This window comes from Nilaparvata lugens, chromosome 1 (assembly GCF_014356525.2).
Source record: "Nilaparvata lugens isolate BPH chromosome 1, ASM1435652v1, whole genome shotgun sequence".
In the NCBI taxonomy this organism is placed as follows: Eukaryota; Metazoa; Arthropoda; class Insecta; order Hemiptera; family Delphacidae; genus Nilaparvata; species Nilaparvata lugens.
Window position 1 is genome coordinate 55,554,186 of NC_052504.1, and position 144,179 is coordinate 55,698,364.

Here is a 144,179-nt window from a genome sequence, read left to right on the forward strand (position 1 = left end):
TTCATTTGCCTTTGCTTTAATCTGTTCATATTATTGTTATATTTAAACTATTGGTTAACTTGGCCTGACTACCTCGATTTTTATCAGTACTTTTGTTCTTTGAATTATATTCAGGATAGATTATTTTTTGTATTTTTTAGTTCTTATTATTTTTTATTGTATTTATTTTCTCAACTTTAATATATTTTATCTATTGTCATTATTATTTATTAAGTTAAGTTTTGCTTGTTTTGAACTGTCCTTTAGTTCTGTTCTGTGATGCTCCTGCAATGCGAACGTGACCTTGTCAGCAAGGTCTTTGCATGCAGTATTTTATTTCGTGCATTAATTATGGTGTATTTTTGTGAAACAGAGTAGCTGTGCTAGATTACATTTCATCATCCTATAATGAGAATTAATACAATTAGTATTATCAGCAAATTTCATATTTATTCGGTTAAAAAGTTGTCTTAAGTATTGTTTTATTATTCTTATTTGCTATCTTTTTTTAGTTTTGTGCGCTGTTCTGTTGTTGTAAATTGGATGCGAATTAAAGAATCTTATCTTATCTTATCTTCTCAAAACTTACGTAATTAATTTCAAAACTATTCATATTTAATCTAATGCAAGTGAAGAATTTCGTTCCACAATTCGAGACCACATTCAATTCTCTATCATCAAGGGCTTTTTATAAGTTTTCCCGATAACACCAATTGGTGGTAGAATTACTTAAATGGGACTCTAACGCTTAAAACTACGCATTGTGCAGATTAACTTCAAGATTAAGTTAAAGTACATCAAACAAGTATGAGTTATGATACATCATTTTTAAGATCATAAAACGAGCTAACTTTTATACGTAACATTTTTTTTAATGGAATCGTAAACTTTTATCAGATAAAATATATATAAAATCATTAGGCGAAAATTTCCAAATTTTTTAGCTTTGTATGGGAATAACTTCCTCAAGATTAGATTTACGATGAAATGCTATTTATCATTATTTGTAGATCCATTCTTCCGTGAAAGGGTAGAATGAAAGTCAGCTCGATATCTTGATTTGTAGCCGAGATATACGTGTTTTACGAAACCATTGCAGTTTGGATCTTTGGAGGGGTGTATTGAGGATGAGGGGGGGAAGCAAGTGGTGGAAAGATGGGGACTCTGCGGATGCAGGCTATGTACTATGTATACGAACACCCTCCGAAAATTCAGTTTTCCCTAATTTGTAGCAAAAACCCCTGTTTTTTGTCTTCATTGACTGAGCCATATAGTAAATAAATGTTTTATTAAGACAGAGATATCGTAGACAAGCCAAAATTGGTGATATAGTCCGTGAAAGTCCTAGCGGAACAAAACCTAGTTATGCTAGTTAAGCTGTGACATCCTAAAAAAATGGCTGCTGTGACTCAGCTCATAGAACACCAACTATATCCCACTCTGCGACTTGTTCCCAGTCTGTTTACTCAATTTTAAAATTCAATAGAACTTGCAGCGTACTTGTAAATATAAGATGAGAAGTTCATATATCTAAATTATCTATCTGTTGTAGCATTGGAAGTGGTGTTGGGTGCATCATCTATTTCTTGCAATCCTCGAAGCAATCGGGGTGTAAAGGCTTGATAAAACTACTAAATCATAGTTTCTCTTGAAACTTTCCTGAGACATCCATTTGAACCAGATAGTAGTTAATATGTTCGATGGTTATTGAGTTAAAATGTTCAAGATTGTTCAACCCAGCATCCGTACCTCGGTACCAAGCATTTCTGGACACATGTATTGATGTAAATAGGAACTTCTATCACTATTTTGTTGTAAGGCTTGACAAATTCGACAGTCTCCTATGAAACTCTGATGATCTCCATAACTACTGTAGTAATAGATAATTTTAAAACCTGCATGAATTAGTATTTCATGTTTCATCATTTTGGGTAAGTTAACATATTGTTTTTGATCGATAATTTCGATTTTTCCAGTTGGAGAACTATCAAACGCGCTAACAAATGTGAGCAACGAGGATTTCAAGGCGAAATACGGGTTAGATAAGCCAGACGTGAATGATGAGCTGATATTCTCTTGTCGGTCAGGCAAACGCAGTTTGATGGCGTATAGTGCTGCACAGAAGGCTGGATACAACAAGTTAGTATCTTTTCCCATTTTTGTATTCAAAGCAACATACTGTAAAAATCCTACATTTCTCATATTTGAATTCTTTATATGTGATAAATTGCAATTTAAAGTACGTTTGTAATGGTGAAGATGATTTTGATTTAGTTATTTGTGTAACTAGTACGCAAAGTGACACTTTGCTGCACCGAAAGAAACGTTTACGCACGAGCCATAGAGTGTGGAATGGTTTCTTGAGTGCAGCCAAGGAACTTAGCGCACGTATTACACATTGAATTTTCCCTACGGTTACCATTCAATGTGAAAAGTGAGTAATTGGGTGGAGAAAATTGTTGGGTGTCCTATTATTCAACCAAATGTTTGTCATAATAACAAATTTAATGTGATTTTAAAATGAAACTCAAATTAATATTTCCAATCACAATCAGTCCAGTAGGTGGTTCAGACTTTATGATGCGTCAAACATAATTTTCCTATTCCGTACTAATAAAGGCCAGTTCTTTCCTTTATTATAGTTTATTATTATTATTAGCGTTTGGCTTTCAATGGAGGGGAGACCCAAGGGTATTATAGTATAGATAATAGATAAATTTATGATTTATCAGTATCTTTGAATGAGAATAACTTTTGAATGGTTTGAGATATGGTTGTGGGGTTTTCACAATTGATTTTCTCTTGAAATTCTGTATCGAAATCATGTATCACCTTCCAATTTAAAAAATGAAGTTGGATTCAAAATTGCAATTCCAAGAAGGTGGACCAAAATTTTGATGCGACAGAAAATCAGTTATTTTTATTCGAATAGGATCCCCAATCATACCTATCTTCTAATTTCCCTTTAAAAGAAATGTTCAGCTGTGAACAGAATTGGAAATAGGCCTATAACCATCCTCGAATAATTAAGAATCTATATACAACATTTCAAGTTAATCATTCCAGTAGTTCAGACGTGATGATGCGCCAAACATAATTTTCCTATCCCTTACGTGTTTAAGCCAGTTCTTTCCTTTATTATAGTATAGATTATTAAAAACAATATGAAAACATGGAGTAGCCTTTTATTTAAAACATTTCAAGCTCTATTTATGATGGAATTGAATTAAAATACATTTTTTCAACCAAAAAAATAATGAATAAAAAAAAATCATATGAACATAATTATCTAATATCAACTTGTTTATTCTTGCATTTACACTTGAAAATGGCAAAGGGCCGAAACTATTTGTTTAAAATGTTTTTAATAAAAGGGTACTTGTTTTAATATTGTTTTTAATAATCTTTAATAAAATATACAGAGTGTCCCACCAAGGTTAAAAAAGCCGTTAACCATAGATTCTACTCGACATTAATTATAGTGGTTTCAATATTTCAAGAACTCCTCCATTTCATAAGCTTTCGAATGAGTATAACTTCGAAAAAGTAAGTTTGATGATAAAGTGTTCAAAACTGCTATATCTGGAATGAACACCTTAAAAATGAGAAAATTCACAAACAGCATGCATCAAGTGGTGATCCTAAGGGTGAAATCACCTGATTTCTCTCTGACAATATTCACAAGTTTGAATCAACATTTTAAAATTCTACAATGAGATGACTTTTTCAATAACTTGAATTATTTCCTGTACCATAAATCCTGAATAAAGTAACAAGAAGAGTGTATGTTTCAGCCTATTTTCAATTTAGTTTGCAGTGTGCTTTCCAGTTAATTGGCATAATTGATATGTATCAACCTTGGCTAGTAAAGAAGTGTTCGCGTTCGTTATCATGAAATTTACCTTGATTGAGTACTTGAACATGTTATTGGTGTATGGAGAATGTGAATGCAATTAAAAGAGGCAGAGAGTAGGCCTATACCGGAGACGTTTTCCTGACCGAAAACACCCATCTCATAACACATTTTTAAGATTGACAGATGTCAATATGGTGAGGGTCTAGGATCAGTTTCAAGGTAGGTTACTTAATTTCTGAAGCTTTTGAGAATCTTATTCCAAAGTATTTCGAGCAGAATCCTTGAATCAGCATCCGGCGGGCAGCTGGGATGTTGAATGTTTCAAGAATGATAGTTCAAAAAATATTGAAGAAGAATAACTTTCGACCATTCCATGATACCCCAGTACAAGAGTTGAATGAACCTGATACTGTTTCTTGGATGCATTTTGCCACATCTTAGCACAAGATTGAGTTTCAAACATTTTATCGACAGATCACAGATAAAAGTACGTTCACATGAACTTATGTAAATTTTCACAATACACATAAATGGACCTTTTATTTTACCTGCAAGAATAAATGCTAAAGTTTTTATGGACTTTCTGGTCAATGAGCTCACGAATTGATGGAAGACGTGCCTCTCAATTTGAGGCAGAATATGTGGTTCCAGTTGGATTTGGATGTCTGCCTCCCTCATTATGCTAGAAACGTCCGTGGGTGACTTGATAACAATTATGCTTGGCGGTGGATTGGCCGAGGTGGACCCGTAAGTTGTTGGCCACCACGCTCGCCTGATCTTACTCCAATAGACTACTTTTGGGGGTTGTGAAATGTAAAGTTTACAGAGAACCTGTAGAGACCTGGAAGGAACTGATTCTCAGAATTCGATTGACGTTTAAAGTAATGAAGACATTGCCCAACGAAGTGAGACTGGCAACTCGAAGCTTCATGGACGGTAGCAGAAGTTGCATAAACATAAATATGGAGGCTATTTTGAATTCCTGTAAGCAGTGAGCATGATATGTAACTTGATTACCATCTGAATGATTCCATTCTGTTTATTTAATTCTGTCATTCAACTACTTTGAATTATTATTCTATGAATACATTTTGTTGGATCTTGTAAAAGTTTATGAATTATATTTTATATAGGATTTAGGCTATATGCTATGGAAAATCATGCAATAACCAGGTGATTTCACCTGATTATTGCATTATCTGTTGTAGCATATAGCCTAAATCCTATAAAAAGTATTAATCATACACTTTTACAAGATCCAACAAAATGTATTCATAGAATAATAATTCAAAGTAGATGAATGACAGAATTAAAAAACTGATGGCTATCATTCAGATGGTGATCAAGTTACATATCATGCTTACAGGAATTCAAAATAGCCTCTATTTCTGTTGCAACTACTGCTGCCGTTCATCAAGCTTCGAGTTGCCCGTCTCACTATGTTGGGCCGTGTCTTCATTACTTTAAACGTCAATTGAATTCTGAGAATCAGTTCCTCCCTGGTCTCTACAGGTTCTCTGTAAACTTTACATTTCACAACCCCCAAAAGTAGTCTATTGGAGTAAGATCAGGCGAGCCTGGTGGCCAACAACTTACGGGTCCACCTCGGCCAATCCACCGCCCAGCATAATTGTTAACAAGCCACCCACGGACGTTTCTAGCATAATGAGGGAGGCAGCCATCCAACTGGAGCCACATATTCTGCCTCAAATTGAGAGGCACGTCTTCCATCAATCCGTGAAGATCATTGACCAGAAAGTCCATAAAAATTTCACCATTTATTCTTACAGGTAAAATGAAAGGTCATGTATTTTGTGTATTGTGGATATTCACAGCACTAGTTCTTGTGAACGTACTTTTATCTGTGATCTGTCCATAAAATGTTTGAAACACAATCTTGTGCTAAAATCCAATGGCAAGACTGCATCCTTGAAACAGTATCAGGCTCATTCAACTCTTGAATGAAATGAAACTCCTGAATATCATGAAATGGTCGAAAGTTATTTTTCTTCAATATTCTTTGAACTATCATTTTTGAAACATCCCAGCTGACCGCCGGATGCTGGATCAAGGATTCTGCTCGAAATACTTTAGAATAAGATTCTCTAAAGCTTCAGAAATTAAGAAGGGACTCTCGTTCCTTGAAACTTATCCTAGGATTTTGACATCTGTCAATCTTAAAAACGTATTATGAGATGGGTATTTTCGGTCAGGAAAACGTCTCCTGTATACTCTCTCTGCCTCTCTTGAACTGCATCCACACTCTCCATAGCATGTTCAAGTACTCAATCAAGGTAAATTTCATGATCTTTACTAGCCAAAGTTGATACATATCATGCCAATGAAAAACACACTGAAAACTATACTGAAAATAGGCTGAAACATACACTTTGTTATTTTATTCAGGATTTATGATACAGAAAATAATGCAAGTTATTGAAAAAGTCATATCGTTGTAGAATGTTAAAATGTTTATTAAAACATGTGAATATTGTCACAGAGAAATCAGGTGATTTCACCCTTAGGATCACCACTTGATGCATGCTGTTTGTGAATTTCCTCATTTTTAAGGTGTTCATTCCAGATATTAGCAGTGGTTATGAACACTTTATCATGGAACTTACCTTTTTCTTTTTCCAACAATACCCTTAGAATTGAAATTTGACCAGTAGTTTTCGAGTTATTGAGTATTTAATGACTGGAAGTAGGCATATTCTGAAAATATCGAAAAATCGATATATCTCGAAAACTAAGGTCGATAGGAGAAAAGTTTACTGAACATTTTGTGTCAGAAATGTTGTGTAGAATCTATGGTTAACGGCTGTTATAACCTTGGTGGGACACTCTGTATATACAAACATGAATTGCTCCTTTAATAGTATAGGATATGTCTGTATTGTCACCGGATCTCGATAACGGCTCTAACGATTCTCACGAAATTTGAAACATTGTTTATAATATATAAAAATTCCATTGCACTGGGTCTCATCCCTGGGAAAACTCGCAGGTACTTAGTGTCGGTTGCACAAAAGCTGGTTAAATTTTAATACAGGAAAACCAATTAGAGAAGCCGTCTTTTTAAAATGGTCTTCTCTGATTTGTTTCACGTGAAATTAATCAGGATTAAAATTTAACCTGCTTTTGTGCAACCGGGTCTTTGTGAGTGAGATTTTTGCATTCCACTGGCAATTAATCTCAATTCACTGTGTTCAGATAGAACCTTTCTGTATAAACTATAAATGTATTACAATCTCTTCTTTCGTAATAATTTTCTATGCTTTTGTACTCCAGAGCGAAGCTCGGTCCCCCGATATATATTATTATGCAGCCGTACATTAGCCACCACAACTGTAGCAGATATGTTTTTCAAAATATTGTTATTGAATATTAATTCGGAATTCTATTTTTGTTTCAGTATTTACAACTATTCTGGCGGTTGGTTAGATTGGGCAAACAATTCTGCTTCTTGAAGGTTTGTTTGGCATCTTTTGTTGAATTACTTCAAAGCTTCAAATTTTAGTTCAATAAAGTACAGGGTTGGGCAGTTACACATTCACTTTTAAACGAAACTCAAAATTTATTTTTTAGTGTGTACCTTGGATGTTGTCATTATAAAAATTAAAGACGAAAAAATAAAAACAATGATTATTTATGTACGAAAAAGAACATCTGTTAAATGCTACCCAACCCTGTACAATAAAGTTTTATTAATTTTCTGTTGCATTCGTGCATGCTGAAAGCTCTTCTCTATCTGGAAGTGTGAGATGTTTCCTTTGCAAAATCGTGACAAGGGATGAAGAGAAATGCCGTTTTTCTTCAATTGTTCTAAACTTCCAACTGGATGCATTTGATTTCTCATTGAATATTACTTCGATTTTCATACACAAATCTAAAGATAGCTAACTGCTAAAAAATAGAGCGGCGAAGGTTGCTGAGAGGTTTCTAAATAATGCATCTAGATTGAAGCTCTGATATATTTTAAGATCGTATATTTCTCCCGGATTTCTCTGGGTAAAAACATAGTGGAGCAGCCAAGATAGAGTGAAGCGGGGATTGAAGCTGGAGTTTCAATCTACCCTCGCCACCTCACTATGTTTTCACATTAACAAAGAAGACGCTATTGTTGGCTGCCCTGTCGGTTAGTACAAAACAGACTAAGATTTTATTTAGAACATATTCTTATGGTTAAACGTCTGTTTCCTAAATTCTGTCCTAATTGTAATTTTGAATTTTATTGGATTTTTCGTACCTTCTATAATTTTTTGACTAGTCTCCTTTTTTAGTAAAAAATATATTTTTCAGGTTTGGCTGATTGCTTAGAACCATGTAAACGAGATAACTTCGATGGAATGATGTAGACTTGAAGAATATCACACAGCGGGACGAGCATTGACAACACATTCAGTTTGGAGGCACCCAGCAGTTTTTGATTATGGTTGTATTTGTAAGCAAAAATAATATATTATAGTAATTCTAATAAAACGACCTATTTCAAAATTTGTATCGCAGGAACCTATCCATCTATATTTATCCTCTTCATAATAAGTGACCAATAATGATAAAATACAATTCATAACTGTAATTCATAATTACAGTCATTTTGGACTGTCGAATAAATTTGAACCGTTTTAAGGCTTAAGCCTGTGGTAATTTTCTGAAAGTTGTGTTAATGTTAAATGATCGAATAAAAAAATAATCTTAGTGATATCACGGCTGATATCATTAACGCACGAGATGGCCCATGGTTTTCATTTTTCAAATGGTAGCCAATGCCATATCGGCGTGCGATGAAATGAGTGAATCATGTTACATGATCGGCCGCAGATTTGAGGAGATTGTTCAGGATGAGGTTTGCTTTGTGGGAGGCAGAATCAAAAACAGCTTCAAATGGTGTGACCAAGAGGAACACATTCAGAGGAAGCTCTCAAGTGTACAAGCTCTCATTAAACATACTGAGGATTATGGAAGCAAGGTCTATAGAAACAGTTTGTACATACCTTGGTGGTTGGTATAAAACACTGTTGAGAGGTTTCCATAGTTATGGGATTCCAATAATTGAATACAGTGTATAATGTTTGGGAGTGGAATAATGCACCTAAATTCAGTTTTTTTTTTAAACAAAAGAAAGCCCTCAGAAATAATGACAATTTGAAGCGATGGGAATCTTGCAAAAGTTCTTTCAAGAAATATGGAGTACACACCGGCGTTGTTTTTGTAGAAATTTTCACAATGATGTTTCACGATAGACGCAACCCAAGGTTCAAGCACATGGTAGTGAAACATAGGTAAATTTTAGGTCTTCAAACTTCTATGTTGGTAGAAGTGTAACGGAAAAAATAATAAAGTGCAGGTTAAAGAGAGCTAGTCATTCATTGGTGCTGTTTTTGCTGCCTCAGTATTTGTAGAAATTTCCAAAATGATGAAAAATAAGCAAGTTGACCTGCATTCTGTTTTTCGGAGATTCATTGTATTGAAGGATGTTTCACGATGGACGCTACCCAAAGTTCAAGCACATGGCAGTAATACAAGGTAAAATGTTAGGTCCAAAAGACGAAATATTTGGGGTTCTTAGAGGTGAAGTTGCCCTCTGGCGTGTCAGCGAATTTCAGATTCGAATTCACCTCCCCAAACTACATATTAAACCGAAAAGAAAAATTTCGGATCTGTTTCCTGAAAAATGACCATTTGACTGGATAAGTACCAAGTACCCATTTGAAGTTTGAACCCCCAAGTATAAGTTTAAGTGGCAAGTGCACATTTAGACAGGGAATGTAAGCGGCACGTTGAGGAGGCATGTGTGTGCCGCTTGTAACATGCCAGATGTCTATTTTCCCTGCATTCCCTTTTTAAAAGCCCCTTTATTCGAAAATAGCTCTCATGGGTTGAACCATTTTATGCACTAATAAAATGATATAAAAGGTTACTGTACTGGATGAATACTCGTTTTATTTTCTGCTTCAATTGAAACTAGACAAAACACTGCTGTCTCAATCACTGTTACCTCCACTTCTTATTGAGCTCAGTGTGTACGTGCCCCAAGCATCGTGCCAGCTCTACATTCTCTGCCAATTTCTTTTCCGAATATTGCATTGTTTGCTCTATCCAATAAATAAATAAGCCTCTTTTCACAAGCATAAATAATTTTTACTCTATCGAGTTTACATACATAAATGTAATTGAAAAGTGTTCCATGGTTTTAAATTATAATGAATATTGTTTGTAATTATTATGTGTATTGAAATTTGTATGACTATTGACAATGTTATTTGTTAAAGCATATGACATGTATAAATATATAGATAAATAAAAAAGCACGAAATAGAGCCGGGTGAATAAAAACTAGTAGAGTATGTTATTACATATGTAAATTTTCGATTACTAAGATATTGCAAGTCTCTGGGGCGCTCTAAGTGTCTGCAAAATAAGGTGAATATAAAATAAGATCAAAACGCTTCCGACATGAATTTCTTTTATAATTTCAAAAACTCAAAATAATTGTAGACATTACAGCTAAACAAGGGAACAAAATAGTTAACGTTATTACTTCACATAATTATATTTACAGAATAGTCTCACTTTTCACCATCGCCAGCATCTAGAGCAGCTTTCTTCAGATTTTTCTCGAACACTTTTTGCGCGTTACAGAAGCCCTGCTTGGTCTTGCCGAATGAATTTGGGCCTGCCGACGTAGGCGTTTCCCTGACAAAAAAAACATACAAATAACATAATTAGACAAATGTACAAGATTTGATTGATACATCAAGTTTGAATTTGGATCTTCTCAGTTTCACTTCAAGAAACCTTCCAGCGTAAACCAACGTCGATTCCCTAACTAAAGTACTTGTTGCATCTCCTCTACTATAGTGAGGTCCACGTTATAATAGCAGTGAAGAAAGATGGTAGAACAGGGTTGCAGATTCTCAGACTGTACTAAAAAAATCATGATATTAGAATTGATTAATAGAAATGAAGGGTTATGGAAAGGAGATGGGGTCGTGCTACCTGTTCACTGGGTATTGTACAATAAAGGCTCAAAGAAGTTCATCCTCCAGCTCTCGACTACCATACCCTATTGTCCTCTGATTCCGCTTGATTGCCCTTACTAGTGACCCTTTCTCGTTTCTAGAAGGCACTTACAGCTGGTAGCGAGCACCAACTTATCAATTACTCTACACCTTAAATCTGTTACTTGTATTTTCTAGAATTATTGATTCTAAATCAATGATTAAGTACTTGTAATTGTATATTATTCCCAATGGTTCATTTGATGAAACTCAACTTGCTCACAAGCTGTATACAGACCAGAGAGGAGTTACAGACTAAGTTGAGTTACATACAATTCAATAATTATTGAACGTACTATTTTTTGGCGTCCTTTTTGTCAAAACCCATGATTATCTATGTAATGTGTTTAGTCTCATCATGTACACTAAATATATGCTCTAGGTTTTACTAAATTTGTACTTATTCAATCACTGTAGGCTACCGCTGGTTTACAGCTAAAAGTGCATTTAACGAGCACCTCAATAGTTAATGATTCGGCTATTTTGACTCAGTGTGACCTGACTCAGAAAAATGTATGACATGAGTCCACTTTGTGAGGCATCCTGTAGAGTTCTCTAGTGTAATATTTGCAAAACTACAGCCATCCGTAATGTTTACCATGTTGCCAAACCGTTCCTCTTTTTGCTCACCCTTCGGATGGAAAGGCATTGTTAGAATTCTACTGAAGAAACACTCTAGACTTGAAGAAACACTTTTTTTCCGGTCTTATAACTATGAAGGAAGACGGTTTTCTCAAGACGTTTTTATCAACTAACTTTCGTTCTTGTCTGTCTGGCTCTCTGTCTGTAACATACAACTTTTTTAACACAATTTTTGACCACTTTCCGACTACCTAGAGACTTGAAATTTTCAGAATAGGTTAGAACTTGATGACAATTAATCCTCCCAATAGTTTTGTAAACTGACTAACTTTTTTGTCCTTTTGGACAAGAAAAAATTTTTTCTCAGGAATTCATCATTCCATTTTGATAATTTGTTACCATACAAATGAAAAAAAATCAGAAGTGCCACCAGTAAAATGTTCCCAAAACGGCTTTGCACAGCCAAGTAACCAGACTGGTCCACCTATATATTCCTGGGAGTAAGAAATTTGTGATTCCTTAGCAATAGGCCACGAAAATGTCGAAATTTGATAACGATGGGCGACCGCTGAAGGATCACTAGAACTCCAACCTGGCCATCCATTGTTTTCGGCGGTCACATCTCGTTTCCAAAACCCGAAATGAAAATAAACCCATATACATCCTTGGTAAATTGAGAATCTTTATGTAAAATTGCAAATCATTCAGTTCATTTAGATCATAAGTGATGATGCGTCAATCGTGCTTTTCCTATCCCGTATAAATTAATTCCTCTCTTTATTAATAAGATTAATAAAGAAATATAAATATATTTGTTGTTGATATAACGTTTATAAACATATAAGGAACCTATATAATAACATACACACTTATTTCCAACATTTTAGACGTATGTTCATAGTGGAGCCTGTTTTTTTCATTAATACTCGCACAATTTTGTTTTAGCATGTCTGTTGACACTTTATGGAGTACGCCTACGCTAATATTTATTTATTTATTTATTCCTTGAAAAAGCATTACAATAATTCACAATTTAGAAATATAACAACAAAATGAATCAATAGGAAATACAAATAAACATAAGGAACTACTTCCCCAAAAGAGCAAGCTCGAGCTTGGGGAAGGAGCAGCCGTACTTTGACTACTTACTTATTATTAATTAACATTACAGTATATACATTAACAACTAAAATCAAATCCTTTCAATAAACAAGATAAATCAGTGATGCTATAATAGATCAATATATTTACATACAATATGTGTTAGATGCAACAAAATTTGTAAATTATAATAATTATAATAATGACCTGATATTGCCTAGCCTAGTGTATAACATGATATAAGATGTGGTACAAAATGAAATCTATTCAATTGGAATAATTACTATACTAATCTAATCCAGAAATTCTCGGCACTATCCCAGCCATGAGAGCTAACCAGATACTTTTTCAAATGTAGTCCAAAGTTTTTTTGGGCGAGTAAACCTCTCAAATTACTTGGAAGAATATTAAAAAATAATGGAGATAAATATATGAAGCTACGCTGACCAGCAGTAGTCAATAATCTAGGAACAGTAACCAGACCTGACTCCTCCCGTCTTGTAATAGCACAATCCGTTCTATTAATGAAATGAAAAAGTGATAGCTTCTTATAATATAATATGATGTGTTTCAGGTATATCCGTCTAATCGGTAGAACTGAAAATTCCAAAAAAGCCAATCTTGTTGAATACATTCTATTCTTTTTCAGAATAATTTTTAATATTAAATTTTGTATTTTTACTGGTTTTAGAACATTTGTATATGCACCACCCCAACCCACAATACCATATTGGAGCAATGACTGTGCCAGTGCATAATACACCATCTTCATGACTTTCATAGGCAAAACAGAACGTAATTTCACAAATAAATAAATAAGTTTTCTAGATCGTGTAGTAAGCTGCGACAAATGTACATCCCACTTTAAATGCTGATCAACCATTACTCCAAGATATCTGATACTGCTAACCTTCTCTATTTTATTACAATTAACTGAACACCCTAAATCTACATGACTAAGACAATTTGGAGAATGCAAAACAAGTGACATATTAACTGGCTGATTCTGTATATTCAAGGAAAAAGAGATGTATTTTGTTTTGGACAAATTCAGAGTCAGTTTTCTTCTATCAAGCCATTTTTTTACTTCTCCCAGTCCCCTAGCAGCTGAGTCATATGTGCTAGCCCAGTTTTCTTCATGAAAAATTAAAACTGCATCGTCTGCAAATGACAATATTTTCCCATTGATTAAATTAAGGTTACAAAAGTCATTAATATAGATCAGGAAGAGGCAAGGTCCAATCACTGTTCCCTGCGGGATTCCCATTTTAACAGATTTATATTCACTAACAGTGTTATTGACTCTAACACATTGTTGCCTATTCTTTAAATAACTGCAAAACCATCCAAGTGCCACATCCTCAAGACCAAGGCTACGGAGACAATCAAGTAGACGATCATGGCAAACTGTATCAAAGGCTTTTGCAAGATCAAGAAAAATAGCTATTTGTCTCCTACCTACATCCAAGTTTAAGATTGTTTCTTGAACAAAAGCAGCAATTGCTTCCTGTGTTCCCATCCCCTCTCTAAAACCAAATTGATTTTTTGACAGAATATTATTCACTTCCAAAAATTTATGTAGCTGTCTCTTTACACATTTTTCAATTATTTTAGCCAAATTCGAAAGTAAACTTATAGGTCTATAGTTGGTAATTTTCCTTTTGTCTTGTGATTTGAATATTGGTTTTACTACAGTTGTTTTAAAAGAATCTGGAAAAATACCTTGTTCAAAACTTACATTAATAATGTGTTTGAGTGGAGAGGCAACAATACTTTTAACAGATTTTAAAACAGATACAGTAATGCCATCATGACCAGGCCCAGATGCACCTCTAAGACTCTCGATCGCCTCCACAACCTCAGTCTCTGATACATATTGAAAAGTAAAATAATCTTGCGGATTGTGGGGATTGTCTGGTTGCAAATCATCACCAGGCTCACTAGGAATATTTTGTACCATTTTCTCTCCTATAGAGATGAAAAAATCGTTAAAAGCATTAGCACATATATTGGGATTATCCCTAGCACTATAGACATTACCATCAATTTCAATTTCTTCCAAACACTCCTTCCTTATTTTACAACCAGCTACCTCCCTAACTACATTCCAAGTCCGTTTTACATCATTTCCAGCCTCCTCAATATGGTTAATCTTCGTTGTAATATTCACTTACAACAATTCAGTGTATGAGGCCACTTTTTTACTTTTCTAGATTTCCCCATAGGAGAAGAAAATCTGTAGGCGTTAAATCGGGAGACCTTGAGGATCATAGAGATTATACACTTGTTGTTCTTGGGAAAACTACATTTTTTCGTTATCGTAATATCTGAACAATACTACAGACCTGTTGTAAACTGTACGCACAATGAATGACTTTACATTTATGTTGTATTATTAATTTATTGTAAGTGGTGCTATCTTGCGGTAGCCACTAGAACAAATATGAACACCCACTATTTTTACAGACTCGTTTATAGGAATGTGCGCAACTTGATGAATGCACTGTATAAGTCAATAATATGATAAAGATAACTTGATGAAAATAGAAGTTTACAGACTTCATATTATTGTGGGGGATGAAATTATTTATTTGAATCAAACAAAAAATAAATGATAGAATTTGAAGTTGAAGAATATTTAATGATATAATTCTGAATAACATTATTGTGATTTAATAAAATGAGCCATCTCAAGCGAATAGTCAACAAATGGATACTTAGTGTGAATAGTGAGGAAATGGAGAATTATATTATAGTATCAATTTATTCTGATTGATAGTGGTCGAGTGGTGTGATAAGATCGCAAGTATACAATAATATTAAAAATTAATATAGAATATGAATAAAAATGGAAATAAAACATAAATAGGGAAGTTCAAATGAATTTATAAGAAATTTAATGTGTACGGTGTGTTGACGGATTTCGAGTGTATTTGGGATATATCTCTTCTAGGTTTAATTTATTGTAGTATCCTAATACCATTGATTATCATCTTACGTCTGTAAGTAATATATCTTGTAATTAATAATTATTATTGCTCAGTTTCATTTGTTTTGGTAATATATTATGATTTAGTGATTATTATTGGTTGAAATTGTTTTGTTTTTCAATTGTATTGTATCATTATCATATCTATCATTGCATATTTAAGTATATGAAATTGTGTTCCTCGCACACAGGCTTTGCCCATGTGAGGAACCTTCTCAAAGTTTTGTATATGTATATTGTATATTGTTTGTACTTTCTAAGAAGAAGAATGAAGATAATTTCAATTTCAATAATGTCATTTGAAATCAATAGCCAAGTGGGAAGTGCTAGAAAGAGAAGAATATAGTGATGTAGGACGTAGAAGGAGAAACAGTAAAAGAAGCCTTGAAGAAGGATAGAATGACTTATTTGATGAAGTAGCGAAGTTTGGGCAATAATATTGATTTAAAAAAAAGAGTAGAAATTTAAGGACATAAATACACGAAGCGTTTTTCCAGATGAGTCGACACGGCAAGACAGGACAGAAAGCTTCCGATTGACTGATTGGGTTAGCGTATGAGCGAGAATGAGCCAATCGCAGAGCTTCCTGTCCTGACGTGCCATGCTGATTAGTCTGAAAACCCCCTCATGTGTCTCTGCCCTAATTCAATTTAATCTAAAGAAGACTGTGGCTAACATTCATTCTGAATGGGAAGAATGATTCAAGTTCACGCAGGAAACAATGGGTCATATGAATAAAGTTGAGCATTTGCTTATACTTCTAAAATATGGAGCATTTGCTTCATTTTCTATGAATAAACGTGAGCTAAACCTTTTGCTCATGCTCATCAAAAAAATAGTTTGAGTATTTGCTCAAAAGTAAAAGCTTATACTAAAAATTGTATGAATAAACTAGAGCATTTGCTCAACTTTTGAAGCAAATGCTTCAAAAAAGGTGAGTATAGTCTAGAGCAGCTTATCACCTTTTGCTCATAGTAAAATGGCTCAACTAATTCGTATGAGGAAGAGGAAACTATACCAGATACGATCACAACCAATAAATGAGAACTATAAAACTCTTTTTGGATTCAACCATGATATAATATCACCATTATTCCTACAAAAGAATAAATACAAAAGATAGCTATGTGATATAAAGATAGCCATTACAAAATAGAAAATAGGCATTTAAGAAGATGAGAGTGTAGAAGATAAGAAGGCTATTGATATTATAAGATTATGCTGAATATTATTATAGAGATGACATTTTTAAACGCTATTATTTCAAAATTCTAAACTCAACTAACTAACCTAAAACTCAATTCATAAATAGAAAACAGAGCAAACGACGCAAAAACAAGCGGTGTCTCCTACTAGCATATTTAGCGCTTAAATGAGCTATAAAAACAAAGTAAGGCCACAAAGGCGAACCAGATGATGAAAAATCTTTAAAATACGTGAGCATTTGCTCCAGAGTACAGGAGCATAAGGTAAAGCTTATTCATATAAAAATGAGCAAATGCTTATGCTTCTACGTAATGCTCATGAGCAAAACCTTATGCTCATGCTCATGAGCATATGCTTTAGTTTTATTCATGTGGCCCATTATGAGTGATGATTTTGTGCGTCAACATAAACAAGAAGAATCATGAGTGTAAGTAACTCTCTCTTCTTTATCTAACCCAATGTACCGTTATCACAGCGTTGGGTGGTCTGCCTTGTGCCCTGGCCTCCATGTATTGGCGAGGCTTTCTGTTTTCATCCATTCTCAGGAGATGTCCATACCAGGAGAGTATCCGTTCATCGAGTGTTGTTTTCTTCTTTTATGCGGTCATTTCTCACTCTGTCTCTTTTTGTTTTTTCAACTATTCTTCGAAAACATTTCATTAACAACGCATTTATTTGGCTTTTCTCTTTTTTATTGACTGTCCAACTTTCACTTCCATACAATAGGATGAGCTCAATGATTGAAACATAAACTTTTGATTTTACTCTCCTACTCACCTCAGCCTTTTCAAAAATGCTTCTACTGAGTGAAAAGTTTGCCTGTAGTGATGTGGATCGGGAATATTCCCAGTGGGAAGGAACTTATGATTTGGCAATATTTCCGAGGTAAAGAAATTTTGGGAATTTATGGGAACTTGAGGGAATTTATAAAATTGTTCTAAAAATAATTAAAATTGATCAATCCCACTCATATTTTACATCAATATAATCAATAAATCATCATTCTATTCGATATTGATCAATCTCAGCCACATTCTACATTGATATAATCAATAAATCATCAATCTTTGAGCCTGTTTTTGCTCACTCACTCACTGTCTTTTTACTCGTATAGTCCAGTCAATGTAAGATTATAGAGGGGAAATTTTGGAACACAATTTTTGACCCCGTAGCTCTTTCAAGGGTAGTAAGAGGGTAAACATATCAAAAGTCCTCACTCCTACCCCCTGTGCTAAGGTGGTGGGGGTGGTTTGAAAGTGCCATATTATGTGTTTTGCATATATCTCGAACAATATGCGCATTTAGGAAATTTTTGTTGAACACAATCATAATATTAAAGCTCAAAAGTTATCCTACAAGTTTCATTTCTAATAGGGATGGGTATCGATACATCGATGTTTAAAAACATCGATGTTTAAACATCAAACATCGATGTTTACTGTTCGATGTTTTTCACTTATCGATGGTTTTACCTAGACATCGGTCATCCGATGTTTTTCCCAACTAAAAAGTAAAAACAATTCTAATTTTTTAATTTGATACAAGTTTTTTTTTATTTTTTTGTTTGAAGAGGATTATCTTGAGAGCAATAAGCAATAGTAAAAGAATTACAATAATTATCTCTATCATATTTAGTGTAGTATTCTGTTTAGTGTTTTTTGTGAATATAGATCACACTTGTGAAAGATCTCGCATAAGTTTTGATTTCCTGCAGATTGCTATTTTTATTTTTCAATCAGGCTCTCTGTATTTTTATGTGAGACTGTTGGATACTCTTAAAGATTTACATTACTTCTGTGGCCCGTGTCAAGGTTAGATAGTTAGTTATTTAGAATTGAATAAGAGGTCAGATTCTTCGTTTCTTAGGAAGAAAGAGTTTTTTCTTACTAAAATTATTTCCTCAACATGTGTTTAACACTAATTAATCTAGCTCTGGAAAAGAGGTCCTCGTATTATAAGGAGTGCAGATATCCATATAAAAAACTTAATCCATTTTCATTCCCTAAATAATCTATCAGGTATTGAATGAATACGATATGAGTATCAATGATTGCTAAAATTAGCTTAGGGTGAAATTTCAAGACCGAACCCTCAAGGATATCTCGAGAGGTTTCAGACTAAACCATGAAGATGACAAATCTTGTGAACTAGAGTTGATGTATCTTTCTAGTCACAACCTGACTTCAATTATTCGAAAGACTGTTACTTGAATACCACATGTCCAAAATTGCTGTGATTCCAGTTAGTAACTGTTGAAATATTGGAACAATAGCTCCAGATAAAACTGTAGTCACTTTAGAAGAAGCTCTTTTTGTGCTCTACAATCTGAGATCAGGTATAGCGATCTATCTCATATTCCAGGTACACCTGACAACAATGCTCCTTGTATTGTGAAAAACACCTAATTTTCAGCTTCAAGCATCATCACCAACTACATTGTCCTTACATTGATATTTCGCACAACGACATAAGTTCTTGAGATTATGTTCTATGAGAATCACCCGTAATAATCACCCACTTCATTTCAGTATTTCCTAGTGAGAGGCGCGCTTAAGGACACCTCAAGGATCAAAATTTCAAACACATAACTTTTGACACAATGCTCAGATTTCATCGTACTACACTTCATCCTTCTCGGTTCGTCAAAGCGGGACAAAATCATGCATAATAAGTCAAATTCGGTCGAAAATGGAAAATTTATTGTTGAGTGTACTTAAGCCCATATTCCAATACACAGAAAATTTCTATATTCAAAGTTGCATGTCTTGTGAAATACTTCTGATAAAATTTCCAAATCTAGTGAGAATATGAAAATTGTCCGTTAATATGAGAAAAATATCTACAATTTCCGGATTTTTTTCAACAATCAAATCTCACTTTACGAACATATTTTTTCATGAATTGTTCACAGCAGATGAAATAGAAAATTCTATTGTACATTTCAAGATCATGTAATAATTTTTATAATAAGAGGTTACCAAGATACATAGCTTTGAATATAGAAATTGGTCATTTCTTATGTATTGAATATGAATAAGTACCTACACTCAATAATAAATTTTCTATTTTTTGACCGAATTTGACTGTTGATGCATGATTTTGAACCGCCTTGGCGAGCCGAGAAGAATGAAGTGTAGTACGATGAAATCTGAGCATTGTGTCAAAAGTAAATTATAAGTGTTTGAAATTTTGGTCCTTAAGCGTGCCTCTACTAGGAAATACTGAAATTAAGTGCATCTAACGGGTGATTCTTACCCATGAACTTATGTCATTGTGCGAAATATCAATGTGAGGACAAAGTAGATGGTGATGATGGTTGAAGCTGAAAATGAGGTGTTTTCCACAATACAAGGAGCATTGTTGTCAGGTGTACCTGGAAATCTATATGACATAGAGCGCTCTATCTGATCTCAGATTGTATAGCACAAAAATACGCCTAGAGGGATTTTGAAATATACATCTAAATTGTAACAATCGGAAGATATTGTTGATTAAAAACTAAAATTCATCAAAATTGATTTTCTCTTCAAATTTTACTCATTTTTGAAAAATTATAACAAAGTACTCATTGGAGATAGAGAGTTCCGAGTGATCTCATTTTTTTCAGAATTATATAATCTGGGAGAGATTTGGCAGAAATAGCTGAAAACTGGAAAATGAGCCGAAAATACGAGGTTTTTGGGCTATCTTGTATCTAGCACAAGGAAATCCTGCATGAATTAGTTGGTTCTGGACTTCTCTTATGTACCCAAATAATATATTAAAAAATCAGAACTACAATATAAATTGCAAGCACACCCCCTTTTTTATGTCTATATTGACTGGACTAATAGTATCATCCATAAAAACGTAGGACGATAAACGATGTTTAAAAGCATCGATGTTCAAAAACATCGTATCTGTTCGATACGGAGTGATCCGTGGTCTAGTGAATAGAGTGCTTGCGTAGCAGCATAGAGATCCCGGGTTCAAACCCTCTCATTACCAAAAGTTTTTTAACCAGATCACTCCCGTGTTATCGGATGGGCACGTTAAACTGTCGGTCCCGGCTGAAGTATAACAGTCGTAAGGCCCATTGACGGCTTAAATTATATATTCCGGCGGTGGGACCTTCCCGCAAGGGACTCCCCACCAACAAAAGCCATACGAATTTACTTTTTTACTGTTCGATATTTTTCACTTATCGATGTTAGGATGAAAAAAACATCGATGTTCAAAACATCGATGTTTTGTCTTTCGATACCCATCCCTAATTTCTAACATTTTTCCATATCTCTCATAGTTTTCTATTTATGAGCTCTCTAATCTATCGCATTTTGAAGAAAACCCCTTCCGGCTCCGATTTTTTCATCTTTTTGGCCTTATAACTTTTTAACGATTCATTGAAGAAATCCATGCTAATCATGAGCTCATAGAGCATTATATTCTCTTCAAATGCATCTATGGTCTCATTATTTTACGCATCTCCCAACGATTGTTGCAGCCGTTATAGTGTTGAGTGTGAAATCTTCAGTTTAACAACAATAGATCAATTGTCAGGTCAGGAAAATTGGGAGGGAATGTTTGGAACACAATATTCAACTTCGCAGCCTTGTTTGAACTAGTTAGAAGGTGAACATATTAGAAGTCCTCATCCCTACTCCTTGAGGGATGAGGTTAGTTTAAAAGTTGCATTTTTTCAATTCTGGCTGACACGCATGTAACTGGGAAACAATGCATTTCAGCGACATGGCTAACTGAGTAAAAATGAAGATAGATAAATTTCCTACAAGTTTTGTATAGTAGAGTTTTTTGATATCTTCTTCAGTTTTTGAGATATTCACTTTTAAAAGTGTAAAATCTTTGAAAAGACAGTTATTCTTCCAATTTTTGCACTTTCAGGGCTCATTACTCAACAAGAATGCATCGAAAAAATGTAATTTTTTACACAGGGGGTAGGAGTGAGGACTTTTAATATCATTAATCCCTTACAATCCTTAAAAGAAGAGCTACGGGGTCAAAAATTGTGTTCCAAAATTTTCCCTCTATAATCTTTCATTGACTGGACTATAAGAGTATTTAAAAGACAGTGAATTGTAGAGCATTCAATTCTCTTCAATTTAATGTAATATTTCGTCATTTTATGCTTTCCATCAATTTTTATAGCAGTTTCAGGCTTGAGTGTGGTAAGAGTGAGGACTTTTTATATGCTTACCCCTTCACTATCCTTAAAAGGACTGCGAGGTCAAAAATTGGGTTCCAAACTTTTCCCTCTATAATATTTTTGAGCATTCGTTGCCTGGACTAGTATCTCATTACAAGTTAAGTGAGCCTCAATGACTCTTGAAAGGTTGTGAGCTGTGGAATTATTTTCTTTTTAATATTGAATTAAACTGGAGTATGCTCCTTGTTTTAGTTAAACCTATTTTGCTGTATTTTATAATTTCTAATTTTTGGATTGATATTCTACTCTAATCTTCATTTAGGGGGTCAATTATTTTTGTGCGGAGAAATTGAATAGAATAATGCAATGAAAGTTGAATTACACTCAATACTTTGTTGACTTTGTTTACCTGATTTACAGGCATTTATTAGTCCGTAAGTGAAAAAATCTTATTCAACTTGTAAGACATGAAAGTAGCATAATAATAGTGGTGCAATTGAATGATTTATTGAGTGTTCATTTTCCTTTCAGTCTATGAGCTTCAAATTACTGTTTTCTTTGAACTTACTACCATTTATAAGTTATTCATCCTTATATTTCTTAAATAAATCTGTTGTATAACAGGTTATTGAGACCATGTGTAACAAAAAACATCTTTTACGGTCATTTTTTTATGAAAGAAATCATAAATTTCCTTAAGTTCCCGGGAATTTATGATTTTTGGGAATATTCCCCTTAAATTCCCTGGGAATATTTCCTCGATCTTAAATTCCCGGGAATTTTACATCACTATATGCCTGCCTAGCTTTTTGAGTCCTTTGTCTAACTACTTCTTGCAGCTTGGCAGTGCAGTTTATGTTTGTGCCCGAGTACTGGTAGTTGTCAGTCTGCTTTAATGGTTGGCCATCGCACTCAATTTCAATTTCATCCACCTGTTGTTCTGTTCTCCTTACTATCATGACCTGCCTCTTCAATTTATTAACATGCATGCCACTCTCCTTAAGTGTTTCATTCCATTCTGTAAGCGCCGTTTGTATCTTTTCAGCCGAGTCTGTTATGAGGACTATGTCATCTGCGTATGTCAGAGCCTGACACTGAATTTGTTTGAGGTTTCTCATGCCTACGGTTGACCTCCCTTTTTTTATTCTGCATGTTTTTATCACTTCATCCATGAATATTATAAACAGGAGTGGAGATAAACTCTCCTTTCCTCAAACCCTTTTCCATGAGGAATGGAGCCGTTGTTTTACCATTGATTCTCACAACTCCATGTACTTCTTCGAACAAGGATTAAATGGCCTAGTAAGTAAGTTTCTGGGGCGTTCCTTTACACTCAAAAGCCCTCCATATTTGTACTCTTTCATCGAAAGCTGCCTGTAAATCAAGATATGTCAGGTATGCTGTCTTGCCTCTACTCATCCACTTCTCCAATATTGTCCTCAGTGAGATAATCAGATCTTGTTTGCCTGTCTGGTCGGAAACCGGCTTCATTCTAATTCATTCTCAACATGAGTTCTTGTCTACTTTCCAGGACAGATGAATATAGCTTGGTAATCACATTAATCAAACAAATAGCTCTGTAATTCTCACATTGTGAAGAATCTCCTTTTTTGTAAGTTGGGTTCAAGATATTTCTTTTCCAATCTGATGGAATCCTCCCTAGCTGCCACACAACTTGAAAGAGCTTGGTTATTTCACATATTAGTGTTCGTCCTCCTGCTTTCACCATTTCGGGTACTTTAGTGTCCTCTCCTGCAGCCTTTCTATTTAACATCTTTCTGACTTCCATCTCTATTCATTAATAGCTTGCTCTACATAAATGTTGAATAACAATGGTGACAAACTACAGCCCTGTCACACTCCTCTCCTTATAGCAGCCTCTCTCTGCTGCTCACCTATCCTTAATAATGCTGTTTGATCCTTGTACAACTCTCGAATGATCCTTCTATCTCTATAATCTATTTTTATGTCCTTTAATACTTTCATCAGTACATTCCAATTCACCCTATCGAATGCCTTAAGCAGGTCTTCAAAAGCAATGTAAACCTGCTTGTTCACCTGAAAGCTTTTCTCCACAATATTTCTGATACAAAATATTGCTTCTCTTGTGCCCTTGTTCTTTCTGAAGCCGAATTGATCATCCGCGAGATTTGCATCAATTTTCCCCTCAATTCTCCTCAATATAATATTTGTAAGTAACTTGTGCATGTGCTAGGATACTTAATGTTCTATATTCTTCGCATCTTATTGCCTTGTTCTTCTTTGGTAACAGCACCATCAGACTCTCTTTAAAATCATCTGGGATTCATCCAGTGGTATAGATTGAATTTATGAGGACAAATAACAAGTACTTAATATCTTCATCCAGTGCTTGTAATAGTTCTGCCGGTATATTATCTGAGCCATATGCTTTCCTTGATTTCAGCTCATGTAAGGCTTTCTCAATTTCTGGATAAGTGATTGGTGGTCCCAGCTCATCATGAGGTACATTTACTTCTTCCTCTAGTTCTTCCAAGGCATTTGAATTACTGTAAAGATTTTCTACATATTGCTTCCATCTATCTGCAAACTCATTATTTTCATATCTCTTGACTTGATAATGTTACTTTTCACAGAGTGCTTACCAAACATCTTTCTAATTAGGCTATACGATTTTTCTACATTTCCTGTAACAAACTGATTCTCAATTTCATCACATCGTTTCCCTAACCATACCTGTTTATCATTTCAGGCACTTCTGTTCACAAGATTTCGCAATTTATTATACTCACTTCTATTTTTGTGTTCCCTTCTCTTTTCAATTAGCACTATGGTTCCATCACTTATCCAAGGCTTAAGTGGCTGCTCCTTCTGCTTGCCTACTATTTCTCCTGCAGAGGTCAGAACAGCATTTTTTAAATTTCCCCAGAGATGCTGTGTACCCAGTCCTGGATTCTCTATATCATTCCTTAAGACCTGTTTGATTCTGAAATTGTATTCATTAACATTTTCCTCTATTTTCAGCTTCCCAATATCCCATTTGCTGTTGGTTGGTTTCCTTCTGAATGAATTTCTTCTACCTTGCAAATTGTAATCCAATATAACTATGTTGTGATCACTACAGATATCTGCACCAGGATACGTCTTACATTGCTGGATGTACCATTTATGCTTTTTTCTCAAAATTATATAGTCTATTTGATATCGTGCTATGTCTCCTGGCTGGGTCCATGTGTACCGGCATCTAAGGGGCTGTTTGAAGATTGTGTTAGCGATTACAAAGTTCTTCTCCACACAGAAATCTACAAGCCTCTGGCCGTTCATTTCTATTGCCCAATCCATACTCACCGATCACTTCACCATCTCTTCCCTCTCCAACCACAGCATTCCAATCACCAAGTCTCATTATCTTTCACATAGTTTAGTACCTCTTCAATCTGTTCATATACCTCCTCTAAGTCCTCATCACTATATCCAGATGTTGGCATATATAGTTGCATGATAGCTATATGTTCCCCTGCACTCTCCAACTTGATCAAAACGCCCTATACCATGGGATATCTATTTATGCTATAGTTTCTCTATGCTTATACTTTGCTGTATTTGCTTCCTATTTGCATGGAGAATTATTGAAATTAGGAAGCTTAATGAAAGCATAATTGAAATGTATTCATTAAAATAAAAAGTTAAATTGGGAAGTCCAGTCTTTTAGATCAATAAACTGTTAAAAACACCAATAAAATACTTCTGTTATAATGAGATGCAATTTATAAGGTCAGCATTGAATGGTGAGCATTTATTTATTCAGCCTGATAAGTTTTAAGGAGATCTCACTATAGTAAGGTTCGTCATTGCCAAGGCATTCAGACTAATAATTAATATCATTTCAGAGAAATACATTTGGGTTATTCAATTAAAATAATGGAATATTAACTAATTGAAAGTACACTTTTATCCATTTAAATCAATTAGTTCACCTAATAAATTGATAAATAGTCTAATTCTTTTCAGCAATATTTTTCATTGTCACCTCACAATTAAGGATAATGCAAACGGGAATACAGCTAACTAAAAAATTAGTCCAATAAGCATCTATTAACTTAATTAAACTGGAGAACCATCACTGCGTAATCTCTTAAAAATGTAAATGCAAAATTTTAATTGAAATTGGATAAACAAATCGAAAAATTCCATCATGAACTTCATCAGTGATGAAGGATTACTGCTTGCCTTATCACACATATCTATTTATAAAGATAACAGTAAAATTTATAGCAATGAGTATTTAGTGGGATTAATTTCTACATAGGCTGCCAGTGAACAATTTCTATCCATTCCTCAAAAGTTCTGAGAAGGACAGGTTCATCTCATAGTCATGTTTCTAGCAGATCATAATCCAATCCAAAAGTTCTTATATTTGTAACAGTTCTTATAGTTGTATCAGTTCCTACAGTTGTAACAGTTCTTACAGTTGTAACAGTTCTTACAGAAGTGACAGTTCTTACAGAAGAAACAGTTCTTACAGAAGTAACAGTTCTACCATTTGTAACAGTTCTACCATTTGTAACAGCTCTAATAATTCCAACAGTCATGGATGTGGTGATTAAAAACGAAACTCAACGAAGAAAACAGAGAAGGAAGAGGATCAACCCTCATTTGAAAACGTTGTTCAAAAATACATCAATACATGGACTCAAATACATTGGCGATCCTACCAGGCATTGGATTGAACGTTTATTTTGGAGTATAGTTCTAATAATTTTCATCATCTCGTTGTACAGGATCTACCAAATGAAAATGTCTCAATGGCAAGAAAATCCATTCACAATAGAAGTCGCACCTACTCCCCAACACATAACTACACTGCCAATCCCTGCTTTGACAATTTGTAATTTATTTTGGAGTATTCCAAGTGGTAGATTGGAATCTCTAATGAATAATTCTGAAACTCTTGACTTAATGTATAAAATAGGTGATATTTTAGGCATGACTGGAGAGTCCTTTGATAAGGCATACAACGTTAATGCGACTGGTAATGATAGAAAACATAGGAAGAGATTCACCATATCCAACTCACATCTTGAAGACGTTTTCCTTGATGTCTTTTCAGGAATGAGATTCCTGGTAGATGGTCTTGATAGGAAAATACCTTGTTACCCAACTTTCACCTTCAAAGGTTTATGTTTTTCTTGCAACATGCTTCCTCCTAGTACAATTTATAGAAACAATTCTGTGCAACATTTTTTTGAACTGAGAAAAACTGAATATGATATTGAAACATTTGGAGAAATGCTATTTATTGGGGCTCACTCATCATGGTTTCCTTACTATGATCCAACACACGGTTTTCCCAGATTTCGTGAGATCAAAACATCAGTTACAGATGAATATTTGGTTTTGGAGTATCCCTACTTGGTATTAAATGAATTAACAGAGTTGTATACATTGGGAAGCTTTCGTGATTCAATAAAGAACAGGAACAGTAAGCCCATGTTCACCTTACACAGTCCTTGGGATGTTCCAAGTCCTTTAATGCGATGGCATCATTTAAAGGAAAATCATAGTTTTCAAATGAACATCCATCCCGAACAGATTATACTTAATGATACAAATCATAGGAATTTGATATACAATGTACCATTCCCCAACCAGTGTTACAATTCAAGAAGGAAAACGTTGGATTACTTCCGCTATTACACAAAACAAAATTGTTTGATTGAGTGCTCCACAAAAATGGCTTTGGAAAAGTGTGGCTGTGTTCTGTTTTTTTTGCCACATAATGAAACAACCTACATATGTCCATCAGAGAACTCAACTTGTGCGTTGAATGTTACAATCAGCAATCATTATAGCTCTGTGGAATCCTGCAACTGTCCCCCATCTTGTACCTTCACTGAATACAAGTTGCTATCAATTGAATCATTCAGTAGTGAAGAATATTATCTTTCCATGAATAAAGGTCGGAAAAATGAATCATTTGATCACTTTGTTAGTATTGTGTTCAGTAATGAATTTTTCTACCCAAAAATTCGAACCTACACGTACAACAATTACGTAATGCTTGATTCCACCATTTTCTACTTGGACATATTCTTAGGTGTGAGCTTGTTCACTGTATTCGAAATGTTCCACTTTATTCTGTTACATTCATCTACGTCAACAGGACCACGTTTCATTAATGTTACTATTATTGCTCTTCTTATATCATTTCTCATGTTCGGTTTTATATATATTGTGAAATTCCAATCATTATTCATTTATTGGTATTTTTCTACTATCGCTATTGTCTTATTTTTAATAGAATTTCCTTATCATTAATTGTCTTCTCTAATCAATATTATAGGTCACTATTATGTTATGTTGTCCAGCTCGTGGTTATACACCATGTCCCACAAAGCATTTTAGCTTGTATGGAGTTGGTTTTCACTAAACCTTTCTCTGTTAAATCCTGCTCCAGAGAGGAGTGAATGTTTGAGGAAGGGCCCTATTCCAAAAGAGGCAGCCTTGTCTGGTACACAGACGGTTCTCTCATTGAAGGGAAATCTGGCTACGGGGTGTACAGTGATTCACCTAGAACACAAGTCTGGGACAACACTGTAACATCTTTCTGGACTTATTCTTAGGTGTAAGCTTGTTCACTTCATTTGAAATGTTCTACTGTTTCCAGTTATATATCTATACAACGACAAAACACTGACCTTTTTTATCATTTGTATTATTTTTGCACTTCTGGTATACTCAATTCAGTATATTATTTTCGTTATTTTAAAATTCTATTTTTCATTCAATTATCATTTTCTTCCAAAGAGAGAGCACGTCTAATCAATATTTTAGGCCACTATTATGTTATGTTCCGCTGAAACGTTTTTATTTTTGTTTTATTCAATCCTTCCACTGTATGCTAACGAAACTGGATTCAAACCGACAGATTTAGGAATCAATTCCATCAACACAAAGTAAGAAAGACCGGAATAATTCAATTAACGTATACTTAATTAATTTGACAGCAGTCTACAGACCTTAAACATTGCAAATGGGTAGTATTGTAATAAAAACGATATATTCGGTAGTAAGCATGTGTGTTAAATTTAATTTTGAAGATAAACAGAATTGGACAAATTTAAATATCGAATCAAATCAATTGTACAGTTATCGATAGCTGAAAGAAGCATCTAATTAAATATTGAAAACAGATTAAACGGTGCAACAAATTATGAATATAAAATAAACAGATTACATTTTGATCTCAATACAGAGTGATTCAGATAAATACCTTATATGTTGAGGAGGGGCGCCCCAAAACCCTTTTAATCGATGAACACTTTTGCAATATTTTACTTTTCGCGAGCACTGTTTACACTTTATCCATATGGGCGATGTTACGAAGTTTGGCTGATATCCTTATACGTCGATATTATTTGAAGACGGCGAATCTTGTGGTGTGGCGGATTTGTACAATTACGAACTCCGGTGGAATCTTCCCAGATTCATCTGGACCAGTCCTCGTACCAGAATAATTAGACTGGACGTCCTGGATTCGTAATCATCGGTCTGGTTCACCGAATGTAGACTTGCCGCCTCACCATGGAACGTGGAATATGGGACCTGGCTTCAATCATGGACTTCGGGCATGGACATTCAGCATTGACATCGAACATAGACGTCGAGCGTAGACAGTCTTAAAAAAGTATACTTCCCATTTCCTCATCCTGTTCCATCTATGAGAACTCTCTCTGTGTCTGTCTGTCTTCCTCTTCCTTGAATTGTTTCTCATAGAATTCTCTCCACACCTCTAAAACTTCATCTAGGTTCACAAACTCAGTGAGTAAGTAACTAAGTAAGTAACTTTAAGTGAGAAAATTATTCTTTTATATACATTCGTCTTTTATTTATAGCCAATCAGAGGTTGAAAAAAATGTCCCTCATAATTATTATGTGACGCGGGTGTGCCAGCAAAAATGTTAGCTAAGTGCAATTACTCCATTTTAAGAAATGAAGGATAATATGTATTTCTCAGTGACAAGCACAGCACATTATGAAATGTGATGAAGGCGGCACTCACCTGCCAATATTTCTCATCCGCATTTTAGCTTCCGGTGGCATCTCCTCCTCCTCTTCACTGTCAGAATTGAACACACTTTGTAGTGTAGACTTCACTCTCACCACTTGACTTCTCTGAAAATAATTTCAAATTAGCTTTATATTAAAAATCATCTAATTCTCGTTACTAAAAACAATAAGTACTTTACAAATGTTCATCATAATTATCTTAACAGGAACACACTACATAGTGAGATCTGAATTCCCCTACTTGCAAACACAATCCAACTAGTGAACTGGCTCACTGGCTGTACCGTAATACCCCAACATAGTCGTGAAAGTGAGGGATGTAGCGTTTACATCTATAAGCGAAGAGTGAGCAGGTGGCTCTTCTGTATAGGCCCAAAAGCTACAGGGGCTCTGCTTCCGTCATCTCATAAATAAAAATATTTCCTCAACCTTCCGGTAGTCGCGCCCTACTCAATCACACGAGCAGTCGCGTGTTGTACTTTGTACAACATCCAGTTTTCCAAGTGTTATGTAGTCTACGGTCAAAACATATTAATTAATTGTATAATTACTTTTTCCATCTTCTTGGATTATTTTACGTCTATGAACATTTGGATGATTACCATTTCATAGCCCAATAAGGTACATCAAGCAAAGCCATCAATTCTGTGTTATTGGTTCGTTTACAGTCCCCGTATACAGTCTATATCTTATGCACAGTGCGACTGATGCACTGTCGCGACTAAATATGGCACCTAAAGAATGAGAGATTGCTTGGTCGATACTGCAACTCAGTGGAGTGATGGGGGGAAAGTTTTGGAATGCATAGATGACTCATTCACAGACACCACCCCATTCAATAGTTTTGTGCAGCAAAAAACTGACACTGTTTTACTTTTTACAACAGCGCGACTGCCGGAAGGTTAACTAATGAGTGAACTTCTAAACCCATTTTTTCATCTATTTTGTCTGATTTCTGAAAATATTTTTCCTTTGATGTTTCATGTTCTTTCTTATTTGAATGAGCTCATGAACACCGACGAACAAGATTAATATGTTGGTTAATATTATTTAGTTTTTCTTTCAGAAAAACTCTCAATATTGGAGAATTGTATTTGTTTCTGTCATACTTGAAAAATTCATTTTTATTCCATTTTGTGCTATAGACCTACCGACTCCTCCCTTTTATACGAATTAATTTCCCAAGCAGGAAGTATTAATCATTCAAAATTCTTAGTTTTAGTTGTTTTTGATTGAAAAAGAACTAAAAAGCGGAATCATAACCTCATTTCGGACTTTTAAAATGTTATCTAAATTTGTGAGAGAAATAGAACAAGGAGTATCCTTAGTTTTTCTCTCCCATTCAGTGCTTCTTGTAAAAATTAGAATAATAAAATAAAATAAATAAATAAAATTTACTTTTATTATGTTAATACTTACCATTATATAATCAATATATACTTAACCATTTATAATCAATTTATATTTTCATGATGTAATTTGAATGAAGGTGAATAAAATTGAATTGAAAAATGAAATTTTAAGCAAGCATTCAAGTAATTTTCATTGATACTCAATTTAATGATTGGATATGAATATTAATCTACTGTGATCAATACACTTGATCTACTGATTCCATACTGCTACATAATTGGAATTGGTGGCGTCCCAATCGACCGAATCCCATTCGACAGAAAGTGATAGGATTTCCATCTAGCCGAAAAATTTATTTTCCCATTTAGTCGAATGCTTTCGACCATTTGCGACAAACTAGAGAAATTTTCGGTCGTTGGGATCACTTTCTGTCAAATGGGAAACCTATCACTTTCGGCCAAATGGAACTCTCAACACTTTCGGCTCAATGCGACAAACAACGTTTTCGGTCGATTGGAAATATTCTTAAAAGTTTTCGATCATTTGGGATTCGGTTGAATAGGAAAGTTCCAGTTTCAATATTTCATTAATTCGATCGAATGGGGAAAAAAGGTTGGGCTGTATGGGAAAATATAGCTTTTCGGCCGAATGGGATTCGGTCGATTGGCATGCCATCAATTGGAATGACTATTGCTGCTTCGTGTCTGTGCGCTCAGTAGAGCTGGTGCTGGTGCTGATGAGATTCACTTCTAGACTAACTATCAGTATTGGTTGAATGGGAAGCAATAATGTTATTTATAAGAAACTATGAATGACCTTTCAAAGTGTAAACCTCTTTAGATTGTAAAGATTTGCTCATTCCAATTACATTGAAGTATACTTTTCTGTCTCAAATGCCCATCAGATCAATCAGGGGTCAAATTCATGTACTATAAGGCACGCATTACTTTAAGACAACAAGTGACTGAGCGGGTCGCGTGGTTTAGCATCTATTGCATTGAGCACTCTCATGACACAGTGAATAGAGAGAGATATCTCCTCATAACATAGGAAAGAATATTATAAAAGAAGTACTGAATGGATAAACATGGCTTCAGGATTGAGTGGGATATTGTGGTATATCTCCACATTGAATATAAAGACTGATAGTTTTTTCCTTTTCAACTTTTGGCCATTAATCGAATCCTGTGAGGATTTCAACTTTAATAACTTGTAAGATCTCAACCATGAACAATGTGCACCGAAGATTGAGTATCAATGTTCAATTGCTTATCAAGTGCCTTGATAAGCGCCAAAAACATATAAAAACTGTAGTGACATTAAAAATTGATACTACAATATAGCCGCCTATTTTTTTATTAATTTTTAATAACCTTTTATCAATTTTTTGGAAGTGTACCTACTAATTTAGAATAAACTTCCCTCACGAGGAAAACTTTTTTATTTTGTATCAATTTAATTAAAAATGCAAATCTAGTCTTACCTGTGGCTCCAATTTGATATTGATCGCCTTCACAGTTGGTTTACTGGTGATTGCCATTCCGGCACCCAATGGCTTTCGCATTGCTCCAATCGAGAATTTCATCTTTTGCTTTTTAGTTTCACCATCGCTGTCATCATCCTTGTTTTTGTACTCCTTTCTATCCTTCTCTTCTCTGTCGTGACGCCTTGACTCTGACCCTGGTCAACGTGAAACACTGGCACAAGTGAGACAATGTACGATTAGGCGTAGAACAGTTTTGGGTTAGACAACTCTATAGTTGAGTTAAATCAACTTCTGAATGCAACTAGAGGGGCGAACTAACGTTGGAGTGAGAAGAACTAGTTAAGCCAATTAGAACGTGAATAGATGGACGCCGTTGCCATAGCAACAGGAGCAGTTGCCAAGATGCATCACACAGCATTTAGTGCTTTCAGATGGAAAACTACATATGCATATCATTTCTACGTCCCTTATAATATAGACTACAAAACGCTGTCAGCTTTAGTAATGGGGGGACATCCCCATCCTTGAGAAATGGGCTTTGTAACCTCCTTCTCTTGCATGAGGTAGGTAGATAGAGCAGTTCATAAAAAGAACACATAAATATTACGGAGCTCCTGCAATTTTCCCAGAAATGAGACTCATGTCAGTTGATAGGGCTTATAAATGAGTTGATAGGGCTTATATCCATGGTATAAATTTGAAGAAAATCGTTAGAGCCGTTTTCGAGAAAACTGTGAAAAACATGGTTTTTTAGTGATTATCCGCCATTTTTTCCGCCATCTTGAATTGAATTTTATTGAATTTCTTATTATTGGATCCTCATGGTATAAGGACCTTAAGTTTAAAATTCAATCGATTAATTAGGAATGGAGTTATCGTCTTCACACACATACACACACACACAGACCAACACCCAAAAATAATGTTTTTGTTCTCAGAGGACCTTGAAACGTATAGAAAACTTGAAATTAGGGTACCTCAACATTTTTTGGAAAGCAATACTTTCATTACTGGTAATAGGGCAAGGAAAGTAATAGGTTAACGTTTAATTTTAAACCTCGTTTGATGTGGAATAAGAATAAAAACCCTTAATTATAGCCGTGACGATCGTTTCGACCTATAGTGTGGTCCACGTTATAATGGCACTAGATAAAGATAGAAGAATAGCGATGCCAATTCTCTGCATTAATTAATTATATTTCTACACTGTCAAAAACATTATTGTCATCGTTGTGGACCTCGAAAAGGATAGTACCACCGGCTATGTCGGTTGATAGACAAGGATAGCAATATCAAAGTTGATCGAATACTGTCATTATAAAGTGGAGCTCACTATAGTGTGGACTATCATCAGACCTAGTGTGAACACAGTCTGATGATAGGCACACTAGGTCTGATGGTAGCCCATACTAGGTCTAAACAATCGGCACGGCTATAACAAGGTGTAGGCCTAATTGCTGTCATGCTTATACCATATCAAGAGTTTTTACTTTCCTTGCCCTATTACCATACGTAAGGAAAGTATTGGTTTCCAAAAAAAATTAAGGTACCCTTATTTCAAGTATTCTATACGTTTCATGGTCCTCTGAGACCAAAAACATGATTTTTGGGTGTTGGTCTGTGTGTGTGTATGTGTGTGAACACGATAACTCAATTCCTAATTAACCGATTGACTTGAAATTTTAAACTTACTGTCCTTATACCTTGAGGATCCTACAATAAGAAATTCAATAAAATTCAATTCAAGATGGCGGATAATTACTAAAAAACCATGTTTTTCACGGTTTTCTCGAAAACGGCTCTAACGATTTTCTTCAAATTTATACCATGGATAGCTAGGTATTCATAAGCCCTATCGACTGACATGAGTCTCATTTCTGGGAAAATTGCAGGAGCTCCATAATATTCTTGAGCAAAATGGCGGATAATTACTAAAAAACCATGTTTTTCACAAAAATGACTTGACCGATTTTTTTTTCAAATTTATACCCTGTATAGTTATCTATCAGCTCTATTAACTCGCATGAGTCTCCTTTCTGGGAAACTAATGGGTGGACCTCCCCATCCTTGAGAAATGGGCTTTGTAACCTCCTTCTCTTGCATGAGGTAGGTAGATAGAGCAGTTCATAAAAAGAACACATAGTCGAGATATTTCATCTGTAGAACAGCTGTTTTGATGACTTTTAAAAAATATCATCGAATTTCAAAATTTACACAAAGAAAAAAGTACTCTGAAAACAATAATTATATATAGGCTGCACACTAGCCGTCAGGCTCGCTTCGCTCGCCATATCCGTTTAGCTAGGGGGCTCCGCCCCCTGGACCCCCGACTGGATCGTCCAAGAATGAGATCAGCAGGCTCGCTTCGCTCACCTGCATTTTTCATTTGTAGGACGATCATATGTTAGGACAAACCAGTCGGGGGTCCAGACTAAACGTCTGGCTAAACGGATATGGCGAGCGAAGCGAGCCTGACGGCTAGTAATATAATATTCCCAGGAATAGCTCTGATTGAAGTAGCAGTGCCCAATCAATTTTTCCGCGATGAATGCTTTTCAATCTTCAACTTGGTGCCAACCTAACAAAGTCAACTCAACTTAATGCCAACCTGACAGAATTATTAATTTAGTTACCAGTTAACAACTGTTTCGAAGAGGTACTCTCTCTAGATTATAGTTCTATATTAACATAATATGGTATTGACATTTTTCAATTATAATTAAGAGAATAAGAAGAATATACATGCTAAAAGACGAACTTTAAACCCTTAAAAACCACCCTTAGAGTTAAAATATTGCCAAAAGATTTCTTAGTGCGCCTCTAAAGGGCCAAATGAACCTACCAAATTTGAACGTTTTTGGTCCGGTAGATTTTTAGTTCTGCGAGTGAGTGAGTGAGTCAGTCAGTCAGTGAGTGAGTGCCATTTCGCTTTTATATATATAGAAGAAGATAATACAGTAGTCTGATCGTAGTGTCAAATATGTTGCTGCCAATCGTCATTATGTTATTCCCCTAAATTATTCTCCTTTAAGAATGGGGCTTACAGTTCAATGAGCAAGGAAAGTTGTGTGAGTGCGCCACACCAGATTTTTTTTAATTTAACGTTAATATTTAATGATATAGGCTATTAACAAATAACTAGCTTGCTTGTCAGTAATGAATAGGCTAATGTTTTTGAAATCAAACTTTAAATGGGCAAAATGAAGCATAAAACTAATCTTCAAATGTAGTACTAAAACAATTTTTGCAAAGGAAAAACCGGACCCCTTATTCTAGAGGGTTATCTATTATACCCACTGTTCCTTGATGACTGATGCTATCCAACAAAACTTAATAAGTCTGCAACAGTTATTGAAGTTTTTCGGTTTATCTTTTGATAGTTTGACACCTTGTGAGACCGTTATGTCGCATGCAGTCAGAGGCGAGGCGTCTGGTCATCTTTGGATTCGCCGATGACTGGACAGAAGTTGATGTAATGTGCATATTAAATAATTGAATTGGAATATTTAGAAAAAAATACAAAAATAGGTGAAGAAACCAGAAGCTAATAGTTTTTTAGCGAGCGCGCCAAGTTTGAATAGTAGACTATACATCATCAGTTCCATCCGTTCAGTGTGATTCTCATAAATATGCGATTCCAGTAATGCTATTTAGCATTGGTTACCACCACTCTTCTGCATCTTCGCTCTCCCACTCTCCCTCTCACGATGGTGTAGTAAACGGTCGAAGACATCGCTATTTTCTGCGATTCCACTCTTCCGCGCTAGTGTTGCAAACCGTACGATGATGGAATATAATTATTTTGTTTGCAATTTGTTAATGAATTAATAATTATTATGATTTAATTTCAATTCTCCAAATTTATTTTTATAATTAAGAGCAGTATCCGAGCTTAATATTCAGCTAAATCTAGACTTTTCAACTCACAAGTCAGAAATTTGGGTTAAAATGGGGCGTAGACGCAGCGCTTGGAACAGCCAAATTTCTGAGTCTATTGAAAGTAACAGCTAAATCCCGAGCTCGGAAACCGGTCCTTTTGATTATTGATATTTTGATAATTATTTAGTTTGATAATAGGGTGTTAGTTTGCAAAACTGTATCTAAACTAGACTCGATAGATAAAAGCAATAAATAAGTGTGAATAGTGTGTGTGTGTCGCGGTTAGTGTCGGTTAATGGTTAGTGTCGCGGCGTGGACTCCAATTATTTGGATTTCAATCAGCCTACTGAGTACTGAGTAAGCCGCGTTTACACCCGAGTTGGCAACCAATGATTGCCGACATTTATCGGCAATTTTGAGTTGCACGCATTAAAACAACTGCAACTCGCATTGCCGATTTTGCGAGTAGGCAACCGAAATTTGGTTTTCCGACCGGAGTCGGTAAAGATCAAAGGCGGTTGCCAACCCCGGTCGGCAATGCAAGTTGCAGCGCTAACTTGAGCTGCAACTTGAGTCTGCAACTACCCCGCTACCCCTCCCGCCTGTTGGCTCCACGTGGTCGCGCTGCGTCAGTTCCTCAGTTCAAGCAGGCTAGTCGTCGTGAGTTGTTGTGTTTTGTGTATGGTTGTTGTTTGTGCTAGTGTAATGGAAAATCTTTCAAGTGAAGTGGAGTGGAGTGATCAGGTCATTACTTTGATAGAGTTGTTTAGAGAGAAGGTTGTCTTGTGGAACCACACCCTTTCGGATTTTAAAAACAAAAATTTAAAAAATTATGCTTGGAATGAAATTTCCCAGGAAATAAAAGTAAACAAACTTGAAGTCCAGTCTAAAATGAGGAATTTGATTACAACATTCCAACGAATTAATAAGAAGGGAAAAAGTGGTTCTGGAGCCTGAGGGTGATGAAGATGCCAATACATTAACTAAGCTATAATGTAAGCTAAGCTATACATTACTCAAGCTAAGCTATACATTACTTAAGCTATAGAGTTTCTTTGTTTGATTTGGAGTTTTTCTGTTGTATACATTTATTTCTAATTTTATGAATTGTGTTACTTTGAAACATTAACTTAACTTTATGTTCATATTTTATTTACAAGTCACTACCAGGTTTTTTTTTGTCTAGATTTATTAACTCAGTGCACAACGTAAACAAATAAAAGGTATCTAAAAATAACAATATTTAGTAATGTTCTTTATTTGCCCACCTGTATGTTATCCTTCAGGAAACCTATAACAGCCTCACAAACCTCTGGCACTAAAATAGATATCGCACTTTTGGAAACTTTAAACAAATAACTGAGACTAGTATACTCGCCAAAAAGCGCAATGTAATAGCCAATCTTTCTCGCACTGGAATTTCTTTCCTGTAGTTAGTATCCTGTTTACTAATTATGTGTCCAATACCAACAATTAAACTTTCAAAATCGTCACTTGACATTCTTAAAAAGTTTTTTACACTGCCATCGCATCTCAATTCTCCCGTCAAAGGATCTGTATCATCTCGATTCAAATCATTTAAAAGATCGCTGCCGCTATACTTTGCTCTTGCCTGCAATGAAGGTCGAACCCAGTATCTTCTCGGTTTTTTACATTTTGATAAAATAACACACGCTGCCGCAGCAAGAACAACCTCTTCAGCACTCGACATTCTACACACTGTCTGATTTTCTACATACTGTAAAGTTTAGTTGCAAGTTGCAGGTTGCAGACCTAAAAACAAACTATGTGCCCAGGTTGCAAGTACATGTTGCAGACTTCCATCGACAACTAGCGTCTGTAATCGAAGTTGGCAATTTTTTGTTGCCAACTCCGGTGTAAACGCGGCTTAATGGAACTTATTTATTACTATTAGATTGAAAAACACCGTTTTTTCTGTATTCAATTATTGAATTATTGTTTCTATTAGTTTCTAGAGTTCTTAAGCTTAAGACTGTAGCCTATCTATCATTAATTAGTAGTTCAATTCAACTAGCTTAATAGAGTCATTGATAATACGGGCTCACGTTTATTCTTAGAATCTTTATTTTCTAAAGATGATTTGCAGTGTTGTGTAATTCTTCTTTTAATCTAAAATGGCAGCAGCGGCCAGTGATATTATTGTTCAACTGAAAAACAAACCTTCTAGTTCATTGACTTTTGAACAAAAAATATTACTAATTTTTTGAAAATAGGCACCCCCTTGTCCTGTTTTAAAAAATTTATCCAATGAAGTTACCGACAACAAGAGAAAATACACCAGACATTTCACACCCTCGAACTATGACAATTACAAATGGCTCTGTGGAAGTGAAAGTTTAAATAGACTATTTTGCTGGCCATGTTCCCTGTTTTCTCGTGATAAGAATGTTTGGGTTTTGAAAGGATTCAATAATCTAGGTGGTTTAACCAAATCAGCCAAAGCCCATAAAAAATCCGAGAGTCATCTTCAGAATGTCATGGATTTATACAATTTCGGGAGACAGAGAGTAGATGAAGGAATTGATAAAACTTTGAAAGTAAACGATTCGCTTCATAATCAAAGAGTGAATAAGAATCGAGAGGTTTTAAAACGATTGATTGATGTTACATGTTTCCTTGCCAAGCAGGAGCTACTATTCCGTGGACATGAGAGTGAAACATCTTTGAATAAAGGGAATTATGTTGAAACTTTGAATCTTCTTAAAACGTGGGATCCTACACTTTCTGAACATTTTGAAACTGCAACAGTTTTTAAAGGAACATCTAGTGATATTCAAAATGAGCTGATTACAATTATAAGTGACATTGTAATTGAAGAAATCCAACGAGAGATAAAAAACGCAAGTTTTGTTTCTATAATGCTTGATGAAACTTCTGACGTGAGAAAAAAATCGCAGCTGTCTACAATTCTTAGATTTGTGCGTGAAAATGGATGCGTTGAGGAGCGGTTCATTGGATTTACGGATGTTAGTGCTGATCGTTCCGCGAATGGACTGTTGGCTCATGCTAGAAGAACTGTAGAAACGTACAACTTGGCTGATAAATTTGTGACTCAAACATACGATGGCGCTGCTGTTATGTCAGGTCATTTGACTGGTCTTCAGAAAAAAGTGCAAGACGAGTACCCTACTGCCCTTTTCACACATTGCTACGCACATGCTCTCAACCTTGTACTATCACAAGGGATGAATGAGATTCATGAGTGTAATGTATTTTTCTCTACTCTCAATGGGATATCAACATTCTCCTCGCATTCTTCAAAAAGATCATTTGCGGTTCAACAATATTTGAAAAAGTCTATACCATCCTTTGCACCCACCAGGTGGTGTTTCACATCTCGACTTGTGAACACTATTGAAACTTACAGAGAAGAGATTATAGAATTTTTCAATAGAATCAATGAGAACGAAAATGATGAGTGGAAAGGAGCAGACAGATGCACTACCATGGGATTCATTCAATATCTTGAAAGTTTTCAGACTGTGTTTCTTCTAAACACATTTTCGCCGTTATTTTCAACAAACTGATTTAATCTACAATATTTTGCAAAGTGAGCAAGCGGACATAATGACGTGTTTGAATGTGATAAGAGACTTTGAAAATGAGCTAAAATTTTATAGGAAAGGGGTGATCAGCTGCAAAGATTGCAAGGAAAAGGAAACTGGAAGAGATGAAATATCATGTGATCAATGCAAAACAGTAGGTTTCAAATCAGTGTGGGAAAAGACTGTTTCCACCGTGGGCCTACCCCCCAATACAAGAAAGAAGACCAAGGAAGAGTATGTATCTCCTGAACAAAAATACAGGAGGCTATATTATTCAATCATTGATAATTTAATCGGACACATCCAAGCTCGATTTTCAACATTGGGAAGCTTAAGATTTTTTAAAATTCTGAATTCCAAGAACGTTGAACTTTATTCCACTCCAGATATGTTTCCTGACTCTCTATTCGTTCTTTTGAAACAACTCTATCCAAAAGTTTTCGATTTTCAAGGACTAAAAAGTGAATTGGTAGTGTTCTATCGTACTTCAGTATTTCAAAAGAAATCACCAGTTGACCAGTTCACCAGAAGGCCTGGATTCATCATTCAAAGAGGTGTTCCGATCGGCGAATTTGACCTGCACAATTCCAGCAGCCACAGCATCAGTTGAGCGCAGTTTTTCAGCGCTCAAAAGGATCCACACCTATAAAAGATCGAGCCAGACAGAAGAACGATTGAGTAATCTTGCTCTAATGTCGATAGAGAAGGGGCTATTGGAGTCTTTGAGAGAGAAGAATGATTTCTACAATGTAGTCATACAGAAATTCGCAGCCAAAACCAGGAGGGCCGAGTTCCTGTTTAAATAAGGTAGGATTTTCAAATCAAATTTTATTTCACCACAACAAAAATAATAATCCTCAATACAAAGTTGAAAAAAAACATATTGATCAATATTTAAATATACACGAAAAACAACTTTGTCAAAACAAAATAACATGTTAGGTGCTGCCTGCAAAACCGAAGTTTGACTGCTGGCAGCGAGTATCGATATTAATTTTCAATAAAAAAAAATTTCAATGAAGTAATGAATAGATGAAACTAGAATGAATATACATATGAAAGGAAATATAAATAAACATACTATAAATGAAAAGGAAAAGTAAATTCAAAAGTGTAATTTGAAGCACTAAAATATATAAGTAGCCTAATTACTGAATGATGAATTCCATTATGTGGCTTAGAAAATAAATATTACAATATTATTATATTTGTGGTCAGAAGAATAAATTAAAAATCTCAGAGTAGAAGACAGAGAATGAATCTGAGAAAATCTATTTGAGGTTTGGAAGAAAAATAAAAAGATAACTGCAATAAAAGAAATATAGGATAATTAAGTGAAGGTGGAATTTACTAGTGCATTATGTGTGAGTGAATTGCGAGATATTCACTGACTTTATCCATACTGCTATCTTTTTAATACTAGTTTTTGCTATTAATTTATCTGGTATGAGGTTGATCAGTCTGTTACTTATGTAAGGGAATTGTCTCCGGCACACAGTCATGTCTGTTCTATTGATTTGGAAATTACCCTGTATACGGAAATCGTAAGTTCTAATTTGTGGTGTAAATTGATTTATATTTTTAATTATATAGTATTATATTCTTAACAAATAACTGTCTAACTGTTAATACTGGAAATTCAATGAAAAGGAGATGTGTAGGGTATCGTCTAGGTCGGCCAAGTGCTGCTTTTATTATGTGCTTTTGAATAAGATAGATTTTATTGAAATGTGTGTCCAATGCTCCACCCCATACCCTAATACCATATTGCAAAACCGACTGGGCATAAGCGTAGTATATTAACAGCAGGATATCTAGATCACCCAGCCCGTTTAATCTATGAAATTTATGGATCACATGTTTCATTTTTCTGCAAGTATTATTTATGTGAGCATTCCATTTGAGTTGTGAATCCAACATGACTCCAAGGTATTTTGTCTCTCTTACTCTCTCCAGTTTCTGACAATCACAGCCTCCATCTCTCTCCCGCAAGCCTACCCACTCCCCACAATTGTTATTATGAGTGCAGTCTGAGTAGTGGATTTTTATTCCACTTCGAAATGCATCAGTAGGGATAGCCCTTTCTGATGGAGAGAAAAGCATGTATACACTTTTTTCACATTAAGTGTCAGCGTATGATGATCAAGCCATGACTTCACTTTGGTCAGACCAGACTCAGTCAAACGCTTAGTCTCTTGCCAGCTGGATCCAGATAAAATCAAGGCCGTATCATCTGCAAAGGAGATTGCATGACATCCGTTTATGTGTATTTTCAAGAGTTCATTGATATAGACTAAAAATAATATCGGCGAGAGAACAGTACCTTGAGGAAGACCATATTCAGACAATGCCACTTTGTTGGTTTCAAGGATATGTACTCTTTTTTGCAAGTAACCCTTAAATAAATTTAACACATTCCCCCGGAAACCTATTCTCTCCAGTTTATACAGAAGGACACTATGAGGAATGGTAAAATAGGCCTTAGCCAGGTCTAGAAAAACTGCCACGGTTTTTTTACTGTTTTGGAAATTTTGCGTTATAATTCTTACCAACTCAGTCATTGCGTCTTCGGTGGATTTTCCCTCTTGGAAACCGTATTGGTTAGCAGCAATAAATTTATATTTTTTAAAGTACCTATACCAATACTATAGTATACGTTTCTTAATTATCTTCTCAAAAATTTTTGATAGATTGTTAATAAGACTGATGGGGCGGTAATTCTCGGGCGCCTTCCTGTCACCAGATTTATAAAGTGGAATTATTTTTGCAATTTTAAAATGAGATGAAAAATGGCCAAATTCGAAACACTTATTAAATAACATTGACAAGGGCTTAGCTATGTACTCAGCAATATTCTTCAAGCATATGTTGCCTATTCCATCCATCCCCGGAGAGGCATTACTTTTCAAGTTCTTGATACAAAGTAATACCTCATCATAACTCGATGGGTGCAAAAAGAATGAATTCGGAGAGTTGGCCGCTGAACAAGGTGAGTACTGTGAGTTTAAAAAACTCTGTGTAGACCTATCCTGGATTTTCTCTGCATTATTTCTTCCTACTTCCAAAAAATATTTATTCATAATAGCGGGGTCAATTTCCGGTGGATTTTAAATAGTAAGTTTATTTTATACTGTTATACTAGATGTTATCTTGCTCTATGAATAATCGTATGAAATGGAACATAATTATCTTCTAAGTTGGGAGGGGGAGGTGCAGCTTTCATTCGCACTTCAACTGAATTGTTCCTGGAGATGACTGAGCCAAAAAGTCACGCCTCGCCCCTGCATGCAGTACCGGTACTTCATTTATTTTTTGGAGATTATGAAAAAACTGCATGACTTTTGAGCTTTAATAGGACTACTCTATATAAAATTATTAGATTTGAAATATTGTAATAATGGAGTTGAAACTTGAGTGCAAACTACCGAATCACCCCCAAAATCAATAAATTTTTCTTAAGATAAAAAATATTAGCCTAACTTATTTTAGAACAAGCAAAAATTATAAAATAGTAGCGTTATTAATAAAACTATTCAATTTTGCTCATCTTAGCTAAACATTTAAACGTTTCTGTCATTCGGATGCTGAATAAAATTTTAAAAATATTACCGTATTTAATAATAAGTTGCCTAGGTACTATTGATTATAAAATAGATATTACGACTGTATCCTTACCTTTCCTATCACTCTCTTGATACTTCCTTTTATGCATGATGATATGAGATGAGATTAGTATTTCAATAAATATTGTGATAATATCGCCAGCATGAAACACAAAATTACTTTAGCCTGAATCAAATTATCGAACGTTCAAACCACCACTTTTACATCTCAACTAAAACTTGATATGACTAGGCAAGAAAAACAATCATTGTTGATACGACTACTAAAAATATTGTGGAAGTTTTCCGACACTGATTATTAAGATTTTAGAATCAGAATTTTATTTTCTTAATCCTTTCTTGGTTACTCTCTGATCTCTGTGTGGCTGTAAGTAGCTGTCGATTGTGTTTTTGCTTTCATTTTCAGTTTCAGCTTTTCAGTTGTGATGCGCCAAAGTGGGTTGATTCCTATTACACACTAACGACAGATCGGGTCGGCGACAAACTGGGTCACTCTCCTGAGCAGACCCAGTTTGTTGTATCATGAGGCGTCAGCTACTGTCGATTTTCATTTCTGCACTCCCCGACGAATTGGGTCAGTGACAGACTAGGTCACATTCCTGAACAGACCCAGCTTTTCGTGTCATGAAACCACAGATGCGGTTGAGAAAATGACCCACTTTGTCGTCAACCCAGTTTAGGCCTATATCTTTTTATAGTAGAAGACGGGTCGCCGGAGCTCCATTCTTTAACGGTGTACACACGTACGTTTGCCTCGGGTGAGCATACGTGTATATCTGTACGGACGTGTGTACAAGGGCTTGCATTCGCACGTGTGGACACTGTTCGCTGAGGCATGTGGGCGAACCGGAACCCTGTCGGTATTTTGGCATGCTCAAAGGCGCCTCGGGCGAGCATTGAATGTACGTGTGGACGCGATTTTGCCATACGGGTGAGGCAAAACGTAAACATTGAAGGCGTCATAACCTAATTCCAATGAATTAGGTTCATGAATGACAAATCAAATTGTGATCCAATAACTAATTGTAAATTGTAGGATTTTTGTGATTTTGTAGGATATGTGGATTGTCAAATATTTAAATAGAAGCATGCATGGAGTATATAATTTGTATCATGATTAACAAATTTAGAACTGCATAATTCATGTGAAAAAAGCTTCTCTACAGGGTTCCTACAAGAAAGTATAGATCAAATATTATTTTACTGTGGCTATCAAATCATCTTGTGTTTGTTTCATGTTATCAATCAGAGTTGTTAATTGAAATTGTAATCTTCAATATGATATAATACGTTTTAGATAGCTAGGCTATCTATAGAGAGATTTATTCAAACTTTGAACTAGTATTCCCTTGAAGGTAAATCTTGAAGCTAATCTTTTGGAGAATCTTGTTTTGTCATGTGTAAGAGCATAGTTAGTTTAAAATGGGCAGCAATTTAGTATTTGATTCAATTTATGGCTAATTTCCTTAAAGAAGACTGTCAATTTTGTGAGACAGTGTTAAGTGCTTTGATTAGGACAACAAAACTGGAATTATAGTAGAATTTTTCTTTTTTTGAGATTCTGAATAGATATTGGAAACCAACAAATGAATCGCCTAATGCCAAGAATCTCAAAGTTAGAGCCAATCGTTCTTGTGGAGTTATTGCTTCCCTCATGATGATATCATTTTTTGTTTAGATAACTAGTTGAATTGGATTCAGTATATTAACAACATAATGTTTTGACAACCTAAGAAAGATTTAATTGTCAATATTATGTCATGTAGCAATTTATTTCCTTACTTCAACCTACAATTGTTCAACCCACCAACATCGTTTGTCAAGTTTTATTTTTGATTCTATTATATAAGTCATTGAAATAAAATGATACTGCTGCAATTTGTGATAACTATCTTCAATGATGGAATGACGCCATTGTTGTCATGTTATGGAAAATCTACATCTACCATGTCTTCGTGTCGTCTGCAAATCAGTTAGCTTTTTGAATGCTGAGGCATACGTGGATCGCGTCCACAAGGACGTACAGTGAATGTTGAGGCATATGTACATATGATTGTTCGCGCGAATCTGTACGGACGTGTGTACAAGGCTTTACACCAGTTATAGAATTATTATTCTATAATTCTAAGGTTCCATCTGCCCTGAAAGCCACCACTCACAAAAAAAATGGTCAGAGACCAAAGTGGAACAGTGAAAGAAAAACTGGGTCTATACCTATTTTACATTTATAATTTTTTGGCAGCACTGAACCTGTATTCCTCTTAGTTGACCGAACGAAGTGAGGTCTAAGATTCAAGTCGACGGTTTGGCATTTCTCTTTATGTTTAAATGTTTATATTTTGTGCATTTATGGCAAAACGCCATAATAGATTTCCATGAAATTTGACAGGTATGTTCCTTTTTTGATTGCGCGTCGACGTATATACAAAGTTTTTGGAAATTTTGCATTCCAAGGATAATATAGAAGGAAAAAGGAGCCTTCATACGCCAATATTGAGTGAAAATCAGACTATAGAATTATTCATCATGAATCAGCTGACAAGTGATTACACATAAAAGTGTGGAGAAGCCAGTTTTTGCTGTATTTCCATAAGGTCTATAGTTATCCAAGTAAGGTCTATACTGGGTTGGAGTACAGGACGCAATTTCGGTTCATAACTGGGACAACATTATCAGTCAAAATGATACAAACTGTGCAGCAGATCTTTTCACCGAAACTCTACAACAAATAATCTCATCGAAATCTCAAAAAGTGAAAATGTCTTCTAAAAACACTCAACTAAAACCCTGGATAAGCGCAGAACTTGTTAATTCCATCCGGCACCGCAATAAGCTAAGAAAGAAACTCAACAGACAACCATTTAACTATGCCTTGAAGAATGAGTTCATACAATATAGGAATAGCTTACACTCTGCGATAAAACAGGCTAAATATTATTATTATAAGAACAAAGTTAAGGAAGTGTCCACCAATCCCAAAAAATTTTGGTCCGTCATAAATGAAATCTCAGGGCATAAAGAGAGTAACAAATCATTTCCGGTTAGCTCATTCTCCTTACCTGGTGAAATTATAGATTCTCACAAAACCAATGAAATAGCCAATAACATTAATTCATATTTTGCCACAGTAGGGACAAATCTAGCAAATTCCATTGTAACACAGGGGCTACCTGGTGTTCAAGATGATGATTATGTTGTGAATACCGTTTTTGAGCTGCAACCGGTCTCCCGACAGGAGCTGACCAAGGTCATCATGAGCTTGAAAGGTCGATCGGCTCCTGGATGCGATGGTATTCCCACTAGAGTAATTCAACATAACATTGACTCACTTGTAATTCCTATTTGTCACATTGTAAACCTAAGCATTAGCACAGGCCTCTTCCCTTGTGCTTTGAAAACGGCAAGGGTGATTCCCATTCACAAAACAGGTCCAAAAGGCACATTCTCTAATTACAGACCAATTTCGTTGTTAGCTACCCTGTCCAAAATAATTGAGAAATGTGTGAAATTACAGCTTTCAAAATATTTAAATGAAAATAATTTTATCTCTGCCAGCCAGTATGGGTTTCAAAAGTCTAAAAACACATCTGATACACTTTTCAATTTAACCAGGCTCATTTCAAATAGTATCAAGATTAAGAAAAAAGTACTGATAACGTTTCTAAACCTGGCAAAAGCTTTTGATACCGTTCATAGGGCAATCCTGATAAATAAGCTTGAACTATTAGGAATAAAAAATAATACATTGAAATGGTTTAAAAGTTACCTCAATAATAGACTGCAGTATGTTTCTATAAATGATGTAGAAAGTGACAAAGAGTATGTTGATTATGGTGTGGTTCAGGGAAGTACTCTTGGTCCTTTGCTCTTCCTGATTTACATCAACAATCTATCAAAACTGGATGTGGGTGGCGAGTTGTTCCTATTTGCCGATGACACAGCGATAGTGTCTACCGGAAGCACTTGGGAGGAGGCCTATGAAACTGCTTCAATCGACTTGGCAAAAATTAAAAGATGGTTTGACCATAACTGCCTTACGGTTAATGTGACAAAAACCAAGTTCATGCCCATTGTTTTACGTAATCAAACAGACCCAGGCCATTTAATTCTGAAAATGCATTCCTGTGATACTCCAATGTCTAGTGAATGTGACTGTGGCAGGATTGAAAGAGTTGATCAGTATACTTACCTGGGAGTGATTCTGGATGGCAGGATGAGTTGGGTGCAACATGTTCAGTGTGTTAAGAGAAGGCTCAGAAAATTGCTTTATGCTTTCTCAGAGCTGAGCCATGTGTTGAGCATAGAGCAATGCAAAACAGTATACTTTGCCTACGTTCAATCCATCATACAATATGGAATTCTTGCTTGGGGAGGGGCTTCCTCCACTGTTATGGAACCTTTAGCAGTTACTCAAAGGTCTATAATTAAAACAATTTTGAAAAAAGACAATAGATACCCAACAATCCTTTTATTCATAGAGTTTCCAGTATTAAATATAAGACAGCTTTTCATTAAATCTTTATTAATTCATATAAAAAAATACAAAACAGAAATCCTAGGAGAAATTATCAACTACAACTATCCCACGCGTTTCAGATCAAATTATAACTATGAAATTCCACAGCTGGCACATGGCTCAGAACTAACAAATCCCTCATATCTGGCTCATGTCTTATATAGGAATATCCCAGAGGAGATTAAGGAGGCGGAGACACTCAGTTTGCTGGTGTACAAGAAGAGGGTGGATAGGTGGCTATACCGTATTGGCTGGGAGATGGCCGAACGATTGCTCCAATCCCGTTATGCACAGTGATCAACCATCCGTAACCTAAACATTAGTTTGAAACTTTCATTTACTATTCATTATTTTCAATTACATGAAGTCTTTTTTTCAGTCTCCTTTGACTATTCATATATATATATATATATATTTCATTTTTCTTCCACCTTCCCTTTAAAAAAAAATACTCTTTCTCTTGTCTTTTCTCATGCATTTCTTGGATTTTCCTGGACCCCAAGCACCGCAGTCCATGCACAGTTGGAAGTCTTCATTCTTATTAATATTATTACTATTAGTAGTATTATTGTTTTTTATTTTTAAAATGTATGAAAATGAACATAATTGTAATTACGGTAACTATTCAATAATTGTAAATAGAGACTGTTCCTGAACTCCTTCCTACACACAGACGTGCAGTCTTGTAGGGGGATTCCTTATATACTAAGTACAAATTAATGTAAAATGTTATTTGATTTGTAAAAACTTTTTGGGAATAAATTGATTTTTGATTTGATTTTATTTGAGTTTCAATCAGGTAATTGTGGATGAGAATTCTGCGTGAAGTCTACTGTTCACAGAACTACTAGTTTGTGTTAGCATTAAAAAGGCTGAAAAGTAAATAGGCCTATTAAAAGTGTTTTATAGAAGTTATCATTAGTTTTAGTAATATTCTCAAATTGGGGAATTCCATATTAATGGAGAAGGAAGTAGGGAATCTTTATTTGGAGGAGAAGGAATGAAAATATAATCAGGAGTGTTGACTTATATATCGAGAATTAAATATCGATATAAATATTCGATAGTTCGACTGCCATCTTTCCGCATCTTTAATCCAAAGCCCAAAACAAAAACTTTGTTATAGGTTATGTACAGATTATTAAGAATTATGATTTAATGTAGGAAGAACATGAGTACTTACTTTTCCATGTATTTCAATATCGAAAAATCCATTTTCAAGTTTTAAAAACCAAGTCGTAAAGAGCAGTTTATTCGACAAGCAGCAATGAGCAGCAGTAATGAAAGTGGTAAGTTATTGCAAAAACAGTGTTTTACATGTGTAGTTTATTTTAATTTTTTACATTCCGGTACCGTATTCGACTAATTGCATGTTTTAATTCTGGTATACTACCTCATTGGACTTAGAAAACGCAGTCCTACATTGCTCATTTTTAAAAGACCAGACAATGTATACTTACTTACTTGCATACTTGTGATGATCCCACTGGGAGCTTTGCAGCCGTGGTCGTCGTTTGTCCGATTCAACTTGAGGTCAGACGTCCTCCCAGAACTCTTTCATGGAATAGTAGTTCTTTTCCAGCAGATATGTCTTCAAAGATTTTCTGAAGATTGCAGGATCACTATACCTCCTTATGTCTAAGGGGAGCCTGTTAAACACCCTGCTGGCTACATTCCTCGTACTATTCAAGGCTAGTGTTGTCCGTTGTCTATCTATGTGGACGTTCCCTCTCTGCCTAGTATTGTGGTGGTGAATGCTGGAGTTTCTTTCAAAATGATCAGGATATTTCAGGATTGTTGTCGCTGACTCCAGTATGTACACATCCGTTAATGTTAACACTTGTAACTTCCTGAATATTGGTTTGCAATGTTCAATATAGTGTGCACCACTTATAATTCTGACTATTCTTTTTTGCAGTAAGAATACTCTTTCTGCTTCTGTGCAATTTCCCCAGAATATGATGCCATATGTTAAAACACTGTGGAAGCAGCCATAATAAACTTTTATCAATACTTCAGTGTCCACTACTTTCTGCAGGCGACGTGCAAGGCAACACACTACATTTAATCTCTTAGCAACATTATTAATGTGTTCTTCCCAACGTAGATTGTCAGCAATGTGTACTCCCAAGTATTTGGCATTTTCATTCAATTGCAAGTGTTGATCACCAATGCGCAAACGTGGACTAAAGTCTCTTTTCTTAACATTATGGAACTGCATCACACACGTTTTCTTTTGGTTTAGTATCAGCTTATTTTCTGTGCACCATATACTCATCTCATTCAAACCTTGTTGCGTTTTCTTAATTGCTTCAGAAGAATTCCTGTCTACTAAGAGGTGACACACATCATCTGCAAACATCCAAATCTCCCCCGCTTGTACTGAAGTTGGAAGATCATTCACAAAAAGCAGGAAAAGAACTGGACCCATATTTGAGCCTTGCGGCACTCCTATGTTAACATCCTGTTGCACTTGTGATCTTATATGTCGAATAACATTATCCTTTCCCATGTGACTCACAGTGACTAGTTGTTGTCGGTTTTCCAAGTAAGTCATTATCCAATCCAAGGGTTTTCCTGTGATTCCATACTTGACAAGTTTTAGCTTCAACTTCTGTGATTAACACAATCGAATGCCTTGGTCATATCGTAGAATATTGTGTACACCTCGTCCGTACAATCTACTTTATCGTACACTGCAGTTAATAAGGCAAAATTGCATCTGCTGTGCTTTTTTTCTTACGGAATCCGAATTGTCTACCACTTATCAATCGGTGTTGCTCCAAATATGGAATCAATCTGTCCAGATAAGCAACTTCAAAAACTTTGGAATAGACTGATTGTACAGCTACAGGTCTATAGTTGCTTACTACATCTTTTTCATTCTTTTTATATATTGGGACCAGTTTAGATGTTTTAATCGCTTCTGGAAACTTCCCTTCTTCAAATGACTTATTAATAATCAACGACAAAGGTTCAGCTATAATATGCGCTGAGGCTTTAACTAGTCTACATGGGATATTGTCAACTCCAGCACTTGGTTTATTGCACACTCTATCAATAATTTCAATCACTTCATCGGCACAAGTTGATCTTAATTGAAATTGACGACCATCGATTTGCTCGCAAACATCCTCTATAATATCTTGATTGTGTAATTCATCACCAACAAGGCTCTTTACCTCCTCATAGAAATATTTATTGAACTCTTGTGCAATCTTAATGGGATCATTTACTGGCTCATCGTCTATTTTCAACCTCATATTATTATTGTTTATTGTTTTTAAAGGAACGGATTCAAGGATCCAAAGGTTTAAAGAACCCTACATGTCAACCGAAGCTTTTTGTGTTTCCAAGTAGTATGTTAGTTAGGCGAACCAATACCTGTTTCCTTTACTAGAACCAGGAGTTTTTCCCTATACTAACATCCAATTCATCACCTGTTTGCTTGTCGCAATCCAGTGTGATATGCTTGGCAGTCTCTTGAGACTGATTAGTCCTCGAGACCTACGGGAGTTCCACTCCTGGCCTTCTTTGAAGATCCTTTCGCTGAGGAAGGGCTAAGTTGCCTCTGGGTGCCCGGCCATCCTTTACTCAGCCTCTTGACTCACATTTGTGCCTGGAGTTTCACCCATCTCTAGTCTCTTGGGTTTATTCTTTTTGCCCCTCCGAAACTTCGCAGGGTCAAAAGCCTCACCTCTCCCAAGAAGTTTTGCCTAAATGGCAAAACTTCTTTGAGCAGTGGTGAGTTTTGGCCTCTCCACCCACAAACTCATAACCTACGTGAGTTCCACTCCAGGCTTTTTTGTAGGTCCTTCCGCTGAAGGACGGGTTGCCAAATTGCCTCTAGGGTACCTGGTCACCCTCGACTCAGCCTCTTGACTCGCATTTGTGCCTGGTGATTCACCCATCTCTGGTCTCTTGGGTTTTTCCCCCTCCGAAACTGCCCTGATGATTAGATCCCGTGGGTTTGAAGGCAAGGCAACTTCTGGAGTTGCCTTGGGGTCCCTTTTAGTCGCCTCCTACGACAAGCAGGGATACTGTGGGTGAATTCTGGTTTTCAACACATTCTTGAGTACGATGTTCGACTCAAAGCTCCCCCAACCCACAGGGGGCTGTCCGCTCTTGATGGTAATCGTAAAAATGAATGCTTATCATAGGTTTGTAGAGCATTGCATCCTCTTCAATTTGATGTATTATTTCACTATTTCATGTTTTCCTTCCATTGTTATAGCAGACTCAATGTAAAACTTTCTATTTTGTAACAAATGTCATTTGACAATGAAATTTGAGGGGAATGTCTGATACAAAATTTTTGGCTTTGTAAGTCAATGGAGATGACTATTTGAGAGGTAAATGTAGCCAAATGCGCATCTCTAGCCAGTCTGTTGAAGTTGTGGAACCGCTAAGTTGACTATTGTTGCAGAGTTGAAAATTTCGCCCCCCACATTGAATGTGCTATAATAATGGAAGGAAAACATAAATAGTGAAATAATATAACAAATTGAAGAGAATCAAATGTTCTACAAACCTATGATTCATTTTACGATGCATTGTTGGAGAGTTATCCGCCCTGGAAGAGCAAAAAATTGTATGAAAAGCTGTTATTTTAACAATTTTACACGTTCAAGAACGTATCTCGAAAATATCACACAGCTCCACCGAACCAAAATTGTAGAGAATTTATCAAGCTTCATTTTGAATAGTTAGTCATGTACGTTGAACGAATTTTTCTCACGATATAAACATTTAAGCAAAACGTTGGAAATGCAACTTTTAAACCATCCACATCCCTTTAGCACAAAAGGTATGGATGGGGGGGATATGTTCACCCTCTAACTGGTCCCAACATAGCTGCAAAGTCACAAATTGTGTTTAAAACATTCCCTCTAAATTCCTTTGTCAATTTGGTCTATTGTTGTAAAACTGAAGATTTTCAACTATCAAAATTGTCTTCAAACATTTCCTTTTATAATCTTCCGTTGACTCATGATTTTTCATGCATTGATTATATTATCAATAATCAATTTAGAGAGCATGCTTTTATTGTATGAATATCTATGCACATGGTTTTTTAAAGCAATTTTTATTAATTTTCAATTTTTCAGAAGATGAAACAACTGGAGTATTGAAAGTGCCTTTTCCAGTTGCAATGTGGGACATGGAACACTGTGACCCGAAAAAGTGTTCTGGCCGAAAACTAGCAAGACATGGTCTTGTCAAAACCCTTCGTCTGAACTCGCGTTTCTCTGGCATTGTACTCACTCCTGTTGGCCAAAAGGTATTTTTCTCCCAAAGTCTACATCCTTCATAAAATGGAAATGTTCAATTAATGATTCAATATAGGTTTTAAGCATTCAAATTTGTAACTAGGCTTACTGACATTTGTTTATATGTCGTTTCTTCATTTGAGCCCTATCTTCACCGAGTATCGAGAAAGTGAAGTGACTGTCTGTATAAAAATAAAGAAATATAGAGTTCCTTCTTCAATGAATCATAGGAAAGTCAAGTATTAGTCTACTTCAACAACTCATTTCCAGCTAAATGAATGCAAGAAACAGAACATCATCTGCAGTTTTTCGCGAAGCCTGTCTCATGATCAGGAAACTGTGAAGATGCTGGGCTTTGTCATGGATTCAAAACTCAGCTGGGCAAGTGACCAAGAGACTGTCCCGAACCTTCCTTTCATTTTGCTCAAGCTAAGCGGACATCTGACTGAGGAATATCTGGTCATGGTGTATCGCACTATTTATTTATTTATAAATTCCACTGACCACTCACATATCTCCTATGGTGTACTCATGTAGGTTAATTCAGACTAGTTTTAGGACATTCTGAATCAGCAAAAACGGGCTGCCAGATCTATTACTGCAAGCGGACATCTTGCACATTGCTAGCCCATATTTTTTAGGCTGGGTATTCTAACAGTAGTCACCCTCTTCTTCTCTGCCTCAAGTATTTAATAGAATTTGTTAATTCGGCACATGTGCATCACCACAACACTAGGCATAGAGAGGTTTTTGACGTCCCCAGGGTGAGCCTCCAGAGATCGCGGGCATGCTCTTTGGGAGTTCATCACTATGCTATGATATATCAACGGGAAAAATGTGGCTGTTCGCAGATGACATCAGTCACCTAATACAGGAAGACAATATGAAAAGCCTCCTTATCAGAGCTCAGGAAGGATTAAAACATGTGAGTGATTGGTGCCAATAGTCCAATACTAAACAAAGTGAAAACTAGAGCCCTGCAGTTCTATAACCGAAATAAGCATGATTCAACACCTCTTCTCAGACTTGAGGGATCTAGTATAGAGGTCGATGAAAATATAAAATATCTAGGAGTTACTATGAGCAACAACTGGCAGACTCACATTGACCTTATTTCGAAGAGACTTACTGCAGTTTGTTATATGATTAGCCGATTGCAAACCTTACTCGACAATGAAATATTAATGAAGGTGTACTATGGCTGCTTCCAGAGCATAATGAATTATGGCATAACATTCTGGGGGAGCAGTCCTAGCGCAATCCGTGTGCTTCTCCTGCAGAAAAGGATCGTTAGAATAATATGCAATGAAAGCTACCTGGAACATTGCAAACCTTTGTTTATTGAGACTGGAAGACTAACACTTCCAGCCCTCCTAATCTTTGAATCAGCTCTGATGGTTAAAAGAAGACCGGACTATTTCCAACAGAACCAACATATACATGGATACAACACAAGAATGCACGACATAATGACACCCATATAATGGCAGTGAGAACTGGACTGGCGCAAAAAGTGCCCAGATACTTATGCAGCAGGATCCACAACCATCTTCCAGAATAAATGAAAAATATCGAAAGCATAGGCGCCTTCAAGGACCTAGTGAAGAGACACCTAAACAAAAGTCATACTATAGCCTACAGGAATTCTATGAAGACAACCGCTGGGACAACCCTTGACGACCACGGCGCTGGCGCTGTCGCGCTACTAGTGGGATATCTACAAGTATCAAGTAAGTAGTTGCACCTCAGCGTGTTCGAGACAATTGTGGCCGGTTTCCTCAGACTCAGGGCTTATTTTACGATGTTTTTTTATTCTTGGCTGAATTGTCAATAAATTGAAGAGCCTTAAATGATAACTAAGTTTGAGTTGAATTGATCACTGACATCTTGATCAATATTAGTCTTGATCAATTATATCCGGTTTCACAGAGCTCGGTCAAGACATTTGAATACAGTCAAACCGGGTACGCTTTGCAAGTGTGCACGGGAATTGTCTATTTGAACTATGGTCATAGAAACCATATGTCCGCTCATAAAGCGTAGGCAATTTGATCATGTTGGATTGGTGAAACCACACATTTAATGTTTCTAGATTTTTGCATTTTATTTATGACATGATGCCATCGATCCACAAGTGTGATGAGGATGAAGGAAGAAGGTATAAGATGTAAGATAAAGGTATTAGTTACAAACTAAAATATAGTATTGCCATTTTCAAAACTTAAAACACAAACATTGAAATCCAATTACAAGGATTACTCCTAAATGTAAGTGGAAAAAGTGATTGAGCAATCGATCAATCAGCTTAATCTTCAATTATAATCGGATTTATGAGACTTGTATATTGGAACAGAGTAAAGAGACTTTTCACACTCCGGATTAGAACGAATATCCAAATAGCGAACGTTTGTCAAATATGTTTATACTCATGAATTTATATCAAACATTTTTAAAGTTCTTGGACGTTTTGTTAGACGATAAAATTCTTGTGTTTGAACGAACAATCTAGTGTCTGCTAGAACTACAAGTAGTGTGATTTGATGGTTGACTGTGGCCTGCTGTGTGTGTTTTGAAAGCGACTAGCATCAATGTTGCCATGAATTGGCATCATGGTAATTTCAACTTGGCTGGTAGATCATGATTCCAACCATTTTCCTCGCAGGAAAGACAACTGTTGCATGGAGAAGGTATAAATAAAGTGGCCAACGTTTTTTATGCTTCAATTTGACTTCTGGATGTTTATTTACAAACATTACACCAGTCTCAAATGCCGTTTTTTAAGCTTGGCGAACTGTTTGGTCAAACATGTTTGATGAACGGTTCACTAGGTGTTTTGTTTTGTTGTAAATAAAAAAGATCGTATTGTTGAAGTGTGTTTATTAAATTCCAACTTATTCCACATAACAAAGTAAAGAAGAATATTGAAAAGGTGTGGACGAGGTTTGGTTTTAGTTAGGTTGATTGGAGTCGGTTGTTTGTTGCAGTGCGTATCTGCTGCAGACCGTGAGGTGGTGGCGCGCCTGGGCGCCGCAGTGGTGGACTGCTCGTGGGCGCGCATCGACGACACCCCCTTCGGGCGCATGAAGGCCTCCCACCCGCGCCTGCTGCCTTTCCTCGTAGCCGCCAACCCCATCAACTACGGCCGCGCCTGCCAGCTGTCCTGTGTCGAGGCCCTTGCCGCGACTTTCTACATAACTGGTGCCTCTTATTTCCATATGAGCGTTTTACTTCTGTCTGGGTAATGAATTGAGTGTGTGTGGATAGTTGTTGAGATAATCCAGCGGGATTCAAACTCATGACCAAGAAGTGCTAGCAGACTGAAGATTCTAACCGTCCGGACCACTAGACCAACTACTTCATCAATACAGGCATACAAATTCGGTTAAACCAACCTGGCCGGCTTATTCCATCAATACACGCACATATTAAGTTTTCGTGCTGTATATTACTGGGTCCCAGTTACATCAGCTAATTCTAATCTGAAATAGATAAGAACCATAACTCTCTAGTGTCCACTACTCAACAGTTCTACTCGATCAAAATGGTTCACAGATGGTCGTTAAAAAAATATTTTTCCGATAGAGCTTGAAAGAATGACAGAAAAAACGTAAGAAATATTTATCTCTTTCCTGTATAGGGCTACTTGTAATATAATATAGATATAAAGAAAATAAAAATCTCAGTACCCTTTTTTTTAAATATTTTATCACAACATGTTTCGGTCATTTATGCCATTTTCAAGTGATATGAATTAAATTAATAAATACTACTGGAAGATTCTTATTTTGATCATATGTTAGTGTATTCATATGTTTTTATGAACTAGGACTGTAAATTTTGGGTTTAAATTCGCATGATACTATCAAAAATGGGGTTATTAGTGTCTAATTGGATTAAGTTTATTATTTTATCTCTGTTTAATTTTCCTGCGTTATAAATATGAAATTCTTCTTTGACATTCAGTTTTTGACTTTTATTACCATAATTAAGTATCTTCATATTGGAATTTATCTGTAAAATTATGGCCTGAATTTATCAAGTGTTCAGCAAATGCCAACTTTTGTGTATAATTTTTAGATTTTAGTGCTTGGATATGTTCTCGAAACCTGATATGGAAATTTCTACCCGTTTGCCCGATATAGAATTTGTCGCAATCACTACATTTTAGTTCATAGATTCCAGATTTTTTAAACTTATCTTGCTGTACATTTAATTTTGATTTCTTTTTTATCAGTTCGAATGCATTATTTATTGTCCTATAACCTAGAATGAATTTATTTTTTGTAAAGGTTTTTCTTATAGCTTTATTAAATTTTGTGTTATATGGAAAACAGATATATTCTTTATTTCCTACATTTCCTTGATTATTTTGAGTTCTATTCTGTATTAATTTTCCTTTTTGTTTGTAAATCATTCTATCAATAGTTTTGGTATTATATCCATTTGCTATTGCCATATATTTTATTATTTTCTTCTCTTTTCTGTAATTATCTTTTGACATGTGAATATTTATTAGCCTGTATATCATTGCATTGAAAGTTGAAATTTTTTGTTGCCAAGGGTGATTTGAATTTCTAGGAATTATACAATCTGTATGTGTGGGTTTTTTGTATAAATGCTAAAATTTATAGAATTTTAATTTAATTTACATTATTTAAATGACATAATTTAATTTACAAAATTTAAATTAATTTAAACATACATATTGTATAATTCCTAGAGATTCAAATCACCCTTGGCAACAAAAAATTTCAACTTTCAATGCAATGATGGGGCTGAGGTGATTGTTGTTCAAAACCAATATTTAGAGGAAGCTGAAAAGGAAAGGATTAAAAATAGAGGTTAGTGGAATCTATATAATTATACAGGGTATTTCAGAAGTAGTGTCGAACATTTTAGGGTATTGTTCCTGGATGATAGGAGACTACAAATGTCGTATTTCAAGTGTCCAAAACTCAGCGGTTATCCTTATAGCTGCCATTTTGTTTTTTTCACTTGGGAATTTTTATCTCAAGAACGAAATGTTATATTTATATGAAATTTGGCATGAATATTTATGCTATAAAGACTCAACTTTGAAAAATAAAATAAAAAAAGTTTGATGTAAATTTTCAAAATGGCCGCCATTTTAAATTTTTTATTGCAAATTTGACGAAAACCGTTCACTTGAAAAAAATTAAAATAAACAAAAAAGTAAGCAAATTTTATCAAGATTTCAAGGATACCTTATTTATTAAGACTGGTCAAGGAATAACAGAGAAATCTATTCTTTTTGTACTGCATGCATGACTATGAACAAACAAGATCATCTGAAAAACATTGTAAAATCAGCTGGATAGCCATATGGAGCCATACCGAGTTTCAAAGCTTCATCTTAAATACAATTGGAATTAAAAAATTTAATATTGATGTTTAAATGGTGACAAGTGGTCATGCATGTAGTACGAAAAGAATTAATTTCTTTGTTATTCTTCGACCATTTTGAAAATTTACATCGAACTTTTTATTTTATTTTTCAAAGTTGAGTCTTTATAGCATAAATATTCATGCCAAATTTCAGATAAATATAACATTTCGTTCTTGAGATAAAAATTCCCAAGTGAAAAAAACAAAATGGCAGCTATAAGGATAACCGCTGAGTTTTGGACACTTGAAATACGACATTTGTAGTCTCCTATTATCCAGGAACAATACCCTAGAATGTTCGACACTACTTCTGAAACACTCTGTATATGCATTTAATAGTCCAACTCAAAATTGTAATAAGATTGAGTTTACACCTCAAAATGAGTAAAGCCCGGTCCAGACGCTCAAGTATAGCTTCAGTCTTTTGCTCAAGCAAAAGTTGGAGCATGTAAGTCGTTGCGTCTGGACGGTAAAACGGATGGGTGTTCAAGCTTAAGTCGTCAAACTCAAAATGTATCGGCCGGGAATCTTTTTCCATCAAACCGTCCGTCTTTTGCCTATCCACCAAAACCTAAATCGCGTAGAAATGGAGATAGAGAAATTGTGATTCCAGATTCGGATTCAGCACCCTCAAATTAATAAATTGCCTCGCGAGTACTTGAAAATAAGCAAGTTTTTTTATCGATTGTATATAACGCCATAACCCTTTTTTGATTCTCATGATACTCTCAGAATTTGAGGTTGATATTATGATTTACTATCATGATGTATAATAAGATGTACTATATTGTTGATAAGAATTCTATCTACAAATTTCAATCCATTTACAATCACTGTGTCTCGAGATATGACATGTAAACAAAGCCATTTAGCAATTAACAGTAATATTTTTGTCATTATGTTGTTAAATATAGCATTATCCAGTAGAATCAGCGAAAAATACTGTATAAATTATTACCCATCTACCGGATATATGTCAACCGTATACAATTCAGACTCAATGAACCATATCAAGCCCAATTTCCATCGGTCATTGTCAGAAGTCAAACATCATTGTCAAGGCGATGACAGGCATACCAACCATGAAATTATGAAAATCATTTCACTCAATACCCTTGCATTGTATAAGTACAATACCCTTACAGGAATGACAGGCATACCATCCAAGAAATTATGAAAATCATTTCACTCGATACCCTTGTAATGTATAAGTACAATACCCTTGGCTTGTTGCCAATGTTTAATTTTGACATGTGCAGGACATACAGTAGCCTACTTCACTTTGGTTTCTATTGCAGATTGCAATATTCATTAACTTCTCGATGAGTGAGTGTATACTGAGCTGTCAAGTGTCCGGGCTATTAAAACAAATTGTCTGTGGTGAATCAGTATTAATATATTTTCAGTATTTATATATCAGTCTTATCATTAGTTATTTCATTTTATTTATCAGTTATTAGTTGGTTTATATAGTTATTGTTATTATGTTAGATTTACGCACATACCCACGCGAATTCATTGAACTCTACAAAGCACATCCATGTCTTTGGATAATAAAATCGAAAGAGTATAGTGATAGAGATAGAAAGAGAAACGTCTATGACATACTAGTGAATAAATGTCAAGGAGCATAGATTGACCCCACTGCTACTGCTACTAGGCACTGCTAGTAGCAACAAAAATAAACTCTATGCTTATAATCTATCGAAAAGAATTGACAAAAATTGTGAAATATGAACGCAGTGGAGCTGCGGTAAATGGGAAAACGGATGCGTGTGGACGCAATTTTTTTTCTTGAACCAAACGATCCGTCTTTTGCTTGAGCAAAATACTGATGCTAAACTTGAGCGTCTGGACCCGGCTTAAAGTAACAAAATGGCATATAATGTGGCAAATATTGAAAATGACGTCAAGTTAATAAGAATCTTTATTGGCCATTAAACAAACATAGATGCAATAGGCATCGTCAATTAACATAGTCAAACATATATCACATAAAACATGAAAAGGAATTATAATAGGCCTATAGGTATTCAAGTTACAATTCTAGGGTACTAGTATCACAGTCCATGAACTCTTTAATATTATAAAATGGATTTTTTCCAAGCCAATTATTAATTACTGTCTTAATAAAGCGTTTTACATGCAAATTTCTTATTTCAAGTGGAATCTTATTGAATAATACATATCTTTGATACATATGGCTTTTATGTGTTTTGGACAGTCTTAAGGTGCGTACAGATATACGCGCCGCGAACATAAGCAATTCACTTTTAATCAGCTGACTATATCTGTATTTTTACAGAAACGGCAAGATACAAATATAAAAAGCTTGGCATCAGCTGATTAAAAGTGAATTGCTCATGTTCGCGGCGCGTAAATCTGTACGCACCTTTACGTAAGGAGTTCGGAGATCAGTGTTCATTCTGGTATTATATTCATGATTATCACTGTTTCGAGAGAAACTGTTTAATTTGTTCTTCACCTGTAGCAAATTGTGATAAATACACAATGAAGGTCATTATTCCAAATTTCATGAAACTCTCTCTCTCTCTCTCTCTACAGGAATCTCTCTGCTGTAGGTTAGCAATAACTCTAATAACTTTTTTTTGTTGAATAAGAACATTTTTTGAATTGCTGCTGTTTCCCCTAAGCATAACCCCATAGCTAATCAGAGAGTGGAACAGTCCAAAATAGGTTTTTATTAATGTTTTTGTACTCACACAATATTGAAGTTTTCTTATAAGAAATACTCTGGAAACTTTCCTATATACAAATTCAACTTGTGCCTTCCAGGTTAACTTAGTATCTATATACAATCCCTATAGCATAACTACTCTATTCTCACAAATATTATTAACTAGTGAAAAATATATAAATTCAGTTTTATCATTGTTGATTGCTAATTTATTTGATTCAAACCAGGCTGTGGATAATTGTATACTTTCCAGTAGTTCTGATTTTTTAATATATTATTTGGGTACATAAGAGAAGTCCAGAACCAATTTCTTCATGCAAAATTTCCTTGTGCTAGATACAGGGTGGCCCAAAAACCTCGTATTGTCGGCTCATTTTCCAGTTTTCAGCTATTTCTGCCAAATCTCGTAATCAGACAGAAAAATTTGTTCTTGTCTTTTTTCTAGATTATAAAAGTCTGAATAAAATGAGATCATTCGGAACTCTCTATCTCCAATGAGTACTGAGTTATGAATTTTCAAAAATGAGTGAAATTTGAAGAAAAAATCAATTTTGATGAATTTTAGTTTTTGATCAACAATATCTTCCGATTGTTACCATTTAGATGTATAATTCAAAATCCCACTGGGCGTATTTTTGTGCTCTACAATCTGAGATCAGGTAGAGCGCTCTATCTCATATAGATTTCCAGGTACACCTGACAACAATGCTCCTTGTATTGTGAAAAACCCTCATTTTCAGCTTCAACCATCATCACCAACTATATTGTCCTCACATTGATATTTCGCACAATGACATGAGTTCATTCGATTATTTCCTATGAGAATCACCTGTTAGATGCACTTTATTTCAGTATTTCCTAGTGGAGAAGCGCGCTTAAGGACACCTCAAGGATCAAAATTTCAAACACTTATACCTTTTGACACAATGCTCAGATTTCATCGTACTACACTTCATTCTCCTCGGCTCGTCAAGTCGGTCCAAAATCATGCATCATAAGTCAAATTCGGTCGATAAATGGAAAATTTATTGTTGAGTGTACTTAAGCGCGCTTCTCCACTAGGAAATACTGAAATAAAGTGCATCTAACGGGTGATTCTCATAGGAAATAATCTAATGAACTCATGTCATTGTGCGAAATATCAATGTGAGGACACAATATAGTTGGTGATCATGGTTGAAGCTGAAAATTAGGTGTTTTTCACAATACAAGGAGCATTGTTGTCAGGTGTCAATGTAAGTGGTATCAGTATACCCACAATAAAGTCTTTGACAATAACATTACTCAGGTCATAAACATCGACTGCTGTAGAGGAACTCAAGTTTTTAACAATGTCAAGGACCAACTTTGGTTCAACCGTTTTCCATTTGAAGCTGTTATGTTCAAAGTTCACAGGCATATTGAAGCTGTTTAATAAAACTGGATGATTCGCAGGAGTTCCATTGCTAGTATTAATAGTAACTGATACACTTACAAAGTATTCGTTTAAGGCATTCTCAGAAATGGGTGGTTCTTGCTTCTCATGTCTCACATTTGTTGATTCAGTTTTGATTATTTTCCATGCCGCTTCACATTGGTTTTTTGCCCTAGCTATACAATCATCATTGGTCTTTACTTTAGAATTGATAATTGCTTTTCTATAATTTCTTTTGAATTGTAAATAGTTTTGTTTGTCCTCAATCTTATTACTATTCTTCCATCTATTATATAAAGTAAGTAGCCAGAATCTCATATTTGCAATTTGTGGTGTGTACCATTTGTTACAGGATTTTTTCTTAGATCTCTCAGAATAACTTATTACAGGACAACATATATTAAAATGATAAATTATAACATTCATGAAACCTTCAAATGCCATATCAAGATTTTTACAGCCATACAGCTGCGTCCAGTCCACATTCAAAAGAATGTTATCAAGTTCGCTCAATCTTGCGTCGGATATCAATCGCTTAGTTACAGTCTTCGTGCCAAAATTCGTCCCTCGCTTGTCCACTAGAACCTCCAGCCACACTCCTGCGAGATCTGATAACCTCCCTTCGCCCAATAATGATACCTTACTTAATTCAGATCTGCTATCCGTGACAATATTATCCAAGCTTGCTTGGCCTCTAGTAGGTAACTTATTCGTACAATATACATTAAAAGATCAAAGAATATTTAAAAAATCATGACAAGCCAAACCATTAGTATTCAAGATATTCACATTGAAGTCTCCCGACAATATGATGGATTTATAACTTTTTGTGAGAATAAAGCTCAAAATATCTTCGAGATAACCAAAGAAAGCATTCACATCGGAGTCAGGGGTCCTATAAACATTAATAACAATAATAGAATACTCCACTAATTTGATAGCTGAAGCCTCACATAGAAAATCAATACCAAAATTGGTAACGTCAATAACCTCGTATACCGAGTCCTGTCTAACATAATATATACATGAACCTCCGCATGACTTTGGTGGCTCTCTGCAATAGCAACTCGCAAGCTTATAATTGGATGGCACATAAAGATTTATTTCATCTCTCATACACCAATGTTCACAGATGCAAAGAACGTCGACTGGTCTGTCAACAAGCTCAGTCTCAATCAAACCTATTTTGTTTCTAATTGATTGAATATTTATGAGTAGAAACATCAACTTTGATCCACCCAATGTAAGTTTACTGCTCCTATTGCTATAAACTGGGACGTTATGTGAATCATTAGCATTAGAAAGCACACTATCTGAATTGAATTCGACTTTGAAACATACTCCTCTACACACCTGACAATCCTATCACCGATGTATGCCTTGCCGAATCTATTCAAATGCATCCCTTGAGTTGTGAAGAATCTTCGACCCATGTCATTAATGTTTATGAAATGCACAAATGAATCTCTTGAAATTTTTTTAAAATTTTCTGTTAGTCTCTTTTATCGCAGTATTCACACAGGACCATTCCACCAGGTCGTAGCGACGTGGAATTGAAAAAACACAAACATTTGTTTTATACAGTGCCGCCAAACGTCCCCGCAATGCCGCCAGAACATCTTCACCTTCATTCCTACTAAGATCATTCAAGCCGGCCTGAACTACAACAAAGTCTTTTGCAGTGAAGTTCTCGAAATTATCGGGAAAGACATCACGGAACTTAGCCCCCGGCTTCACGAAAGAAGTGAAACTGTAGCCGCTATTTCTCCTAAACTCTCCGCAGACATTCCTCCCCTGACTATCAGCATAATGATGTATATTTATCTCACTAAACGTTTTTGAGTTTTTGGAGAGCTTTTCAATCTTTGGATTAGTCAACCTGCCTTTATTATTTGGCTTTTCAATCATAGGTTGATTTTTACTATCTTTTTATCTAATCTAACATATCTCCATTTATTAGCTTGTTCCCGTTCCGAGCCTTGTTCATTTCTTAAAGTCAAGTTGTCCGCTTCCAACGCCTCAATAGATGTGGACATTGACTGCACTCTCCCTATAGAAATTCATTCTCATCCTTGAGTGTCGTAATCATACCGTTCAAGTCTTGACTTTGACTCTGAATTTCAGATTTCAATTGCTCTACTTCCATTTTCAAATCCTGTACGTAATTAATTAGGTCATCTCTCTGCTGTAGAAGTTCTAACTCACGAATACTGTGAGTTTCATCAGTACTAATCGTTCTAATGTTCGGTGTATTCACAGCCATATCACTCGATTTAGGAGTAGATACCACCTCAAATTCTTTGCTCGCTGATTTCAATGGAGTAGCAACCGTGTCCTCAACACCCGACGCAGTACCATTATCCAAAAATGAATGATTATGAGATCCAGAATTACAAATGACCGTCTTCATCTCATGGTCAGTCTTTACAGAAGCAGAACACCCAAACGTTAGACATCAAAGCTGTCTTCAAACAATTTGTAAAGTTCTCACAAAAGTTATAGTATATCGGTTCACTACACTAATCTCCACAACAATAAATACACATTAAGCTTCTTAAATGCAATTAAATCGTATTAAACTTGAAAAGTAGGAGAGACACAAAACTTGAAACCAATACAGGCAGATCAGTCCTGCCAACTCCTTGACAAGCAGAATTATAAGTTAGGGCAAATTTTTAAAAAGCAAAATGCTGAGTTATATGCTAGTGTCATCAGCTTGGAACAAAATTAAAATGCTAGGTTTGATGAAATGAAACAAGAATGTACTACTATAAGACAAGAGCAGATTAGTATAAACCATGTACTAAAGGATATACAGGGAACTTTGACCAAGTATTATAAAGATAAAAGCAAATTGAAGCAGAATAGTAATAGTGTTAAAATAGAAGTATTAAATGTAGAGAATTCAATACAAGATCAATTCATTAAAGTTTCTGATAAGGTAGATACTGTTGTTGAAAATTTCAAGCCTATTGAGATTGTAGTTTTGAGCAAAGAAGTAGATAGGGAAACTCAAGAGTTGTCTTCATTGGAAGTCAAATGCCAAAAAAATACTATTGCTATATTAGAGGTTAGGAAAATTGTAAACAAAGTGAATTTCTCTATGAGTCAAATTGCTACATCATAGGTTAGGAAAACAGTAAACAAAGTGAAAGTTTTTCTATGAGTCAGGTTGCTATAGAGGTTAGGAAAAATGTAAACAAAATAAATGTTGCTTTGAGTAAATTTGATGAATTCAATTTTTAACTGAAAATTGAAAATGTGTATGGAATGCATTATTTAGTAAAATTGTCTGACTATTGTGAACAGAATGGCTTTTTCGAACCAAATGAACGATATTGTCAACTTGATCAAATCAAGGTATAAAATCAAGTTTACTGATAAGATGATGACAGTCGAAAAAAATGATAAAAGGGTATTCCCAGAAAGCACATGATAATTAGGATTTGTTATGCCAGGATTCAGAATAGCATAATTATTGTCAATACTGCATATGGTAGAAGTCCATAAATTGTATCTTTTTCTTTCCTGTAGCCTATTTTTTGGCACTAAATCTTTTCAAATTTCAATTATTTCCTATCTTTGTATTATTCAGTAGTTTTCTTCTATGATGTATATCTTAGCCATTTTAATTTGTAAGTTTTAAGTATTCTTCTGAAATAATGTTGGAAGTTGAAATAGTAGTTTATTTTCCTAATCTTTAAAATATTAATAAAACTTAACTTGTCTAGAATCTATCTATTATAGTGTAAAGGAATTGTGTGTCTGTGACATATTTTTCTTCATGTATTACTTATTTGAAATGTGTCAATTTTGTTGTGTTATTGTAGGGCACTTATTTCCTCATTATCCATCTCTCTCTTCTTAGTATTTCTTAGGGAACTTATTTACCCATTATAAATCGTTCTCTTCTTTGTATTGTAATCTTGTATTAGTTTGTAGTTATTATACAGTCTTCAAATTCAGCAATTTTTAGGCCAGCAGGTAGTACGCCAGTATATAGTGACTGGACTGTAATGCCTCTATTGAGAATTGAATTTTTTGAAGCAACTGTATAATAAATGCCGTAACGAGATAGTTTATATATGCAATTTATTTTTTCCAGAGAAGGATATGTACCCTCCAACTGAGTCATCTTTGAGTGAGAGTTCAGATGCCGAGGATGATGAAGCAAAAATCAACAGTAAAATGGAAAATCTGGTTGTTAATACATAGTTTTTTATACATTTGTTTCAAATATAATTTATGTACAGTGATAGAAGGAAGTATATTCTTACGCCCTAAATAATCACCGCTAATTGTACTTCTATGACTGAGGTATTAAAAAGTTATTCTTCAATTTTAAATCTTCTCTGCACATCTGAATTTTAATGTAGCATACGAAACATACTGGGAAACCATGTTTTTTGCTCTATATAGTGAGGTCCACGTTATGATGGCAGTGTGTGATTTGCAATGGTGTTGCTATCCTTGTCTATCATTCAACAAAGCAGATGACGCTATCTCTTTCACACTTTGCAATGTTGCCACATCGTTTGTGAACAATGTAGAAATTCAACTAATTGACAAAATATTGAATCTTAATTATGAAAATTTATTATTACATCTTTAAAAAATATATTCTCTTGACAAATAAAATATGATTAACTATTTTCAGCAATAATGACAGTTAAATTCATCAGTTATACCAGTATCAGCTGTTTGGGTGGCAAGGCTGAGATCTGGCAACCCTTTTCTCCCAAAGACCTTAAAGAGATATAGACCCACAATGCCTATGCCTTCCCAATGATAGCTCTTACTTGATTGAACTTACTTAAATTGAAGGCCGCCATTGGGGTATTTTAGCACGAGATATTATATATTATTTATTTGTAATACTATAGATCACAAAGGCATTGGTATGTAATAATCTTATGGGTTGCCCCCTCAATGGTGGATTTCAATACCAAGTACGACACTAGCGCTGCATGTGAGTCTATGCATCTTTAAGGTCTTTGTTTTCTCCTATCTTCCTACACTGCCATTATAACCTGGACCTCACTATAGGTTCAAGGATTTAAGGAGGTAGGGTTTTGATAAGTACATTCATTGAGTTTCCTTGAGGATGAACAAAATAAATTAACTTATCAGTTTTTATCTCTAAAAATTTAATAACAAACACGAAACAATAATATAAGTCAATTGTCAGTCTAAATAATGAATTAAACCATATATCAGAGCTTATCAGATAAACAAATACATTACATTCTTTATTGTAGTGAACGAAATAATAGTAGGGCTTCCTCCTTATGTCGCAAAAACATTGTATTGTGAGCAAGTTCGTGAAGATGGAAACAGACACAAATATTCTGATTCTAGGGTACCTCAGGATCTCCAAACCAATTACTGCACCTTTGGGGGTCACAACTCTCACGATGTCTGATTCAAAATGGCTGATATAGCGTTTATTAAAACGACCATAGAATGGTTACCATCAATGATAGAGACCTCTAGTCTAGTTAATGGGACTCGAAACACAATGAACAGTTCTACAAAGTTATTCATTACTCATTTTCACCTAAAAAATCATTTCAACCAACAAAAATCTCCTAGAAACCCTCAAAAGTTTTGGTTTCCCTAGGGAAATTGTGAGATTGGTGTCATGTTGCTGACAACTAATAATGCCAAATTGCTGATTGGTGGTAAAATGAGCAGAGAATTTCAAATTTGTCAAGGAGTAAGGCAAGGAGAGTGTCGGCACTGCTTTTCAACATTGCTCTGCACAAAGCTGTTGAAAATTTGAATCTTACTGGCAATATAATTTTCAAATACAAGCAATGGCTGGCATATGCCGATGATACAGTATTGGTAGCTCGGAATAGCTATTTATGTATTAAGAGCGTAATGCGCGACTTTATCGCTCGCGCAAAACAGTTATCACATGATGCAAAGCGGAGCGTGATAATTATGCAAGAGTGATAAAGAAGCATTACGCGCGAATTACATACAACATTTTTTCTACAACTGCACAAACCTGTTAAATTACTTGTATCTGGCAGAGTTAATAATAATTTGTCTTCACTGATATCCATTATCCATCATGGCTGCAGAACCGGTACACCGTACAATTACCGACTTTTTAGGTTAAGATCTGACCTACTTTTATCATCAGCTGATTAGCGAGCGTAAAGAAACTCTTCTTCGCATGCATTAATGATTAGCGAGCGTAAAGAAAATCTACTGCGCATGCTCAGATGGTGAGCGAGCGAAAAAGTAGATTCTCCTCAGAAATAAGCTGTTTTACAAGGAGAATTGAGTATGTAAATTCTTTTTTTACGCGCAGTTGTAGAAAAAGAAATGTTTCACACTTTGGAAAAGGAAGGACTCAACATAAATGACAACAAAACAAAGTAGTGGAGAGCGGGGCAAGTTGATACATTTAATATTGTAAGCCTAGGAGCTCGCGCATAGAGACTGGATATGAGTCAGACATGTTGTCTACTGTTTTGTAATGATAATACCAAATGGGTCTCATTGCCGACAGACCACTGTAAGCGGTTGTATCATTGAAAATGTTTTGTGTAGTGGAGTGCAATTTTTGACCATTTCAGCTGAACTACAACCAACAACATACCACCAGGGAAGTTCACCATTGGTATAGGTCAAAGCATATTTGGTGAGTGTTATGTGATTTTCCAGTTATCCTTGTTTTGAGGTTAGTTTGATTTATGGGACAAATATGCAGTGAGAGCAAGTTGATACACTCGGCTGGAGGCACATTGATACGGTGTATCAATGTGCCCCAATACTGTGAAGTTCAATTTCTTGTTTCTTCTGTGGTGCGGAACTACTAGAGAAAGACAAATTGATGGAAAACTCCAAATGAGGACTTCGAAAAAGCATATGAAGCCATCGAGTCTAAGGAAATGTCTTTGCGGGAAGCTTCTATTGCATTTCAAATAGACAAAATGACTCTGTCTAGATTTGTGAAGAAAAATATGAATCTAATGGGCAAAATATTACAATGGAGTATGCAAAACCAAGACAGATTCTCACAGAGCAACTGGAATCACAGCTAGAAGACTACATTATTCATTGTTCAAAGATCTATTATGGGCTCACTCCACTAAATATAAAAGTATTGGCATATGAGCTTAAAGCTTATTGGCTTAGCTAATAAAGATTTAATTGCTGTGCCTGATGCCTGGATCAACTACAAAGGAATGGTTTACAGGATTTATGGAGAGGCATTAACAGAAACTGAAGCTACAAGCCTTGGCCGAGCAACAAGCTTCAATAAAACAAATGTTGAACTTTTTTTGACAATTTTAAATATGATATGGAAAAACGTCATTTGGGATGTAGATGAGACTGGATTACAAACCGTCCAAAAGCTGAATAAAATTGTTGCTGAGAAGGAAGTGCATCATTTAGGAAAAGTTACGTCATCAGAGAGGGGACAAACAGTTACAATGCGCTGTCAGCGCCATAGGTGACTCTGTACCTCCAATGTTTGAGTTCCCAAGGTTCTTCTTTAAATACCGTTTCTTAAATAATGGACCACCAGGATGCATAGGTGTTTCCTACCCTTCGAAGTGGATCACATGTGATTCTTTTTTGAAATTCATCAAGCACTTTCACCAACACGTAAGATCCCTGCTTACTAATAGATACCAACTTACTCCCTGCTAATAATAGAGAATCCCTGCTTACTGGTTTTGGACAACCATGAATCAATTGACATTTGTCAATTGAAGTTATCGACTTTTGTAAAAAAAAAAAATAAAAAATGGGATTGTCATGCTGTCCTTCCCACCTCCATGCATCACATCGCCTGCAACCTCTTGACCGGTCAGTTTTTGGGTCTTTCAAAAAAATTATATTTTGCTGCTGTTGATGATTGGATGACAAGTAACCCAGGCAAGACATGTAAGCATCTTTGACATTCCTGGAATTGTGAACCTGGCACTGCCTAAAGCAATAAATCCTTCCAATATCATTTCTGGATTTCTAGCAATTAGAATCGCACCCTTCAACAAAGACGTTTTTTACCGATGATGACTTCTTATCAAGCACAGTTACTGATAGAGATAGGCCTACCAACAAAGCTGATGAAACTGTTCTACCTGGAACGAGCAACACCGGAGATGAACATCAAAGTGATGAAATTCCTTCCACTAGTAGGCTTGAGGATGTTGATCTATCCGCACTAAGTCCTCAAGAAATTCTTCCCTATCCCAAAGCTGGAGAGCGGAAAAATACTAAGGGAGGAAGCCGTTGAAATCCTACAAACAAGCACACCAGTGAAAGAAAAGCTAGAGGTGTTAGCTTGAGAAGAAGAAGCTAAAAAGAATGCTAAGGCGGAGAATATGAAAAAAGGTTGATTTAGATGGTTGAAGGAGAATCAAAAAAGAGAAGAAATTCATTCCAAAGAGGAAGATCAAGAGTGAATCGAAGTCTAAGGAGGAGGAAGATGAGGACATAGTGTCTTGTATATAGTGATGTAGGCTAGCCCCAACGTTAGTAGACAAAAGGTTGATCACTCACAGGTGTATGATCAAAGTGGTGGGGGGAACGCCAGCGTGACGTCACGTGTAGTAAAAATGTTCTAGAGTAACCACATTGAGCATACAGTTTATTCACTGTATCTTCAAATATATCGTCGTTTAATCTCCTCAAGATTGGCCTAGAACTTTAAAATTATCCATACTTATAGCGAATGAATCACCGATTCTGATGATGTTGTTAAATATTTCAAGTTCATTCAACTTTTATGAATAAAATGAAGTTGAAAGTTTTTCATGAATCTAAAAACGTGACACAAAAAAGTTAATAAGCTGGAAAAGCGTTAGTAGACAATGTTATACTATTATAATTTCAGATTAACCCTTAAAAAATCTTGATAAACCAATGCCTCGCAATAAACCGATAAACCGATCCCGATAAATCCGATGAATTTCATTCATTGTAAATGCACTGAACACATGCTGGTATCGAGGACATGTTCTACGAGAATCAAAATATCTCATCCTCGAAATTCACAAGCTGATGTATAGCCAAACTAAAAAATATAAACACGACCTAGAAGATGAAGAAACCTTAAGGGTTTGAAAGGGAAGGTTAGAAGGTGGGGTTTTTGCTTTTATATGGCAAAATGCTTGTATTATTCAAATGTTTTAATAATTATTGTAAAGCAAAAACAGAAATCTTGCATGTCAGAAAATGTTTGTGTTATATAATTTGACTATATGACACCATATGATTTTCAAGAATGCGATATTCTGCCTACTCTGTACTACAGCCTACGTCACGGCTGCAGTTCCCCCACTCCAATTGCATTTCAACGAAAATACTATAGATGAGTGACCAACCTTCTGTCTACTAGCTTTGGGCTAGCCCTACGTGGATATCATGTGAGCACGGTTGCCAAGGTGACTGTTTTAGCAATGAACGTTTACAAGTAAATAACTAGTTGAAGTTGAAGTTTTATGAGAGATGTTAAAAAGATGATGTTTTATTATTATTTTTATCTTGTTTGATGTAAACTTTTAATGAATAAAGTTTTAATACAAAAGCAAATTTACACATTGGTGTCAGAAGTGGGATTTAATCATTAAAAAAATAATAGTGCTAAAAGTTTGTTACACAAGAAAAAGTTTTACATGAAAACAAGAGCAAGATCAAAAAGGGAAATTAAAGCGTTCAACGAGATGGTAAATTCGATAAAAGAAGGTATGCAAGAATTTGTATCTAATATGGGACAAAACTTGGAACAAGGATTTGAAAAAAGCATAGATTTAGTAAGGAAAGATATGAATGCTGTGAACAATAAAATGGAAGACTTGAGTAATAATTCAAATCAACAAAGGCAGCAAATTGAAAATGAATTAGAAGTTGTGAGGGGAGATATGAATCTTTTAAACAATACAATTGAGGTCTTGACTAATAATACAAATGAACAAATTACTAAAATGAACAATACAGTCGAGGTCTTGTCTAATAAGACAAATGAACAAATTTCAACAATCAATGCAAAATTAGGTAGGTTGTTGAATGAGATTAATGTTGATGGACATATATATTCAATGATGGCATCAAAAATGAGGAAATTTACATTATAAATAATGAGAGTAACCTTCCAACATCAGCTACTAACAATACATTAGAGAATAATGAAGAAAAAGAACCAATGCTGAAGTCAACACCATTCTACAGGGAAAGCATATAGTGCGGTATATAAAGTCTAGACCAATCAGCTGGCAAGGCAATGTGCACTAAATGAAGGAGAGTAGGATGCAGAGACAAATGCTAGCTGGAAGAATGGAAGAACAAGGAATAGAGACCGCCCTGGAACACGCTGGATGCAGGATGATTGCTTGATTGATTATTTGCCTTTATTAGGGCGGAGTTAGTACTCCTGGTCTTCTCTGCCACACAACCCTTAATGTGGAGAAAGATTTAACGTACTCGGGAGTGGGAAATTGGAGGAGGCAGGCATGTCAGCGAGATGATTGGAGGCGAATTGTCGAGGAGGCCAAGGTCCACACAAGGATGTAGCGCTTCGTAAGTAGTAGTAAGTCATGAAAAAATCGATTTTAGAGTTCAGTTTTAATGATAGTTACTTGGCTCAGCGGCTAGAATTACATCATTAAAAAATCATAACTTCACAAAAAATTATCATAAGAGCTTGAAATAATCGTGACTATATCATAAATTACGTTTCTAAGAAATTTAAAAGATATTTAAAAAAATTCAATCTGAAAAATGTTTTTGAAGAAGTGCATTTTTGTTGGTTAAAATGATGTTTTAGGTGAAAATGTGTAAAGACAACCTTTGTAGAGCAGTTCATTGTGATTCGAGTCCCGTTAACTGAAGGTCTCTATCATTGCTGGTAGCCATTCTATTTTAGCAAACTCTACATCCGACATTTTGCATCGGCCATGACGCGCGAACCCCAAAGGCGCATCAACTGGTTCGGTCATCCTGAGATGCCCTTGCATCACAATATTTGGGTCTGTCTCCATATTCACGAACTTGCTCACGAAATACACTAAGTAACACTACTATTATCAGTTCTTATTTCTAAAACATCAATAACAAAGGCAAAACACTAATAAAAGTCGATGATAGTCTGAATAATTAATTAAACCATAATATCAGAGCTTGATCCAGATATACAAATACATAACATTCTTTATTTTCTCAATAATTATATATTTTTTTAATAAGTTGATAAATAAATTTTAGTGATGATAATGAAAAATATCAATGTATAATAAAGGTGATTTTGAGGTAGATATCAGTTTGAGCAAAAAAAAATTGAAGTTGTCACAATAATTTATTAAAAACTAAAATACGGTATCGAGGAACTAGTTTTTGTTGTAACACAATGATGATCAATCTCTAGTGTGTATGAAGTTAATTACTTGATAAGTGTGTACAAGTGATTAATTTCAAGTTATGTCAAGACTTCATGTCGGCATACAAGTTTTCTTTTGCCGACGTGTAGCACAATATTATGTTATTTAAAAAGATTAATTGTAACATGTATTTTTTGTGCAATAAACAATTTTATTTGACTGGTAAATAAAAATCATTTATACAAACATCAAATCTCTACAAAATAGAATTCTATTTAGCTTGGACGCTATCTAGTTGATAGATTTCTGCTATCGTACATGATATTGCTTGATATCTAGAAATTAGTTGTTTGATTTCTCAACAAATAAGTTGTTTCAACTTCAAGTTGATTCATTTAAATGGACATAACCTACATAATATTTGGACAATTCAAGACAAAATTATGAAATTGAAGAAGTTTTGGGCAATAGCCTGTTTTTCTTTTCCGACTATTATATTGTTTTCTCTATCCAATAAATAAATAAATAGAACTTAATAAATAATAAACATAGGCCTGGTTTCTAGGACACTTCTTATTAAATCTAATGGACCATTTAATATACAGAGTGTTTACGAGCTGCCTACCAATACTCTAGCGCATTGTTCCTGGGTAAAAAATGTTTCTAAATATCATATTTAAATTGTCTTCATTTACTCACACAGCGGCCATTTTGCTTTTTTCACTTATTATTTTTTTCTGAATAATGGTTAAACATACGAAATTGAAACTTTGCACGATCATTTATAACAACTAGACAAAGCTAGAGAAAAATTATGATAATTTTTCAAATTCATAAAACAAAATGGCGGCTATTTAAAATGTTGTTTCTTAAATAACTCAAAAACCGTTGATTTTACAAAAGCTTTACAAGAATAAATTTTTTTATTAAATTTAATTGCCTTTCGATTGGTACTAGATTTTTTAAGATTGGACCAATATTAACTGAGATATGGCAGCTTTAGTGATAGGTGACCACTGAAAGTTTGTTGCAGTGCAAACCAAGGCATGGATGCTGATGAGAGTCGCCTCATGATGCAACAATCTCTATTTGCATTGGATGTTAATAGTAAGCGATTCTAGGTCATTTCAAACAATAGAATAACGTTACATAACCCTCTAAAGGTGGGTCACCAACCACTAAAGCTGCCATATCTCAGTTAATATTGGTACCAATCGATAGGCGATTTAATTTACTAAAAAAAGTTATTCTTGTTAAGTTTTTGTAAAACCAACGGTTTCTGAGTTATTAAAGAAACAACATTTTAAATGGCCGTCATTTTGTTTTATGAATTTGAAAAATTATCATAATTTTTTTCTAACTTTGTTCAGTTGTTATAAATGATTGTGCAAAGTTTTGATTTCGTATGTTAAACCATTATTTAGAAAAAAATAATAAGTGAAAAAAGCAAAATGGCCGCTCTGTGAGTAACTGAAGACATCCGGACAATTTAAATATATTTGGAAATGTTTTTCTCCCAGGAACAATGCGCTAGAGTATTGGTAGGGAGTTCGAAAACACCCTGAATATAGCTCACTACAATATTATACAAAGCGTCTTTCGTAAAACATCAACTAAACTTTAAAATCTAAATACATACAAGACCTTTCCCTCCCACGGGATACCGGAAACGTCATAAACTATTATTTATTTATTTATTCATATATGCACAGAATTGAGTCAATGATAGGAAGAGAATCGCCAGGCTCAATTCAAAACTGTATCTCTCCTGAATTTTTAGGAACATGGATAAAAAATTTAGTTTTTTTATTATTGTATTCAATTCTGTGAATCTCACTTATCTATTACATCTATTTTTAATTGAAGATTTGTTTGTTTTTTGAAGTGTAAATTGTCATTTTAAAATGTGATAGTGGCTCAATCTACATTTTTATATGGACTGTAGTATAAATTTGAAAAGTGACAGTTTTGGGCATAAGCCTGTTGTTCCTTCTTGTGTAATAATAGTAAATGACTAAATAGATAAACAAATAAATAGATACATTTATTTTCTTCCTATATGGTTTTTCTGAATACTGTATTTGTTTCATTCACACTATTAATAAATAAGGCGAAGCTGATTTATAGAACGTTGAATAGTCTTTCTATTTTTTGTTTACATGTAATAATTTATTATTTGGAATAGTTCATTTCAGATGTAATTATAGAGAGTGATTTTTTAGTCCTACTATCCAGTTTTTGAGAAATTTGTAAAACGTATATTCATTTGTAATAAGAACGTTTATTTGTCATATAGAAAAGATATATACTATTTTAATACTCACTTCTTAGTTACTAAAGGTTATTAACGAATATACTCAGAATTTCCACCCATTCAAGTTACACGCTTTGACTGTTTGCACCATAATATTCATGTTCTACTGTAGAAGACATTCTAAGATGACTGTGGCGGAGTGGCCACACATAATGACATTTACACCGCTCAATGATAATTGCTCTGCCGTGCGAGTACTGATCGAGAATAGCTACCAACTTCAATTTACCACACACTTGAAACAAGATAACACAACTAAAAAATCACTCTGTACTTTTCTCATAATTTATCATAGTCTATTCTGTTGAGAGATATATACAGATATACAGAATCTCTAATAAATAATAACATGAACTGTAAAATCAAATTTACTACTACAAGAAGCTACCAACACCAATTCTCCATAATAAAAATTGTTTTAGTAGAATGATTTTTGATACAGTATCAGTACCGTATTTACTATCCATCTCCTATAATAGTAGTCTACATTTTATAAGATTTCGAAAAGGAGACGCAGAGATGTCATCACGCCAACAAAAAACTACGATCACTACTTGACGATTGTTCACTTTTCTATCTATAAACTTTGCAAATTAGGATACATTTTACATCCTCGCAATCAACGCAATGTGGTTTTGATTAGGTGGACAGCATAGAAGAATAATATCGATTGAGTTTCGTCAAGAATAATAATTATCATTACCTAGTTTCGGACCAACTTATTGAATTATAAATGACTGTAGAATTCTGGTCTACAGTGGCGATAACTGACGTTTTTCTAGTCGTATTTCCAAGTCTGCCCAGCGCTATCAGGTCCAAAGCTGCTATGCCACTTTTCATGCCGCGACAAACAACTATGAACTGAGAGTGGAACTTTACTGGATCTCCTACAACGAATTAAAATTAGTAAGAAAAGTGAAACTATTTTTATTTATACGTAAAATAAATACAATTCATGCCGAACCACAAGAAAGGAAAATACCAGCATTGCCAATGCACATTGGTCAATAATAAGAAAAACTCAATATTTATGCTTGAATGTATACTTGATTATTATGCCTCTAGGAGGTAATACTTTCCTAACATAAATTTAGAGCAAACTAAACCTTGATCAGAAAGCTATAGCTAATGGAAGAAGTTCAATGGACAAGTTCAAATGATCAAATCCATCTTGCAATATATTATTTACTACATAGTTGTGTTTATCCAGGTTTTTGAAAATTTAACTGTTTCTCTCCCAAATTTGTATAGACGACATTTGATAATCTTTTGACTAATAAAATCAGTCAGAATGTTACTGCGAAAAATAATTGACAGTCTTAAGAATAAAGAAAGAAATCTCAATTGAAAATTGTTAACAGGAGGTAATAATTATAATGAAACAGGGCCGGTTCTACTGTTATCTTCAGAAAAAATTCATGCACAATTGAAAAAAATATTATTAAAATCAGAACTAACCTGGATAAACCAAGTAATCGCCACCAAATTTCTGTCCAGAGGTGATGTAGTAGCCTTTATTCCAAAGGTCTTTGAACACCGCATACTTCAGTTTTTCTGTCTCAGTCGAGGGATAGCTCCAAGTTACATTGCTTTCCACGCTATCTTTATGCCAAACATCGGCTGTGGAAGCAAAAACAGAAAATTAGTGATTTTCACATTCCAGCAAAAGTGAAAATTAGTGGAACAGATATTAGTGGAAGCAAAAACAGAAAATTAGTGATTATTTCTGAAAAACAGGAATTAGTGAAAATTAGTGATACAATTAGCGTTGTATTCTACTGTGATACATTCCAAGATCTCAACTCACAGCTAAACGAAAAATGAGTGTCGTAGTTTATTAAACAGTGTTTAATACTGTAGTATGAATTCAACTTAATACTCTACAACACAACTTAAACACAGCTCAACTCAAATGAACTAATCTCAAACTTATACAACCGTACATACATAGCTTGATTTGTGTTGAGGATACAAATCGACTCACTTAACAAATCCCCCTTCAAAAATAAAAATAAAAACTTCCGGTCACAGAGTGATTTATCATTAGATTCAAATTATTATTAAACCAGTTTTGTGTGAATGCCTGTTGTATCTTCGTTTATTGTAACCATCTTTCCAAAAAATGATACATAATTATTGAACGAACGTTAGCGAGTTCTCACTTTGACTCACTCAAGGCCAAAGTCGTTGTCCATCTGTTTGTATGTTCTATATTAACTTTAAAAAGAATTGATCAATCAGCTTCAAATTTTGAACACGTATTCTTCGAATCTTTTTATATGTTAAGTTCGTTGGACAACAAAATTGACTCACTCCTTCGTCCTTTTTCAGGATATAAAAATAATATTGAAAATGCATAAGAGAAAGATTTGTTGTGATTTTCCATTCAGTCAGCTGGAATTAATTGCATGATATTTCTGTAATTTTTCCATTCATTTAAAAAAGCTGATGTTATTATTTGGGAGTTATCAAACAGAATTTCCTTTATCCGCCGACACATGATTTCAGCTGAATAATACACAACATAATTCATTTTTAAGTTCTGTATTAACTCGCTTCCGTTAACGTATGTCTGCCTGTCTATTGTATGTGTGTAACATACGCGTAATTAATAATACTACTTGTGATAGCAGTTGCTATGACTTTGACAAATTTGCTATGACACATTTTTCTTGTTCAAAGTGTTACATTAGTGAGTAGAAGCTACTATTAGTGTTCACTAACACTTGATTATTCAATGCAGGAGCTCATTTATTTCATTCAGTGTTACATTAGTGAGTAGAAGCTACTATTAGTGTTCACTAACACTTGATTATTCAATGTAGGAGCTCATTTATTTCATTCAAAGTGTTACATTAGTGAGTAGAAGCTACTATTAGTGTTCACTAACACTTGATTATTCAATATAGGAGCTCATTTATTTTTGTATCTTTGAATGTTGAGATCATTGAAACGGTTTGAGATATCGATGTGCGGGTTTTGCCATGAATTTTATTTTTAAATTCTGTATCGAAATCATGTATCAAATGACCAAGTTCCCATTTGAGAAATGATGTTGGATCCATAAGACGGGTCCAAGGTGGCGGACAAAAGTTTTGAAGCGACAGAAAGTAGTTTTTTTCAATTGGAACGGGATCCCCTTGGAACCTACTGTCATATCATAATTGTAATAGAAATATTTTGCTGTTTCCATTACATTTCTCACCAACTTAAATAGTTGCGGATTTCAGAGATCAAAAAAACAATTCATGAGCGAGTTCTTCAACCCAGGGGGTCATTAGTTATATCTTTATTGGCATAAAACGCCAGAAACACGTAATGACTGCAAAGGCAGATGTCTCTTCTATATCACATAGACATCCCGTACATAAGTTTCGACAGAATTCAGTACATTAATAATAATAATTCAGCATAAAATAGTGGGCTGAATAGAATCATAGACAAATTAATGTTATCTTCTAAGTATTTCGTTTCTATGCTGGAGGATCAGGTTTACATACAATACAATGTTAAATGTTTCGAATGCTTGGCTAAATAATTGATGAATGACAAGTTATAGTCGATTCTGTTTGCTTTTCATTGAAGTATAACAACGTATTGGTAGTTGTGTTCAACGAAAAATCTGAAATACCAAAGATCCAGATCAAATAAAATCTAAAAGTATTCTACGGCAAAATTAATTTAGTTGTTTAAAATAGATGAACGATTCAAAACATCTCACCAGTTGGAGTTTGCACCAGTGTATTGACAACAGGCGTTTTAGACGTCTTTTCCAATTGAGCTTTCAAAATGGCTTCCCTATCCAATTCCGGCTCGCTTGCTTGACCATCTTCGTTCGATTTGCCAGCACTCAATTTGCGCCTCTTACCAGCAATTATCCTATCAATCATTGACGATACCTGTTTCTTTCGTACCTCATCGTAGACAGCGACCTGTGAAAATTACAATTAATCAATGGTCAAGTAACACCATTCAATTCAAGTTGAAATATACTGATTTATCGTAGATATTCATCTTCATGTAATAATAGACAAGTTTATGTGATAATATCGAATATTAACTTAGTAGCCTATAGACATATTTTTGTTTGTTATCAGAATTTTTTGGTCCAATTTCATGACAACGGGAAAGGCTTGAGCTAAACAGTTTCCCCCAAATGTTAAATTAATGTACCTCGAAGACAGAATTTGAGATTTTCATCTTAATTTTTCAGAATTAATGCTATGAAAGTCCCTCGCGTCACATCGATTTGAAATACTATAAAATCGTCTTACTCCACTATGATTTTCAAAACTGCGTGCAACTCTGCTTGACTCTGTAGTGGCATGTTGATCGATCGAATGGAGTCAATCAACTCCAATTAGAATTATTCATTCATTTTTGACAGAGTAAGGAAAAATAATTTCATTTTCCAATAATTTCTTAAATTTATTGTCAAACAATTGACAATTTCGAGTAGATTATCAAGTAAAAATATATTTTAGTTTAATACTTAATATGCATGGTTCATAAATCCCGAATTGAACTTATTATATATGAATGAATTTGGGCCAAATAGTAAACAGTTTTTGAAGTATTTGAATAACACATCACAAGCGGTGATAAGTCCAGCTATTTTCTCTACATGGAGATTGTTTAGGAAGCACGGGAAAGTAGCCTACTAGTAATGAATAAAGCTGGATTCGCATAATGCATCAGTATTTGTGAATGTGCCCGGTACAGTGAAGGTATTATTCGATGGCAGGGAATATTGCCACTCAGCCCGAGCATGATGAATAGTCCCATTAGAACTCAGGGGGCAATGGGGCAATAGGCAACCGTTGCAACATTCACATTGTTTCACGAGTTGTTGATAAAATAACGTTAACATCATCAGAAAAATATCCTGAAATTCCAGAAGAAGTTGTTAGTTCTTTTCACAAAGGACCTTCATTAGGATGGAATTTGTAAATGAGATTCTATATAAGAGAAATAACTAAGACGACGTAAAAAAACTAAGAGAAAGTACAAAAAATGTATTTGAAATGGTAAAAATGTATCGAATCGTATACTCAAACGATTTGTTTTTGACTCGCCAGTAACATTTATAAGATTAAAAATTGGTTTTGATATTGTTCTAGAGAGGATAAAATGCTGAACATTTTGATGTCACTCACTTCTATGAAGTGTTGATGGTTAATTTGCTATGAGGGCTCAAAGTTGGACATTTTTACGTTTGAATGCATGTTAAGCCGGGCCGAGAGGTCGGAGCATGACGTCACACCATAGCCGGCTGCGTTCTCCACGCGTCTTATGCGATCAAGGCAACCTTCTATATACTATTCTTGAGTTGTTCTAACATTGTATTGGAGGGTTGGGAATCCTAAATTGGGAGTGGAGGGAACCCTAACTTCGCCATCCTATTCTTAAAATAAACGCAGCCATTCAATTCAATTCAATACGATCAAGTATGTGAACATCGGAGAAGCGGTTGACTCAGGAAAGTCGAGAGGCATGTGTTATCAACCCCATTGCTAAATAGCTAAAATCACACAAGAAATTGCTTTACATTGCTTTTAGCCCCACATATTTGTTGGTTATGGAGCCACTTATTGTAAAGTCGTACTTATTCATCTCCTGTTTAAATTGTGCGCCTTCACTGCTACAACTGGCACACACGTTGTCCAGGTAAACTCCTCCGGTAAACCGCAACTTCAATGGAGCTAGATTATCCATCCCTCGGATACACTTGGAGTTCCTCAAGGATCTGTGCTTGGGCCGCTGTTATTTCTCATACTCATCAACGATCTCCATCTACAGAATTCTAGTCTGCTGTTTGCTGATGATACTATCATAGTTGGTAAGGGCAGTGGACCCCTGGAAGCTAGACGCTGTGCACAGGAGCTGTTTTCCGAGGCTAAAGAGTGGTTTGCTGCAAACAAACTCAAGTTGAACGAGGCCAAGACACAGGAGATGCTTGATACTCTTAGCACCCACACTCCAGGGGATGAAGCGGTCACTTTGCTTGGCTTTGGAATTGATGCCAAATTAAGTTGGGAACCGCATATTGACCAGGTTTGCAGGAGACTGTCTAGAGTAATCTACCTGTTCAGAAAGCTGAGAAGGCTCCTGAGTATCAAGAGATTCTAATGATGTACCATGTGGTGTTTGGCAGTCATGTGCAGTATGGAATTCTTCTCTGGGGCCATTCTCCGAATGCCAATGACATCCTGCTTCTTCAAAAGAAGGCACTGCGGATCCTTACCTACAGTGACTTCATTGCCCATTGTCAACCCATCTTCAGACGCCTGAAAGTGCACACCGTCTTCGGGCTGTATATACTGGCCTCTCTTACTGCAGTGAAGATAAACAGGGCTAACATGATGAGTAGGTGTCAGGTGCATTCATTCACAGGTGCAATCAGGTACCCGCGGAAGGCTACAGTTGGAGATTCCACACTGTAGGTTGTCCAGAGTGAAGGACTCTTTCCCAGTGTTGGCACTCAAAGTGTTCAACCTGCTGCCGGGCTCGGTGAGGGATCTTCCTATAAGTGTTTTCAAGAAGAGCCTGTCAAGGTGGCTGATTGAAAGAATCTATTACAGTATCAATGATTTCCTTGGGGATAGCTTTGAGGGACTGTGATGCCACGTCATCTTCATTATCAAGTTAAAAGTTTTTTTATTTTTTGACGCGATCTATCCGGGAACACCTGGCTAACGAACAAGACTTTGGATATATTGGATATCATTCCTCAGTGTTGCCAATCTTCATATTAATTATGAAAAATTAATATTAGATATAGAATATATCAATATTATAATCGGGGAGTGAGCATAAACTATTGAACACATTTCATAGGTGAATAAGACAATAACAAATAGTAGAAGCGCGCCTATTTTTGTGGCAAACATTGGTATAGCTTCTACAATTTGTGATGACCTTCATAGAATCACAGTCGGCTCAAAGGTGGGGGACACAGTCGGCTAAGCTGAATAGTGGGGTATGATAGAGCTTCAGGAGAAAGCTATGTTCTTTCTGTGGTTTCATGAAAGCATATAATCGGTTATTATCGTTCAAATACATTTTCGTTTAGAGTATGGCCGTGAAAAATAAGTTGTATGCAAGGAAGTTATATATTATTGATAAGCTAAAACGAAGAATTGAAGCTGTAAAATCACTCAGGAAATCTCTCCAGATCGATAATGTATGGCGTGAAATTGAATAATGAAATGTGTTTAATAATTTATGCTTACTCTGTATAACAATATCCGAGATAAAATATAGACTTTCAAGTTGAGCAGAAGCCCACGATGTATGATTTTTGCAATAAATCAATTGAGTTTCATGATCTACTACACCTGTTCTTTATGAATCGTCTCTTTGTAAGCGTTGTACTTTTCCGCTACGTTTTCATCTTTCTCCAGATCCTTGTGAGCAATCAGTTTGGCAACATTGTTTTCAATGAGGAGAGTTACTTCTTCCGGCAGTAATTGTTGTGGCAGACCTGCAACAATGTCTTGACGCGGCAGGCTGGCCAAGCATCCTACAGGGTTGCCAACTATTCGATGCTTTTCTCGCAACGCCAGCCAGTCTGCAAATAAAACATTAATCGTATCTAATTGAGGGTATAATATCTAAGGACTAAAGTTGATATTAACTTTCACTTTCAAGCATACAACAAATTTGATTATATTATGTCGAAAACCAAAATTGAATGGTGACCAAACGCTTGAAGGGCAGGACCTACCATAGTGTTCAGGAGTTTCTCGATGACGACTTGGCACAGATGATGGCCCATTAGATAGGCGTAGTGAGTTCTATGGTAAGGTTTGGTCACCTCTACAAAAAATCCATGCCCTAGGAAGAATGGCAACGTCGCTGTCAAATGGTCAGTCCAAATTGCAGTTTTTTTTTTAAATAGATGAATTGATTTTGCATGGATATTCATGTTTGGGAGATCCTAGATCCTCAAAAGAGAGGCTTCTCTCTCAATGAGTAAAGTAGCCTTCCAACGAGTTTGTTCTTCTCAATATTTTACAGCTCCTAGAGTTTGGTTTGCCTTGTATCTCCTTGGGTAGACAGTTAAAGTATTTTATAGCCTGTGTTGGAAAGCTGTTTCAAGTTCCAGCCAGTCTGCTACAAGTATTGTACATTGTATTGTAATACTCTTGCATCTCACACACTATCATCTTAATTATGAATAATTGTTCTTTGTGATGAAGCCATTGATTCCGCAATAGTGGGTAATAGGAAAAAGATGAATAAGGTGGTATTAATGCCACTTCCACACTCTTTCGAAACCTAAATTAAGCTGAATGTCAAGTTGGAGGTTCATTATTCTACATTAAATTAAAACATGAACTGCATCCAAAATCACTCGATTTATCATAAGAATAACATAGTAAATCGATTGCAATTAAAATTTGACACCAGGCCCAATAACTGTAATAAACTTCAGTATGAACACTAGCTTCAAAAAGGCTGGTCAGTCTACAAAAAATCAAAATAAATGTACTAAACTATGAGAATTATAAAATAAAATTATAACAATCTTTAGATAAACTCACCAGTAGCATTCCAAACAAAAACGTTTTTGCCTTGAAGAGATAAAACAATCATTTTACGTTTATTAAAAAAAAATATTTAGTACCGTAATGCTGATTAGTGAGTAAAGGAAACAGGAATGAAGATTGAAGAATAACAAACAATAAATTCAACCTAACCTCACTCTCAACTCTCAAGGAACCACTTTTAGCCAAGGCCATCATAATTTCATAAAAAAATTTGGAAAGCGTTTCTTCATCAATGATTTTTGAGGAAAGAAAATATATATAAAAATGAAAAGTCTGGTGGGGTTGAAAATTAATTCTTTCTAAAATCCAACTTGTGAGAAAAATTCTGATTTTTGAATCAAAATCAATATTATTAAAAAAAGTTGCTCGATTAAAGATTAGACGGTTCATAGCTTTATTGAATTGTGTATTCGAAGTGTATTATCAATATTTTTGATGGAATGCTTCTTCAACAGTACTAGTAGCTCTGTGAACAGTAGACCTCGCGCAGAAATAAACCACAGCTTCCTCGTATACTGTCAATCAGAGTGAAAATCCTGTCTTTATGTCGTGTTCGGCGAGATATCGGTGTGAAAACGGCTATTGCTGTTGGGTTGATGTATCAAAAATGCAAACATCAAAAGATAATCTTCTTTAAGACATACTGGCAACAGGTCAGCCCGAGTTGAAAGCAGAGAAAGGTCGGGAGAAAATAGGATGTTATTTTAGCTAACAATTGCATGTGTCATTGCATGCAATCAATACTGCATTTAATTGTGCATAAAAATTGCATGCAATTAATAGTCCACACGAGAGCTGATTTTTCAACAAGTTATATTGAGATATTAATTGCATGCAATCCACTCGACAGCTGATTTATGATGAATAATTTTATAGCCCGATTTTTTTGGTAATATTGGCGGTAATAAGGAGGTGACACCTTTTCCTTTTGTATTATCCTTAACATGCAAAATTTCAAAAAACCTTATAATTATATACGTCGACGCGAAATTCAAAAAGGAACATACCTGTCAAATTTCTTGAAAATCTATTTTTGCGTTTTGCTGTGTATGCAGAACATAAATTAATATAAACATATAGAGAAATGCAAAACCGTTGACTTGAATCTTTGACCTCACTTCGCTCGGTCAATTATCTTCTATATAATATGAAAATGAATGTCTGTGTGTTTGTTCCTATAGACGTAAAAACTATGCTGTGGCTATAGTTACGGCAGAGAAGTTAAAGAGGTATCTTTAAGGTCTTTGAGTTACGGTAACCGTAACTCCAGTTGGCGTTCAGGTAAAGATTATTTGTGCTTGCGCGGATACCACTATTTACATGTGTACAAACTACTTGACAGAACGGCATGAAACTTTGGGGATATGTTGTGTGAATATTGGGGATGGTTTCTGACCGGAAATGTTAATAGGAGGGCTAATAACTATTCATTTTACAGACCTATGTTTTTGAAATTTTCGGCCGAGCGCCTACCGAATAACCGAAAAATGATCATATTTCAAGATAATATAGTGATAATATGATTTAGCATCTTAAGTTACCAGCTATAATGCACGGGTCACTCTGTGATCAATAATTGTGTACTGGTATTAAAACGGTAGTTTGTCTATTGACTATCAGCAACTATGAAAATATTAAATTCATCTTTGAAACACTGATTATTTTTATTTTAATTCAACACTTAACTGATAGATATTACTATGAATTGATTGAGAATAATATGTTTTCGGAATAATAAATGCTGCATGAATTAATCATTTATTTATCATTTACAATCAACTTAAGGACAAAGAAACAGACTACAGTCAAAAACTTCTTTTCATCCCAATTTCCAAAAAAAAAAATTGTCCAAATAAAGATAATGTGCGACTTTCCAATTCTTCCACATTGAAACAAAACACAAACACTTGAAACAATTATTAATTTTGAATTTAGAAAGATTAAGATCCAAATTGATAACAAAATTCCTTCTACTTAGTACTCAAAACTGTGAAATAAATATTAATTTGAAATATTTTTCAATATATTAAGCACATATGAAGTCCGTATTGAGATTTAAATAAAAATATTGATTGTCAGATAAATTTCATGATTCACCAAATAAAGTCAAGTGTGACATGAGATAAATTGACTTTTTGGCGGTACGAAGTTCGCCGGGTAAGCGAGTATATGATAAGATTAGATTAGATTTCTTTATTTATGTATGTTACAATATTTACTGGCTTATACACTAATTTACATTAAATGACGGTAATGCTAATTATTCAACGAATTTTACAAAGTATAGATAATTAATCAATGAGAATAAAGATTAAATGCAATTAGAATAATGATAATATAAAATTGTAATGTTACTTCATAAATCGGCGGTGTTTCAACAAATAATTGTCGATTTTTTAAGAAGGATATAAAATAACATCCTTCCCATCAATACACTACCGGGAGAGTGTTTGTGTTTGTTGGCATCAAAACTTGCAAAATTATTGTGGATTGCATACCAGAAAAACGGGAATGATTGGATCTCCAAATTTTGCACATAGATTCTAAAGATATCAATCTCGTGCACCTCGAAGCCCAAATTTCAATTTTCCTCTAGTTGAATAAAGTGGAATTCACTCTAAACCTGAATATTGATGAATAGTAGATATTTGAGCTGACTATGAATTATTTGAGCTGAAATTACTTCTGTAATGAGGCACAGAGAAGGAGTACTTTGTGAATGAGGTCACTGAGGTCTATTTTACTAGTAGTTTTGTGAACAGTAGACCTCACGCAGTATTCTCTTCCACAAGTGTGGGGCCTATGATTTCACCTGTTTTAAATGTCAACAAACTTAGCAGTTCACGTTCGAATTTGAATTTCATATGATATAGGTAATTCATCCAGTTCCATGTTAATAAGATAAAAATTAGTTTTCTAAAATCAAAAATATTTTAATTTCCACAGCATTATTTAGTTCATTTGATTATTTTTAATCACCTAATAGTTTTTTTTCCGAATGTGAGAATATTGATACTGATGGGCATGCATAATATAATACCATGACTGCAAAACAAATTAATATTGAAACTAAAAACCTTAAAGATGTCTTTGATTGAAACTATCCTATTATATTAAGCAAACAATTTCTGTATTTATATATCTGGTTATTTTTATATCTGGTTATTTATGTTTAATGGATCTCGAAAACTGCTCCAACGATTTTCACGAAATTTGGAATATTGTAACTTTATGTTATAAAGATTCGCTGCAGTTGGGCTACGTAGATTGGCTACAGTTACGGTAACCGTAGCTCCATTCGCATTCTGGTAAACATTTGTGCATGCGCGGCTACCGCTATTTACATGTGCATTGTGATGCTGATGGTTTTTGGCCACTTGGTTATGATAACCTATCGTTTCAATGTTTCAATCATGAAGTTTACATCCTTCCAGGATTTGAAAAAATATAGTGATGAAAAAGAAAAAAATTAAAGGATGAGCTTGTATATTATGAATTGAAGTTTAAATCTACTCATGTTGGTGTAATGAAAAGTAAGTCCAAGTGACATCGACCAAAAAAAAAGTAAGTTTAAGGGAGAAGGAAGTGAAAAGCCTTTAAATGAATCATTATAGACCTAAGCTATTTATTACCTAAACTCCCGATTCTTTTTTGTTGTGTTGGAGAGAGGCATAGGGGGTTCTGTACCCGAAACCCCGAAAGATAGATTAGGAAACAACTTCAGAAATGATACTTTCAGTTTCAGTTGGTGTTCAATTTTCAGCTGTTCTAATATAATTATGCTCTATTCAGATATGCTGCACCATACATCCACATATATACGCACTAAGCTCACCTTTTCTAAATACAGCATTGTAATGCATATATGGATAATTTTAATATAATATATTATGAGCATTACAATGCTGCATTGACAAGGTAAGCTCCGGTAATGAGTGCTGTGACCTGTGACAGACAAAGTTTGTTGGCACATGAGCAAACGAAGTCATAACTTTACCGGAACGCAAACTGGAGCTACGGTTTAGCCACTTTGATAAAGATTTGATTGCACTAGGTCTCATCCTTGGAAAACTCGCTGAATGACATTACAGCTGTAGATAACTAGATAGTAAAAAAGTGAGTATGTGAAAAATCAAAATATCGCATCCCCGAAATTCATAAGATGACATATAGCCAGCTGTGAATTATAAACACAATCGTTTTAGTGGATAAATTGTGTTCTGTTTATCAATAAATAAAAATAATGAGGAAAGCTCGGTGCCCCGATATTAAAAAGCAATTCAAAAATCTGGTGTGGCGCACTCACACAAATTTCCTTGCCATTATGAAAATTGATCACCTGACGCTAGTGTTCCCGCGCATCTCAAGTCTACTATTCAAAGATTTGAGCCAGCTGGTGACAGGGCAATAACGCTGGAGACACACATGAGGTCTGCTATCTCTTCATAGTGAATGATTTAATAGAATCAACAATAATTTGCAATTGAATAATCACTTTTTCTCGAATTTAGAGTCTATTTTCAATTTTAGGTGAAAATGTTACTGAACATTAATTGTAGAGATTTTCATGCTCAATCTACTCTACTTGATTTTTTTCGTTCAAATTGTATCTGAAGCCTGATAATTGATAATCTAAAATCGAACTTTGCATTGATGGGGCGGAGCTCCTGAAATTTTTACAGATATGGGACTTGTGGCAGTTGATAGAGCTTATCAATGAATATTTTAGGTATGAATTTGGTCAAAATCGTTGGAGCCGTTTCCGAGAAAATCACGAAAAACCCTTTTTTTGACAACATTTTCTCCATTTTAGCCACCATCTTGAATTGCATTTGATCGAAATTGTTCGTGTCGGATCCTTATAGTGAAAGGACCTTAAGTTCCAAATTTCAAGTAATTCCATTAATTGGGAGATGAGATATCGCGTACACAGACGCAAATACACTCATACACTCACACACACACACACATACAGACCAATTCCCAAAAACCACTTTTTTGGACTCAGGGGACCTTGAAACGTATAGAAATGTAGAAATTGGGGTACCTTAATTTTTTTTGGAAAGCAATACTTTCCTTACCTATGGTAATAGGACAAGGAAAGTAAAAATAGACTGGCTTCTCCAGAAATATCTGTGTAATTACTTGTCAGCTGATTGATTATGAATAATAATAATAATATAGTCTATAATCCTATCATCAAAATAATCCTATTTTCTTTGGTAAAAGGCAGTGGCAATGCAGAGAATCAGCAACAAAGTTCTCCTATTCTTCTTTACTACCATAACCTAAACCAAACTACAGTTGAGGAGAGAATTGTAAATATATTCGCTTTGAAACTTCCTACTATTAATAAATAGGCCTATTGGTACTTGTAGCTTTATGGATATATAGTGTGGTTCACGTTATAATGGCAGTGGATAAAGATGGGAGAACGACGATGCCGATTCTCTGCATTAATAAATTATATTTCTACACTGTCAAAAACATAATTGGCACCGTTGTGGACCTAGAAAAGGATAGTACCACCAGCTTTACAATGATAGACAAGGAGAGCAAAACCAGAGTTGAACAAATACTGTCATTATAACGTGGACCTCACTATAGGTATGTATGTTTTCGTTGATATTAATTTTTGGCTAACTTCCATAGCGTAGAATAACTTATAGAAAAGTGATACGTCCACACAGAACCTGCTCCAAAAGACTATCTTGTTTGACGATTTGAGTTAACCTCACAATCTGCCATTTTCTCTTTTCAAAATTTTATTCGTCTTCATCTTTCGATCAAAGTGCAAAAGTCACGTCAAAGTTTATTTTTTAATAATAATTATTTAGTGTTGAACTATCACAGGTTGGTGACAAAATACAAAATTTTAATTCAACTTCTGGATACAATGTATTAAGATAATATTCTTTTATTACTACTGTTGTTTATCAAAAACCCTTGTTTTCTATTGGGCTGTGCGCTGTGGTGCACTAAACTTGACTTGTTTTTATTATTTAACAATGTTATTATAAATTGCGATTGTTTCATAGTTTCATTACAGGAAAACGACAAATTTAATTCCTATTTTTAACTTGTTCTTGTGTTTTATGTAAAAACATGGACTTTATTAGCCTACTAAATAGTACATTTTTGTCTAGAAAGTTATTGATACATCTCATACCGTATTGCAAAAATGCAAACATAATTATGCAACTCTACATGAATAGTCGAAATACTAATTTAATTTTCATTTGTCCAACTTATTAACTTACTACTTACTATGAAATCATGGGCTAAAGTCAAGAAACAAGAATTTTTTTGGTCATAAAATAACATTACAAAATGTAAGCAATAGGCTTAATAGGTAAAATATTACAAGGTAGACTATATCAAATGATCAAATGTACACATAGCCTACACATTGAAATAATCCAGGTACTCATTAACAAAATAGAAAGTTTCAGACTTGAGCCATTTATCAACAGCAATACAAAATTTTTTAATGATAACTGCTTAACATTTATCTGGTAATAAATTATACATCATGCAAATTTGTAAATACTTTTGACTTTTCAGAGTTTTTGTCAATCTAACTGTAGGTCTTGTTATATTATCCTTATGACTAGTGTAGTGTGAATGAACAGAAATTTTTTTATTAAAATTAGACAGATTTTTCTCAACAGAGATTAAATTTTTATCAGAGATAAAATTTATTAGATTCAATATATATACAAACAAGGCAAGGTCATAATTTTGTGTTTAACAAAAATTCCTCTACAAGATTCATTGCATTTCATATCAAATATAACTCCAAGTGCATTCTTTTGCTATATAAATTCATTTTTTGAAGAAGATGAGTTGCCCCACAGTTTTACTCCATACATCAAGTGTGAAAGGAAGAGACCAAAGTATATCATTTTAATTACATCAAGGTTTACACAATATTTTAGTCTTCGTGAGAGAACTGTTACTCTAGAAAGCTTTTTACATAAATTCACTAGGTGATACTCCCAGCTAAGTTTACTATCTAAGTACATTCCTAGTAACTTTACAGGCTTGAAAACATCATCATTCAAATTTAGATTACCAGTACTTACATTGTTGAGAGAAAATAATACTATTTGCTCTGTTGTGATCTCGTTCACCTTGAGGATGTTGGCATTGAACCACTCCTTAGACTCATCCATAGTTATTCCAAGCGTATCCTGAATAGTTTTTATACCAACGTCCTTATGTACCAGAGTGGTATCATCTGCATATAATATTGAAAAGACAGAAACATTTTTACTTAAATCATTTACAAAGACTAGAAACAGAAAAGAGCCAAGGACTGATCCTTGAGGAACCCCCAGTCACATCAAGGAAATTTGAGTTTGTCCTATTCAAGCTAACCATTTGTTTTCTATTTTTTAAATAACTCAACTAGCTTGAGCTCCTTATTTATAATACCATATTTTTAAAGTTTTTGCTAAGTATAGAGTGAGAGACACAATCGAACGCCAAGTTCAATAGTAGAGATCCAACTGGTTACTTGAGTTCAAAACATATTCTACAAGTTTTTCAACTGCATCAATATTAGTATATGATTCGGTCTTAATCAAGTCAAGATTGTTTACCCATATAGACCCTAACTGTCATCACATTTTTGTTTGCAATCGATTTAGTATTTTATTTTGATCACAAAAATCAGACGTCGGCGATTTATAATTGTTTTTTTATAGTTTAATTTTACTAAACGTCATATTCTACGAAACTTATGTGAAATAGTGTATAGTGAGGTCCACTTTATAATGACAGTAGATAACGATAGAATAGCGATGCCGATTCTCTGCATTAATTAATTATATTTCTACATTGTCAAAAACATAATTGGCATCGTTGTGGACCTAGAAAAGGATAGTACCACCGGCTTTGTCGAATGATAGACAAGTATAGCAAAACCAAAGTTGATCAAATACTGTCATTATAACGTGGACCTCACTATAGGTAGGTGTAGTTTGGCTCTTATGCACTGTTATGGACATAACATATTATGTATAATATTTGGACAATTTGAAACTAAATTAGGAAATTGAAGGAGTTTTGGGCAATAGCCTGATTTTTTTTCTGATCATTGTATTGTTTCTGCTAATCCAATTAATAAATAATATGTTAGTTAGGTTTGGTTTTTCTAAATTAATTACTTACTTGTTACTTGTCCTGTCTTCTCCACAGTCTGGTGACCGGATTGTAAAACTATATTTTCCCAACAATCCATACAAGAGTTGCATTTTGGTGTGAACCGTAGCCTATATAGTATTCACTTTTTATTAGTAAAGTAATAATTACCTGCAGCTTAGTATATTACACTCTAGTCAAGTATTTTTTTATCATTTTCAGAGAATACCGGGACATTTTCTATCACAACCTTCTAAATTCTCTCCCCTCACTGAAATTCTACCCGCATATAAAAATGGTGTTAATTCATGAGTGGGTCTAAATATTTATACCGTATTTAATAAAACAGTTTTAAGCAGCTCTAAACATAGTTAACAATAAAGAATATTTTGAATCGTTGATGTAAAATAGTTATTTACAAATTCAAACGCGCTCTAACACTGAAAGCCACTTTTAAATGTAGGAGTTGATTTTTCTTTAGAAAGAGTATATTTTCCGTCGTTTCCAATTTCCTTGATCAAGTCTCTCTGTTTTAAAACGTATTAAACTCAAGCTTTGAAACTTTTTAAGATCAATACAATTCATAATGGGGCAACTTACCAAAGTATTTACATTAGAAAACTTACTAAACAAAAAATTCCGGGTCTTCCAAACGCTTCAAAAAACGTTTTTTGATACTGGGACTTTGGGTAAATAACCGGAACAATCTCGGTTTTCAGGAACGTCTGGAAACTGAAGCATAACAGCCTTTTCTAATTTCAGGAAATTAGCCTAAGGTACAGGAAATATTGATTGGGTAACCTCATTTTTTTCAATCTGAGTTGATCCTGTTTCTAATTATTACCAAACATAATTTATTTCCAGTTTTAGGCCAGTTTCCGAGCTCGGGATTCAGCTAAGTTCTAGACTTTGAACAGCTGGAGTCAGAAAATTAGCTTTCCGAAACGGGGAGTTGTCGTAGTTTTCATGATAATCTTTATTTCTCATTTATATAATTGAAAACGTTTTTCTTGACGAAATGAAACATTCTTAAATAATTCAAGATAGCTAAAACTTTACACTATTTTCTATTCATTTCATTTTGTTTTTAATTTTCTAGTTTTTCAACTTTAAATTTAATTTAAGTGTAGACTACGACTACGCCAACGACTACGTTTCGGAAAGCCAATTTTCTGATTCCAGCTGTTTAAACTCTAGAACTTACTTAAATCCCGAGCTCGGAGACCGGCTTATTATTTTAATAATATGTCATTTCAGCCAATCACAACTCACATGCTAACAGTCATCTTGAATTTCTTTATGAAGGTCGCCTCATTGACATTAAGACACTAGTAAATAATACTCTGATATACGATTTCTTGTTCATATTTCAGATGGCAAGTCAGATTTTGAAGAGCTGCCTGAAGGGGTCTATTGCACGCTGTAAACAAGCTATGCCACTTGCTGCTAGCTGTCGTTCCGCACATCATGGTGTGGTCGATTACGAGCTTGAAAAGATTGGAAATCGCGAAGTCGTTGGCTATGGATTGAGTGGCGATCCTAACTACCTCGACAAGGTCATGACCCCATTCCCAGCTATACGGTTCAAGTCTTACGATACTGCTGAACTGAAGGTATCAACTGATTTAATATTATTCTTATTGAGCTAACCAGTAACTTGATATCTATCCACAGTTTTAGTGATGTGGGTTGGGATTATTCCCTGTGGAATGGAACTGATTTGGGAATATTTTCCTGGCCAAGAAATTTTGGGAATTTATAAAATTGCTTTCAAGTAGTTGAAGTTGATCAGCTTTAGTCACACTTGACATTATCAATAAATCATCCATTCGTAGTATAATAGTACATTCATAGAATATTACTAACTTCCTCACACATCAAGAATCAAGAATTTTATTGGCCATAAAACAACATTACAAAAATATAAGCAATAGGCTTCGTCAACAATAAGTAAAATATTACAAGTTGGACTATAAAAACGAACAAAATTACACATACACATTGAAATATTGTAGTAAAGTATCACAATTTGGACTATAAAAGCGAACAAATTTACATATACACATTGAAATCTTCCAGGTACTCATTAACAGAATAGAAAGCTTCAGAATTGAGCCATTTATCAACAGCAATACAAAACGTTTTCAATGGTAACTGCTTAACATTAATTACATAAATTAAACATTTGAATTTGTAGGTACTTATGACTTTTCAGAGTTTTAGTTAATCTAACTGTAGGTCTAGTTATATCATCCCTATGTCTAGTGTTATGTGAATGTACATAAATATTTTTATTAAAATTAGACAGATGTTTCTTTACGGAGATTGAATTATAATATATATACAAACAAGGCAAAGTCATAATTTTGTGTTCAACAAAAATTCCTCTACAAGATTCATTGTATTTCATATCAAATATAACTCCAAGTGCATTCTTTTGCCATATAAATTCATTTTTTGAAGAAGATGAGTTGCCCCACAGTTTTACTCCATACATCAAGTGTGAAAGGAAGAGACCAAAGTATATCATTTTAATTATATCAAGGTTTACACAATATTTTAGTCTTCGTAAGAGAAATGTTACTCTAGAAAGCTTTTTACATAAATTCACTAGGTGATACTCCCAGCTAAGTTTACTATCTAAGTACATTCCTAGTAACTTTACAGGCTTGAAAACATCATCATTCAAATTTAGATTACCAGTACTTACATTGTTGAGAGAAAATAATACTATTTGCTCTGTTGTGATCTCGTTCACCTTGAGGATGTTGGCATTGAACCACTCCTTAGACTCATCCATAGTTATTCCAAGCGTATCCTGAATAGTTTTTATATCAACGTCCTTATGTACCAGAGTGGTATCATCTGCATATAATATTGAGAAGACAGAAACATTTTTACTAAAACCATTTACAAAGACTAGAAACAGAAAAGAGCCAAGGACTGATCCTTGAGGAAAATCCACAGTCACATCAAGGAAATTTGAGTTTGTGATATTCAAGCTAACCATTTGTTTTCTATTTTTCAAATAACTCTTGATCAGCATGAGCTCCTTATCTATTATACCATACTTTTCAAGTTTTTTGCAGAGTATAGAGTGAGTGACTCAGTCGAACGCCTCGCTTGAGTCCAATAGTAGAGATCCAACAGGTTGCTCAAGTTCAAAACCATTCAAAACATATTCATCAAGTTTTTCAACTGCATCAAGTACTATGATTCGGTCTAAAGCCAAACTGAGAAGGATAAAACAGCTGGTTGTTGACAAAATATTCATTAAGTTGAATTAATTGCAATTATTGGTCTAAAGTTCTGGGGCTCATTAGGATCCTCCTTCTTATAAACAGGTGTAACTTTGGTAACTTTTAAAAACTCAGGAAAAACTCCTTCACTTAGTATATAATTTACAATATAAGTTAGTTCACATATGAAAACATCAACTACATTTTTCAACAAATAATTTGACATACAATACACATCCTCAGATTTTGAGTGGCTCATTCTATTTATAATGAGACTAATGATTGTTTCATCAACCTTCTTAAATTTAAAATTTTGGTTATTCAGATTACTATTGATACTATTATTTAAAAGATCAGAGTAGTCTACATAATTTGTACTATTACTATTTGATTATTGCCAGTAGCACACGACACATTAACAAAAAAATTATTAAACTGCTCAGGAGAGATTGGAATGACCTGTTTCGTTGAATTTACAAAATTACCGGTACCTTCATTTTTGAGAATTTGCCAGGCTGTCTTGCATTGATTTTTAGCCTCAGCTATAAATTTACCATTAGCTACAAGTTTTGCCCTAGAGATCTCTTGCTTGTATTTTATCTTCAAATTCTTGAACATAACTTTATACTCAAGGTTATTAGAGCTCTTCCATTTGTTATAAATCAAAGTAGTTTACGCATACTATCAAGTTCAGGAGTAAACCAGTTTATTACAGATGCTTTTTTCTTACCATTTCTATTTCTAAAATTTATGTAAGGACAGCTAACATTGAAATATAAAGCTAACATTAATATGTAAGAAGTTTCTAACAACACTATTTACATCTTTGGTATAAATATCAGACCAGTCTGCGGTAGTCAATAACTGTCTGAAATAGTTTAAATTATCTTGCGTAATAAAAAGCTTCTTAATGTATGTTTCACTACATGCGTCATCAACCTCTGAAGCAGGATCCAAATAGAAAGTTGACCAAATACCTACATGATCAGAGATCAGGTCCTATTCTAGAAACTTCAGCTCCACACTGTCGGTTGAAATATTTTATGCTACAATGTCAAGACAAGAATTGAACCTGGTAGGACATTTATGAACACAGTAGATATTAAATGATCTTAGTAGATTTAACAATACAATACTAACACTAGCATTTTATTTTAAAATATCTACATTTAGGTCTCGAGGTCGGTATATGCATAATATTAGCACCTTAAATTTAGACAGCTTGATAGCTGAAACTTCAAAAGCAGCTGCTTCAATGCAGTACTTTTCAACATCTAGCTGTTCAAACAGCATACTCTTAGCCACGTATATTGCAGAGCCTCCATACGGTGACTGTCTGCAAAAGCAGCTAGCCAATACAAAATCTTCAGGAACATATAAAGAAATCTCATCCTCTAGGAGCCAATGCTCGTTAACACAAAATACATTAGCTGATGTTTTACATAAAATAATTTCCAGTTCATGTATTTTATTACGGAGCGATTGTATATTCACACTAAAGATACATAAACATTTTCTAACAGCTTGCACAATTTTGTCAGGAACTGATTTTAAATTCAAGTCAGTAATTGCCGTTCTTGACTTGGTTGTAAAAAACGGTTTTGTGACACAGTTTTGTTTCTTGGCGCCCTATATTTACCTAAAACACATCCTTGTGGCCATAGGTTGGGATGCATCAGTTCATCGGCCAGTTCAAGAGGTATACCAACCTTAAAAGAGCTATAAGTGCTATATTTGGAATTGATTCGTTCACAAACATAAACAGTTGAGTCCTTGAGACTTTTTTAGATAGGACACAACATTGTCTGTACCAACTGACGAGTAAAACCCAGATAAAAACAACCAGAACATTTTTGTAGCAGCTTTCAGAGGTACAGGAAAACCATCTTTAGCTTTCATGGAACCAAGAATTACGCTATTACGCTTGAACCTCTTCTTATCACTCACCTGCAATTTGGGATTAACCGAAGATTGTAATTGGATAAGTGAAGAATCATGACTTTTTTATGCTTATTTGATTTTTTTAACCACAGTAGCCCAGGTTTCATTTTTTTTTTTGACTGATCAGGTGTAGGGATAAAATCGGAAGAACCATTAGTAACAGTTTTATTTACTATTGCTGTCTGAGCCTGAGCCTGAGTACACTTAACCTCAATACTGGAAAATTGATCCGAAATGTCACAAAGTCGTATCTTGTCACATCAACCTGTATCCGTTATTGATGTTCTGTTGTCAACAAGATCGATATTGACTATCGATTTTTTACGAACTGTCGATTTATTGCGTTTGTTTTCACAAGCACCATTCAATTTCAAACTATCAGTTTGACACACAGGTTCTGGTTTGCCGTTGGAATTTAGAATTTTTAAATTTTTTTCAATTAAATTTTCGAGTTTTTCAAAAAGTTAAATTAAAAGAATTAATAACGTCCAACTTTGTGTCCATTTTACTTACCTTCTCAGATAGAGATAAAATTTTGTCTATGTTCACGTTATGATTTTTCACTTGACATAACCTCTCTTCAAATACTCCACAGTGCCATTTTACAGCGTCACCAAGAACTTGAATTCCTTCATATTCTTCTTTTGATAGCTTAACACACTTGGAATGGAACCACTTCTCACAGAATAAATCACATAATATTACCTCTATATTATTTCCTTTGATAGTTTTACTAAAGAACTACACCGTAAGTCAACCACCTCTAGTCCAGTCACTATTTACATTGGTGCATGCAATTTGTTTCTGATTTTTCAATATATTATTTGGGTACATAAGAGAAGTCCAGAACCAATTTCTTCATGCAAAATTTCCTTGTGCTAGATACAGGGTGGCCCTGTATGCATGATGCATGATTTTGGACCGCCTTGACGAGCCGAGAAGAATGAAGTGTAGTCCGATGAAATCTGAGCATTATATCAAAAGTTATGTGTTTGAAATTTTGATCCTTGAGGTGTCCTTTCCACTAGGAAATACTAAAATGAAGTGCATCCAACGGGTGATTCTCATAGAACATAATCTCATGAACCTGTGTCATTGTGCGAAATATCAATGTGAGGACAATGTAGTTGGTGATGATGGTTGAAGCTGAAAATTAGGTGTTTTTCACAATATAAGGAGCATTGTTGTCATGTGTACCTGGAAATCTATATGAGATAGAGTGCTCTACCTGATCTCAGATTGTAGAGCACAAAAATACGCCCAGAGGGATTTTGAATCATAAATCTAAATGGTAACAATCGGAAGCTATTGTTGATCAAATATTAAAATTCATCAAAATTGATTTTTCTTCAAATTTCACTCATTTTTGAAAAATCATAACTCAGAACTCATTGGAGATAGAGAGTTCCAAATGATCTCATTCTATTCAGAATTTCATGATCTAAAAAAAGGCAAAAGCAAATTTTTCTTTCCGATTACGAGATTTGGCAGAAATAGCTGAAAACTGAAAAATGAGCCGAAAATACGAGGTTTTTGGGCCACTCTGTATCTAGCACAAGGAAATTTTGCATGAAGAAATTGGTTCTGGACTTGAATAATATAATATATTAGAAAATCAGAACTACAATATAAATTGCAAGCACACCCCCTTTTTTATGTCTATATTGACTGGACTACTCGTCTACCGCCATCACATCACATCATGGCGCATATAATTTTGCTCGACAGTTAAGCTCAAATCATACAGGAGGCGCGCCGCGTCTCGCAAATTAGAAATCATCAGTTGAATTATTATTTATTTATTATACAATTTTCACATTAAATCACTTGATAGACCAAAGCTCTAGTGATGTATGAAAAGTCAACTTAAATATAAATGGGAACAATGAAGAATTAATGAATAGATTATTAAATAAAAAGACTAATAATTTGTCTAAATAATATGAATAAGGACCACACTATCAACTTCTCAACTACACAAAAAATGAATAGATGAATGAGATCATGATACATATTAGAACATGTATAGCCTTGAATTACAGTGAAGATTGTTTCAAAAAATTTATCAATTTTAAAAGGGCAAATTTTTAAGAGAATAGATTTCAGGCTGTCTTTGAAACGATCAGGAGTTACACGTTCTTGGATTCTCTGTGGCAAAGCATTTAAAATTTTTATCCCCATGTAATATGGCCCTATCAAGTAATGAGCTCCTGAAATTTTACAAATATGGCACTTGTGGCAGTTGATAGAGCTTATCAATGACTTTTTTAGGTATAAACTTGATCAAAATCGTTGGAGCAGTTTTTATTTCGAGAAAATCGCAAAAACCCTGTTTTTGACAACATTTTCGCCATTTCAACCGCCATCTTGAATTGAATTTGATCGAAATTGTTCGTGTCGGATCCTTAAGATGCGTACACATATACGCGCCGCGAACATGAGCAATTCACTTTTAATCAGCTGATGCCAAGCTTTTTATATCTGTATCTTACCGTTTCTGTAAAAATACAGATATAGTCAGCTGATTAAAAGTGAATTGCTCATGTTCGCGGCGCGTATATCTGTACGCACCTTTATAGGGGAAGGACCTTAAGCTCCAAATTTCAAGTCATTCCGTTAATTGGGAGATGACACACACACACACACACAGATCAATACTCAAAAACCACTTTTTTGGACTCAGGGGACCTTGAAACGTATAGAAATTTGGAAATTGGGGTACCTTAATTTTTTTCGGAAAGCAATACTTTCCTTACCTATGGTAATAGGGCATTTTTAGTTCTTGAAATGTATGTATTCAGGGCTACTTATTTTTATTGACCGAGCGAAGTGAGGTCTAAGATTCAAGTCGACGGTTTTGCATTTCTCTTTATGTTTCTATTTTTGTTTATATATTTATTTTTATGTGTTCCGCATTTACAGCGAAACGCAGCAATAGATTTTTATGAAATTTGACAGGTATGTTCTTTTGAATTTCGCGTCGACGTATACATACGGTTTTTTTTTTGAAATTTTGCATTTTAAGGATAATACAAAAAAAGGAGCCTCCTTTGAACGCCAATATTACCGTAAAAATCAGACTTTAGAATAAATTCATCATAAATCAGCTGTCTAGTGGACTATAATACTACCCGTTCAAAAATATCGAACATCTTGAAAATGTATCTTTCCATCAACGTTGTAGACAGTTGCAGCCAGACCTGATAACAGCGCTCACACTCACATTCCGGGACGACACGTCACGGTACGATAGGACAGAAAGCTTTATGTTTATTTAGGATTTTTTCTAGACATTTTAAACTGATAAATTATTAATTTTTGAGAAAACATAACAGGTCAATGTAACTTACTGAGCGCGATGTCTACTGTTCACAGAACTACTAGTTTATAAAATAACATTATAGCGCCCTTTTCTTGATAAGTTTTTAATATAAAATAATAAATTCAAAACAAAAATTAAAAATACCAATTTACATTATTAGTTACTTATTAAATTATTCCTAGTGAATAAGTGTGGCTTGAAATTTGTAATTTGTACCTTCGTGATATATCTATTATTTATGTTATTTTTTGTATTGAAATTTGTTGTCGATGGCTTACAATTTTGTAAATGTTTTGAAAATCTTGTTGAGTGAAAAATGTTGAATGGGCTTATCTTATAGGGCTTGGTCTGCCCTTGACGGGGTAGGCTATCTCCATCTTTTAATCCAACTACTCTAGTGTTCGGCTATTGTTCTACTTATTCGGTACTAGCTAATTTTCAAGCTATTTTACTCTTATAATCAAGCTTCATGTATCAGATTGTCATAGAAATGGCCGTTCTACAAAACAACTTATGCAGCTGTGTCATATCGAGTATATTGAATCACATGGCCTTTACTTAAATTAGAAATTTGAAAATGTCTGAATTTTGTACAATCTGGCAATAATCTCACTTATTTTAATTAGAGTATAACTTGAAGTCTCATGAATAAAATGATTGATGTTTGTTTGTTGAGGCGTTGAAAGAGAAGGAGAAAGGCGACTGGAGGAAGCTGACAGTGGCTGAGAAGAAGGCGCTCTACCGCGCCTCGTTTTGCCAGACCTTCGCTGAGATGGAGGCGCCCACCGGACAGTGGAAGTCCATCTTCGGATGCACGCTCATCTACATCTCCATGGGCATCTGGTTGATGTACGGAATCAAAGAGTTCGGTCAGTCAATGTCTACTCAAATAAACATCACATTAATGTGTTCTCAGGCAGGTCCAAACCCTCCAACTTATCATCCCTCCTCAATCTATATAAAATGCACCTGAATTGCATAAAAATTGCAATAGATGGTAAAAATTTATAGTTGAATATATAAATATTGTGATTGTTATTATAATAATTTGATTGTTTGGTGGGAGATATTGTGGCATTTCTCCATAATTGAAGGAATAAAATGTTGCTGTTGTCAATATTACTACCAATAATATACAATAATATTGGTATTAACAGCATCAACATCTTATTCTTTCAATCACTGTGATTCCTGAATTGATAATAACAACTTCCGTGACCTATCTCCATTTTTTCACGGTTCATGTTTTAAGGATTGGGTTAGAAAGGAGCGATAGGTTAGTTTGTGGTCGGCCGTATTCTCAAACAAAACTTACCTGAGTTCGCCAAGCATCCAAGTACCTGCCACATGTACTGTATGTTGCAAAGTCGTGCTTAGCTGAGACAAGAAATGTTCATTAATGCTGCCCGTGGGGCCCTAGCTTTCAATTGCATAGAATATGGTTTACAAGAATTGATAGTTTCAAAAATGTAGTATTTGATACTTGTACTTACTCACTTGAATTGTTGGTCGTTGACTGGGGACACCAGATACTGTTATAGCGGGTCTCGGGGTACCTCTTCTTTAACTCTGGGATGGCAGTGTCTATCCGTGACAAATATCCAGTTCTGCCAGTGCTGATGGGCTGCTCTATGAGCTGTTCTTTCACCTTGTATTTAAACTACCTGTTCTCAGCTGTAGCTGGTTAAATAATTTAAGCGCTGCTATTTTGAATCTCTTATGAGTCGTCAGTCTGCTTCGTGGAATTTATAATTTTCCTGCACTTTGAGTGTGGTGGACATGCTCATTGCTCCTTTTCAGGCTGTCTTTCACCTATATCAATGAGTAATACTTATTAAGTGGCTGAATATAGGATTTTAATTTTTTTGAGAAGTGGCCTACATTATTCGAGGCGGTCATTAAATTATAGAATGGTCATAGATAAATATGCATGTTAGTTATAATATTATGTGAAAATTATAGAATAAGGAGGTGAAGCACACCAACATTGATAGCCGTGTTATAATGTCCAAGTCGTTGCATAAAGTCCTCATTATAGTATAGTTTTGAAAATGCATTGCGAAAAGACCCCTCTTATGATGGCATTGATTGTGATGTTGTAATGTGCACATTATAGCATGGACCTAGATAAATATGCATATTAGTTATAATATGTGAAAATTATGCAATAATGAGGTTATTTTCTTCTCTTGTTCATGTTTGAAACATATGAATAAATAGAATCTGCCACTTTTCTATGAAAATTACGTCTCCCTCTATCAGCGATTGTGAGTGTGAGAAACTTCCATTATCAAATTAAATATTTTTCATGATATAAAATAGATGGAAATCTTATTATATTATGATAAAACAAAATAGATTGACAAGTTGCAGATCGATCGGAAAATATTGTTTAGGTTTACGTTTTTGTTTTGAGAAAGTCATTTATTGCGCTATCGTAAATATCAATAATAATTATTGCTAGAAATTGTTCAAAATTTGAAACTCACATTGACATAATTTTGTTGGGTCTGTGATCTTTCCTATAAAATACAAAACCACATACATCTTCAAACAAACTACACATGTTGAATTCAATTTTCAATTTGAATTCATAGTCTGTATAAAATAAGTTGAGACTTGGCCCTCCATCCGAAGAAATTACAGCGTAGCCAAATTGTGTAAAATTGTAACATTTTGAAATTTCCAATTTAACCACAGAATTGGATCTCCGATCCGAATAGAAAATCATCCCCGATATCCCAGTAGTCCTGAAAACGTTTTAGAGTTGAGAGTTGGAGGATTAAAAAATTTTTTTGATGAAATTCAAACATTGCGAAAATATGTCTTTCTTTTGAATATTACTTGCCTCGATATTATGGGATGTCAGTATTATGATTTATTTTATATCAAAATAACAGGAAGAATTTCTCCTTTCTATTGGTAACTGGATCATTTTTATCCAACCCATATTAATTTATTCTTTAATAAATGATTATGTTTGTCAATGTCGAGACAGTTCGAGCGGAAAACTTGAAATTTTTGACATGCTAGAAACTTTTTTGTTTCAAAAGATAAGTGGGTGGTGAAAGCGAGAAAGTTTCTCAGGAATAATTGAAATTATTTTTCCAGTTGTCAAAAGTGCTCATTCCATCTGAAACCAGTGAAGACGCAGTTTAAACTGGGTCAAAAGTATTTGAGCGTTTGTTTAAACCAGCAATATGCGTAAACAAGAAGGTAGTGAGCCATTAGTGAGCATAAGTAAACCCTTGCTGTTTTACATTATTTCAAACTATTTGAAATGATAATCCACAAAATACTGAAGTTTTAATACTTTCGTACTAGTGAAGCTGTAGACTTTTAGAACTACTAGAATTTCGAGGATGATATTTTTACATACGATTCTGTTGTTGAATTATGGATTGGAGAATGTTACACGATTTGGCAACGCTATTATTTTGTTGGGTGGAGAGACAAGTCTCATCTTACATTATTCAGACTATAGTTAGCTGCACGGAGCTTTTTGGCCAAAGTTATTTCTACGGTACGCGCATGTTTGAGCTAAATTCAAGATGTTTTGGTCGTCATTTCTCTTTAATTATCTGATTTCAGAAATAGTTGTTCGATTCGCGAATAGGGCTTGAAAATTCGGCTGGTGGAGGTGACGTCATGTAACCACTTGGATACTGCGCGTACATTTTTTGGCCTCTGCCGTCTACTTTTCATATCGTGGTTATTTCTTACAATAATAGAAGCACATTGTTGCCATTTCCATGCTGCTTCTATCTAAATTACCTACGTTCTGGTTTTTGCTCTTTCTCTCGCATATTTAGTTCACAGGCTCTCTGGCTTCTGTGAAATCTGACAACACTGTATTCCATAAAAGCAATGCGTCAATCTAAGGTTTCCACTTACATAACCTATTTTTTTGGACATTTTTATCAAAATTTTAGAATAGTATAGTTTTGTGCCAAGTCTGTTGTTCTTTCCTATTCATATTCATATGACCTGTAATTGTATCTACAATTATAAAAATAAAGGGACTATTTTTCATTTAACAATTCAGATTCAGGTTACTAATAAAATATTTGTTTTTTTGGCAGGATTTGGTCCGTTGCCAAGGAGTTTTAACGAAGATCGCCGTTCTCTTCAACTGCAGCGTCTGTTGGACATGGAGTACGGCATCATTGAAGGTCTCTCCTCTCAATATGATTACGAAAAAGAGCAATGGAAGAAGTGAGCTCGACCATAAACATATTAGGCATCAATAATATTCTCCAAGTATGACGGTTTAGGAAATTGGTGCATAAAACTATATCATAAAAGTCAAATCGATGAAAATAAAAAATCCATAATTATATTTTCTGAAACCATTCCAAAGTTAGTAATTTCAACGGAGGAATGAAAAATTAGATCATTTAGATTTTTTTTATAATCATAGAAGATAGGCCTATCTTGTGTAATCATTCCAGAATTTTCAAGTATTCAGTGTTTGAAGGAATTGCGGGTTTGTATTGAATAATTGAACATGAGTATTATCTGTCTGTTTTTATATTATATACGTACTTTTTGAATAAATCAGGTTTGATACTGTATGTAATAAATCAGCTTGGGTATTTCTACCACGGTATATAGAAGAAGACGGTAGGTGTCACGCGCATGTTTGTGCTAAATTTCCGGTGTAGCTGACGTCATTATATATCCAATCATCTGTTTTTAACAAAAATACGTTTTATAAATCTCTAATAGGTGTTAAAAACCTCGTTTGGTGGCGATGACGCAATCTTGCTGGCTGGCCACTGCGCACACATTTCATGACCCTACCGTTTTCATCTAAATACCGTGATTTCTACATAGTATTAACTGAATTTTATATATATGTCTGAATAAAACATGCTTGATACTGGTTATTAATAATAATTGGTGATTAGTTATTTTCATATTAACCTGAATGTTTCTATCCTTGGATATGCAGAAGAATCAGAACGTTGAATCGCCTATAAAACTCACTAATTAGTGAATTTGGACAATCACTAACCAATATTTGGTATACTAAAATAGCATACCGTACCTAATATGTGATAGCACAAGACCATGATAGGCAGTTAACAGTATTTTTACTTTCCTTGTCTTATTACCATAGGTAAGGAAAGTATTGCTTTCGAAAGAAATTAAGGTACCCTAATTTCAAGTTTTCTATACGTTTCAAGTTCCTCCGAGTCCAAAAACATGATTTTTGGGTGTTGGTCTGTGTGTGTGTGTGTGAACACGATATGTCTGTGAACACGATAACTCCATTCCCAATTAACCGATTGACTTGAAATTTTAAACTTAAGGTCCTTATACCATGAGATCCGTCTCTAAGAAATTCAATTCAAAATGACGGAAAAAAGGTGGATAATGACTAAAAAAAACATGTTTTTTACGATTTTCTCGAAAACGGCTCTAACGATTTCTTTCAAATTTATAGTCTGGATAGCTATTTATAAGCCCTATCAACTGACATGAGTCTCATCTCTGGAAAAATTACAGGAGATCCGTAATAATCTTGAAAAAATGGATTTCGTTAAATTTCTATTACGATTTTGGAAATTCTATAAATTGCAGGAAAAATGAAAAATTAATTCTTGAATCAGGCTGTACTGAAAAATTGCCATTTTGTAGATACGCTCATGTGACCCTAAGCCCTCGAACTTTCCTTGCTCATTGAACTGAAAGCCTCATTCTTAAACAAGAATAATTTATTAGGGGAAAAACATCATGACAATTGGCGGCTACATATTTAAATCTATGATAAAACTATTGTTATATAGTTTTATTAAATATAGTTTTCAGAATGCATTCTAATTCAATAATTGGCGGCTAGTTTTATCATAGATTTAAATATGTAGCCGCCAATTGTTATTATGTTATTCCCCTAATAAATAATTCTTGTTTAAGAATGAGGCTTGCAGTTCAATGAGCAAGGAAAGTTGTTGTGTGAATGTACCACACCAGATTTTTTTATCATTTAACCTAGCAAGCTGCCACAAGACAAATATACCAGATGAGATTTTATTATGTTATCTTCTCAATGTGAGGATGCCATGTTAATCTCCTGTCTAATACAACTGCCAAGAACTCTACAACCTTTTCTTCGTCCATGAACATAAATAATGTTTATGTTTCACACAATCAAAAGCTTTGGATAAATCGAGAAATATTGCAGCAGCCTTATCACCTGAATCTATAATATCTATTAGTCTTTAAACAAAGGATACTATTGCAATTTTATTAACCTTTTCTGGTTGATGACTCTAGCACAGTCCCTCATGCGGTATGGGATTGTGGGATGGGGAGGTGCAAGCTTCTTGCACATCGAACCGCTCCTCAGGGTACAGAAGCTGATCATGAGGGTCATAAACCAGAAGCCTCCACGCTATTCATCAGACCAGCTATTCAATGAGTTTGACGTGATGGATCCAAGACAGCTTTACTCCAAGGAGATACTATGCAGATTACACAAGAACCCAACAACATTTCAAACCAGAAACCACAACCACAACACCAGATACAGGAATCTTCTCATCACCAGTGTTGCAAGGAAGGCACTATACCAGAGACATTTCAATCATTTAGCACCAAAATGATATAATCTACTTCCTGCAAACTTTAAACAGATTAATCATCCTAGAAAGTTCAAAACAATAGTACACAATTGGTTGATGAGCAAAGGAAGACAGAACATAGAAAACATTACTTCAAATAACAACTAACCACCTAATGACTTACAAAACACTAACTAATTAATAATACGCACAAAAAAACTAACAAAACCTTCTCTAGAACATGGTACGCCATAGTGGAGTAGGTCAATTTCCACACAGAAAAAACTAAACAAGTAGAGGACACATTATAAGAATTTTTTGTAACTAAATATTGTATGTAATATTGTAATTTATCTAATATTTTGTGTAATAATTGATGTTGTAGTTTTAGTTTTTTTTTGGGAAATAAACATTTATTTATTTATTTAGTTGATTTTACTCTCTGGAAACAATGCTGTTCATCATTTATATATATAAAATTATGTATTAATTTCTTCCAGGTGCAACAGTAACCTTTTTAGAACTACTCTTCCAAAAATCTCACTTATTACATTTAAAATACTTATGGATCTATAATTTTCTACTCTTCCAGAATCACCACTCTTGAAAATTGGTAAAATCTTCCCTTCTCTTATATCATCAGAGAAAATACCCTGTTCTAATGAATGAGATGGATTAATGGGCCCATTAATGCATCATTACTCACTTACTTATGTGACACTACAACCCGATAGTCGAGTTTTGGCCTGCTCTGCAATCAGTCTTCACCTCTCTCTATCCAGTGCAGTCGTCTTCCATCGTCGCATTCCCCGGCTCTCTCAAGTCCTTTTCCAGTTCATCCAGCCATCTGAGTTTAGGGCGTCCCACTTTTAATTTCCTTGTACTGTTCAGTACAGTACATTTGGTGCCCTTGCCGGATCCATTCTCTGGACATATCCTGCCCATCTTATTTCATTCTCTTTAATGGCACCAATAATGTCAGGTTCCCTGAAAATGACATAGAGTTCCTGGTTGTATCTCCTTCTATAACCATCTTCTTCTCTAACTGGTCCAATGATTATTAATGAATGATTATTATCATTAATAATCTACGTTCATCCATTATTAATTATCATTAATAATTCCAAGCATTCTACGTAGAATTTTTCTTTCAAATGCGGCTAAAACTCTGTAATCCTCTCTAGTGAGCGTCCAGGTTTCGCTACCATACGTCAAAACTGGCCGAATGGTTGTTCTATGTATTTGAAGTTGTGCCTTCCTGGATAGAAGTCTTGATCGTAGGACCCTGGAGACCCCCAAAAATGTTCTATTTCCCAGGGAGATACTTCTCTTGATGTCTATATTGGTGTCATTAATGGAGGAAATCAGGGAGCCTAGATAAACGAATTCGTCTACTTTTCCAAAAACATAGTCAATCTATAAAATCTCCTGCATAATATGTTCTCCGAGGTGCCACAACCATAAATTTTGTTTTGTTCTGTTTGATTGAAAGCCCCATTCTTTTCGAATTTCCCTCTACTTTCAGGAAAAGCCTTTCCATATCCTCTTTCCTTCGCATGACCAGATCAATGTCATCTGAAAACCCAATATTTGACACATCCTATTGAAAATGTTGCCTCTTTCATTTACTTCTGAATCATTTATAACGTTATGCAGGACAAAATCGAACAGGATAGGAGACAATTGACCTCCTTGCCTTAGGCCTATTTCAACTTCGAAAGACTTGTGTACTTTGCCCCCAACTTTACTTTACAATATGTTCCATCAAGAGTAGCCTTCACTAGGCGAACATAATTTCAATTTCATTTATAGCCAATTTTGAATATTCAATTCCCATTACAAACTCTTTATAATATGACATATCATTAAAAATATCAATAAATAAACATAATTATTCATGCATATGCTCAAATAAAATGATTCATATTATTCAAATTATTCATACTTGAATAAAATAAAATCCAGGCAGCACCAGCAAAAAAAAACTGTGTCCGCTGGTGTGAGTTGCAAAATAGTTAAAGAGAAACGTAATATTTCGAAATAATTCAGAAAATTTAGGTTCAAATTTAACTATAATAATTACAGTAGAAACTTTAGAACAGTAAAATGATAAAAAAATCAACAATTTTTGTGCAGAGAAAACACTAGAAAATAGAAATAAAAGAATTGAAATTAAACATTAAATTGCTATATTTAAGGTAAAGAAATATTCTCTCTTGATCCACTCTTTCACGCTCTTTTTACTAATTTTGAAATCCAAATCAAAAGGTATTTCATTGATCAGTTTACTGCTTGTGTAAATTAGCTGCCTTCTGATCAATGAAAGTCTTGTAGAATAAACTTTATATTTCTCTGTTAAACCCGGTCTGAAATGAGTGCTCTTGATGAGCTTTAAGAAGATATGTTTATTTTTCACCAAGTATTTTATTAAGACTTTGACATACATAGTTGTCTCACGGTATGACGGTAAAAGCATCAAAATCCAGGAAAATTGGAGTAGTAGGGTGTCACCAAGGTAATGTCGTATTTTGATGATCAGAGTCAGATGTTCTAAAAATTTATTCTTCTCATCTTTTCAATGTTAAATTGAGCAACTTTGTAAGTCTTTTTTTAAAAAAGTACATAACTTTCAAGTCCCATCGACATTTCCTACATGAGTGGTATTGATTAATAATGTGAATATCTTCTGAACGGTTTGAGATATCGATGTGCGGTTTCCGCTATTCATTTTTCCTTGAAATTCCGTATCGAAATCATGTATCGCATGTCCACCTTCCTATTTAAAAAAAATAAAGTTGCAATCAAAATGGCGGACCAGATTTTTAAAGTCATTGTAGTTTTTTCAATTTGAGTAGGATTCCCAATCACACCCACTGTCAAATTACCTTTGTGTATGAGATATTAAGCCGTTCTCGGACTTTTCACCCACTCTGTATTTATACTAGTAGTTCTGTGAACAGTAGACCTCACGCAGTATTCTCATCCACAACTACCTGATTCAAACTATAGACCTTATGGAAATACAGCAATAGACTGGCTTCTCTACACATATGTGTAATCACTTGTCAGCTGATTTATGATGAATAATTCTATAGTCTGATTTTTACTCCAATATTAGCGTATGAAGGAGGCTCCTTTTTCCTTTAATATTATCCTTGAAATGCAAAATTTCCAAAAACCTTGTATATACGTCGACGCGCCATTAAAAAAGGAACATACCTGTCAAATTTCATGAAAATCTATTACCGCGTTTCGCCGTAAATGCGCAACATTTAAACATTAAGAGAAATGCCATACCGTCGACTTGAATCTTAGACCTCACTTCGCTCGGTCAATAATCAATAGAACATCTTGTCTAATGCTTTAGAACACTCTTTTTTCAGGAGAAATATGCATGGCTTCCACATACTTGACCAAGAAATAGTTTTCTGGTTGAATCTTTCTAATTTGAAACAACAACAAAATATAAAGGCGAATATAATAAAGAATGCACACCGCGTTGGGATTCTCAATAATAATTGAGAATTGTATTGGGTCTTGAGAACAAATATATTTTTATATTATTTGTGAGAGGAAATCTCAATTTATACTTGTGTCTCTTATTGTGAAACTCTTATTCTTCATTCGTTTGTGAGAGGAAAATTAGGCCCACCGCAAAGTAGACCCACGCTAATCCACGAAAAGCAACCCACGCTGTGGGATGTTTTGTAATCCAGTGCTAGGCTTCTCTAGACATCTGTATAATACATGTAATGAATAATAAACTTGTCAGCTGATTCATTATGAATATTTCTATAGCAATCGATTAAAACCGAGGAGATTTTTTGGTGGAAAGTTTTGTAAAAGCATTGCTAGCAATGGCGTGCTTCAAACTGCACCCAGCCGAGAATTTTCCACGAAATTGATTTCCACGCGTGGATCGGTTTGTGATTTGTTCACAGTTTTCGTGGAACGTGGGTCACTCGTTCCTTGTACTGCGCAAGCGTACAACTAGCGTATGCGCAGTCAAGTCATTTTCCCCGTTATTTTGATATAACATTCTCACTCATTACGACATCCCTTAATTCTAGGGAAGTAATATTAATTTATAATAGGAACATATTTTTGCATTTCTCCTTAATTTTTTGGCAACACAATTTTTTCGTAATTTCTTCGGTTGGAGGGCCAGTCAATATAAGTTGAGACAATTCACTTCCAGTAACAAGAAAAATAATGTAATGTCAGTCATTTAGAAAAGAAATCAGGAAATTCATATAACAACTAGACAACGTGATTTTTTCTCTACTTAATACAGGTATAAATCTAATTAATAAAAACAATATAAAAATCTTGTAGTACCCTTTATTTTTTAAAAACTTCAAGATAGTTCAATAGTTCAACCTATATTAAAGGTAGGCTATAAATCTAATAAAAACAATATAAAAATCTACAAGATTTTTATATTGTTTTTATTTATCTGAACTATTGAGCTATATTAAAGTTTTTAAAAAATAAAGGGTGCTATAAGATTTTTATATTGTTTTTATTAATTTGTTAAAAAGTAGCCCATGTGAGTGAAGTGTTTTTAGGTATAAATCTACTATAAATTCTACATCGACATGAAAGTTGCATTAAGGATCATTAAACTCACAATTCTCGTCCGGTATTCCTCAGCAGAAAGACACTATTGAATTTTATAATACAATTTCTTCAAAAATGCATATCTATTTATTTATGGTATGATTCTATCAGCATTTATATCAGATTCATTTATTGACCGAGCGAAGTGAGGTCCAAGATCCAAGTCGACGGTTTTGCATTTCTCTTCATGTTTAAATTTACGGCGAAATAAAGCAATAGATTTTCATGAAATTTTCAAGATTTTCATGACAGGTGTCATGGTGTACTGGTGTACCACAGGGCTCTATACTTGGCCCTTTGTTTTTTTTGCTATATGTAAATGATGTGCCAAAAGTTATATCCCAGGGTAGAGTTTTAATGTATGCCGATGACACATAATACATTTGCAGCTCTCAGGATGCAAGTGTCTTAGAAATAGAATCTTTCTTGAACATTAATGCCATAGCCCAGTACCTCTCTCAACTCAAATTAGGAATTAATGAATCAAAATCCCATTTTTTACTATTTAAACATAGAAATAATTCCAGGATAGATCAACTTATAAATGTACAGATAAATGAAAAAAATGTTAACCAGCCTCATTTCGTGAAATTCCTAGGGGTTGCTCTGGATCAGCATCTCTCTTGGGATTTCTATACTGATCAGCTCTGTGGGAGGATTGCATCTGGAGTCTTTGCACTCCGACAAATAAGAAGATTGAATGATACCAAACTCACAATGGCAGTCAACCACTCACTCATAATGTCACACATCCGCTATGCCATTATTGTGTGGGGTGGTGTGAGTTGCAAAATAGTTAAAGAGAAACGTAATATTTCGAAATAATTCAGAAAATTTAGGTTCAAATTTAACTATAATAATTACAGTAGAAACTTTAGAACAGTAAAATGATAAAAAAATCAACAATTTTTGTGCAGAGAAAACACTAGAAAATAGAAATAAAAGAATTGAAATTAAACATTAAATTGCTATATTTAAGGTAAAGAAATATTCTCTCTTGATCCACTCTTTCACGCTCTTTTTACTAATTTTGAAATCCAAATCAAAAGGTATTTCATTGATCAGTTTACTGCTTGTGTGAATTAGCTGCCTTCTGATCAATGAAAGTCTTGTAGAATAAACTTTATATTTCTCTGTTAAACCCGGTCTGAAATGAGTGCTCTTGATCAGCTTTAAGAAGATATGTTTATTTTTCACCAAGTATTTTATTAAGACTTTGACATACATAGTTGTCTCACGGTATGACGGTAAAAGCATCAAAATCCAGGAAAATTGGAGTAGTAGGGTGTCACCAAGGTAATGTCGTATTTTGATGATCAGAGTCAGATGTTCTAAAAATTTATTCTTCTCATCTTTTCAATGTTAAATTGAGCAACTTTGTAAGTCTTTTTTTAAAAAAGTACATAACTTTCAAGTCCCATCGACATTTCCTACGATTCATACAATAACTTCAATTTTTCTAGAAATTCAATACTTTTGGACAGCTGGATCTTTCAGAATGCTCGATTTTGTAAGAGCATGCACATCGAATACCTGTTGCTCACTTATTGAAAAACCAACATGCTTTTCCTGGCTCTTTTGAAATTTAGCACATTCAATGCTAATGAATTTGATAAATCGATCATTGATAAAAGGAATTGAAAACGTGAAAACATTAATTATACTAATATATTTCTCTTACAATCCTTTTTCTTGTATGTGTACTGTACCTATATTATACAGAGTGGGTGAAAAGTCCGAGAACGGCTTAATATGTCATACACAATAGTTATTTGTATATCTAGAGTGAAAAGTACGACTTTTTCTCCCTGAGGGAAAAGTTTGAAGCCCGAGGCGAAGCCGAGGGCAACAATTTTCCTGAGGGAGAAAAAAAGTATTTTTCACTCGTGATGTACACAACATTTTTCCTCCATCCACATTTTTTATAGAAAATGCAAATAAAATCATTTTAATAATACTTACGTATTGGTGACAATGTTTCCTAACAACATAACCTAAAATCTAAAACTTTAAAACCGGCCGTCTGATTGGCACTGCCGATTGCGCTTTCTATCGGCTAAAGTTGTAACAATCAGCTGGGTGTTTACCAAAAAATGGCTGACTCCAGATCCCGCGGTTCAGATTTGAATTGCAGATCAAAAATATTTGTTGGCTGGTATTTTGAATAGAATAAGATATTTTAAAAATTGTATAAATTTTTATCGTCTACTAATATTAAGAATATAATATCATACAAACATATATTTCATGAGTTGATCAAATTTCTGGTTGTGGTATTGAATTCAGTTGACTCAATGACAGACACCTCTTTATGCTTTCTCATCTGAGCTTAGACCTTCTAACCTATTATAATGTAAGTTTTTAAAATAGAGATGCTTCCCATGTTATTCAAATGGAGTCACTTTTACTCCCTAGGGAGTTTTTCTGTTTTTTACTACCGAGGGCGAAAAAGTGACACTTTAGTATTATGTTTCAGGGAGTAAAGTAAGTACTTTAGCCAGTAGGTGGAGGAAAAGGTAATTTGACGGTGGGTGGGATTGGGAATTCTACTCAAATTGAAAAAACTACTTTACTATGACTAAAAATATGGTCCATCATCTTGGATCCGTCATTTTGAATGCAACTTTATTTTTTTTAAATAGGAAGGTGGACATGAAGGAGTACTATGCAAATCAGAAATGTCATACATGAGTGGTATTGATTAATAATGTGAATATCTTCTGAACGGTTTGAGATATCGATGTGCGGTTTCCGCTATTCATTTTTCCTTGAAATTCCGTATCGAAATCATGTATCGCATGTCCACCTTCCTATTTAAAAAAAATAAAGTTGCAATCAAAATGGCGGACCAGATTTTTAAAGTCATTGTAGTTTTTTCAATTTGAGTAGGATTCCCAATCACACCCACTGTCAAATTACCTTTGTGTATGAGATATTAAGCCGTTCTCGGACTTTTCACCCACTCTGTATTTATACTAGTAGTTCTGTGAACAGTAGACCTCACGCAGTATTCTCATCCACAACTACCTGATTCAAACTATAGACCTTATGGAAATACAGCAATAGACTGGCTTCTCTACACATATGTGTAATCACTTGTCAGCTGATTTATGATGAATAATTCTATAGTCTGATTTTTACTCCAATATTAGCGTATGAAGGAGGCTCCTTTTTCCTTTAATATTATCCTTGAAATGCAAAATTTCCAAAAACCTTGTATATACGTCGACGCGCCATTAAAAAAGGAACATACCTGTCAAATTTCATGAAAATCTATTACCGCGTTTCGCCGTAAATGCGCAACATTTAAACATTAAGAGAAATGCCATACCGTCGACTTGAATCTTAGACCTCACTTCGCTCGGTCAATAATCAATAGAACATCTTGTCTAATGCTTTAGAACACTCTTTTTTCAGGAGAAATATGCATGGCTTCCACATACTTGACCAAGAAATAGTTTTCTGGTTGAATCTTTCTAATTTGAAACAACAACAAAATATAAAGGCGAATATAATAAAGAATGCACACCGCGTTGGGATTCTCAATAATAATTGAGAATTGTATTGGGTCTTGAGAACAAATATATTTTTATATTATTTGTGAGAGGAAATCTCAATTTATACTTGTGTCTCTTATTGTGAAACTCTTATTCTTCATTCGTTTGTGAGAGGAAAATTAGGCCCACCGCAAAGTAGACCCACGCTAATCCACGAAAAGCAACCCACGCTGTGGGATGTTTTGTAATCCAGTGCTAGGCTTCTCTAGACATCTGTATAATACATGTAATGAATAATAAACTTGTCAGCTGATTCATTATGAATATTTCTATAGCAATCGATTAAAACCGAGGAGATTTTTTGGTGGAAAGTTTTGTAAAAGCATTGCTAGCAATGGCGTGCTTCAAACTGCACCCAGCCGAGAATTTTCCACGAAATTGATTTCCACGCGTGGATCGGTTTGTGATTTGTTCACAGTTTTCGTGGAACGTGGGTCACTCGTTCCTTGTACTGCGCAAGCGTACAACTAGCGTATGCGCAGTCAAGTCATTTTCCCCGTTATTTTGATATAACATTCTCACTCATTACGACATCCCTTAATTCTAGGGAAGTAATATTAATTTATAATAGGAACATATTTTTGCATTTCTCCTTAATTTTTTGGCAACACAATTTTTTCGTAATTTCTTCGGTTGGAGGGCCAGTCAATATAAGTTGAGACAATTCACTTCCAGTAACAAGAAAAATAATGTAATGTCAGTCATTTAGAAAAGAAATCAGGAAATTCATATAACAACTAGACAACGTGATTTTTTCTCTACTTAATACAGGTATAAATCTAATTAATAAAAACAATATAAAAATCTTGTAGTACCCTTTATTTTTTAAAAACTTCAAGATAGTTCAATAGTTCAACCTATATTAAAGGTAGGCTATAAATCTAATAAAAACAATATAAAAATCTACAAGATTTTTATATTGTTTTTATTTATCTGAACTATTGAGCTATATTAAAGTTTTTAAAAAATAAAGGGTGCTATAAGATTTTTATATTGTTTTTATTAATTTGTTAAAAAGTAGCCCATGTGAGTGAAGTGTTTTTAGGTATAAATCTACTATAAATTCTACATCGACATGAAAGTTGCATTAAGGATCATTAAACTCACAATTCTCGTCCGGTATTCCTCAGCAGAAAGACACTATTGAATTTTATAATACAATTTCTTCAAAAATGCATATCTATTTATTTATGGTATGATTCTATCAGCATTTATATCAGATTCATTTATTGACCGAGCGAAGTGAGGTCCAAGATCCAAGTCGACGGTTTTGCATTTCTCTTCATGTTTAAATTTACGGCGAAATAAAGCAATAGATTTTCATGAAATTTTCAAGATTTTCATGACAGGTGTCATGGTGTACTGGTGTACCACAGGGCTCTATACTTGGCCCTTTGTTTTTTTTGCTATATGTAAATGATGTGCCAAAAGTTATATCCCAGGGTAGAGTTTTAATGTATGCCGATGACACATAATACATTTGCAGCTCTCAGGATGCAAGTGTCTTAGAAATAGAATCTTTCTTGAACATTAATGCCATAGCCCAGTACCTCTCTCAACTCAAATTAGGAATTAATGAATCAAAATCCCATTTTTTACTATTTAAACATAGAAATAATTCCAGGATAGATCAACTTATAAATGTACAGATAAATGAAAAAAATGTTAACCAGCCTCATTTCGTGAAATTCCTAGGGGTTGCTCTGGATCAGCATCTCTCTTGGGATTTCTATACTGATCAGCTCTGTGGGAGGATTGCATCTGGAGTCTTTGCACTCCGACAAATAAGAAGATTGAATGATACCAAACTCACAATGGCAGTCAACCACTCACTCATAATGTCACACATCCGCTATGCCATTATTGTGTGGGGTGGGTCGTGCCAGAATTTGGAGAGGGTGTTCAAGCTCCAAAAAAAAGCTGTTAGAGCGATCAAAGGTATTATGCCTTTAGAGTCCTGTAGGAACCACTTTAAAGAATTAGGCATACTAACCGTTCCCTCTATTTATATCTATGAGGTGATTATGCATGTTAGAAGACGGACAATGACTAGAAATGCTGATTCGCATGGATACAATACTAGAAATAGAGGAGAGTATGCTACACTGTATCACAGAACAGCTCTTTTTGAGAAAAAACCTACATATATGGGCCTTAAATTTATTAGAAAGCTTCCTACTCACTTGAAAAATTGTGAAGATGTCAATGTTTTTGAGAAGGGATTAAAAAGTTTTTTGATGCTTGGAGTATTCTATACCACAGAAGAGTTTGTGTGTAGAGAGGGTTCCTTTGTGTGATTGTTTTCTTCTTTTTTTTGTAATACTGTATGTATTATAAATTTTTGACAATTCCTATACTCTGATTAGAGTCTCTGGGAAGCTTTAAAAGTTTTTTGATGCTTGGAGTATTCTATACCACAGAAGAGTTTGTGTGTAGAGAGGGTTCCTTTGTGTGATTGTTTTCTTCTTTTTTTGTAATACTGTATGTATTATAAATTTTTGACAATTCCTATACTCTGATTAGAGTCTCTGGGAAGCTTTAAAAAACAAACAAACAAAGGTATGCTCGTTTTTAAATTGCGCGTCGACGTATATACAAAGCTTTTGGAAATTTTAAATTTCAAGGATAATATAAAAGGAAAAGGAGCCTCCTTCATACGCCAATATTAGAGTCAAAATCAGACTATAGAATCTTATTCATCATAAATCAGCTGTCGAGTGGATTATAAATTGCATGCCATGACGCATGCGATTCAATATCTCAATGTAACTTGGTAAAAAATCAGCTGCTGTGTGGACTATTAATTTTTATGAACTATTGATGCAATTAATAACTAAAATAACATAGTAATGTCTCTCGACTTTTCTCTGCTTTGAACTCGGGCTGACCTGTTGCCAGTATGTCTTGAAGGAGATTAGCTTTTGATGTTTGCATTTTTGATACACCAACACCAACAGCCATAAGCCTTTTTCACACCGATATCTCGCCGACACGACATACAGACTGGATTTACTCTGATGGACAGTATAAGAGGAGGCTGTGTTTTATACTGCGCGAGGTCTACTGTTCACAGAACTACTAGTTATAAATTATTCACATTTATATATGCACCTAGGTGTCAACTAATATTGTCTCACAATATGTATAAACTATTTTATTTATGCCTACAAACTATACTCTGTCGGGTTTTTTCGGCTATACTCGGGTTTTCTTGAGTTTTTTTGGCTTAACTCGGCTTTTGTCGAGGTAGCCATCCATGTTCCACGATACCGTGGGTTCACTTTTCGTTGACAGTAATCCACTTGTCAGCTGTTTGATTATGAAAAATTCTATAGGAATGGTTTACAAAACGTCCCACGGCGTGGATTGCTTTTCGTGGATTAGCGTGTGTCTACTAACTTTGCGGTGGGCCTAAAACTCTTCAGGATCCAATCAATACTAATGGACTCGATAAAAATGAAACATACATTTAAAAATATATGTATGAATATGAATTTATATTGTATCCTAAAATATTATCCTTTCAATGAATTTGATTATAAGATAAGATATTAGTTGAATATTTGTATGGAATACTACGAAAGGACGTCAACCACTTCAGCTTTTAGGTTACGTTACCTACATTTCATTTTTAGTCTCGCTATTATCTACCATTTACTGCTTCAAGTTCCAGATCTATATTGGAAATATAAACAAAAACTTGGAAGAGATTATATCGAAGTTAGTAATCACGAAAATATCCTTTAATAAAAAAAGGCGAGCGATTTTATTTAGACGATCCATTATAAAGTTCAAATATTTGGAATCTTCATGGGGCGGTGGGAAAACAATTTACTGTAAATAATATTATCTGGACACTACGATCCTTATTTGACTCAATTCCATTGAAAGAAGCTATTCTAGTACACCTACAGTGAGTATTTAATAACAATTAAAAGTTAAATGATCTATATTGTCAGGAGAAAAATGGGAAGATCTGAGAGAGAACAAAACAAATGAATAATGTCGAACTATTTATTAAGAAAATAAAATTACCAACACTCGGGTCACGAAATCATTTACAAACATTCAGAATATCCTGAATATTATTGAAAAAACATAAAATTCCAAACAATTGAATCGTATAGCGTACGGGATAACTATATTACACGTCAATCATGCCAATCATGACCAAAATCGATAACATTATTGCGAACTTTGATAATTTGAGCTTTTTTACGCATATTAAGACTTATATCTTACAAGGAATAATCAGTGCTCAAAGTTAGAATTGTGATAGAAAGATCACAATAGAATGATCACAAAAATGTAAATTATTTTATAAGATATATTCATAAATGTTTTTTGCTAAGATAAAATCGAAAATTTTGAACGCTCAACAAGTGTTCATCTTGAAGTTTAACAAAATAATGAGTATCCAAGACAAATTTAATGAATCGATATAATGTAAAACTAAGTGTAACCATAAACACGTGTGGAAGCAGTTAGCAAGTACCGTTGTGTCGTGGAACGCAGGTCTGAAATAACAATGCTTCATAAAATATTTAGTGAAACTAAAAAATATTCAATTCAATGCGAATGAAAACAGTAGTATTCAAAGGATAGAGCTGGCACTATCTTCTACATGTTAAATGCAACAGGTTTCTTTATCTTAACATGCCTTTGAAGTGCAAACAAACATTCTGAAAGAATATATATTATTATTTCAGCCAGCAAAGGTTTTTAAAACTACGTTGAAGGCCCTTTCAGAAAGTCATACACTACATTCATTTTTGAAATAAGTTATTTACTGTTATATTAACGACCACGATGAACTTTCATATGAATCAAAGTACCTGAACTTTTTGCTACTTATTGACTAACGCAAATCACGAAGGCCTTGAGCTGTCATTATGCTCATTAAACGTCTACTATTGTTATGTCCTCATCGCTCCTGGAAATTCGTTCTCAAGAAGAGAGATGGAAGAGATCAAGCAACTTGCTCTTGGCATAAGTGAACGATTATTGGAGGAAGAAGAATAATTCGTGAATCAAGAGAAAAATTTTGAAGTTCATCGAAAGAAAGTAATTATTGCTGATGAATCTGGAAGGTCTAATTAATTGGACTAATGCCTATTCATTGGTCATTCTAAAAGTTTATTGCACATCGATTCAATTCATTTGAACACGACCGTTTCAGTTTTCTGCGCGGCATGCAGGAATCAGCTATTACAAGTGTTGGGGAAAACACTTTCAAACTGAAATACTGCATTTTAATTTCTAACCTGTATTAATAATTGATTGATAATACCTAATATTATTATTATTATTGAGTGGGATATGTAAGCTGAGATAGTGCCTATTTGAGTAGAAGCCGAAAGGCTCTTTGAAGCCGGCGCTTTACTCTCACGGAGTTGGTACGAATGACGACGAACGCGAGTGTGAACCACCGCTCTCTCTCTCTTTCACTCCGATTTATGTCAATCGGAGATGTTGACATTCGAAACTCGGCGAAAGTGTAGCGGAGGCATAAGACTTGACAATAATGTCGTAAAGCGGAAGCTAATATTGATTTACTATACCAACAAATTGATTGAGCATAAATCGATGGCTCTAACAGCTGCATGTTGGTCACTACGACTTTTCATGACTAGTCACGCCAGGTTGACCTCAAAACTAATAGGTCTATCTGCCTCTTGATACATATCTATATAACTCGTGTTCTTTTTATCGTATCTTATGTATCTGGATTGGTAATTAAAATTGGGGTTCAGCCTGTCACCAATTCTATTACGAATTTTAAAGTGGTTCAACTCTCAATTTTCTTTAATTAGTCCAATGAAGACAAAAAATTGTTCATTATCATGAATTTTCAAAAAATTTATCTCTTCCTTATTGGATCTAAATCCTCTAAATCACAATGTCTTTTGAATAAAACGGATAGAAGACATCACGAGTAAAATACATTCAAATTCATTGAAAAATCATGAATACAGTTTACATGGTCACACAAATTATCGATCTCTAGCAATATATTCTTATGATGTTTTTTTATGGAGTCACTAAAGGGAAGGCCCCGAATTCTGTTAAATGGATAAAAATAAGGGTCTAATTGAAACTAGTTTCTCATTTTATTCAATGTATAAGAGATTATGACAACGTCCAGTCCTTTTATTCAATAAGAATCTCCAATGCAGTAGGCCTATCACCCTTTACTAATATCAAGAAAGGTAAATTCCTTTCTTCATAGGCCCAAGTTTCCTACCTTCACCTTATCTTCACCTATTTGAAGATATTATCAAAGTCAAAAATCTGAAATTACAAGTGGTTGAAGTAGTGTGTAATATAACATTCACTTTTAAAAACACGGATGGGTTCATAAGTCTGAGAAGGTCCTTCGGCAATGAATATGCCTTCGGCATACATAAAAAATATTATCATGTTTAAATATGTTTAGATCTCTTCTTCTATAATATTATTCCTTTCGAAATCTGGAAAAAAGTACTTCTCTTCAAAAAATAAGACAAGTAACTCAAAATTACCTTCCAACGGGTTTTATACCCATGCATATATCACTTTACTATTATTGCACTGTTCATTGTTTTCATGTAAGCCAGAAACATTTGCAATATAATTTACACTTAATAATAATACAAAATTAATAATGGCAACTGCAGTGAGATACGAAACATGATTATACATTATAATTATTATGGTTCCTGAGACGTAGGTGATGTAGTTGATCAAGACTAGAAAATATTATTACCGTTTAGAGAACTTTCTGAGCCAGGGCCAGAACTTATTGGCAGAACAATAGTACCTGCTGAGCTAATGATGATTAGAAAAAAGGGCGATATCAAATTTAATTTTCGATCGAACTTAATCGGGATCAGTACCATGCTAAGGTGTTTTGGTTTAATATTTGGAAAATTGGTACTCATCTTGGATGAGACAAAATGGAAACTTTCTCAATTGAACAAAGTTTGAAGGAAATTCAGTCAACAGATTTTGATAGAAAAGCTTAGTAACTATAAAGACGCGCTAAAGCACCAATCACGTGCTTTGCGTGTTTACGGTGAGCACCGCTATGTTGTTTTTGACGAGTTCATGTCTAATATTAATGTCTTCAACGCCGCTTGTATCGATGAGAATGAGACTGAGCATAAACGGATGCTTGCCCTGTGGGTCGGGGATCCTCTCCTTCACTACCGACACGAGGTCTTTCTCGACCACCAGCCGCTGGAAGAAGAAGCAGCTCTCAGTGCTCCAATCACCGTCCACTGCGCGGATCCCTTCAAACAAGCAAAAACGCTGTCAAAGCCATGGCCACAATAAAATAAGTTGAGGTTTGAATAATCAGCCTACCAAGTATTGGCGTTGCCATATAGGCTAATTTATCAAATTTCTAATCCAACCATAGATCTGATATGTTTTCGATTGGAACTCTATTACAGAGTAATAATACGTAGTATTAGACACAGTAGCCTAGATAGTTGATAAATTCATCATATCATCCCATGTCTACTCGAATGTCTTCTAGTCGAATATTTGTCTATGATCACAGTTCAGGTAAAGAGTGTGTCGTTATAATTTTGTGTTTAGATTGTTATTTTTTGTAGTTATTCAGGTTGAAACGAGGCATTTACATAGAATAGGCCTACATGTACTTGAAATAGATGTACATGTATTATGCTATAGAATATATATCTTCTAAATACCTTGAGTTTAATAGTTGAAATCATGGCTGTGCAATTCACTTGAAATGCAGAAATATGTCACATACCATATTTGTGGTATGAACAATTTGTATAAGAGTTTTCTCCGACATAAATTCATATGACGATTGAATTGAAATCAATTGAAATAGGAATCAAGTACCCTTTTTTATTCACAACATGTTTCGACTCACAGCCTTTTTCAAGAGCAATAAAATGTTATTCCATTTAATAATAAATTGTAGTAGTCCTATACAGGAAACGTAGTGAATAATTGAAGTGAAAAGTGAAAACTCTCTACCTTGGTGGTCGCATATCTAGTATCAGAGCTTGATACAAGTCAATCAAAGACCTGTTCCTATACTGTTCCAACTATAACTACTATTCCTGTTCCTAATCCTAAGGCTAGCCACTGACGGTAGGACATGCATGATTCACATGACATCATACATTGTTGTGTCATCACAGCGAAAGGCTTCGAGCAAAATTTTTGAGGTTAGGCTTTGGAAACTCAAGATTTTTTGTTTTTTATTTTTCTTCGCTGCTCTATAATTTGAGGTTACATTATTTTTCTATCATTATAATTTGTCATTTTTCAGTGGTTATTTATTGGTCTTGGTTGTTTGTTTCATGTTAAAAAGCTTCTCGCTGATGCCTGTACATACATGTGTGCATGTTTATGATTCATGTCCTACCGTTAGTAGCCATCCTAACTACTACTGTTCCTATGTTATGAGAGCCCTTTATTGGAATAGCCTAATTGATGATCAAGTTACCAAAGAGTGTAGCCTTGACGGCCTGGTAGGGCAGCTTGGTGAAGCTGGCGTCGAGGTACCTGAGGTCGTCCACGTCGACAATGCGGTAGTCCCCGCTGTCACACACATACACCGACAGCATGGTGCTGTCCACTTTCGACGCCAGAGTCACACTGCAAACAATCAAATTAAAACAATTGACAGCAACCTTCAATGCACAAATAATAGCTGATCGATACGTTCAAGCATGATGCCGGTTCATATAACTATAAAAACAACTATTTCACAACTGGTTCACAATCTATTTATAATTTATTATTAATACTACATTTACTCATCCGGTAGATTTCGATCATTATTGTCTTTACGTTCCTAAAAAACTCTGGAAATATTCATAAAGTACTATGGAAAAATCAAGTTTGTCAGTTGATTAGTGAATAATAGGATAATTTATACTTGGATCATGCATTCAACTATAATTTTCTGGTTATGCATAAATATAGAAATAATATTATAATGTCGATGTTTTCAACTAGTTACCAGGCTTCAAAACTACAATTATTGATTGGATAATAAAAACATATTCAACTTTGAAAACAGTACTCGTGTTGAGTCAGTTACGATTTTTGCTTGAAATAAAAAAAGCATAAGTCTCAAGTTATTAATGGCTCATAAAGGTCTAGTGCAATATTATATCGCAAAAATGTATTAAATTCTAACTAATAGGGAATTAGTAAGTAGTTCCTACTTGTCATGTGTTTGATAATTCTTTAGAATAAATAGGTGCCATCTTTATAATGTATAATGTATAATTGTTTTTAGAAAATTTTATTAGACTGTGATTAGATGCAGGTAAATGTATTGTCAGTATTATTTTATTTATTCTATGAATGCTACAATAATTGTATTCATATAATATATTAATTAAATTATTTATTTAATTATATATTAATTGTATTCATTATGAATTACAATATGTTTATTCATTAATTCCACACTTAATAATATGAATTCGAAAAATATCTTTCGCAATCAATAGACGTAATGGTTAAGCAATTTGTCATTTCATCAGTTTATTGTTAATTTTCCTAGTGTATTAGTTTCAAATATAACTGTAAATGATTGTTCATTAAATTAATTTATACAATCATGCTATAAATAGTTTGAGCTGAAAGTGATGACTGACCGGAGAAATTCGCCATCGCTGAGGGCCGCGTACAGCCCGCCCACGATTAGGTCGTCTGACCTGACAGCAAACTGGCCGGCGTGCTGCTGGTAGAAGCGCGTCATCTCGCATGTCAGCTCACCCAGTTTGCGCACTGTAGTAAGCGGTTGAATCTGCACGCAAACACGTCAAAAATATGCATTATTCGAGATTATGTGTTTTGTGACTTGTGTTGTATAGTTTGCTTTGTTTATTCAGTTGTAACGATTGTTTTTATGGCAAATAAACTAATTTGAATTCGAAGTCAAGGTGAAATACCAAGGCACAATAAAACAAATAAGTAGATACAGTGTAACTTTGTTATTGCAACCTCGGCCGTAGTGTCAACCCTGATATAACGTCATTTATTTACAGGTCAATAGTCAAAATTCTTTATTACATATTCTTCAAGAATATTAATTGTTGTCAAGAATATATATTTATATATATCGTGTCTCCTGTTTTAATATATATATATATATATATATATATATATATATATATATATATATATATATATATATATATATATATATATAAATTAAAACCAGAGACACGATATAAATAGATTGAAAACAATTAAAAACTTACATTAGAAATGGGGAAATTTTCGGAGACTGTCTCCTTTCTCAACCGATCACAGACTGCAGTTTTGAATCCAACGGTCGTGTGACCACAGAGTACGCACGGAGACTCAATTGTAGCAGCAGAGACCACAGATTACGCGGTGCAGATGGATGGAGAGAAAAAGGGTACAGATTCAGGGGACATTATGGGGTATTTAGGGGGCGGTTACAAACGGGATATTTAAGATTTGAGTGAGTTATGAATCAGGAAAGGTGTAGCTTATGAATTGATAGAAAAGAGGAAATTTAAAATTAGAAATCAAAAAAGAATTAGACAAAAATTGGAAAAAGGAATTGTAGAATTGAACTTGAATGAAATTTATTTTTCATTTTTATTGAACATTTAATATATATATAAGCTAAATAATGCGTTCAGTAAGATTTCTTTTTAAAAAAGAAATCTTTATTTACATACACAAAATTTGGAATTAAATAATTTTGACAAGTGAATTTTGAGTACCTCTCGCTTGAAGTACCTCTCGTAAGCGGTTGAATCTGCACGCAAACACGTCAAAAATATGCATTATTCGAGATTATGTGTTTTGTGACTTGTGTTGTATAGTTTGCTTTGTTTATTCAGTTGTAACGATTGTTTTTATGGCAAATAAACTAATTTGAATTCGAAGTCAAGGTGAAATACCAAGGCACAATAAAACAAATAAGTAGATACAGTGTAACTTTGTTATTGCAACCTCGGCCGTAGTGTCAACCCTGATATAACGTCATTTATTTACAGGTCAATAGTCAAAATTCTTTATTACATATTCTTCAAGAATGTTAATTGTTGTCAAGAATATATATTTATATATATCGTGTCTCCTGTTTTAATTTATATATATATATATATATATATATATATAAATTAAAACCAGAGACACGATATAAATAGATTGAAAACAATTAAAAACTTACATTAGAAATGGGGAAATTTTCGGAGACTGTCTCCTTTCTCAACCGATCACAGACTGCAGTTTTGAATCCAACGGTCGTGTGACCACAGAGTACGCACGGAGACTCAATTGTAGCAGCAGAGACCACAGATTACGCGGTGCAGATGGATGGAGAGAAAAAGGGTACAGATTCAGGGGACATTATGGGGTATTTAGGGGGCGGTTACAAACGGGATATTTAAGATTTGAGTGAGTTATGAATCAGGAAAGGTGTAGCTTATGAATTGATAGAAAAGAGGAAATTTAAAATTAGAAATCAAAAAAGAATTAGACAAAAATTGGAAAAAGGAATTGTAGAATTGAACTTGAATGAAATTTATTTTTCATTTTTATTGAACATTTAATATATATATAAGCTAAATAATGCGTTCAGTAAGATTTCTTTTTAAAAAAGAAATCTTTATTTACATACACAAAATTTGGAATTAAATAATTTTGACAAGTGAGTTTTGAGTACCTCTCGCTTCGATGTTGTAAGCAGGACTGACGCTCGATGCGTGAGAAAGCTGGCTCCAACAGTTCCAGGAGAGTTCCAAGAAGTTGTATAGAAACTGCTGACTGCTGTAGGTTCTCACGATGTAACTTATATATATATATATAATATATATATATATATCCCTCCCTAAAGAGAACTTCGGGGGTTGGTAGCGAAGTTCTTGAAGAAGGTTGCTGTCCTCTTTTGGAGATTCTTTTGTACACGGTGAAAATCACGCAAAGAACAATCACAATGTACAAAATGGTTGTGAAAACATTGATGTCGATGGTTAAATATGATTTTCGGATAACTGGAGACACTTGAATGTTTTTAAATTGGTTAAAGTTGTCTAAATTTTTGAAATGAATTTGGAAATCTGGAGTTTGATGATCTTGAAGTTCTAATTGGATGTTTTCTAGAAATTTTGGATATCCTCTCGTTTGGGAAGAGTGGAACAGAGGTTTTCCTCGATAGTAAATTTTTCCTTCGGCTGTATTGATGAAATAAATTCCTTGAAGTGTTGTCACAGTAGTTTCGGTTTTCGTTTCTATGTGGAAGGTCTCCAATTTTGGTAAGACTGCCAAATATTGTTGTATTTCGGGAATCCGTTTGATGAGGTTCTCTTCAATTTGGACGGCGGTGAATTTACAGTTGTCAGTGGAACCCGTAGATATGATAGCCGCTTCACATTGCAGTTGTTGATGGGAGATGGCTTCGGATGAGCACAGATAGCATTCGTTATCTCCTATCAATCTACATTCTTTATACAATCCTTCAATTTTTAAAGTATTAAAACTATCAGAAGATTTCAATAGGTATTTGTTTTGTGGAAGTATTGTTACAAAATTTGATTCTACTTCACTTGGAATTGGTAATAATTCAAAAAGATCAAAAGTTACTTCTTCTACAATCGGAAATTCGAGAAAATAAATGATTTCGTTCTTAATTAGCTTACAATCTACATTAATCAATTTTTCTATCTCTAACATCTTATTATACTTAATTTCTAATGGGAATTTCTTGTCATAGAATTTTGAAACTTTCACAAGTTCATTGAACAATTCTTTAGTATACATTATACTAGGGTGCAGAACGCTTACTTTACAAGATGCAATAGAATTTTCAATGTCATGAACTACGTCTAATAAAATATTATAAGCTATAAGTAATTGATTCAAAATATCTTTAATTTTTTCTAATTCTATGAAATCGTTTAAATCATCATTAATTATCAAAAATTTCTCTTTCAATTCATTGAAGTTTTGGTTCACAAGTTTAATTGTTTCATTGAATTCTACAATAATGTTTTGACTAATTGAATAATGGTTTGAAATTTGATTGGCTAAATTATCTTGATTATTATACAGTTCGAGAATCAAAATATCGTATTTTTGTTCGTCATATGCGTCCAAATTACCAGTGATAAATTTTAAAACAGATCCAAGACTAATTTATTAAACCTCTTTTATTGCGTTTGACGTTTTCATTGTAAAACAAAATCATTTCCAATTTTTCTTCAATAACAGACTTTGTATGGTTGATGAATTTCAAATAGTTGATTGCATCTCTTAATTTACTACTGTTTTCTGTAACGAAATCGGTTTTTGAACTTATACTAATATTTTTCCAAAAATAGTGAGATACCTTATCATAGTAATTATTCAAATTTTCAATTTCTGAATACATTGATTTCAGATCATAATTATGTACAAAAACGTGCGAGTTATATACAAGTTTGGCTTTGCCAAGGTTAATTGGTACAATTCCAGAATTAATAGTAACATTCTTAATGTCTATTGCTGTTCCTGATCTTGCTGCGTACAGGATGAAGAGGGACCTGGAAAAGGATTGTCATTGTCAATAGTCAGTTGAGTCACTGTCTTAGGTTTTTCAATGTCATTAGTTTTGATGATTTTTCTAGGTCTTTTAATTTTGGAAAGGTGTATTTTAGATTTTGTGTTATGGTGTCTCGGTACGATTTTAGCTGTTTTAAGGTCTCTGTTCACAGATTCGATTTTCTCTTTGTTATATTTGTTTTTTGTCTTACTCTGTTTCTGCATATTTTTAACGTAGATATCGGATGGAATTTCAGGCAATGGTTCTCTATTCTCGTTTACTTTCTCGATAACCTTTTCTTTAATTGCTTGATTCGTTTCTCTAATGTGTTCATAGAGCTTTTTGGTTTTTTCTCTGTGTTGATTGACATAGTCGTTCATCATCTGTTTGCCAATGTCAATGTCAAATAAAGCATTTGCGTTTATGTGTCCGTTCAGAATTTCAAATGGAGTTAGTTTTGTTACAGAGTGAATACTATTATTGTACGCTAAAATTGCATGTTTCACTTTTCTCTCGATAGAATCGTCTTTGAATTGAGCTTGATTATTAAGGAGTCTAATATGCTCGACAAGGGTTGAATGCAATCTTTCGCACATGCCGTTTGACTGGGGATGCTGTGTGCTGATAAAGTGAATCTTTATCTTATGAAGTGCAATCAATTCTTTCACCACATTATTAGTGAACTCTGTGCCATTATCTGAAACTATAATTTCTGGAACACCGTGATGACTGAAGAAATCCAGTAGTTTATCAACTATTTCAATTCCTTGTGCACTAGCAAGTGGATAGGCTTGTGCATAACGTGAAAAACTATCTATTATCGTCAAAAATTTTCTTTTGTCAAAAGTAATGCTATCGATATGAATAGTTTGAAGTGGTTTTGAAGCAGTGGGGGTAAGATTCATTTCCAAGTTCAAGGGTACTCTTTCGTATTTTGTTTTTAAGCAAATGTCGCATCTATTGATGAAATTTTGAATTCTGTTTCGAGTATTTGGCCAGTAGTACTTTCTTTTAATTTGCTCATAAGTTTCTTGAATTCCACGATGATTATTCTTTCCGACATGATAGTTATCGATTATCTCTTTTATCTCTTCCTCGTTTGTGACATCAATCAGTTTTTTCGTACAACGTACTAGTTTGAGTTGTGTATTTTTGAAATAAGTTGCAATTACTACAGTGAATCTTTCGTAGAAATCATTTTCAAAGTATAGACAATATTTTACATTCGGAACTAGATATTCTTTCACAAATTCTACTACATCTTTCTCAAAATTATTCTCGGAAATTTCTACAATAATTCGGCACTTGTTTTCAAATAGTTTTTGTATTTTCACTTTTCGTGGATTGTATTTCACTAGATTTAGTAATATTTGATTTTTAGCAAAGTTTACTGGTTCGTCAAGAGTTTGAATTCCAATCATTTCATTACCGTAATAGTCTGAATGCACTGTTTGATCGTCAGAGTCATGTTGTTCTTCTCGAATGTCAAGGTTGTTGTCACGTACATCATTGTCGTCTACATTTCCTATCATAGATTGATCGTCAAGTTCAGAAAAATGCATTTCAATAGCTTCGTTTATTATCTTATCTACTTCTTCACCTGTGTTTTGTCTTGAAGGACCTGGAATAACATCATTATTATTCAATTGGATCCTAGATAGAGCATCAGCGTTCTGATTCAAAATTCCTTTTTTATAACAAATCTCGTAATCGTATTCTTCTAGTTTCAATCTCCAGCGGAGAAGTTTGGAATTTGGTTCTTTTATTGAGAATAGCCACTGCAATGGTTTGTGATCAGTATAAATTTTGAATTTTTGGCCGTACAAGTAGGGACGAAAGTATTTGGCTGCCCAAACTATCGCTAATAATTCTTTTTCTATTGCCGAATATCTGGTTTCGCTTTCGTTCAGGGTTCTACTAGCATAAGCTATAGGTAAATCAGCACCATTTTTCTTCTGACTCAGGATAGCTCCTACTGATACGTTACTAGCGTCTGTTGTTAATAAAAGTTCGGATGAAAAATCAGGATATTGTAAAATTGGGTCATTACACAAAAGGGTTTTGCAATATTCAAAGCATTTCACATAATCTTCATCTTCAACATTAATTTTAGTTCCTTTCTTTAGGCGTTTTGTTAGTGGTTTGGTTACATCTGCGAAATTTTTATGAATCTTCTGTAATAGCCTAACAGTCCTAGAAATCCTTTGATTTCTTTAGTAGTTTTTGGGATAGGAAATTGTTGTATTGCTCTCATCTTTTCTGGGTTTGGTTTTACTCCTTCTGGTGTGACTATGTGTCCTAGATAAGCTACTTCTTTTCTTAAAAACTCTGTTTTGTCTGGCTGAATTTTAAAGTTAGCATTTCGTAATCTATCAAATACTTCTCTCAATCTTTGGATGTGTTCTTGGAGACTGGTAGAATAGATTATTATATCATCTAAATAGACAAGACATTTTTCGTTCTGAATACCTCTCAATATATTGTTAAGTACTCTTTGAAATGTAGGTGGCATTCTTAGAAATTCATAGTGACTTGTATCTGTGGAAAAAGCTGTTTTCTCAATACTATCGGGATGCATTTGAATCTGGTGGAAACCACTTGCCAAATCAAGAGTTGTAAAATATTGACATCTTTCTAATTTATCCAGGATTTCAGCAATATTTGGCAATGGGAATCTATCATCAATAGTTTTTGCATTTACTCCTCTAAAATCTATCACAATTCTGTATTTTTGTTTTCCGGATGCATCACGTTTTTTGGGTATAATCCAAATTGGTGAGTTCCAAGCTGAATGACTGGGTCTGATAATTTTTTGATCTAGCATTTCTTGGATTTGTCTATCAACTTCTGCTTTGTAAACAACAGGATATCGATAATTCCTTGAATAAACTGGAATTTCATCGGTTGTTCTGATAACATGTTTGACCTGATTTGTGAATGTTAATTTATTTCCGTCTACATGAAAAATGTCTGCATACTCTTTTATCAGTTCTAATATTGCTTCTTTTTCTTCGGAATTCATGTGTTCGGTTCTAATTGTTGAAAGATCTAATCTAGTTTGGTCAACTTCAAAATTATTCAAGTTATCACTGTTTGGAGATGAGGTGGATTTTGAATGAGGGACTAGTTCATAGTTTTCCAAATTTTCAACTTCAAAAGGTCGTGTGATTGTCAATTTTTTATCTTCCGTAAATGAATTTGTAATTAGACAGATTGCTTTATTGTTTTCAACTTTTAGGATAGATTGTGGAATTTCTAGTCCAGAGAGATTTTGGTATTTGAGAAAGCATTCTCCGTTTGACACGTTTTTTATCGGAATTGATATTGTTTTCTGACTACGTGCTTCAATCAAGTAAGTCCACAGTTGACGAGGTTTATTGACTTTAGAAGGTTCATTGTGTTGCAAAGTTGTATTGTAATACAGTATTTATACTTGTTTGTTGTTTCCATAGTGAAGTTTGTTACTAATGTAATCCAATCTTACTCTCAATTGCTTTATAGCATCCATTCCTAACAAGAGATCGAAATCTTTATGAAAATCAAATACGAAAAAATCAAATTTTCTTCCTAGGAATGGTATTTTAGCACTGAATTTTTCTTTTGATTTACCATGGGCTGTAGTAAATTCAAATGGTATTGGTTTCAAGGAATCTTTAAAACCTTCATGTGCAATTACCTTTTTTATAAAGGATTGCGTACTTCCGGGATCAATCAGTACTCGAAAGTTCGTTTGTGGGTCTAGAAAGTAAGAGAGTTCGTTATCTTTTGTTTGCAAGTTCATAATTGAAAATTTGTTCCGAGGCTTGTTTCCCCTAAAAAATGATTTTGTTCTGTTTGGTCGGAAGTCATTTGATTATTGTAATCATCATTCAATTCCAAGTTTTCAAAATTGTTCGTGAGATTTCCAGTCATTTCGGGGTAATTGAACGGTTCATTTGAGAAATTGTCAGTCAAGAGTTCGTTTTCGTTAGTATTGAGTAATTCGTCATTGTTTGTAGTGAATTCGGTTGTCAGTTGATTGAATCTGGGGTTCTTTTTCGGGGGTTCAAGTTCAGTGTTTCTGGTTGAAATACTCATTGGAGTTGGTTGCGATTGCATTTGTGGTCTGTGTTGTTGACCGAATAATTGCCTTTGAAACATTGGTCCTGCTGGTTCATTGAACTGAAGTTGCGAAATTGTTGATTGCTATTTTGATGTGTAATCATTGGTTTTTGAAGTTCGGATAAGTCTTGTTTTGGGGAAAGTTTTGCATTGGTCTAGTCTGAGGAAAGTGTTGGATTTGTTTAGTCAGAGGAAGTTGTTGGAATGGTTGTGAGATTGGTCTCTTATTGAGATTGAGATTATAATTACTATTTCTGTTTTTGTACTCCATTTCGTTTGTGATCATACTCAAAGCTTCACTTAGACTTGAAGGGTTTTTTGTTCTCATCAGTGATCCTATAGGATCATTCAGACCTCTCAAAAATACCCTAAGGGCAAGCTGCTTTGCGTATTCGCATAGAATAGTTGAGTTTGCTGCCATCTTCGTAAGGAAATATGCAAGTTGTAAGTTGAGAATCTTTTGAATTCTCTCGTGAAAATGAAAAGGGCTTTCGCTACTTTCTTGTTTCAATTCTGTCATTTCAATATTCAACGTGAAACAATCACGTTTGTCAAGATAGCCGTCGAGAAGTACTCTTCTCACTTCAGGCCAAGCATAAGTGTTTCCACTGGTTACAAGTTCTAAAGCTCTACCTTTGAGTCTAGAAATAATAGTAGAAAATAGATATTCATTTTGAAAATCATCGGGATTCGATTGTACAAAAAACTTAGCAACTACTTTATCGCAAATCGATACGAATCTGTTTAATAATAATGGCTCTCCAGAGAATTCTGGTATCATATCCAGGAATTCTTTTCTTAAAACAGGGGTAGCAGCAGAGGGTGCTGTATCTACTGATTGATTAGGCGTTCTGAAATATTTAAATGTTTCGAGAATAACCAAACTAAAATATTACAATATTAAAACTTAAAATTAAGACTTACACTAAAACGAATGCTATGCTCATCTCTTCTGATGTCCTTTCAGCGTTGATGATGCACGTTCGATGAAGAAGATTTGGTGATGATGATATCGAAGTTTGATATCCACTGCACTTCACAATGTTGGTGTTTCGCAGCTTGATAATTCACCACACTTTTCGGATGTCGCGAACGCGAAGTCCTTATATTACGAACGATCGTTAACAGTTTAAAAACTGAAGATTATGTTCATTATTAATCCCGATCGTCCTACCGACAGCGCCAGCTAAATAATGCGTTCAGTAAGATTTCTTTTTAAAAAAGAAATCTTTATTTACATACACAAAATTTGGAATTAAATAATTTTGACAAGTGAATTTTGAGTACCTCTCGCTTCGATGTTGTAAGCAGGACTGACGCTCGATGCGTGAGAAAGCTGGCTCCAACAGTTCCAGGAGAGTTCCAAGAAGTTGTATAGAAACTGCTGACTGCTGTAGGTTCTCACGATGTAACTTATATATATATATATATAATATATATATATATATATATATATATATATTTGATAGCTGTTTAATTTATTATGATATTATTATGATGTTATTGAGAGTGTAAACAATTACAAGTATCTTGGTATTTTTGTTGATAAGCATCTACGCTGGTCACCTCAGATTAGCTACCTTTGTAGAAAATTAAGGGTGGTCAATTTAAAAATGTACATGCTTAGAAGTATTTTGAGTCTAAAATTACTAAAATCTGTTTATTTTGCTCTATTCCAATCCTTAGTTCAGTATGGTAATTCTATATGGGGAGGAACTTTTGATTCAACTTTAAAACCTCTATTTGTTTTACAAAAGTTAGTTATCAAAACAATAATGAGGTATCCGAGAGATTTCCCAAGTGTCACATTGTTTCAAAATTCCAATCTGTTCACTATAAGACAATTGTTCATTTTAAAGACTATTAAGAAACATGTGCTCAAATTAAAAAATATTCAAAATTTTCAAAGAGTAACTAGACAAGTCGCTCAAAACTTAATCACAATTGAAAGAGTTGATAGCACCCTATCCCGTAGAAGTATTTCATATTTGAGAAATAAACTCTATAATAAAGTTCCAAGAGGATGGTTGATAAAGAAGCCTAAAATAAAAGATTTCCATACCTGGGTGAAAGAAAATTATTTTTATTCAATTAATGATTTGGTTTAATATTGATTGATGTTGTATGAATCTTAAATTCAGCTTTATGTATATCTTTAATTTATTGTTATTTCTTAGAATGGAATATTTAGTTGGTTGAATGTTAATTACTGTTAGCCCATATTATAATATTGTAGGATCATTTTATATATTAATATTAATGTATAAGTGAATAAGTTATATTAAGACTCCACGTCGGCGTACAAGTTTTCTTTTGCCGACGTGTAGCACAAAGTTGTCAATTTCCTTTCAGTTGTATTCTGTATATATTTTTGTGCAATAAACGATTTGATTTGATATGATGAAATTTATTTCAATTTAATTAAACAGTTGGTAGCTATGGTACTATTGCTGTCTGTTGAGACCAGGACTGGAAGCAGCTCCAAGCACCCAAATAAAAGCCAATTCTTTCGTCTTGTCATCTATGGAGGGGGCTGTGGGAGGGAGGGTGGCAAGGACTTTGACTTTGAAGCATTGGTCAAAGTTCTTGTTGTGCTCAGAGCCATGGGTAGGGATGGGTAGGGAAGTATTATTTTTAAAGGAAGCCCTGTGATTGTTGATCCGGAGGTTTATGGCAGTGGTGGTTTCACCTATGTAGAAGGCAGGACAGAAGTTGCAGGAAAGGAGGTAGATGCAATTTTTGGAGATGCAATTACTGGATTGATGGATTTGGTGGGTGTAGTTGGTGATAGGACTGGTAAAGGAGATGGAAGAATCAGTGATAGGACAGGTTTTACAGCGGGGGCGTTTGCAAGGTAGGGTACCAGGTCAATCAAACAGGTCTTCCTGTTTATATATATATATATATATATATATATATATATATATATATATATATATATATATATCAACAGCATCAGCACCAGCATCATATAAATTTATATATATATATATAAATTTGTATTTACAACAATATTTTTTCACTCGAAGTCTGTGTATCTCTTGGTCCCGCAAGTAATTTACATCTTAAAAACCTCGGATATAAACTGTCAGTAAACTATAAACCTCTTATATAACGTCAAGAAAGTTGTGGATTGTCTTTTCCAAGACAATGAGCCAATGTTTGTTTATTTATACTTTATTTTGATTTATATACTTGAGTTCTTAGATAAGATGCAGTTATAGTCATATTGATAGATATAATAAAATATGTTGAAGTATGTATTTCCTAAATTACCTTTATTATAAAAGTGAAATTTCCATAGAAAAACCAGGTTTTTTTTATTTTTTCTCGGTTTAAAATTAAGATTTTGAAACATCTTTTATTATGTCACTCTGATACAGCGTCATTAAATGTGTGGTCTCTTAAATGAAGTTAAAAACAAGTTCCCCAGTATAAAGTTTTTTTATAAATGGTTGACAATTACAAATCGTGCTAATCAAGAAATTAATAAAATAAAAGGACTGAGTAATGAGAACAGAAGTAAATTGGAACAAAATAATCAAGTGAATAAACGATAGAATAGAAGAATTAACTCACCATAAAATTAGTCGGATTGACAGCCAGTAGAATGTAGACGTCGAAAAACTCACTACTGTTATCGGGGATGTGGGGGGCGACCAGTTTGTGATGCACTGTCTCTGGAACTGAAACAGAAAATTTGGAAAAATAAAATAAAATTGTAACAACTAACGACCATGATTGAACTCCAAACTAATACATATTTGTTACACTTCACTACTTATTTGCGAATTTACTCATTCGTCAAACTAGTTTCTATTTACCCGGCTCGTAGTCTTATACAACATACAATTATTAATATATATGCATATGCATTCATAGGCCAAAGTTAGAAAAACCATTATTTTACACTTAATATGTTAAATACTATTAGAAACTTTGAGTTCTGCAGCCACTGACATGCCTCTTCTCCAGCATCATGAACTTGTGTCAGCCCTCCATGATAGGAGTGTTGTGGACACTCAGATATCAGGTGATTCATTGATTGAATTTGTCCACATTGGCACAGAGGATCAGAGGTGTATTCCCATGCTGTCATCAGCTCAGCACACCTTCCCACCTGCGTCCTGAACCGGTTAAGGACACACCACTCTCTACAACCTGCAACCATCTCAGTCTTCATAACTCCTTCGCACTTCTTATTTATTCCTGCTCATCAAGTCTCAAGTATCTTCTTGACTTGAGGCGCCTTGGATAACAATTCTTAATCAGATAATATTAGGTACAGTTGGTTTGGCTTATGCTGTAGAATACAAGTAGTTAACAATTCGCCAACCTGCTATTCGTTTATTTTCACAACTTACTAACTCTCTTGGATTATTTCAATTATGCCTGGTGTTGATGCCTGGAGATGCAGTCAAATAACTTATTATACACTTTCTTGAAAAATATATCATGACTATTGGTTGATCTATTCAATCTACAATACAAAAATAGCTATTCATGTATTAAGAGCGTAAAAAACGACTTTATTGCTTGACTTTATTGCTCCACTACGTGACGCGAGATTATTTTACGAAAGCAATAATAGCTATTTATGTATTAAGAGCGTGATGCGCGACTTTATCGCTCGCGCAAAACAGTCCGTTATCACGCGACGCGAAGCGGAGCGTGATAATTTTGCAAGAGCGATAAAGAAGGATTACGCGCGAATTACATACAATTTTTTTTCTACAACTGCCCAAACCTGTTAAATAACTTATATCGGCGGAGTTAATAATAATTCGTCTTCACTGATATCCATCATGGCTGCATAGTGCAGAACCGGTACAATTAGTCAATTACCAACTTTTTAGGTTCAGATCTGACCTACTTTTGGCGAGCTGCTTACCATCAGCTGATTAACGAGCGTAAAGAAACTCTTCTGCGTATGCGCGAATGATTAGCGAGCGTAAAGAACAACTACTGCGCATTCGCAGATGGTTAGCGAGCGAAAAAATAGATTCTCCTCAGAAATAAGCTGTTTTACGAGGAGAATTGAGTATGTAAATTCTTTTTTTACGCACAGTTGTAGAAAAAGAAGTTTTACGCACGACTTCCATACAATAGTTTTGTGTAGTAGGAGACTACAAACAATAAATTCAATAATAAATAATATATATATATATATATATATATATTATATATATATATATAATGTATTATATTGTTGGCATTGTTGAAGTTATGGGCCAATTTGCACTGAAGTGGCGTGGCGGTGGCGTGGTGCTGACTTTTATAGCTTCCATATGAAAAATATGGTCCAATGCAAACAGAAGTGGTGTAGCGAAACGACATTGCATTGAACCATACGTTCATATAGTGACATTATTTTATGAGTGGCATGGAAGTGGCAAAAAGTCAGTACCACGCCAATGCCACGTGTTTTCAACAATTAATCAGCTAATCTTGGACAAAAAACACAATTTCTCAGTTTTAGCGAGTGGTAAAGTGAAAACATAATGCGCATTCGCAATAAGCGTAAAATAGATTATTAGTTTCTTACCCAAAAATCAGCTATTTTACGATGAGTTTACGGTAAGTAGAGAAGTGTAGAAGTGTTTTACAAGTAGTTATAGAAAAACACATTTTTCTCTATCGTGTGGGTATGTGAGATAATATATTCATTAACAGCGATTAAAAATAATTTCATTGACGAGTATGCAGCTAGTTAAAGAATATACAAATTTATGACAGTTTTTATCTGTAGTTCAACAAAAATGACTTACAGCATAGCCACCTCTAATACAAGGCCGCGGCCTACGATATTGCAACGTCGCAGTGTAGGCTTAAAATCTAATACATGATTGGTGAAAAAGGTTTAAAAAATACCAGCTGATCTTTTTCATCAATCATGTATTAGATTCTAGGCCTACACTGCGACGTTGCAATATCGTAGGTCGCGGCCTTGTATTAGAGGTGGCTATGCTTACAGTGATCTAGAAAATTTGAATTGCTCATGATTCTCAAAATCTGTTTCTATGAACTTGGAATTTCATCAACCGAATTTCTTCAGAATTACCCCATACAAGCAAACCGTATTTAACAATGGACTGGAGGAGAGAAAAATTAGTAATCCTAACACAGTTTGATGCTACACAATGTTCAAGTCACCCAATAAGGATAGACTCTTGACTGCTTTGTATCTAAGTAATCTACATGTTTCCCCATGTCTGTCAACATGAACCTTACATTATCAACTACACATGATTTGATCCATGGTTTAATGAACATGGATCATTCCGAATAACATAAACGTGAATCGACTTTCATGTGACCAAATTATGGTATTTCATTGAAAATATGGAAGGTCTGTTCTTTAAACATACTCTGGTGACACTTGATACTACAATTACTGCATGCAATATATATGTTCAAACCAGATGGGACAAAAGACCATGAACCAAGGTCTATAAAAACCAGGTCAAGACACCCGTGTTCCTTATGGAGCAGCCATTTTGTGCGGCTTTTATGGCGGTACATTTGAAAATCCAATCTAATTCAATTTGCTTGTAACAAAATCATGCATTGTGCATTTTAAAAAGATAATATGTAAATTCAGGTTTTCAACTTTTTAATAATGAAATTTCGATTATAAATGGTTCGATAATTTATTATTAAAAATTGTTTTTATTTTTGTAACATGTAATGATTCATAAGGCATTGGGACAAGAGACCGATCCTCCTTGCAAGAGGCTAACATAAAAAACAGTTGAAAGTTCCCAATCAATTAATCTAAATATCAACAATTCAGTTCCCAGTTAGAATTTAAATACTATTATACTGCCGGAAGAATTTATTTTACTATTCAAAGCCAAGCCATGTCCCTTGGAAAATACTACAAATAACACATCATGTTGTTTACTCTATAAAGATAACAGCTGATAAACTAAAAAAATGGTGAACTAGAACCCCACAAAATGGCGATTTTGCAATGCATCACGGGATCGTGTCATGACCTGTATTTACAGACCTTGCATGAACGTCTGTCTCTCTTCATATCGTTCTATTCAGTTCATGCCTTGTAGAATTGATTGATGTCAAGTTTCAAATAAAACAAATTGAAATCGCCACAACCACTAATTTATTAAAAACTAAGGGACTATATTTGGTTGCTACACCATTATCAATGTCTAGTGCTAAACCAAAACATATTATTATAGTGGAGAATCATAATTGGACTAAGTTTATTATTAGCAACCTCTTTTGTATGTGTATTATAATTTATAATAATTATTATGTAGCCTATATGCATTTGTAAATAAACTTCACTGGTTGCATTTCATTGACAATAAGAGAAATTATGATTGTTATTATTAGTAGTCTAGTCAACTCAGTTCCGGTTGCTATTCTATTTTCAATTTCTAGTAAACTCATTTCCAATTGATTTAATCAATTTCAAGTAAACTCTTACTATAGATTGATAATGGTGTAAAATCCGAAACTAGTTCATCAGTTGTTTAATAATTAAGTGCTTATGACAATTTCAAATCATCTTTTAATATGATCACTACAGAACGAATGTTCACTACTAGAACCTGATTTATTAAACAGATTTATGAACAGAACGATTTATTCATGCCAATAATGGACAATTTCAACGTATAATAAAACTATTAGAAAACAGACTTTTATTGTTGGTGATCCGAGGCGGAGAGCCATTGGGGGAGAGGGATGGTGCTTGGGGGGCCGCTGAAGTAACTTCTCCTTTCCTTCTGATCGACCTGCGCAACTGGTTGGTCCTGCATAACACGCACACACATACAAATCAGCCAAGAACAGAGAAAAAGCGTATTTATTTTTTTCAAATGCCAATCGCTACGTGTACTTTAACTTTAAGCCCAAGTGATAATGAGGGGATGAATGGTAATACCGCACAATCGCTTCCATTTGTGGTGATTTAATAAATGAATCAAGAGAGATAATGAAATGATGAAATTAAATCTTAGAGCGAGCACCCAGCTGATACAAAATGAAAGTGAAATAAAAACCCGAATTACCTGACAAATTCATACTAAGAACCCACTTGCTACTCACTACTATCTAGTCAAAACTAATCATAGCCACCTCTAATATAAGGCCGCGGCCTACGATATTGCAACGTCGCAGTGCAAAAGATCAGCTGGTATTTTTTAAAATCTTTTTCACCAATCATGTATTAGATTCTAGGTCTACACTGCGACGTTGCAATATCGTAGGCCGCGGCCTTGTATTAGAGGTGGCTCTGAACTAATACCATTCATACCCTTTACATTTATACCCCATCAACAGATTTAGTTAGTCGACTTAGTTATAGGCGAATTTCAGTTCACTTATATCTGAATCTATAAATTCCTTAAAGGCTTTCCTTTCAGCCATGTCTCTCAAACTATTTTGAATTTATTTAGAGGGACGGTGTGGAAGCTGGGATCTAATTTTTTTTTTTACTTTTTGAAAAGGTTGAATTGGAAGGGTTGTACGGGCAAGTTTCCGGCATAGTATTTCACTATGTTTATGACAACACTATGTCAACTTTTGATCCAAATAGATCTCAAAAGCAGTTCAGCACTTTTTTTTTGTTTTTGTTTTAAGATCAAATATAATTTATTTAGTTTTTTCTTGTTAAAATTTAGTAAATTAGCCTGGAACCAAATGGACGCTTTCTCCAACATTTGGAAGTTTTTATTTTGAACAGTTTCTATAGATTTGTCTGCATTGATGATCGTTGAGCATAGAGAATTGATTTACAAGGGAGAAAATTTAGGAAATGGTTTATGTAAATTGTGAATAGTAGTGGTCTCAGTATTGAACCTTGAGGGACACATTTTTTTATAGGCATGACATCAGAAGCTTCATTGTTCATTAATACAATTTGGGTCCTGTTTTGTAGGTATGATTCAAGTAGGTTTATTGACTTTTTCTGTACACCATAGTGTCTCAATTTCCTAATTAGAATGTCATGTGAGATAGTGTCAAAAGCGTTGCTCAAGTTTTACAGTGTTGTACAGGTGTGTTGTTCATTCTGAAAGCCTCTATGAATATCAGAGACAAATTTTTCAACTGCTTTCATTGTTGATCTTTTGGACCTAATGCCATACTGCGCGTCATTGAATTACTCTCGAAAAATACGTAAAGTTGGACAGGCATACAGTATTCTACTATTTTTGATATTATAGGGATGAGCGAAATTGGTCGATAGTTACTTGGTTCTGTCTTGCTGCCCTTTTTGTATATTGGTCTAGTAATTGTTTTATTAGACATTCTGGGAATGCTCCTTGCTTCAATATTTTGTCGATTAGTATTAGTTGGGGATGTAGTATTTCTTGTGAGATGGATTTTATAACAAAGTTTGAGAGACCTTAGTAATCTTCTGACTTTGAGTTTTTCAGTTTAATTAATACTTTTTGTAGAGTTATTTTATCTATTGTTTGCCAAGTAAAGCTTCAATTTTCATTCGATTCTGTCATTAATTGTAGGGGGTCAGAGTTGTTCTGTATGAATGCTATTGGCGAGCTTTGCATACTCATGTTTGAACTGGTGAAATAAGCATTTAATGTATTGGGGGATATTGGAATATTGTTTTGAGCTGCTTTTGTCGTGTTGATCTCTTCTTTTATTAGTGCCCATCCTGCTTTGCATTCGATTTGAGAGTTGAGAATGAAGTTATCAATTGCTTCTAGTTGACCTGATCTTATCCTTATATAATTTAAGTCTATTGTACGGCTCTCTGTATGCTAACAGGGTA

The 144,179-nt window shown here is 34.5% G+C and overlaps 5 protein-coding genes and 1 non-coding gene across 8 annotated transcripts in view; 3 read left to right on the forward strand and 3 right to left on the reverse strand.

Annotated features, from left to right (window-relative positions):
* Positions 1-1,866: 1,866 nt before the first annotated feature.
* Positions 1,867-8,336, forward strand: LOC111047737. Its single transcript, XR_005572399.1, has 3 exons — positions 1,867-2,118; positions 7,251-7,307; positions 8,138-8,336. It is a non-coding gene; the product is annotated as an uncharacterized LOC111047737 (transcript).
* A 1,950-nt stretch (positions 8,337-10,286) lies between these two features.
* Positions 10,287-44,313, reverse strand: LOC111047729 (PEST proteolytic signal-containing nuclear protein). The gene is made up of 4 exons (XM_022333559.2): positions 43,929-44,313; positions 32,806-33,002; positions 29,962-30,074; positions 10,287-10,534 (listed from the first exon to the last, which is right to left on the reverse strand). Exons 1-4 carry the CDS (start codon positions 43,963-43,965, stop codon positions 10,408-10,410), a joined length of 474 nt encoding a protein of 157 aa, XP_022189251.1. The 5' UTR covers positions 43,966-44,313; the 3' UTR covers positions 10,287-10,407.
* A 4,865-nt stretch (positions 44,314-49,178) lies between these two features.
* Positions 49,179-57,327, forward strand: LOC111047943 (18S rRNA aminocarboxypropyltransferase). 2 transcript variants are annotated; one of them, XM_022333784.2, is made up of 3 exons: positions 49,179-49,681; positions 53,501-53,673; positions 56,647-57,310. In XM_022333784.2, exons 1-3 carry the CDS (start codon positions 49,660-49,662, stop codon positions 56,902-56,904), a joined length of 453 nt encoding a protein of 150 aa, XP_022189476.1. In that variant the 5' UTR covers positions 49,179-49,659; the 3' UTR covers positions 56,905-57,310. The 2 variants fall into 2 exon arrangements, with proteins under 2 accessions (XP_022189476.1, XP_039293135.1); XM_039437201.1 differs by having other exon boundaries at positions 49,216-49,681; positions 53,504-53,673; positions 56,647-57,327.
* An 18,838-nt stretch (positions 57,328-76,165) lies between these two features.
* Positions 76,166-85,546, reverse strand: LOC111059912 (tRNA-splicing endonuclease subunit Sen34). Its single transcript, XM_022347536.2, has 5 exons — positions 85,380-85,546; positions 84,171-84,403; positions 80,555-80,765; positions 78,292-78,453; positions 76,166-77,720 (listed from the first exon to the last, which is right to left on the reverse strand). The coding sequence occupies exons 1-5, from the start codon at positions 85,429-85,431 to the stop codon at positions 77,533-77,535; spliced, it is 846 nt and encodes a 281-aa protein (XP_022203228.1). The 5' UTR covers positions 85,432-85,546; the 3' UTR covers positions 76,166-77,532.
* Positions 85,547-91,045: 5,499 nt separating this feature from the next.
* Positions 91,046-106,931, forward strand: LOC111045402. 2 transcript variants are annotated; one of them, XM_022330803.2, is made up of 4 exons: positions 91,046-91,238; positions 94,904-95,143; positions 102,709-102,901; positions 106,115-106,931. In XM_022330803.2, exons 2-4 carry the CDS (start codon positions 94,904-94,906, stop codon positions 106,249-106,251), a joined length of 570 nt encoding a protein of 189 aa, XP_022186495.1. In that variant the 5' UTR covers positions 91,046-91,238; the 3' UTR covers positions 106,252-106,931. The 2 variants fall into 2 exon arrangements, with proteins under 2 accessions (XP_022186495.1, XP_039293159.1); XM_039437225.1 differs by having other exon boundaries at positions 91,091-91,283.
* Positions 106,932-120,775: 13,844 nt separating this feature from the next.
* The window catches only part of LOC111045401 (tudor domain-containing protein 7), a 74,082-nt gene continuing 50,678 nt past the window's right edge, over positions 120,776-144,179 (reverse strand). The window contains exons 8-12 of the mRNA XM_039437236.1: positions 142,085-142,197; positions 137,996-138,102; positions 126,411-126,562; positions 125,246-125,397; positions 120,776-124,046 (exon numbers count right to left, since the gene is read on the reverse strand). Coding sequence (XP_039293170.1) covers positions 123,808-124,046; positions 125,246-125,397; positions 126,411-126,562; positions 137,996-138,102; positions 142,085-142,197 — 763 coding nt within the window. The 3' untranslated portion in view covers positions 120,776-123,807. The remainder of the gene's footprint in view (positions 124,047-125,245; positions 125,398-126,410; positions 126,563-137,995; positions 138,103-142,084; positions 142,198-144,179) is intronic.

Coding starts and splice junctions, on each gene's coding strand:
- LOC111047729 (XM_022333559.2), bottom strand. CDS start 43,965: ATGCATAAAAGGAAGTATCAAGAGAGTGATAGGAAAG. Junction 33,003..43,928: donor TCAAGAGAGTGATAGGAAAG/GTAAGGATACAG, acceptor CACGTTGACCAG/GGTCAGAGTCAAGGCGTCAC. Junction 10,535..29,961: donor CGGATGAGAAATATTGGCAG/GTGAGTGCCGCC, acceptor TTTTTTTGTCAG/GGAAACGCCTACGTCGGCAG.
- LOC111047943 (XM_022333784.2), top strand. CDS start 49,660: ATGAGCAGCAGTAATGAAAGTG. Junction 49,682..53,500: donor GAGCAGCAGTAATGAAAGTG/GTAAGTTATTGC, acceptor TCAATTTTTCAG/AAGATGAAACAACTGGAGTA. Junction 53,674..56,646: donor TCACTCCTGTTGGCCAAAAG/GTATTTTTCTCC, acceptor TGTTTGTTGCAG/TGCGTATCTGCTGCAGACCG.
- LOC111059912 (XM_022347536.2), bottom strand. CDS start 85,431: ATGATTGTTTTATCTCTTCAAGGCAAAAACGTTTTTGTTTGGAATGCT. Junction 80,766..84,170: donor AGACGATTCATAAAGAACAG/GTGTAGTAGATC, acceptor TAATTTTCACAG/GTCGCTGTCTACGATGAGGT. Junction 78,454..80,554: donor ACTGGTGCAAACTCCAACTG/GTGAGATGTTTT, acceptor TTGCTTCCACAG/CCGATGTTTGGCATAAAGAT.
- LOC111045402 (XM_022330803.2), top strand. CDS start 94,904: ATGGCAAGTCAGATTTTGAAGAGCTGCCTGAAGGGGTCTATTGCACGC. Junction 95,144..102,708: donor ACGATACTGCTGAACTGAAG/GTATCAACTGAT, acceptor TTGTTTGTTGAG/GCGTTGAAAGAGAAGGAGAA. Junction 102,902..106,114: donor GTACGGAATCAAAGAGTTCG/GTCAGTCAATGT, acceptor TTTTTTTGGCAG/GATTTGGTCCGTTGCCAAGG.